Raw genomic sequence first — 132092 nt, 5'->3', positions numbered from 1 at the left:
GAATAAAAATTTGACCAAAATGACTCGACTTTTTCCACCCAGGTCTTCTGGCACCAGTGGGTCACCATCGCTCACTGATACTGTTCAAATTGGGCCAGGGACCTAGAGTGCCAAGGTAGGGCAGTCTCTGCCAGAAGTGTGTATGTGAGTGTGTGGTGTGTTGCAGCAAGTGAGAATGAAAGGTAAGAGATTATGGGAGCAACAATACGCATCACAAAAACTCCCTATAGGCTCCATTTCTTGCTATCTGCACCTGTTTTTCTACAACTCTGTATGTGTATGTGTGTGTGTGTTCTGCCTCTTGCTGTTCCGACACCTGTCTCCTTAAAGATGTAGTTGTGTGTGTTGGTGTGTGTGTGTGTGTGTGTGTGTGTGTGTGTGTGCGTGCGTGTTCTTGTACTTACTACGTTGTGAGGACTGGCGTGAGTTTTTAACCAACACAGTGAGAACATTTTTGGGAAGTGAGGACATTTTGGCCGGTCCTCACTTTGTCATGCTTTAAATCAGCTCCTAAGGCTATATAGAAGCTATCCTGTGCTTTTCACAAAAAGACCTCAATTTGGATCAATGTTGAGAATTTTTCACCAGAATTTCACACACTTTTTACTCACTACTCTGCCTACTGTTGAAACTGGGTACTGCACCCACTAAAAGACCGTCATGCTCTGCAGCACCAATCTCAACATATGCCAACGCCTATTTCCGGGAAAGCGCTACCTGAGCACTTCAAAATAAAAGTTGGCTAAAAGCTGATAGACAAAATAAAAGAGGGAAATTAATAGCTCATAATTTAGTTTCTGTAAAAGCCTCTCCACTCATTGGCATTAAAAATAAAGTAATTAAAATACATTTTGAACACAGAAAAGTTGACTAATGCACCTTTAACATATGAAGTACCTGACCCCAGGAAAATGTTGATAATTCACCATTTTAAAATGACTATTCATTTTAACAGTTTTGGTTGACACAAAGACATGAAGGCCATAAATAGGTGACCACAAAAATTGATATTAGGCCTAAATTAGTATGTTATTTTCCATGGTGTTGTTGTCAGAGGCCCCTTTTCAAACATTAGTTGTATATATTATTTATTTATTACATTTGGCTCAAAATTCATGCTTTTGATTCTATTTTATACTTACATGTTTTACCATGCTTACCACTGAGGTTTAGGCTATAAAAATGCTTTGCAGTGTTCTTACTGTTCTATGCTTGCACATATAAACTAATGTACCAAATATTTCACAGCACAAATGTCCACCAGCTGTGGAGCTTACAGTACTAATTTTACATGCACATATTATCTGTGTGCTACTCCCCACCAACACAATGATGAGGTGTGTTTTTTTTTTTGTGGAAAGCAATTTTTGGTCTCTATGCATTTTAAAATTCAATTTAGATCATGATAATCCTGAATCCCCTGGACCAAAGTCTTGTTTGGCCTGATGGAAACAAGTCGACTTTGGTTTTGGAGAAGTCTTAAGCACCTCTGCAAATACAGATGGGTGAAAATTAAAGGAAAATCAATGTGTATGCAGCCACCCTGGGCCTACAGAACAGCCTCACAGTATATGGAAGTCTACAGGACAGATAACCATTCTCCTTAAGATTTCTCCTCAGTAACACAAACTTTTATTTAAGCAACTTAATTGACTTATTTACTCAGATAATCTAATAACCTGCATTTAATATGTTTCTCCACTCATCTAGCATTCTTTTTAAAAAATTTGTCCTTAAATTTCTCAGTAAATAAATCAAGAAGTTAAATATTTTGATCTGTATTGTTTAATTAGGTGTCCCTTTTTATACTTTTAGGATTTGTGTGAAATTCTGATGCTGTTTTAGGTGAAATTTTAAGACAGGACCATGAAAGGGGTAATGAAGTTTTAAGATGAGTTTTCAGGGTCAGAGCTGCTCCTGTGTGCTCCCCCCTCGCTGATGGCTCGTTCACCAATTATCCAATCAGAGGTGGAGAATCGAGGTGAAGAGGTCAGCTCGCTGAGACCTGCCCAAGCACCTCTGCAAATCCAGATGGGTGAAAATTAAAGGAAAATCAATGTGTATGCAGCCACCCTGGGCCTTCACAGTATATGGAAGTCTACAGGACAGATAAACATTCTCCTTAAGATTTCTCCCCAGTCACAAAAACTTTTATTTAAGTAACTTAATTGACTTCTTTACTCAGAGAATCTAATGATCTGCATTTAATATGTTTCTCCACTCATTTAGCATTCTTTTTTAAAATTTGTCCTTAAATTTCCTCAATAAATCAAGAAGTTAAATATTTTGATCTGTATTGTTTAAGTAGATGTCCCTTTTTATAGTTTTAGGATTTGTGTGAAATTCTGATGCTGTTTTAGGTGAAATTTAAAAAGACAGGACCATGAAAGGGTTAATGAAGTTTTAAGATGAGTTTTCAGGGTCAGAGCTGCTCCTGTGTGCTCACCTCCTCCCCCCATGCTGATGGCTCGTTCACCAATTATCCAATCAGAGGTGGAGAACCGAGGTGAAGAGTTCAGCTCGCTGAGACCTGCCCAAGCACCTCCACCTCATCTCTCCTCTGACTCCGACATCCAGCATTTAACATGGAGAGATTTAAAAGAAGACTTGGAACTTTACAGAGATTTGAAAATGCTCGGGTAAGTAATTTTTTTTCTTTGCACTTAAAATGATTTTAAGGTTGCTTTGTGTAGTTTAATGAAACAAAATGACAGTGAGAGTGTAGAATTTGTTAAAAATACGTGTTAATTTCGTTGTAATGATGAAAATTATTATTCAACAAAGCTTTTTACATGAGGATAAATCCCTGTGTGTCGGAATATGATGAAATTTAAGTTTCATTTGCGTTGAGGAGAGCAGAGGAGATGAAAATGTTAGTGGATGACTGTTGGATTTTCCAAAAGTTTATTTTTCCCCAACTGTGCATCTAAGCAACCTGTTTAAAGCCTCTGTCCTACTTGGTTGATTGACGTGCAGACGCTGCCCGACACTGACAGAGCCTTAGGCCACACAGACTAAATAAACAGTACAGCAGACCATGGCAACACAGCAAACTGAGCATTTTCTGTATCTCCATATGTTACACACATGATGAGAAAATACACAATATGAGAGGGACAGGACTTCTCCAGCATCTCTGCTCCTCTCCCTTTCTCTCTCCTCCTGCAGCTCAGTCCCTGTTCTAGTGCATGAAAGTAAAATTATATGATCATTTTTGTTTATAAATCTTAAAAGCAAACTCCATGTAAATAGATGGGCTGGCAGTTGCTATGCCGCTGCAGACACGCAGCTGAGATGCAGTATATGTGAACATGAACACACGCGAGAGACGCAGCAGCTCAGTAGCGGCTGCTGTGTGGTTTTTTTAGTATGTATTTAGGCAAAATGAAAACATTATGCAGTAAATAGAGGCTGAGAGATGACCTGTGTCTGTGGATTATGTGAGGAACATGCAGACAACATGAGGAGAGTTGCACCTCCTGCTGTTAAAGCCCCGATGAGTTCACCTGGCTAACTAAACTACCTGCAGCCAAACTAACGTCAGGCTGCTAATATATTTGAGCAGATATATGAACTAATGTCAAGCCAGTAGGGCTGGACCCGAATATCCGAATATTCTGTCGTGATGATGCTATCCGAATACCTATTTTGGGATCCGAATGTTCAGATACTCATCATTAAATGGGCCTGAATATCCGGAGCCCAGAAGCTGCTATTCGGGCCAGCCCTACAAGCCAGTGTTACTGCTCAGTCTGCTGTATTAAACCAGGCTGGTTCAGTCTGGCTAGAGGCCAGTTTCTCCCATGAAATAGTTTTCAGTTTGCATTAATAAATAATGAATGAATGAATGAATGAGGCTGAGTGCATGCTAACATTAGCTGTGTTTTTGTGTTGTTAGCGTCCGGTCGTTAGTTTCACAGCTCCTCAGAAACATGCAGTTTTATTATTAACATAACTCGTCTGCCCTGCTGTTGGATTGAAACATGTAAGGGAAATGTATCTGAAAGAGCATCACTTGTTGCTGCTGTAGCACCCACAGTCTGCACGTTTATTCATTTATTTGTAATAATGATTGATTTGTTTTCACTCACTGGTCGTCATTATTACAGCTTAATGACAGTTCTACACCTGACATAGCACACATTACCCAGTCAGACTTTTTGTTTTTTAGATTACACAGCAATTTGTTTGGAAGATTTTTGTGTCTGATTTCTGAGCTCTGAGACATGTAGGCATATTAAAAGACTAGTTGTTCAATCACTTGTGTGATTTTAATGGTAATATAGTAAGTAGGCAAGTACAACCTAAAGCAGTCTGATCTAACGGTCTGACATATTCTGGAAAAAGTGCATGCAAACAAATTTGTTTCTACAGAAAATTCTAAGCCTAATTGAATGAGGCAAAGCAAGAAAAAAATTTACTAAAATGTTCCTAAAATGTGTGATTATTTCCTTGACTAAAATTTGACTAAAATGTTTAGACAGTCATATGTAGGCCAGAGTCCAGCAAGAAGAAACATGCCATATGTTGTTAGACGGTGAATAATTTTCACAGGTAGGTAGATGTAGAGGTGTAGGCCTTTCTTGGCCTTCTTCTTTTCAATGTAAAGGTTTCACACTGAATCGTGCACTAATGTAGCTGCATAATTTATCTTTTCCCCTGTTTTTCCCTCTTTTGCCCTGCTGTGAAGGCCAAAAAGGACCACTGCCCCTCATCAGGTGAACATACACCTCTCGAAGGGACGTGTGGTGATAAAGCTTGCTACCCCCCATCAGCACCATCACCATCCAGAGAAGATGAGATGCTCACAGAGGAGTCATCTAGTCACAGTGGATCTGATGCAGACTACAAACCACCATCATCACCATCATCCAGTGAAGACAAGGTGCTTGCAAAGAAGTCCCAGTCATCCTGCCACAGTTCACCAGAGAAGCACCAAAGTCATTTGTCATCCATTGAAACTGAGATTGGGGAATCTAAGGACCAGAAGGCCAAAGGTAAATCAGTTCAAATAGATACGGAGTCAAAAGAAAAAAGGATGTTTCGAGATGGCAAAAAAAGGCTGCAGATTACTGTTAAAACAAGCAAAAAAAAGGACGGTGCCAGGGTCTGGGACAAAGCTCATTACTGTGTATACTGTAAAAAGGCCCAATTGAAGATAGCCAGACATCTAGAAAGAAAGCATGGTGATGAATGTGATGTCGCCTATGCTTTTAGTTTCCCAGTTGGCTCCAAACAAAGGAAGATACGGTTAGAAGGCCTTCGTAACAAGGGCGACTGGCAACATAATCTCAGCGTCTTAGAGGAAGGATATGGTGAGATTGTAACATGGAAACAGCCTTCTGCAAAGGTAGACATAGAGAAATACCTGCCATGTCAACACTGTTATGCAATGTTCAAGAGGACTGAACTCTGGAGGCATGAGAAGTCATGTAGAGAACGGAAAAAGGAAAGACACAAAGGCAAAAGAGCAAGAGTACAAAAATCTTCCTCACATCTAATTCCAATCAGAGAATCATGCAATGGAGTACAAACAATCATTCACTCTATGCTACAGGATCATGTAACCTCTCATATCAGGAGTGATGAGATGATTTGTGCATATGGAGATGCATTATTTGCAAAAAAGGGCCGTGAAGAATCTCAGCACAGATACATTGCACAAAAGCTGAGAGAACTGGGACGGTTTGTGTTGGCTGCCAAGGAGATTGACAAGCATGTCCAAAGTCTTAAAGACATTTGTGATCCAGCAAATTTTCAACTGGCAATTAAAGCAGCTAGGCATGTGTCAAACTATGATGCAAGCAAGAACGAGTATGGAAAGCCATCTACAGCTGTTAAAATTGGTTTTTCACTCAAAGGGGCAACTGAGGCCTGGATAGGCCACTGTTTGATGAGATCTGATGTCAAAACTGAGAAGAAGGCAAAAAAGTTCAAGGAGTTGCTGGAGAACTCCTGGTCCACTTACGTGTCGACTAATGCCCATAGCACAATTGAGCAACGGAGGTGGGACAAAGAAGACAACGTACCTCTGACAGAGGATGTAGTCACTCTCCAGAACTACCTGAGGAAAGCTGAGGATGAGGCAAAGGCAGAGTTGAGAGAGCATGTGAGTACTACAGCATACAGAAAGTTAAGTGAGAGCCTTCTTGCACAAATAATCGTGTTCAACAAGAAGCGTGAAGGAGAAGCATCACGTTTAACCCTGGAGACATATCTAAAAGCAGACACCGGCCCTGTGAATAAGGACATATATGAGACTCTATCACCCGTGGAAAAACAACTGAGCCACAGACTGACACGTTTGGTGACACGTGGAAAGAGAGGGAGAAAGGTCCCCATCCTACTTCTTGAGCGCACAAAAGCTTCGCTTGACTTCCTGATTGAAAAACGGACAGAAGTTGGCATACTTGAGGAGAACCCATTTCTGTTCGCAAGGCTTGGCACAACAACCAATCTTCGTGGGTGTGACTGCCTCAGAAGATATGCAGAAGAGAGCAAAGCCAAAAACCCAGAACTGCTGAGGTCAACAAAGTTAAGAAAGCACGTTGCTACCCTATGTCAGCTTCTTGACCTCAACAATCAGGAACTTGAGCAAGTTGCTCGTTTTATGGGGCATGATATCAGAGTCCACTGCGAGTATTATCGGCAGACGGATAAAACATTCCAAGTGGCCAAGATTGGCAAACTTCTGTTTGCGATGGAACGTGGAGCAGAGTCACTGAAAGGGAAGAGTCTGCAAACACTGGACTCTGTTATCAGTGGTATGTAAATTAATATTAATATTAATACAATTTTAAAGTCATCACTCTTCCAACTACACTGGCTTCTGTCTGTCTTTCTCTCTGTCTCTGTCTCTCTGTCTTTCTGTCCACTATGTGCATATCTTTCGTATCTGTCTGCATATTTTCGACTTTCATTTCATTGTAAAAATAAGTTTACTAATTTCCTACTGTGAATATTTTCATAGGTGAAGGACATACAGCCACCCCAACCAAAGGTCTGAAAGGTGTCAAAAAAAGAAGGACGTCAGATACAGGCAGACAACGGGAAGCTCATGATGGTACGTAACAAAAATTACATCAGTGGTCATATTAGGAATAGGGCTTTCAGCGCAAAAGTGTTAATGGTTGTGATTGATCTGGAAACCTTGAGTTTTTTTTAAAAAATTAATCATATTCATAAGTTTGACCTAATGCTGACCAGATGTTCTGGTTCTAAGTTCTGACAAATATCAGTATAACACCAGCAGGTCCCATTTTGCAGTGCAACCTCTAGCAAATGAACCAGAACCAGTACTTCCCATAATAATGGTACACAAAAGCACAAACATTCATGGCGTACGCCCACTCTGAGCAGGGTTTTTTACTGCGATTTTTCATAGCGTCCTTTTCAGCTTACTACAGAAGAGAATAAGAGTAATTATATCAGTAATTTAAAAATACTTAAAAAGGACCACAATTCTGAGCATTCCTGGGCTCTGTATCTGTGAACAGAATCAGCTACTGCAGCCTGACAGACAGCTGCCTGTCACCATTTTCACACATGCTCTGCTCTGAGAGAGATCTCTCTCATGGATTAAAAGTAACAAAAATGGATCAGGGACAAATGCTTTAATCAGAAAGGGAGTTTGTGATAAAATTTGAAAGAACTGACCATTAGCTCCTCTACTTACACAGATCTCCTTTTCTCTGTGTCCAGTGCATTTGCCTACATGAGAAAAGCCTCTCATTCTAATTAAGAGCCAGAGTGAGTGGCTTCTGCCTATTTACCAATAGCTTTATGTTAGCTAGTTTATGAAAAACAAGCTAAAAATAAACAGAGTGGAAGAAACGGTTGTTTTATTTACCCCCAAAGTATAAGTAAATTTGAGTTTTTCAAACTTGTTTTTAAATTTGTGACTTGTTCATCACAATAATAGGCTGCGATTAATGATGATTAATCACACATTATTTTGATTAGGACAAATTTTTCACTTGACAGCTCTAATTTCTGTCTGTTTGAGCTCACAGTTGAAATTCAGCTACCATCCATGCTTGAGCATATTTGCTAAAAAAATGGAACAAATTATTTGCTTGACTGATTTGAGGCTTGAAGCTTTTCTGTACTTGTATAGGTTTTCAGAAAAACTTAGACATGTTGTGAGTGATTGTCTATATGTATGTTTCTAATGTATGCTTCATCAGATGGTGAACAGCTGATAACCACAAGCTCATCAGCTCAGAGGCAAAAGAAGACTGTCACAAGACGAAGACATGATGAAGATGATGATGGCTCTGGTAATTCAAGACAATATTAACACAAATGAAGTCTCGAAACTGAGCTTGGTATTTACATGGTAGTGTCATCTTTCACAGATGGAGAGGTGCCACATTCAGCTGCAGCAAGGTCACTTGTAAAGAGACAATGGCAGACTGCAAGAAGACATGGTGAAGATGATGGTGGTGCTGATGAGGATGATGGGAGTGATAACACCAGTCAAGGTACTGAAAACACAGGTAGCACTCTCAGTGTGACTTGAATCTTCTTTCACTGCACCACTGTTGTGTTTCTGAGATTTAAGCAATTTCATTCGACTAAAACATTATCTTGCACAGTTGGAGAGCTGCAAGAAGATACCAACAGAGGGACACAAAAGATGACTACAGCTAAAGAAAAACATGATGACAGTGATGATGACGATGATGTGAGTGATGGCAAGACTGGTCCAGGCACTGAAAACACAGGTAATGTTTTTTGTCTGACTTGGATCCTATTTCACTGTAGTATTGGCATATTCCTTACAGATGTAAGGACTTCGACTCTATCAAAACGTTTTTTTATAGATGGCGTGGTGCACCAGGAGACCGTTTTGGTTTTTACATCCCAAAATATCAGCAGTCGAATACAAATGTGTATTCTCAAAGCATATACATTCAAAGTATAAAATACTGCACAGTCTAAATATTATGTAGTTACCGTCCCTCCCACCAGCCCTCTCTCCAGCTCATCAGCTATCCCATTGCTGACAGTGTGTCTGAATATCTCCATACATTATATATTACAAATGATAGTGGCTTGAGGTCCTGTGTAACAACAGACATATTGTTAAATTTATGGCAAATTATATTGACCGGGGCTGGAGCTGAGAGCTTCCCTAAACTGCACTGTTGCACTGAACTATACACCACCTGCAACATTAACGCTTCCCTTCTACCTGAACTGTTTTTAACTTGATGATAAGGTCTGACCATACATACACTGCTCCAAAAAATTAAAGGAACACTTTGAAAACACATCATATTTCAATGCAGGGAAAAAACTAACTGGATATTTACATTGATACGGACTGGATAATGTGTTAGGAATGAAAAGATGCCACATTGTTTGATGGAAATGAAAATTATCAACCCACAGGAGGGCTAAATTCAAGACACCCCAAAACTCAAAGTGCAGAACTGATGTGGCAGGCTGGTCCATCTTGCTGAAATTCCTTGGCAGCAACTCAGAATGGTCCTCAGTAGTTTGTATGGCCTCCATGTGCTTGTATGCAGCCTGATGATGTCGGGACAAGGTACGAATGAGATGACGGATGGTGTCCTGAGGTATCTCCTCCCAAAACTGGACCAGGGCATCACTGAGCTCCTGGACAGTCTGAGGAGCAACCTGGTGGTGTTGGATCAACCAAAACATAACGTTCCAAAGGTGTTCTATCAGACGAGCGTGGGGGGCCAGTTAATGGTATCAATTCCTTCATCCTCCCGGAACTGCATGAATTCTCTTACCACATAAAGCCGGGCATTGTCGTGCACCAGAAGGAATCCAGGACCACTGCACCAGCGTAGGGTCTGACAGTGGATCCAATGATTTCATCCTGATACCTAACGGCAGTCAGAGTGCTGCTGTCCAGCCTGTAGAGGTCTGTGCGTTCCTCCATGGACATACCTCCCCAGACCATCACTGACTCATCACCAAACCGGTCAAGCTAAACCATGTTACAGGCAGCATAACTTTCTCCACAGCTTCTCCAGACCCTTTCATGTCTGTCACATGTGCTCATGATGAACTTGTTCTCATCTGTGAAAAGCACAGAGCAGCAGTGATGGACCTGCCAGTTCCTGTGTCTATGGCAAATGCCTTGATGCATGACTTGATGACTAGATGCAATACTTAGATTAAAAAGTGTTCCTTTAATTTTTTTTGAGCAGTGTATATTATTGTCAATGGAAATAGAGAACGTAATTATGTTTTCTGCAGCCTGCCATAGCTTTTGGCAGTATCATTAGAAATGCACCTTTAAGGCTCTACTGTCACTGTTTGTAATACGTAAGTGTCAGCAATCAGTTCAGTTGAGTTTAGTATTTTTATGGTGCTAATTATGTCTTTCACAGATGGACAGAAGCCACACTCAACTTCAGGAAGCTCAGCTGTTGACAAACCAAAGAGGATTGCAACCACAAGGCAAGCTGATGGTGATGATGAAGATAGCTGTGACCCTGAGCATGGTAAGCACAAGTAAAAATCTCATTCTGTGAAGGTTCAGTACTTCTTTTAATTAATCTTGTCCTCTTAAACATGCAGAGAGGCTACACTTGACTAAATGGTGTAGTTTTGTCTTCACCTCATTACTGCTAATATTGTGTCTTGAACAAGGTTTACTGATCTTGGCCTACTGAGCCAGCTGTGCGGTTAATATATATGAATTGAATTTTAAGAACTTGTAGAACAGTAATCTATTACCATGTTTACATAAATACAAAAAAGTCAGCTACCTCTGCCTAGCAACTTTCAAATTTTGCATTTGTAATGAGAGATTTGATTTGTTTTCACATCTTTTCAACATAAATGACCATAAACCTATATTGACAAAGGAGGTGGCCTTCAGAGGATTTTCTGAAGCAGAAAATTTACAGCTAATGGCAAATAGTCAAAAGTATGCATGTAGAATTGTTTAAACAAGGTAAAGTTTAAAAACAACTAATACATGCCTAAACATAAAGGTTGCTACATCCATAAAAACCTGTCTGAGGCTCATGCTCTTATGCATTATTGGCCTTGTAAAACTGCATCTACTTTATCACTGTTTTACCATATGGGTGTGTTCTTTAACAGATGGAAAAGGGCGTGTTAAGAGGCCAAAGAAAACTGTACATAAACGAAAGCGTCAAGACGATGAAGACTGGGGTGAGTTCATGCAATAAAGATTTAAGTGAAAAGAGAAGCGCTAAATGCATAATGTGTTGTATTTTCATTATACTAACATGCAATCTCTCTCAGATGGAGAGGACAGACAGACTACTGCCACCAGATCCCCTCGGAAGGACCGAAAGAAGACTGCAGTTACAAGAGAACGCAGTGATGTTGGTAAGATGAACTAGACAAATTTCTGTTAAATAGATGTGTTTCCTGAGAACAATGTAAGTGGGAATTGCTGCACAAGTCACTATGACTTGCAGGTGAAAGGACTGGTGGTTAAAGTGGTGTTGCAGAGTGTCTATACTCAATTGAAACATTGACAGAAATTTCTATTGTATAACAATTTCTGTGACAAGGTAATTAATCAGTGCTGCAGTGATTGTAAATTAAATCAACTACAAAATTCTGATCAACAACAGATAATAAGCTTTCCCAAATTAAGTCAGTTTTGTTATATGGACTTGAAGAATATATTTACAGGTTACATATTTTACATTTGGCATTTCAATGAATATCTTATCTGTAGTTTTAAAATAATACATTTAAATTCAAACAAAACAACCCAGAAACTGCAATGAGAGAATGTATTGTGTTCAATAATAATTACCCCATATGTCTGCACTGACACCACCACACCTTTTCAGGCTTTGACTGTAGCATCTAAACATGAATGTCAACAGTGATAGTGTCATGGCGTGGGGGTGAACCCGAGCAGAGAGCACACAGACGAGGAACTGAGGCAGGAACAAAGGTGGATTTATTGATTGACAAACAGAATAATAAGGGATGAGGAAGATAAACTAAAGGTCCAGGATAACTAAGATAACTAACTAATAGGGGAGGGTGGGGGGTGACTGTAGCGGGAACCGGCGGCCCGGTAGGCGTTCTCCGTGGCGGGGTGTTGGTTGGCAGCGGACAGCGGGCAGGAGGGCCTCGTTCCGGGGGGCGCGGCAGGCAGAATGTTCCAGGGACGAGAGGAGCACGGTAGGCAGGGACTTTCCGGGGCTGGTCGGGGATCCAGGAGCAGGAGGGGGAACGAGTCCGAAGGGGGGAGGTCTGGTCAGGGCAGAATCCGGAATACAGGAGACAGGAAGCAGGGCGGGTAGACCCGGGCAGCTGGGCCAGCGGAAATAAACAGAGAACGGGGTTACTCAGAAACTTTCTCAAAAGAGAACACAGCAAGGTGTAGGAAAGGAGGGGGAGAGGGAGGATGAGGGGGTCAGGTGGGGGCTGAAGCTGAGACAGAGGAGGGGGCCCAATGTCGGGAGGTCAAGTGGCCTCACAGATGCGCAGTCTGATGCATCTGAATGTTCTTTGGGGTTTAATGGCTGCTTGCATTTTATTACTCCCTCATTCTGCATGTAAGAATTATCTCGATCCAAATTTAAATGTTTTGGGATTAAACAGCACATTGATATTTGGGACAGACAAGGAGAGACACAATTATATTGACTTCATTAGAAAAAATAGTGATGAAACGCACATGAATTATCCCTTGAGTGTACATGCTGTTACTAGGGTGACCTTTAAGTCAACAAAGTTGTTTTAATGTGGGTGCTTAAAATCAATGCAACTTTTATATTTTTTATTCTGTTACTGTTATTAATCAATCAAGGCAGGGTTCAGATGGTAATATAACTTCAATAAGGTCTCAGTTTATTATCAACTCAACCTCTAATAAACTCCTTTTTGTTTTTGTTTTGTAGATGCTCCAGAAATGGAAGTTAAGAAACAAGGTAAGAGACCCTGGAATGACCAGGAGAGGACTGCAGTCAAACGACACCTTGGCAAGTTCATCGCACTGAAGAAAGTTCCAGCAAAGCAGGACTGCCTCATGTGCATTGACAAAGAGTCTTCAGTCCTAAGAGCGCGGACATGGAAAGACGTGAAATATTTTGTTTACAATGAAATTGTTAAAATCAAGAGAAAGCTTGCGTTCTGAATTAATAGACTGTAACAGAGGGAGGAAACCGAGATGAGGGGCTAGAAGATGAGGGAGAGAAGCGGGAGAGAGTAAGAGGGTGATTATTCCTGTCTTTTAAACGGTTTTTTATTGTCTGTTCATATGTTCATTTGTTTGGAGACCCTTTAGCCATGCCCTACAGCACAGCAAATCTTTTAAATAATAGTTTGTGTTGAGCAGGCACTGACACCTGCAGTTTCTTACCTTTCAGAAAGTTGTCTCAGGATACACCTGGATGTTCGGTATTGTTCTTTTAAACTCCTGCATTTTGAAAAGGTGCAATACGTTAATATCTACTGCACTTTGCACAACTGAAGAGTCTTGTAACTGGAGTATTTGGTTTGCCAAGACTGGGTATTAAATAATCCAGTGTTCACCAGTTGGAGCTATTGTTGTTCATTATGGATTGAGTCTGTGGAAAAGGAATAGCTTTCAGAAAAAAAAGCATACACTTCTGAAGTTGACATTCGAATTATTAGAAAAGGTGTGTCCGGTTGGACTACTATTCTAATTCTGCTTTACATAGATAAACCACACCAAATTGATATGACTTAAAAAGAAATTGTGTTATTTTGCAAACTGAATTGATAAAATTAGGTTTAATTGTTACCATAATGTCTTAAGAAAGTCAATATTCTATGCTTTACCTTTTGACAGCCAAACTGGCAATAAAACAAACACTTCTCCCTACTGAAATAATCAATTTGCTCTTTAATAAATAATATTTTCAATGAATGAAACTGCCCTGTTAATGCTGATAACATCTTTTACAAATGTAACATTTGTCATTACAAATTTACATTACTAATTATTCAGTAATGGAAACAGAAGATTAGTTGACCTACTTTAAAACATTAAAAATCCAAAGCCAGTGCCTGGTCCTCACTCAGGTGGTGAAAAACTTTTATCTAAATCTTGGTGTTTAGTGAAATCTAAGGCAGTGTTTTGGATAAGGGCACCACATAGTGGCCAGAAATAGTTATTTTGTGTTTCTACATCTAACAGAACTGGTGGTTCTCACTTTGTGAGCCTTTTCACTCGGTCCTCACTGTGGAGCAAGTACAGGAATGTGTGTGTGTGTGTGTGTGTGTGTTAGGGGGTGTTTCTCAGACCTTTGTCTTATTGTTTTATGGTTCTTAGGGGTGACGACGTCTCAAAGGTCTGATCCATAAAATGTGTCCCGACCTGAAATTTGTACTGTCGGTTATCTTCTTCAGTGGCCCCTTCCTCCTCCAAGCACACACACACACACACACGCACGCACGCACGCACGCACACACACACACACACACACACACACACACGCACGCACACACACACACACACACACACACACACACAAATGCATGGAGTTTCTTTAAAGTCGATGCAATAAAAACCAGAAAACGATCAAACTGATAATAGAAAACACCTGAACACAGCAGAAAACATGAACTCTCACGTGCACGTAGCACAGAAAACATGAACTCTCACGTGCACGTAGCACAGAAAACATGAACTCTCACGTGCACGTAGCACAGAAAACATGAACTCTCACGTGCACGTAGCACAGAAAACATGAACTCTCACGTGCACGTAGCACAGAAAACATGAACTCTCACGTGCACGTAGCACACACAGCCACATCTGGAAGGACAGAAAACTGAAAAGTGTCTTTTGTGCAGCGAGAAACGAAAAAAGACTTTAACTGTTTATTCTAGAAAAAGCTGCTAAAACCTGGAGTCAGGAGGAGGAGGAGGAGGTCCAGAGGAGTTAGAGGCTTGGAGATGGAGACAGATGTTACCGTCCAATCAGAGCAGCCAGATGTTTAAGCCCCACAAACATCTGCATGTTTAACCCTGACTTCACCTCTTCCTCCTGACTCCACATTTTCCTCCATCAGAGCAGCAAAAGGTCCAGAAAACCTGAAAACCTCCTCAGTTCAGGATCAGATCTAAAATTACAACATTATTTATTAATTATTCACTGATATTTTACAGATTTGAGCCGTTTTAATGAAACTATCCACTATTTTGTACCAGTAAAAACACATTTAACAGATATTGTGTATAGTAAGGAGTGGAAATGGTGAATAATTCATTCAGTTTTACAGACAGACAGGATAAAATTGTCATAAATAAATAAACGTGTTTTAATTTCCACACAGATTTCTTCATTTTTTGCAGTGTAGGTTTGTGTTTCATTCTTACATGGAGACACACTTTAAACACTTTCACACACACAGATTTATGGAGGATTACAATCTGGACACCAGCTGCATACAAACACACAAACATACATGCAGAAACACACACACATATATAAACACACACACACACACACACACACACACACACACACACACACACACACACACACACACACACACACACACACACACACACACACACACACACACACACGTAGAAACTGTGTAAACCTGAACAGCTTCACTCTGCTGAAACTCACTGAATAATTGTGAGTCACAGGAACATCAAGCTGCTTGGAGATGGTCTTCTAGCCTTTACCTTTAACATGCTGGTCTATAATTGTCTTTCTAATCTCCTGAGACAACTCTCTCCTTGGCTTCCTCTGGTCCATGTTTAGTGTGGTACACACCATGTCACCAAACAGCACAGTGACTACTGTAACCCTATAAATAGGCCGACTGACTGATTACAAGTTTGTAGACACCTGTGATGCTAATTAGAGGACACACCTTGATTGAACATGTCCCTATGGTCACATTATTTTCAGTCTTTTCTAGGGGGACCATCATCTTTGTCCAGGCCTGTTTCATGAGTTTATTTTTTAAAATAATTCTGTTAAACCACGGTTCAAAAGCAATGCCTGATTTTCATTGGTTAATTTTCATAGAATTTTTATTTATTATTACTTTTGTCAGATTCAAATTATTTCTGTGACCACTGAAGGTTTTTCTTTCATTAACTGAGGGTTACCAACTATTTTGTCCACGTGTATATAGTTCTTGTTATTTTTTGTTGAGTGTAATTATTATTATTATTATTATTATTATTATTATTATTATTATTATTATTATTATTATTATTATTATTATTATTATTATTATTATTATTATTATTATGTCATTAACATCTCTGTGAGTACTACTACTACTAATAACTGTAATAATAATAATTACTATTATATTTATTGTTATATTTTTTAATCAACGTGTAGATTCCAGTTTTAGTGAATTCATTTTTCTCCTCTCTGAGTTTTTTCCTTCTTCAGTCAGTTTTAAATATTTATTATTTCCTGTGATTTGATCACATTTATTGTTGCCGTGGTTACAGGGAACTCTGCTGTGTCTTCCTTTATTTTCTCTGAGTCTTGTCTTGGTTTTTTCTTGTCGGTAGAAGGAGTAGAGCTGCAGAGTTCCTTTTCTGATCTAAAACTTCTTTTTCTTTCTATGTTCAGGGTCGTTTGTCTTCACCTCCTCGTCTTCATCGTCTCATTCTCAGCTCCATCACTGCTGCTTTTATTCTCCTTCTAGCTCAGTATTCCACATTTTATCAACACACAACGACTAAATGTCTCTCAGAGATTTTTCTTTCCTTTAAATTTTTACTTTTACAGTTTTTTAGAAGGAGGAGAAAAAGTCAAGGAGACGTCTTTAAACTTTCTTTACTGAAAGCCTCCAAACATGAGCTTTTATTCATTTTTACTGCAGAATGAAAATAATAAAAATCATGCAGCTCTGTGGAAACACAACAAAAAGTATTATGAAAAAAAAGCTAGAAAACTTCCATTTTCATGTTTCCAGTCTCTACAGTTTATGTAGAAATATGTTTCACCGTGCTGGAGGTATCTCCAACACAGTGCCGTTTAGTTTTTATAATTTTGTGCTATATTTTGGTCATTTTAAGACATTTTTGTGGTTGTTTTTTGTCACATTTTGGTAATTTTGTGTCACATTTTGGTTATTTCTGCCATATTTAATCATTTTAAGGCTTGGGGCAAATATAAAGGCAAATATTAAAATAAATATGTAAAAAAAATTAATAAACCATTTTTAAAATGCTGCAATACGGTGATGTTTAAAGTCTATAAAAACTTGAAAAATAATGTCAAATATCTGCAATATAATTACAGTTTTAGCTCATTTAAATCGAGTAAAAGAGTGTCATTTTTTCTGTGATTTTACTGGATTTTATCTGTAATTTAACATAAGTGGAAAAATCTGTAAAACAAGAGTTAAAAGAATTATTTACATTTTTTCCTTTCAAATACAGCAAAAATCTGAAAAATAACAATATGTGTAGTTGATTTAAATAAAATAAAAACAGTTCTATTTTACAGCAACACAAGAAGTAAAAAGAACTAATTAGTATTACGCTCATTTTGTATGAATTCAGATTGTTAATGTGGACATTATTTGCAGTTTTGTCTGGTTTTTATGATTGAATTGTAAATAAATATACAGATAGTTATTGTTCTTCTTTTTCTTCTTCTTCTTCTTCTTATTATTATTATTAATAATGAAAATACAGATTTTTGATGTGAACATTATTTACAGCTTTGTTCTGTTTTATTTATTAATATATTTATTTTACAGTCAACATGTGAAAATCTGTAATTGAACTAAACAGGGAAAAACTATAAGCTAGCAGCAAATGGTTAAAATAAAAATACAGTAAAAAAACTTATTTTTTTTTACAGTGTGTTTTATTTATTTTTATTTGTTTTTATATTTATTTATATTTACACAAACAATAAAGATCAAATCACAAAGTTGTCTGGATGAAGCTTAAACCCACAGAAATTCAAATTAAAACTCAGATTTTCACTTTTTGTTCAGTTTTTCTTTGTGGTTTTAAATTAAAAATGTGAAAGATTCTGCATTTATCAGCAGGTCTGACTTTAAAAAGTGGTGTCATATTAAATCTGTAGCTTCTCCTGAATCACTAACAGCAGCAGAAACATATTCTGATAATAACAATAAATAATAGTTGTAATAACAAATAATAATCTGATCAGTCTGCAGGTAGAAACGTCTCATTAATTCATGTAAATATCTGCTGTTTTCTAAAAGTGAATTTCATGAATGTTTAATTTTACGTTGTGAGGCGATGAAACTCAGACGAGTTCTTAAAGACCTCGAGGTGGAAAAGTTCTGCTCTTTACTGCTGGAAAATAGAAAAATATCATAAAGTTCTGCTCTTTACTGCTGGAAAATAGAAAAATATTATAAAGTTCTGTTATTTACTGCTGGAAAATAGAAAAATATCATAAAGTTCTGTTATTTACTGCTGGAAAATAGAAAAATATCATAAAGTTCTGTTATTTACTGCTGGAAAATAGAAAAATATCATAAAGTTCTGCTCTTTACTGCTGGAAAATATTTAAATATGATAAAGTTCTGCTCTTTACTGCTAGAAAACACTAAATATGACTTTAAAAATTCTGTTAATTACTGCTAGAAAATATTAAAATCTCATAAAGTTCTGTACTTCGCTGCTGGAAAATATTTAAATACGATAAAATTCAGTCAATCTTTAAATCAATCAATCAATGAAATGAAATTTTGTTGTATATGAAAATGTGCAATGACCAAAAAAGATTGATTGAAATACAATAAAATTCTGTTATTTACTGCTGGAAAATATTAAAATATCATAAAGTTCACCTCTTTACTGCTGGAAAACACTAAATATGATAAAAGTTTTGCTCTTTACTCTGTTTTATAGTGATTATTGATTAGAAACAGGAAAAAATATCATTATTTTACTTTAATTTACACATTGACTGTAAAAACAAATAAAACAGGTCATAATGTAAAATAATAAATTAAAAAATAATAAAAATCTGTAATTTTATGATGGCATTGCATTGTGTAATAAATTATGTAAAAAAAAAATCAAATAAAAAAACTGTAACTTTACAATGATAGTGTACTGTTTTATATTTATAAATTGGCAAAAAATATGATTATTTTCCAGGGTTTTTATATTATTTAAAATCATATTATTTCAATGTTTTTTTTTTGGTTTTGATTTTTACTGATATCACTTGTTTTGTTAAACTACTGATAATATCTGTTAAAATCACTGGAAAAAAGTTTTAACTTACATGTTGACTGTAAAATAAATAAATTAATAAATTGAACAGGCCATAATGGAAAAAAAAATTAAAATCTGTCATTTTATAATGATAGTACACTGTTTTATATTGTTTATAAATAGTGTCAACAATAAAGTAAAAATAAAATAAATAACAATAAAATCTAGAATTTTATGATTGTAGTGAAATGCTTTCTATTGTTTATAAATAGGCAAAAATATCATGATTTTACAGATGTTTTCTGTCATTTATAAGAAAAATTACTTGTATGAGGGACTGACCTGGTAAATTATTTTTAATAGTTTTCATTTATTTATTTATTTTTACAGATGTCACCTAAAATCAAAGGGGAAAAAGTTTTATTTATCAAATAAAACAGGCCAGAATGTAAAAAAAAAAAAAAAAAAAGAATTTGTAATTTTAGTCAAAAATATCATAATTTTATGGATATGTTTTGGTTATTTAAAGGATAAATGATCTATATGAGGGACTGAGCTGGTAAATCAATTAATGATTACTTTTTTCTGCTGTTTTATTGTATTGAGGTTTTTGCTGAAACTTTGCTGCTTTTTGTCGTTTTCTGGCGTCCTGCTGAAACTTTGTGGATGTTAAATGAGCAGAAAAGTTTCTGTCCTGCAGCTCTGAATCTCTGTCGGTTTCTGAACGCTACATATGGTTTTCTGAACACTGCATCACGTCTTGTATTATTTCTCTCTTGGTGGACTCGGTAACCCCGGTACGGTTGTCAAGGAAACGCCTCCAGGGCTCAGAGCGACTCCATTAGGTGAGAACGATATTCAGGTGATTCAGGGAGTCGCTCTGAAGGCTGACGCTCACATTTATCCTCCTTTATTGAAACTCAGGAAAAGATTCGGTGTTTTCAGGCTCCAGAGCAGCGTTTAGACCATTATGGGTTACAAATATTCATTTATTGTTCAGTAAAATCTATAAAAGCTGCATCCCTGCAACTCTTTATCTGTGTTATTAAACTGTTTTTACGTTTTATTCCATATCTGACATCTGCTCTGTCCACAATATCAGCCAAATATAATAATCTGAATTAGAATTCCAGCTAAAATTTCATATGAATTTGAAGATATGTTCATTTATTTACTGTTATTTTACAGATTTTTCCCGTGTTCTTGCAGATAACAAGCAAAATGATAGAAAAAAGCATTAATTTTTATTTTAACAATAAAAAACTGTAAATAATCCTCAAAAATCTGTATTTTTACAAAAAGGAATATGTTTTTTGAAGTAGATTTTGTTAAAATACAGATGATATCTAGTAAAATCACAGAAAAAAAATCCTAAATTTTCATGTTAACTATTCAAAAACTGATTAAAACTGGAAATAATTATCAAAAATTTGTATTTTTACAAAAAGGAATGTGTTCTTTTACAGCTGTTACGCACTTTTGTTAAAATATAGATAATATTTAGTCAAATCACAGAGAAAAGTATTAATTTTCATGTTAACCATTTAAAAAACTGATTAAAAACTGGGAATAATCCTCAAAAATCTACATTTTTACAAGATTTTAAAAGATTTTTGCTATTATTTATAGAGAATAAAAAGGAGGTAAATAATTTTTAACTTCTGTAATTTTACAGAAGGTCATTTCTTAGAATTTTTAGTGTGTGATCATAAAATTACAGCATTTTATTGTTTTTAACTCAGCTAAAAATGGCATTATTATTCAGATATTTGCCATTATATGACAGAAAAAAAGTTTTAATTTTAATTTAAAAAAAAAAAATTTATTTAGAATTTTTAAAATGGGGAATAATTTTTAAAAAATTAAAACATTGTTATTTTTCAGATTGTTGCCATTATTTGAAAGAAAAAAGCATATTATTTAATTTTTAAACATATTTATATTTAGAATTTTTTAAGTTGTTATTTTAAAGATTTCTCCTGATTTGTTAAATTACAGAAAATATGCAGTAAAATCACAGTGTTCATTTACATTAAAACTGTAAAAAAAAACTACAAATATATTAAACTTTAAATAATCTATAATGTTACAGAAGGTTATTTCTTAGAATTTTTTTTTACAGTTTGTGTTAGTAAAACCACACCGTTTTATTGTATTTAAATCAGCTAAAAATATCAATATTCTACAGATTTTTGCTGTTATTTGAAAGAAAAACTACAAAATATATATAGATTTTTTTAACTATTATTTTGCAGATTTCTCCTGATTCGTTCAATTACAGAAAATGTGTAATGAAATCACACAAAGAATCACACAAAAAATCAAACAAAACTGCAATACGTAAAATATTAAATAATCTAAATTTATTGTATTTAAATAATCTAAAAATATTACTATTTTTCGGATTATTGCTGCTATTTAAATGGAAAAAAGGTAACTGCTGTAATTTTACAGAAGATTATTTCTGATGTTTTTTTTTACAGTTTGTGTTAATAAAACTATAGCATTTTACTGCATTTAATCAGTTAAAAATATCATTATTCTACAGAGTTTTTCTGTTATTTAAAAGAAAAAACACGTAAATAATTTTTAACTGTTACAGAAACTTAATTCTCTGATTTTTTACCATGTGCGGTCATAAAATTGCAACATTTTACTGTATTTAAATCTGCTAAAAATAGAATTATTTTTCAGATATTTGCTATTATATTAAAGGGAAAAGGGTAAATAATTTTTAACTGTTACAGAAGGTTGTTTATAAGATTTTTTTTACAGTGCAATAATAAATAATACACTGCTTTACTGTATGTAAATGAGCTGAAAATCTAAAAATCTATTAACATGTTATTTCTGGCTCTGTTGCTACCAGACTATCACCATTTATTGACAGATTTTTAACGTATGCATCCATAAACCGGGCTGTGGAGGAAGCCTGAGCGCTGGGGTATCTCTGTGAGGATGTTGGGGTATGATCAGGGCAGTTCTGGGGGCAGACGGGGCTCCTGGGGGGCATTTCCAGGCCTGTGTCGGTGCTGGCGGTGCAGCAGCTGCATCAATAAGCCCAGTGTGGAGGGAATGCGTTAGTGTGGGAGTGGTGCAGCGAGCGAGGTCGAGGAGCAGAGCAGCTCCAGTCTGGGCCTTTGTGTTCCTCAAGTAGTCTGGATGTGTCGGTGTGGGAGGCAGCCGGAGGAGAAGGAACGGCTGGGAGGAGCTCCAGCGTCGTCTTTCACCTCTCAAGGCCGGAGACAAACACTCACATGGATGCTGCAGCGAGGGAGTGGAGAGGAGGATGGAGGGTTGAAGGGATGGAGGGGGAGGATGGAGGAAACTGAGAGGTCGCAGCACAACAAATTTTGTGAAAAACAACACAAAGAATGCAGAATGCACGACTAGTATGAATGGAAAACATCATATATGAAGGACCAGACTGTATAGAAAGATATAAAATGGTGTCTGGTTTAAATATTCTCCTCGTGCAGCACTGCTCTGCTCCCAGAGCTCCTGCAATGTGTAAAACACCAGACAAGCAGTACATGTCTCGTATGATTGGTAAATATTATATGTGAAGGTTGCCATATAAAAATGAAAAATGGTACCTGATTTAAATTAGTCTCCTTGTGCAGTGCTGCTCTGCTCCCAGAGCTACTGCAACACTTAAAAAGCTACCTAGAGGTCTTGTTATCTAAATATGCCGAGCTCCATCTGTGATGGAACGGAAAGGATGGAGAATACATGACTATTATGAATTGAATAATTTTCACATAAATATCAAAAACGGTACCTCATTTTCATTTGGTTTCTTGTTCAGTGCTGCTCTGCTCCCAGGCTAGAACCGCAGACTAATAATACACAACTAGCATGAATGGAAAAGATGATATATTAAGGGCCAGACTGTGTAAATAAGAATAAAAAATAGCACCTGACTTAAATATTCTCCTTGTGCAGTGCAGCTCTGCTCCCAGAGCTCCTGCAGCACTTAGTAGAAATGCATGACTAGTATGATGGATACAGATCATACATGAGGGGCATGACAGCGCATATAAAAATCAAGAACAGGTCCTGATTTAAATGTTTTCCTCGTGCAGTGCAGCTCTGCTCTGCTCCCAGAGCTCCTGCAACCCTTTAAAAGCTTCCTGGAGGTCCTCATATCTAAACATCTTGAGCTCCATCTGTGATGAGCTGAATCTAAACAAAAAGGACAAAATGTAAATACCTGACAAGAAGAATCAGACAGATTGTCTCTGCATGTTTATCGATCTAAAAACATCTCTGAGTTCTTAGATATTCCTTCAGTGAACTCTTCTCTGCAGGAACTCTGAGGTTCTCTGACTTCATAGAGAGGATCTTTTTCTTTCCTAAAATAAAATTCCAGTTGAGGCGTCGCTGGTTTGGAAAGTTCATGAGATTCGCAGTAGGAGTTTGACGAGTATACATACCAGAACATTAACTAACGGTTCTCCACAGTTCCTTGAGGTTCTAGTCAGATCTTCTAGAAAGACTAGAACCTCAAGGAACTGTGTAAAATAACATCCTCCACTAACTGTCTTCAAGTTATTCAAGGTTCCTGCCGTGAACTTCTTCTTCTCTACATTAAGCTGTTCAAGGTTCGTCCACCAACTTTGAGGTTCTCCAACTTCTAAGAGAGAATCTTTTTCTTCCCTAAAATGAAATTCCAGTTGAAGCGTCGCTGTTTTGGAAAGTTCAGGAGACTCACAGATGGAGTTTGACGAGTATACATACCAGAACATTAACTAAGGGGTCTCCACTGTTCCTTGAGGTTCTAGTCAGATCTTCTAGAAAGACTAGAACTTCAAAGAACTGTTCGAAATAGCATCCTCCACTGACCGTCTTTGAGTTCTTAGATGTTCCTGCAGGAACTTTGAGGTTCTCCGACTTCATAGAAAGAATCATTTTCTTCCCGAAAATGAAGTTCAAGTTGAAGCTTTGTTGTTTTGGAAAATTCAGGAGATTCGCAGATGAAGTTTGACGAGTATACATACCAGAACATTTATTCAGGGTTCTCCACTGTTCCTTGATGTTCTAGTCTTTCTAGGAGATCTACGGTCTCTTCTCGAACTTCTCGATCGCACACCGTAGAACCAACATGGTGGAGTGTTTCTACTTGTTGTTGTTCTTTTATTAATCATTTAAGATTTGGGGCAAAAAGAAAACAGATAAACATCTCAAAGTTTCGTGTTCAGATGTTTGTTTGGTTCCACCAGAAGATGTTCAGTTATAACACAGAACAGCAGGGAATCAACTCATTATCTTTATCTGTTTAAGAAAAGAACAGTTGATAAAGAATTCATAAACGAGCCGAAGGTCCTGCAGAGAAACGACCTTCATGTTTTCTAACACGATAAAAGACTGGCAGAGATCCGGAGAACGTTTCAGATTAACAGGGTTAGTGTTTCAGTGATCCGGAGAACGTTTCAGATTAACAGGGTTAGCGTTTAGTGTTTCAGTGATCCGGAGAACGTTTCAGATCAACAGGGTTAGTGTTTCAGTGATCCGGAGAACGTTTCAGATCAACAGGGTTAGTGTTTCAGTGATCTGGAGAACGTTTCCGATCAACAGGGTTAGTGTTTCAGTGATCTGGAGAACGTTTCAGATCAACAGGGTTAGCGTTTAGCTTTTCAGTGATCTGGAGAACGTTTCAGATCAACAGGGTTAGCGTTTAGGGTTCCAGCTTCAGGTTCCTGAAGGAACAGCAGAGGAGACTGTAGGAGGAGAGACTCCAGCAGAATGACGATGAGGACGTCAGATAAACCTTTGATTTACATACTGATGCAGAATAAGAAGCAGCACGTTCTCCGTGTTCCTCCCAGAACGCTACAGACAGACCATAATACCACAATAAAGCATGAGAGAAGAAATCCTGGAGGCTGGAGAAGATCTGCAGCTGAGTTTGTATACAAGATGCTGCCGTAAAGAAATGAGATACTGTGTTTACATGGAGAATAAAAATAACACAAAAATGATAATAACTAATGAAAATCTGTCAGAAAATGTGCCAGACACACATTGTTTACAGGAATACTAAAATATATTTAAGAATAAATAAATAATGAAAATCTGCCAGAAAAGATACCAGACACACTGTGTTTATACATTTTTATATAATATTTATAATATTTTACAGATACTTGCTGGTATTTTCACCGTTTTTCTAACATACTTTTTTTCAGGCATAAAAAAGTATTAATTTACATGTTAAAATATATATAAATAATGTTAATAATCAACATGTTTACTGTGTAAAAACAGGATAAATGTGTGAAAAATGTCAGAAATCTGTAGTTTTCCTTCCTGACCTTCTCTTAATGTTCTTTATTTAATTAAACTGAATGAGCTGCAAACATCCTTCAGTCACATGAGCTTCTTCAGACGCATGGACACGCATGTACAGCAGCACACGCATGTACAGCAGCACACGTACAGCAGCACACGCATGTACAGCAGCACACGCATGTACAGCAGCACACGCATGTACAGCAGCACGCGCACGTACAGCAGCACACGCATGTACAGCAGCACACGCGTACAACAGCACACGCATGTACAGCAGCACACGCACGTACAGCAGCACACGCGTACAACAGCACACGCATGTACAGCAGCACACGCATGTACAGCAGCACACGCATGTACAGCAGCACACGCATGTACAGCAGCACACGCATGTACAGCAGCACACGCATGTACAGCAGCACACACGTACAGCAGCACACGCATGTACAGCAGCACACGCATGTACAGCAGCACACGCATGTACAGCAGCACACGCATGTACAGCAGCACACACGTACAACAGCACACGCATGCACAGCAGCACACACGTACAACAGCACACGCATGTACAGCAGCACACGCATGTACAGCAGCACACGCATGTACAGCAGCACACACATGTACAGCAGCACACGCATGTACAGCAGCACACGCATGTACAGCAGCACACACGTACAGCAGCACACGCATGTACAGCAGCACACGCATGTACAGCAGCACACGTACAGCAGCACACGCATGTACAGCAGCACACGCATGTACAGCAGCACACGCATGTCCTGTGTGTTAATGGTTTTATGTATAAATGTTATATTTACATTAATATAATCCAGCATGACTCCATGAACTGAACCAAACAAAAGGCCTCTTTCTCCTCCAGAAAACCCCTCTTTCTGCTTCTCTGGAGTTTTCCTGCTTTAAAGGAACAAACATTTGACAAATTATCCATAAGTATCCATAAAAGAGCCGCTGTGACGTAAATATTCTGCTAACAGGAGCTCTAAAATCTATTTTCCTACAACTTCTGAAGGTTTATGTCAATTTAGGTTCCTAAAAATCATGAATAAAGCATTCTTCAACTTGGTTTTACTATTTGTAAAATCAGAAATTGTTCATGTGCGCATTATTTACAGTTTTGGCCTGGCTTACTTTTTTTTTACAGTGAACATGTAAATGATACAATTTTATTTTATTAAATTCAGGTAAGAAGAAAGTATGGCTATAGAAAAATTTTTTTTTTAGAAAGGAAGGAGTAACTTTTAAGGAGTAACTTGGACAAAGGCTGTAAATAAACTAAAACCTTTCAGAAAAACATTTAAATATATATTTTTAAAAAACTGTGATATACTGAAACATTCAAAAAAAGATTGACAGATTGATATGTTTTTGTTGATTTAAGTACTGTAAAAAAAGAAGCATAATTCAACAGCTACGCTTTGTAAAAGAACCACAAGAATCCTGCTGTCATTTGTAAAAATGTAAAATAAATGAATAAAATTAAAAAATGTAAAAAAAGAAAAACTAAAACAAATGTAAAAAAAAATTTACATAAAATTTATACAATTTTGGGTCATTTATTTATTCATTTATATTTTTACTATATATTTTCAGTTCTTTAACAAAAAAAATGGAAAATCTGTAAAATGAAGAAATTATGACAATTTTTTATCATGAATTTACAGTTTTGATATGTTGTTGTTATGTTTTGTTTTTTAACTATATATTTTCAATTTTTAACATAAAAAAGGGAAAATGTGTAAAATTAGGAAATTATTGCAATTTTTTCATCATGAACATATATTTTCTTTCAAATAGCTGCAAATATCTAGAAACTATTAAAATTTATGTAATTTAAATTCAGCAAAACATTGTCATTTTGATTATGTAATTTAATATTTTTTGTAATTTCACAAAACAGAAAACCTATACAACAAAAATTTTAAAACCTATTTTAAAAAAAATTTATATCTGTAAAATAATTGTATTTTTTGGATTTAAGTACAGTGAAAAACACATTTTAACAGCTAAGCTTTGTAGAAGAAGTGCAACAATTACAATTGTAATTTGTAAAAATATAAAAAATATATATGAATTTTAAAATGCTGACATTTTAAGTGGATGATATTTAGAATGTTGGTCTGTTTTTCATTTTTCTATATATTTTCTGTATTTTAACAAAAATGGGAAAATCTTTAAAATTAAGAAATTATCAATTTTTTTTCATGATCATTTTCTTTCAAATACCAGCAGATATCTGTAAAACAATTATATTTTTGTTGATTTAGCTACAGTAAAAACAAATGCATAATTTCACAGCTAAACTTTGTTTTTTTTAATTACATATTTTCAGTTTTTTAACAAAAAAATTGAAAATCTGTAAAATTTGGAAATTATTACAATTTTTTCATCATGGATATATATTTTCTTTCAAATCACTGCAAATATCTGTGAAATATTTTATTTTATCTCATTTAAATTCAGCAAAACACTGTAGTTTTAATTAATTATTTTCATAATTTTTTGTAATTTAACAGAAGAGAGATAATGTATGAAACAACAGCAACTTGTTCTTAAAATTACAGTTCATTTTATTCATTTATTTATTCATTACAGTTTAGAACATGAATAATTAAAATTTTACATTGAGGCTGTTTTTGGTATGAAAATGCATCAATATTTAAGCTTTGTTGGTGTGATTCTGGTCAGAAATCCGGAGTTTTCTCCACTTTGTTGCAGATTTCCTTGATATTGTTTCTGCGTTTCGTGGTACTTTAAAGAAAATCCGCCTCACGCTGCTGAAACAGTAAAAACATTTAGATTGTGAAGCGTGTCGATGACGACAGCGGCCTGACTGTGGAGAGGAAGTAATTATCCTGCATTACTGGAGTTCCGCTGATATAAACTGGCTCTGATGGGAGGAAGAAACAACATAAAGAGCCGAGGAGCTGGAGGGAAAATAGGAGGAAGATTTTTAATTGGACCAGAGTGGAGGAGCTCCTCTCCAAAAGTAAAAACAAAAGAAGCCAATTAGAGGAAACCCAGAGACGGTCTGACTCACAAACGGAGAACATTAAAGAACATTAAAGAACATTAAAGCATTCTGTTCACCTCCACATCCATCTGTCATGGACAAGTGATGCTCTGAGCTTCACTGTTTCTTGGGTTTTCTTATAAAACTGTTTATTTAGACACAGAAAAGTCAGTTAGAAGGTCAACAAAGTAAGAATCAGGCACTGATGAAACATAGGAGAATGCTGGGAAGTGATGCTGGAGATGAAGGTTTAGAAGCAGAATGGTCTGACCCACTTCCTGTAGTTTTTGAGAAAAGTTTTGTGTTTTTCAGAATGGTCTATAACATTCAAAGACCACAGACCATAAAATATTGCAGGAATTATACAAAGCTCAGTTTGGATGTTTTGGGGGTTAGACCATTCTGCTTCTATGCCCCTCAGAATTGCAGATGTGTAGAAGTATTTTTAAATATTTCACAACATTTTCACTCATTTTATCAAACTTCAGCTGTGAGTAAATAGATTTAGAAATGTTTTGGCATTTCTTCCATTAGCTACGGAGTGCTTTTTTTTTAGCTTTTTATTTGCCCAAAGTAAAGCAGTAATGAGCTGTAGTCAGACCAGTCTATCGCACTGCATCAGTGCTGTAGAATGGTCTGATTACACCCCATTATCTTAATGCTAATGATACACTGGCATGTTTGTATTTCTTTAGTTGTAGAATGGTCTGACTACACCTCATCTTAATGCTAATGATACGCTGGCATGTTTGTGTTTCTTTAGTTGTAGAATGGTCTGACTACACCTCATCTTAATGCTAATGATACGCTGGCATGTTTGTATTTCTTTAGTTGTAGAATGGTCTGATTACACCCCATTATCTTAATGCTAATGATACACTGGCATGTTTGTATTTCTTTAGTTGTAGAATGGTCTGACTACACCTCATCTTAATGCTAATGATACGCTGGCATGTTTGTGTTTCTTTAGTTGTAGAATGGTCTGACTACACCTCATCTTAAAGCTAATGATACGCTGGCACGTTTGTGTTTCTTTAGTAGTAGAATGGTCTGACTACACCTCATTGTCTTAATGCTAATGATACGCTGGCATGTTTGTATTTCTTTAGTTGTAGAATGGTCTGACTACACCTCATCTTAATGCTAATGATACGCTGGCATGTTTGTGTTTCTTTAGTTGTAGAATGGTCTGACTACACCTCATCTTAATGCTAATGATACGCTGGCACGTTTGTGTTTCTTTAGTTGTAGAATGGTCTGACTACACCTCATTGTCTTAATGCTAATGATACGCTGGCACGTTTGTATTTCTTTAGTTGTAGAATGGTCTGCCTACACTTCATTATCTTAGTGCTAATTATACATTGGTATGTTTGTATTTCTTGCTGCTTGAAAGTTGGTTGTTTAACAAACACGAATAAGATTTTTTTTCTCGATATCTGTAAATAAACAAAGTGGGAAATCCAAAAAACAACATTTTTCAACTCATTTTTCTTTCAAATGGTAGCAAATATCTGTAAGGTAGCAACATTTTGGCTGTTTTACAGTTAAGAAAAGGAATTTGTAAAAAAAAAAAAAAAGTCTCATTTTACATTCAGACTTTTTAAAAGGACGAACTGCCGTTTATAAAAATGCTAATCTTATAAATGGTGATTTTTGGCCTGTTTTTAAAAATATATATATTTTTATATAATCAACATGCAAAATAAGAGTTTTTAAATGTAATTTAACTAGTTATTATCTGTAATTGTTCAAAAACTGATAGTTAAAAATGGCAGGTTGAGTCAGACTATTCGACCTCAGACTGTGAACTATATCCTAACTGTATATTACCTCAGATAAATCAAAGTTTATGTTCACAGCAGTTTGTTTTTTAGGTGCTTTTTTGTGGATGTAAATGGTTTGTAAACTTGCAAAACTCATCATTTAAAGTCCAGGCTTTTCTTCTGTGACTTAGTGACATCATCATGTTTCATTTGCATGTCAAGCAGTTAGTTTCACCCTAAAAATCTGCAACAATTTCCGTACTTGAGTCACTTCTGTTGGAGGTACATCCTCATAATTAAAGATCTGGGGTAACTATCCAACATTATTTCATTTTTCAAAGAATCAGCCGATCAACCCGGTATAATTAGGCCTTTTTTTTCTTAAAGAGACAGGAGCTAAAACAGAGCGTTTCAGACAGACGGTTAGAAAATAAGCTGCAGAAATGTACAGCACAAGAATAATAATGTGTTTTTTGAGCATTAAAACATGTAAACATGTTCCAATAAACACAAAAAACTTAATTATAAACCAATAAATGTGCAGAATATGGGCTCTTTAAAAAAAGAAGTGTGTAATTTACTGATGTTTGGTTAAAAAGACGGATGAGGGAAACTGTGGAGCTCAACATTAATGTCATGTGTTACATCCTGAGGCACTAAACAGGGAAATATTTACTTTGCACGCACAGACGCGTTTACAGTTTATTAAAGCGAGGATCCATCGCCGGGGGAATAACACTGTTCTCCATATTCTACGCCGTGGATCATCCTGATAATGTGCTGGGTGTGTTTATGTCGTTTTATTTATCAAACCTCAGAGATTTATTGGAAGAAAACATTCAGCTCCAACAGAAAACCTCCCTGCTGTTAGTATTTACCACCACAGTTCTCATGAATCACATCTTTGTTGTTTTTTCACTCATATGAAGTTGTAAAAATCAGAAATAAATGCTCTTATTATGCGTTCAAATCTAAGAATTTACCACTCAACTGATGTTATTTCACCTTGAGCCTCAGTTGCTTCTATTTATTTCTACATTTTACAGCTTTTACTTAGAAGATTAGGTGCAATTTCTGACAAGTTTATTAATAAAACATGTAAAATAAAGGGATTTCAATGAAAAATTAAGATTTTAAGGTTGGATTTGCCAATGAAATCATACGTGATTAGTTCAAGGACCATTGGAAATTTTAAAATCTCCCTTTTTTCGACAGTTAACATGCAAAACAGTTATTTTTTTTACAGTTAGCATCTAAATTAATAATTTTGTGCCTGTGTTTCATCTAGATTTTATCTGTATTTTAACAAAATGAGGACAATCTCCACCATCCTCTGTATTTTTAACACAACAGTAACAGTTAAAAGCTTATAAACTGCATTTTCTGTCTTTAAAACTCATAATTTTTCTTACAAATAACTGCAAATTGTTAAAAAAAAAAAAAATCATGATAGTGGATTTAAATTCAGTAACAGTGTAAATTTGCATAAATTTCTGTCTGTGTGAAGAAAGTTTCTAATATTTTGTGCTTTAAACTAATTTTAGAATCATCTAATGTAAAAAACTGTTTTATTTGAGATAAAAAAAACAGTTTGTGCTTCGTTTTTTTGACAAATTTGAGGATATTTTAGGACAAAAGTATCAATTTCACATGATTTTCTACTTTAAGATGTGAATTTCTAATCAGATATCAAAGTAATTAACAGAAGAGTTCCTATTAAAGACTAAAAACTGCTTTTTTTGTTAAATTTGATTGTATTTTATAACAATTTTCATATAATTTGTATTTTAAAATATGATTTTGACTGTATGTTTTAATTACAAACTGTATCTGGTTTATGTTTTGGGTAAATTTGCATAAATTTGAGTCTGTGTGAAGAAAGTTTCTCCTAATTTATGCTTCAAATTGTAGTTTTATAGTCATCTAGTGTAAAACGGTTTTATTTGAATAATTTTATAGTCAAATGTAGCAACCAAACACACCCAGTCCTGCAGAAACCAATAAAAATGTAACTGAGGAAGCAGTTTAGGTGTGTAGGGACATATATTTGTTAAATAATACTGTAAATTGTGCATAAAAACATGCATTATTTGCAGACACACAGTGAAGGTGTGATGTTACGTGAAGTTCTGCATCCGTTGCTGCTGCTGCTTCATGTTTCTATTAATAGTTGGAGGTCAGAGGCTGAACGGTCAGCGCTGCCCTCATGACCTACTTTATTCTCTCTGCAGCAGGAGACGACGTTTCACTGAAAATACCATCTGCTGAGTCTCACTCAGTCAAAGCTGCTGCACAGTCTCCCTTTTACTGCCGCAAATCTGAAGAATTTCTACCTTTTCACACCGAAATCAGCTGTAAAATTCAACAAAATGTGGCTGAAAATGTTAGAAAATGCTAAATTTCTAACACGATTGTCAAAGATTAGCATTAAATATTAGCGGGACAGACCATTTGAAGTAAATTTAGATGAAAAAATCAATTAAATTACATGTTTTTTTCAAGCAATTTACTGCTATTTTACTGACTTGCCTTGTTTTGTAAATTTACAGATGAAATGACCAAAACATGACATAAAGCAACCACGAAAAGCATTAAAGTGACCCAAATATGGCACAAACAACCACAAAGTCCTAAAATCACCAAAATGTGACACAAAATAACCACAAAAGTTTTATAATGACCAAAAGATTACATAAAACAACCACAAAAAGCCTTAAAATGACCAAAATGTGACTCAAAACAACCATAAAAAGCCTTAAAATGACCAAAATATCGCACAACCAACCACAAAGTCCTAAAATGACCAAAATGTGACACAAAACAACCACAAAAAATCCTTATAATCACCAAAATTTGACATAAAACAACCACAAAAAGCCTAAAATGACCAAAATATGGCACAAAATCACCAAAATTTGACATAAAAGAACCACAAAAAGCCTTAAAATGGCCAAAATATGGCACAAATTACTTAAAGGTCCTAAAAATGATCAATATGTGACACAAAACAACCATCAAAAGTCTTAAAATGACCAAAGTATGACAAAAAAGGACCCAAATGTGACACAAATTGACCAAAATAGGGCACAACATGACCAAAATATGACATAAAATCATTAAAATGTGGAACAAAGCAGCCACAAAAAGCGTTAAAATGACCAAACTATGGCACAAATGACCACAAAGTCCTAAAATTACCAAAATATGACACAAAACAACCAAAAAAAAGTCTTAAAATGACCAAAATGTGTCATAAAAAACCACACAAAGCCTTAAAATGACCAAAATATGGCAGAAATGATCAAAATGTGACACAAAACAAAAATAAAAAGCCTTAAAATGATCAAAATATGACACAACCACAAAGTCCTAAGATGTCCAAAATGTTACATAAAACAACCACAAAAAGCCTTGAAAAGACCAAAATATGGCACAAATTACTTGAAGATCCTAAAATTACCAAAATGTGACACAACCATCAAAAGTCTGAAAATGACCAAAATAGGGCACAAACGACCACAAAGTCCTAAAACGACCAAAACATGACACAAACAACCAAAAAAAGTCTTAAAATGACCAAAATGTATCATAAAAGAAACGCAAAAAGCCTGAAAATGACCAAAATATGGCACAAAATTACAAAAATGTGACACAAAACAACCACAAAAACTCAAAATGACCAAAATAGGGCACAAAATTATCAAAATGTTCAACAAAACAACCACAAAAAGTCTTAAAATGACCAAAATATGGCACAAAATGACTTAGAAGTCCTAAAATAACCAAAATGTGATACAAAACTACCACAAAAATTCCAAAATGACTCTGTGTAGTGTGGAAATGTGTGTAGGAAATGTAATTATTTAAACATTTTTTTCCAGTTTTGGTGAAAATTTTAGTTTGATTCTGTTTTTGGACAATATTTTAGAAAGTTAATGGGTAAAAAGCCTCATCTACATTTAGCTTTTAAATGATTTTTGCTTCAAATCCGCCTCAGAGATTATATAAAACCAGAGATGGTGTCTTTATACTTGGGTCGGTGTTGTTTTTGTCGTTTATGACATGAAGCTGCTCACATGTTTCACTCTCTTACTGCTGAACAGCGACTCAACACAAAAGATGCTTTTTCTTCCTGCCTGCTTCGCTCTCCATCCATAATCCATTTCCTTCAAGGTTGTAGTAGAAGTAGACGAATAGAGAAGAGGAGGAGGAGGAAACGAGATGAAGGGAAGCCAGAATATTCCCGCAGAGGAGAGGAGAGGTTGGAACAGATGGAGGAGGAAAGTAGACGAGGAAGGAAAGAAGGGAACAGGAGCTAGAGAAGCAGAAGGAATGAGGAGGAAGAAGCTTGTTTTTACACTCTGCTGAGGAATCATGTGTTCTTCCTACTCTAAATATGTCAGGAAAACCCCTCCAACCGCTCTTCTGCAGCCACCATCATCCTGCATAACAACAGCAGCGCTTCAAAGAGGTGTGAAATCATCCCAGAACGTCTGCAGGCGACACAGCATTCCTTCTTCTGTCCACTTTATTCCATCACAGCTGCTTTATTTCCCCTCTTCACCGGCTCTCCTGTAAACTAACACAACATTAAAAAACAGAAAACAGAGTGAAATTACAATTAAAAACCGCCAAAGTTATACCAGTCATCACAGAAAGCAGTATGAGAACGAGCACAAAAGATCTTAAAATGACCGAAATATGACACAAAGCAAACACAAAAGGTCTTTAAATGAACAAAATATGGCACAAAATGAGCACAAAGTCTCAAAATGTGACACAAAAGAAACACAAAAAGTCCTAAAATTACCAAAAATGCCACAAAATGACCAAAATACAACACAAAACAACCACAATAGGCCCTAAAATTACCAAAATGTGGCACACAACAACCTTATAAAGTCTTAAAATGACCAAAATATGGCACAAAACAACAATTTAAAGTCTTAACATGACCAAGATATGGCACAAAACAACCAAAAAAACTTAAAATAACCAAAATATGGCAGAAAATTATCAAAATGTGGCACAAAACAAACACAAAAGTCTTAAAATGACCAAATTGTGATGCAAAACAACCACAAAAATTCTTAAAATGACCAAAATATGACAGGAAATTACCAAAAATCTGACAAAAAATGACCACAATATGGCAGGGAACAACCACAAAAGCTTTCAAATGTGCAAAATATGGCATACAATGACCACAAAGACTTAAAATGGCCAAAATGTGGCCCAAAACACCACAAAAGTCCTTGAACTTACCGAAATGTGGCACAAAACAACCACAAAGTCTTAAAATGACCAAAATATGGCACAAAATGCCCACAAAGACTTCAAATGGCCAACATGTGGCACAACACAGCTGTGAGTTCTTGTGGAGTTTCTGAAAGTAGCGCGTCGGCAGCCTTTAAAGTGTTGATGAACGAGCAGGAGAACGAGGCCAACTGGAGAACAGGTTCCTCAGCAGAACAGTGTTGATCTTTAACATGAAGCTGCTGCTGCTGACGGTTATCTTCCTGATACGATGAATCCAGTCAGAAAACATCTGATTTAAACTCCCCAGATTGTCTGAGAACCAGATTAAAGTGCAGCGGTGTGGAGATGTTTAACCTGATGATTCATGATCCTGATGTTTCCTCAATAAATGAGTCTCTGAACGTCTCCGTAGGAACCTGATGTTTGGAGTTTTATGTTTCTGGACGTTCAGGAAGTCGGTTTATTCTTTCTAATCCAGACTGACTCTGAGCCGAGGAGATTTTATTCCTGGTTTTCAACCTTCTGGTGAACGTCTTCAACGTCTGGATGGAATATTTTACCAAATGTCAACAAAGAACTGACCAGATTTTGGTTTTCAAACCTCCAGAACTTAAGAATCCAGACAATAATGAAGACAGAATTTAAAATCTGAGACCAGAAATTAAACTGAATGGATGGTTTTTGTGGAGCAGTGAAATGTTTGTGTGTGTGCAGTGTGCAGTGTGTATGTAGTGTGTGTAGTGTGTGTTTTAGTTGTGTGAGCGACAGCAGCAGCAGCAGCAGCATCAGAGGACTCCATCTCGTTAGCAGATGCTGCTCGTTGTCAGATTGAATCATCAGGATTAATCTGCTGCTGATAACGAGCTGCTGATTGAATCCAAACATGCAGCTGCTTTTATTTTCATTCTTCTGGATTTATTCTGATTTATTTTCTGTCTCTTAGAGTCTGTGTGAATGAACTGCTGGGTCTAATGATAGAGAGGATTTTATTCAGCTTTAACTCAGATTCTGTGGACAGTTTGGTCAATAATTCGCTAATAGGTACAACTATCGAATAATAATAATAACAATAATAGTAATTGTCTTTATTCGTGGAGGACTTCTGAAAATCCAGGTTCCAGCATGATTCACAGACGAGTCCTAAAATCAGCAGGAAATCCCAGAAACTGTCAAACAGAAATCATTTTCTACTGTGAAGACGTCTTTAGTCTGATGATACAAAACTAAAAACCTTTAAATAACGGAAAATATCTGTAAAAAACAAACAAAACTATGTCTTTGGCTGATTTAAGTACAGTAAAGGCTGCACAGTCTCTATTAGCCTCCATCAGCCTCCATCAGCCTCCACCAGCCTCCATCAGCCTCCACCAGCCTCCATCGTCCTTTATTGGGTTGATGGAAGCTTCATCTGAGCTGTTGAACCTCCATCAGCCTCCACCAGCCTCCATCAGTCTTTTTTGACCGTCCGAGGCTTCATCTGTGCTGCAGAACCTCCACCAATCCTCCATCTTCCTCCACCATCCTCGCTGATCAGTGTTGATGGAGCAGCTCTGTGATCGTCTGTGTGTCCTGTCTGATGGAGGATTAGAGTCTGACATCTATTATCTCTCCTCGTTATCTCCCGACTCGTTGTGATCAATCTCATCCAGGGTTTCCCTCCCGCTGCGTTTTGGCTCATCTGCTTTACGTTATCGAGTCTAGTTGTAGTAAATATTTCATCCTGGGGAAGCTGAAGGCAGATGATGAGTTCATGAACCCTCCGAAACCCCAAAACTCACCAGAGGAAAGAACTGCTGTGTTTAAAAAGCTCCAGGATTAGAGCATTTGTCAGAGACAGAGACTGGAAAAACAACAGAAGTAATCTTATTTACGAGGATCCTTGAACCTATCCTGCGTGATTTTTAGTTTCATTGTGAAAATTTAAAAAAATAAATGAAAATAAAAATCTACTTATTCTAAATGACTGATTTTGAAAATAGACAAAAATAAACCATTAACACTAATTAAATCTTGTAAAATACACAAAACTATTTGTCAATGTGTGTTATCTTTCCACATAAATCCCAAAGTAAACCATTTATCAGACAGAAACTGTCAAAACACAAATAATCACATTTATCAGGATCCTTGAAGCTCTCGTGTGACTTTCAGTTTCTTTGGAAAAATCTGAATCTTTGTGTCTTTTTGTATAATTTTTTGCATCTTTTACTGTCATTTTTTGTGCATTTTAATTTAATTCATTCATTTTTTCATGTAATTTTTACATCTCTTAGTGTCATTTTTGTGTATTTTATTTAGTTTATTTGTGTAATTTTTGCATCTTTTTATGTCATTTTTGTGCATTTTAGTTTAGTTCTTGCATTTTTTGGGTCTTTTGATGTAATTTTTGCATCTCTTAGTGTAATTTTTGCATCTTTTCGTGTTGTTTCTGTCTCTTACTGTCATTCTATCTTTATTTTAGTAACACTGTTCATTATTCTTTCTCTCTCCTTCTTCACGTGGTTCTGTTTCCACTGAGCTACAGGACTTTAGATTTTAAAATGAATAGAAAACAAATAAGACGACTCAGATCGAATAGAGACCAAATAATAATAATCAGAATTTCGATGATTCCAGTCAGTGGTTGACGACTCTCAGAATAAAATGTGCTATCTGCTTGTGTTACTGTAGCTCTGATATATTTGTCTATTTATTCAATGAATTCATGCTAAATGCAGGTTTTAGTTCCTCTTTATTACTGAAATAATAAGATTTCAGATTTAATTCCTGAGACCAGGCTCCTGTGTTGGTTCTATGTGCTGTTTCTTAGCTCAGTGTGACTGAGTCCACTGTTGATAATCCACTGATAATCAGAAAAGGTTTCTTCTTCTTCTTCTGCACAGACGGCTGCAGTGTTAAGTTTGTGGTAGGAAGCGGCAGAAGGCCGAGCCGTTGTCTGGCTGCACAAAGGGAGGGACGGGCTGAATGGAGGGCTGAATGAATGGCTGAACGGACGGCTGAATGAATGGCTGAATGAATGGCTGAACGGACGGTGCCGGCCGGCGACAGCAGCGTCTTTGTTGCTGCTCTGCTGACTGTACCATCCTCCTATTCTGCTCTCTCCTGACCTTCAGCTCCATTCTGCACAGCGTCTGCCTCCCACTCACAGCCAGCGACGGCTCCTCCACCATTTATTATGACCTGCACACGAGTCTGTGGTGCAGCAGCAGAATAATAACCCGCTCCATCTGAGTGGGTTTGACTGGAGCTACGGTGGATCGTTTTCTCCAGAAGTGTTCCCAAAACAGATAAAATGTCAGATTTTTCCATTCAGTTGTTTTTATTCAGATAAAATTTTTGACAGATGTTGCACAAGTTTCCTACATATGTTAGCCACTAGTTAGCATGTTAAATGTTTAACCTCAAAGGGTTCCACATGCAGACTTTTACAACAATGTTGTCATTGATTACTTTCACATTATACTGTTCATAAATTGCATGACTCTTGATGTTTTATCTTTACGAGTGACAGATTGGGCAAGAAGGAGCAAAAATGTGTTTCCTACGTGCTGTTAGCCGCTGGTTAGCATGCTAAATGATTAGCCTCTAAGGTTGAGGCCTGAGTGGGTTTGACTGGAGCTACGGTGACTTTTAGGTTGATCGTTGTTTGTAGAAATGTTCCCAAAACAGATCACATGTTGGTCAGATTGGCATCCTCCATGCATGAAGCTTTATGTTTTGTCTTACAAGTGACATGTAGAACAACAGATTGAGCACCACGGAGAAAAAAATACCTGAGAAGCTGCTCCATAATGGTAAAGAAAATTGAGATTTTATACATATGTTGCACAAGTTTTCACATGTTGGCTGATGTTTTTAGTTTCATGTCGAAAGTCTCATCATTTGCTTGAGTGGTTGTGTTTCCTACATGTCATTAGCTGCTAGTTAGCATGCTAATAGCCTCATGGATTTCCAGTCACTGACTTTAACACCCATGTTGCAGTTGTTTACTTTCACACTAATATTGTTGATAAATCGTTTGAAATTTTGTGTTTTGTCTTTACGAGTGACAGACTGGGCAACACTGGGAAAAAAATGTGTTTCCTACATGCTGTTAGCCGCTAGTTAGCATGCTAAATGATTAGCCTCAGAGGTTGAGACCTGAATGGGTTTGACGGCGCTACAGTGACTTTTAGGTGGATCATTTTCTCCAGAAATGTTCCCAGAGCAGATGAAATGTCAAATATTTCCATTCAGTTGCTTTTATTCAGATTGATTTTGTAGAAAACGTGCATGAAATCTGATGTTTTGTCTTTATGAGTGACAGATTGAGAAACTCAAGTGCCCTATGATGGTGGGAAAAATTGCAATTTTTGGCAGATGTTGCACAAGTTTCCTGCATAATGTTAGCCACTAGTTAGCATGCTAAATGGTTAGCCTGACTTTTCAGACCCTGATTGTAACGCCCATGTTGTCGTTGATTACTTTCAGATTCAGATTCAGATTCACTTTATTGTCATTGCAACAAGTGCAACGAAAGGTAAGGTGCAGGCCATACAGTGCAAAATACAAAATATATATAAAAGCTTTGTAATAATAATAACTGGATCTTATTAATACTGTAGAAAAATTGCATGAAACTTAATGTTTTGTCTTTATGAGTGACAGATTGGGCAACAAAAAAATGTGTTTCCTACATGCTGTTAGCCGCTAGTTAGCATGCTAAATGGTTAGCCTCAGAGGTTTCCAGACACTGACTTTGACACCAATGTTGCCATTGATTATTTTCACACTAATATTGTTGATAGGTTGCATGAAACTTTCTGTTTTAACATTTTGAGTGACAGGTTGGACAACACAGAGACAAAATAGCTGGAAGTTTCTCCATAATGAAGAAAATTGTGATTTTTGGCAAATATTTCACATTGGCTGATGTTTTTAGTTTCATGTCAAAAATTTCATGTCTCATCCTTTCCTTGTGTGGTTACATTTCCTACATGTCATTAGCTGCTAGTTAGCATGCTAAATGATTAGCCTCAGAGGTTTCCAGACACTGACTTTAACATCCATGCTGTCGTTGCTTTACATCGGTGTTTTTATGACGTACAGCTGATGCTAACACTTCAACACCAAGCATTTGGTGTTCACAGCTTCCCATATAACGACCCATTTAAATCCAACCTTCGCTTGGGTGGGTCTGACTGGAGCTACGGTGACTTTTAGGTCGATCATTGTCTGCAGAAATGTTCCCAAAGCACAGAAAATGTCAGATTTTTACATTTAGTTGCTTTTAGTCAGGTTGATTTTGTCGAAAAGTTGCATGAAACTTGATGTTTTATCGTTTTGAGTGACAGATTGGGCAACACAGAAAAAAGTGTGGAAAGTTGCTCCTTAAAGGCGGAGAAAACTGGGATTTTTTGACAGATGTTGCACAACTTTTCACATTTGCTGATATTTGTAGTTTAACATTAAAAGTCTGATCTTTTCCTTCTGTGTTTGCGTTTCCTACTCGATGTTTTGCATGCTAGTTAGCATGCTAATTGATTAGTCTCATGGATTTTGAGACACTGACTTTAACAATGATGTTGCCGTTGATTACTTTCTTATTTATAAAGTTGATTAGTGCCATGAAACTTTCTGTTTTGTCTTTATGAGTGACAGATTGGGTAACTCAGGTGCTCTGTGGTGGTGGGAAAAATTGCGATTTTGTACAGATATTGCACAAATTTTCACGTTTGTTGATGTTTTTAGTTTAATGGCAAAAGTCTCATCTTTTCCTTATGTGTTTGCGTTTCCTACCAGATGTTTAGCATGCTAACTAGCATGCTAAATGGTTAGCATCAGAGGTTTCCAGACACTGATTTTCACGCCCGTGTTTCCCTTGATTACTTTCACATTAGTATTGTGGATCATTTGCATGGAACTTTGTGCTTTGTCTTTATGAGTGACAGATTGGGCAACATGGGGAAAGAAAATGTGTTTCCTACATGCTGTTTGCTGCTTGTTAGCATGCTAATGGTTAGCCTCAGAGATTTCCAGTCACTGACTTTAACGCCTGTGTTGCTGTTGATTACTTTCACATTAGTATTGTTGATAAGTTGCATGAAGCTTTGCGTTTTGTAGACAAAATATCTGGAAAATTGCTTCATTATGGTGGAGAAAAGTTTTCACAGGTTTGCTGATGTTTATAGTTTAATGCCAAAAGTCTCATCTTTTCATTCTATCTTTGCATTTCATTTATGATGCTAGCTGCTAGTTAGCATGCTAAAGGTTTTCCTCTGAGGTTTCTAGATCTGATGGCAGCATGTTTCTTCATTTGCTGTTGGTTTCAGTTTAGAGTCAGAGGCCTTGTTGTTCATCATTCTAGCGTGACGTTAGCTGCTAGTTAGTATGCTAATTGATTAGCTTCAAGATAATGATTTGTATCTTTTGATGTAATTTTTGTGTATTTTAGTTTAATTCTTGCCTATTTCTGTCATTTTTGCGTCTTTAGTGGAATTCTTGTGTTTTTTAGTGTCATTTTTGCATCTTTTAGTGTAATTTTTGTGCCCTTTTGTGTAATTTTTGTGTATTTTAGCGTCATTTTTGCATTTTCCATGTAGTTTTTGCATATTTTACTGTTATTTTGCATCTTTTCATGTCACTTTTGTGTCTTTTAGTGTCATTTTTGCGTATTTTAGTTTGATTTTTGCATATTTCTGTCTTTTTTGTGTCTTTTGTGTAATTTTTATATCTCTTAGCGTCATTTTTGCATCTCTTGGTGTCATTTTTACATGTTTTCATGTAATTTTTTCAATTTTTTGTGCTATTTTTGCTTCATTTAGTGCATTTTTGCATCTTTTTATGATGCCTTTACATTTCATGCGTGATGTTAGCTACTATTTAGCATGCTAATTGATTAGCTTCAGAGGTTTCCAGATGCAAGCAGTAACATCCGTGTTGCCGTTGCTTCACAGCAGTGTTTTCACAACTTATAGCTGATGCTGTTCCACGTATATATAAATTTTATGTACTGAATTACCACAAATGTGAAGAATTTCTGAGCCCAAGGTGAAGAAAAATGAAATTATCAAGTCAGTTTCATGATGCTACCGCTGAAATTTGAGTTTAATTCTTGTTTAGCAAATTAAAAACAAGCAACACTGAGCCAAAATAGTGTTTTATGAACAGCCCTAATTGGACTTTTTTCATAATATTTAAGTAAACAACATAAACAATGCAGCTTTTCTTGATTTCGTACCGATCGTGTCCACGTAGGGATACCAGTGATTAAAGTCTGTGTAGATGTTCATGCAAATCTGCAGAAAAAACAGAGAAATCATTAATTTCCCTTCAGTCTGACAGACAGTTGATCCGTCTAATGATTGACATGAGGGAACCTCTGATCCTCCTCCAGACTGAATAGCATCAGCTGCATCTCCTCAGCCGTCCTCTTCCTTCCTGCTTCACTGCTTCGCTCTTTCTTTGCGTGTTTATGCCAATGCTGCTGCTGCTCTTGTGTTTGGATGTGAAACGCCCGTCAGAGGTCTGAATGTGAAGCTAAAGGAGGTGAAGTGGAAGCAGGAAAAGAGTTGAGATCAAAGAAGACACATCATCCGACCATTAGAGGTGTGCTGAAGCTTTGAGACGTCTCTTCAGTCGTCTCTCCAGTGTGTCTGGAGCTGTTTGGGTTTTAACGGCCGACAACAAATGATTATGTGTCGCGTTCACGGACGCCTCTAGTGTTTGTCCGTCGGTACGAGGAGGTAGAAGAACATCCAGATGGTCGGCGGCAGGTTCAGGACGAAGCAGAGACAGTAGAGGACACTGGACTCTGCAGGAGGGATGTGCATGGAAATGATCTGAAGTCTCATTTTAAACTGAAATTTGACTCTGACTCTAAATGAAGTAGATGCATTTAAACAGCAAATTAAAGAGGGAAAATGGGTTTAAACTACCATATACAGCTGTAAATATGTGTAAACAGCATGTTTAAAGTGATTTCAGTTTTACAAAACATCTTATACTTGCAGCAGGCGGACGATAACGCGGAGAGCATAAAATATAACAAATATGTGATATATGTAGCATTTATGCAACTATAAACATGAAAAAGTGTAAAAATATCACATAATATAGCATAAAAAAGGGTCAAAAGACAGTAAACAGAAGGTTCATTTGAATTAAAATACGTTAAAATTGTGTAATTTATTTTTTCAATATATTTTTTAATTTTTTTACATTTTTGTGGCATATATAGGAATTAAGAGACTGTAAGGAGACAGTTTATTTAAAATAAAATACATTATATAAATATTAAAATATATCATATACAATGATTAAAGGACTGTAAAGAGAAGAAAATTTTAAATTAAAATCCATTAAAATTGCGCAATTTAGTTTTTTCATAATATTTTTTAACCTTTTCATTTTTTATAGCATATAGAAGGATTAAAAGGCAGAAAAGAAGATTTATTAAAAATAAAATGCATTAAAATTGTGAAATTTGTTTTTTCAATACAGATTTTTATAAAATTTTTTACATGTACATTACATATATAGGGATTAAAAGACTAAAGAGAAGATTTACTTAAATTAAAATACATTAAAATTGTGGAATTCATTTTACAATATATTTTTAATTTTAATTTTGTTATAACATAGAATGATCAAAAGGCAGTAAGGAGAAGATTTATTTAAAATAAATTGCGTTAAAATTGTGTAATTTAATTGTTAAAATATATTTTTGAATTAAAAATAACACAGAAGGATTAAAAGACAGTAAAAGGACTGTTAATTTCAATTCAAATACTATAAAGTTGTGTAATTTATTTTTCAATATATTTTTTAACGTTCTACATTTTTCATAGCATATATAGGGATTAAAGGACAGTAAAGAGAAGATTTATGTAAAATACATTAAAATAGTGTAATTTTTTCTTTTTTGAATAAAAAATGGGGATTAAAGGACAGTAAAGTGAAAGTTGCTTTAAAATTTTAATATTTCTCCTATAGAAATCTGTACATTGAAGATTGATTAAATATTTCTGTGAAATTGCAGAATTATGCAGTTTAAAAAAAATACATTTACATTAAATTTTTAAAAATATTTTTAGAAGTGTTGAAAGTTTTAAAAGCATGAATGCAAACATAAAAGTTTATTTTTCTTTATTTTCCTTAAACATTATTGTCTTGTAAATTGCTGGTTTTTATTAACATTTAAATAGTTTAATTTAAATATAATTCTAGCAGAGGAAATGTGAAATTCTGCTGAAATTCAAACCAGCACAGTTAGAAAACCTGTAAAATGTGTTTTTACAGTGTATAGAAGATTTAAAAGGCAATAATGCAAACATAAAATTTAAATATTCATTATTTTTGTTAAAACTGTATTACAACTTGCTGTTTTTTAAATTTTTATATATTTTTACCAGAAAAAAAATATAATGTTTCTTAAATTCAGCTGTGAAACGACTGAGAAAATATCCAGGTAAAATCTGTCTCTTTACTGTAATTAATTTTTTAATTTATTTATGATAGTTTCCTGCAGCCAGTTATTCTAGCTGTGTGTTTTTTACAGTGTGGCTTGGAGGTGGGGGGCGGTTGCCATGACGATGCCAGGCAGGGCAGGACCATACGGAGCGAGGCGGGGGGGCGGCGGCTAGCAAGCAGCTCGTGCCGCGTCTTAGCAGGATAATCCATTGTAATCCCAGGCGGGGGGAGTCGCTGGCTCATCTCCCCTCCTTCCCCTCTCCCCTCCGCAGCCTCCCCCGGGGTGGTTCCTCCTCCCATGGGAGAGGAGGAGGAGGAGGAAGAGGAGGAGGAAGAGGAGGAGGAGGAGGAGGAGGAGGAGGAGGAGGAGTGAAGGAATTAGCATCTGTTAGCGCTCAGGTTAGCTCCTCTGAGCCGAGAGAGAAGAAAACACCCAGTAGAGCTGCTTCCACTCCAGTCTCATCACTCCTCCATCCATCCATCCATCCATCCATCCATCCATCCATCCATCCATCCATCCATCCATCATGCATCCATCATGCATCCATCCATCCATCAATCCATCATCCATCCATTCATCCATTCATCCATCCACCCATTCATCCATCCATCATCCATCCATCCATCATCCATCCATCCATCCATCCATCCATCCATCCATCCATCCATCCATCCATCCATCCGTCATCCATCCATCCATCCATCCATCCATGATCCATCCATCCATGATCCATCCATCCATGATCCATCCATCCATCATCCATCCATCCATCCATCCATCATCCATCATCCATCCATCCATCCATCCATCCATTCATCCATCCATCCATCCATTCATCCATCCATCCATCCATCCATCCATTCATCATCCATCCATCCATTAATCCATCCATACATCCATCCATTCATCCATTCATCATCCATCCATCCATTAATCCATCCATCCATCCATCCATTCATCCATCCATCCATCCATCCATTCATCCATCCATCCATCCATCCATCCATTCATCATCCATCCATCCATTAATCCATCCATCCATCCATCCATTCATCTATCCATTCATCCATTCATACATCCATCCATCCATCCATCCATTCATCCATTCATCCATTCATCCATCCATTCATCCATCCATCCATCCATAGCTAGATAGGGAGGTGATTTTTTTGGTGTTAGTATGAATTTCATCTATGACCAATCCTTTAGTTTGGACTGATCCATTTGGTCGTCTAGAACGGGGGGTTTTCTGTGACACTGGATGTTGCTTTAAAGTTTTAACCACCTTCACCACCGTGGAAAATCCAAGTGGAATCCTGGTTGAATGACATTAGATTCATCTTCTGTCTCTGCATATGTCCATCCTTCACTCCACTGAGAAGAAGCAGTTCAACTCTTCCTTCTTCCCACAAAAACATATTTAATCTGTGGGGACAAAAACATAATAGTTCATGAGATTTCCTGTGTCCAGACCTTAGAGACATCCTGTAGATGAGGGAAAACCATAAAAAGCAGCTGCTGATATTTCTGTAAAACATCAACCTGCTTCAGTTCTGGAAGATAAACTCTTCAGACCCTGCAGGACCTTCTCAGTTTCCACAGTCAAATAAAAACAGCGAACTTCCTCCGTGTTTAGAGGCGGTTTCATTAAACAGTTTTATCTAACATCCATGATCCACAGTAAAATAAAAACAGCGAACTTCCTCCGTGTTTAGAGGCGGTTTCATGTATTTTCTAACATCCATGATCCAGAGAAACGGCTGACGATGGATTCAGGACACAAATTCAATAGAACCAGCTGATGATGATGATGAAGGTCGGTCATCTGTTGACAGGGTCACTGTTGTCCTGGACATGTGACCACATGACGCACACACAGCTACACACACAGAGACACACACAGCTACACACACAGAGACACACACAGCTACACACACAGAGACACACACAGCTACACACACAGAGACACACACAGCTACACACACAGCGACACACACAGCAACACACACAGCAACACAGCAACACACAGCAACACACACAGCGACACACAGCGACACACAGCAACACACACAGCGACACACACAGCGACACACACAGCAACACACACAGCGACACACACAGCAACACACAGCGACACACACAGCAACACACAGCGACACACACAGCGACACACACAGCGACACACACAGCGACACACACAGCGACACACAGCGACACACACAGCGACACACAGCGACACACACAGCGACACACAGCAACACACACAGCAACACACACAGCAACACACACAGCGACACACACAGCAACACACAGCAACACACACAGCGACACACACAGCGACACACACAGCAACACACAGCAACACACACAGCGACACACACAGCGACACAGCGACACACACAGCAACACACACAGCGACACACACAGCAACACACACAGCAACACACAGCGACACACACAGCGACACACACAGCAACACACACAGCAACACACAGCGACACACACAGCAACACACACAGCAACACACAGCGACACACACAGCAACACACACAGCAACACACACAGCAACACACAGCGACACACACAGCGACACACACAGCAACACACACAGCGACACACAGCGACACACAGCAACACACACAGCAACACACAGCGACACACACAGTGACACACACAGCAACACACAGCGACACACACAGCGACACACACAGCAACACACACAGCAACACACAGCGACACACAGCAACACACACAGCAACACACAGCGACACACACAGTGACACACACAGCAACACACAGCGACACACACAGCGACACACAGCGACACACACAGCAACACACACAGCGACACACACAGCGACACACACAGCAACACACACAGCAACACACACAGCGACACACACAGCAACACACAGCGACACACACAGCAACACACACAGCGACACACACAGCGACACACACAGCAACACACAGCGACACACACAGCAACACACAGCAACACACACAGCGACACACACAGCAACACAGCAACACACAGCAACACACACAGCGACACACACAGCAACACAGCAACACATGAACACACACACATGAACACACACACATGAACACACACAGCAACACACAGCAACACACAGCAACACACACAGCGACACACAGCGACACACAGCGACACACACAGCGACACACAGCGACACACACAGCGACACACAGCAACACACACAGCGACACACAGCGACACACACAGCGACACACACAGCGACACACACAGCGACACACACAGCAACACACACAGCAACACACACAGCAACACACACAGCGACACACAGCGACACACAGCGACACACACAGCAACACACACAGCAACACACAGCGACACACACAGCGACACACACATGAACACACACAGCGACACAGCAACACATGAACACACACACATGAACACACACACATGAACACACACACATGAACACACACACATGAACACACACACATGAACACACACACATGAACACGCTGACACAGCAGCTAGAAGGTCATATGATGCAGGCGTGACACAAACAGTCTTTCTGTTCACATGAACACAAACACGTCTGTTTGAGAGGCGGCGATAGAAGATGACGTTAGAAAAAGAATCTTCCTTTTCTGTCCTTGAGTTTGTTGTTGAGTGAAATAATTTATTCAGCTTCATGTGGATCTTTGACTGCAGAAAGCGAATCCTGTGAAACAGAACCATGAGGCAGATTTTAGAAAGAAAAACACGTTAAAATGCTGCAATTCATTTTTTACATTTTAAAAATATCTTCATAGCGCACAGAAGGGTTAAAAGACAGTAAAGTGAACATTAATTTGAATTAAAATATGTAAAAAGTGTGTAATTAATTTATTTTAAATTTTTTGAGCTATAAAAGGGTTAAAAGACAATAAAGAGGCGGTATAGTTAAATTAAAATACACTAAAATTGTGTAATTGAATTTTTTCAATATGTTTTTGAATTTTTAAATTTTGTTATAGCGTATAAAAGGGTTAAAAGACAGTAAAGTCAGGATTTATTGAAATTAAAATACATCAAAGTTGCATCATATATTTTAGAAGGGTTAAAAGTGAAAAGAAGGTTAATTTGAATTAATATATAGTTAAGCTGTTTAATTACATTTTTAAAAATATATTTTTACATATTTTATTAACTTTTACAGCATATTAAAAGACAGTAAAGAGAAGGTTTATTTAAATTAAAATACATCAAAATTGTGTAATTTATTTTTTTAATTTATAGCATATAGAAGGATTAAAAGACAGTAAACTGAAGACTAATTAAAAATTTTAATATTTTTCGTATAGAAATCTGCACATTGACAGACTGTACCCAAATTGCATAATTATGCTGTTAAATAAATGTAAAACAAATTTTATATATATATATATATATATATATATATATATATATATATATATATATATATATATATATATATATATATAAATTATATATAGCATTGCCCTTTTTTTTTTTTACCGCATTTTATAATAGAAGTTTTTGTTTAAGATTTAAGATTTAAAAGACAGTTAAAGTGAAGGCTAATTTTAAAATGTTTCGATTTTTATTTTTCGAGTTTTATGAGGGATAGTTACATGTACAGTTACTAATGAATCTCACGAGTCCTCATTTAGACGCAAAACGATGCAAAAATTACATGAAAAGATGCAAAAATGACAAAAAATGCAAAAATGACACTAAAAGATCCAAAAATGACAATGAAAGATGCAAAAATTACACAAAAAAATACACAAAGAGACAAGAATAGCACATAAAGACACAAAAATTGCTCGAAAAGGTGCAAAATGACACTAAAAGATGCAAAAATTACATGAAAAGATGTAAAAATTAGACTAAAAGATTCAAAAATGACACTAGAAGATTCAAAAATTACAAAGATGCAAAAATGACAAAAACTTGCAAAAATGACAGTGAAAGATGCAGAAATTACACAGAGAGACAAGAATAGCACATAAAGATGCAACGATTACACGAAAAGATGCAAAAATTACACTAAAAGATGAAAAATGACACTAAAAGATGTAAAAATGAGACTTAAAGATGCTAAAATGTTACCAAAACATGCAGAAGTTGCATTAAAAGTTGCAAAAATGTTAGTATAAGATGTAAAAATGACAGTCTTTGTCATGGTGGCTGTTGCTCGCTAAAACGCTGTAATTTTCCATAAAACACGTGTTCTTGCCTTCATTTTATACATTTTTTCTATGTTTTATGGGGGATATTTACATGTTGGATTAGATTCTGTGAGGAGAAAATGCTGCAGAATTGAGACGAATGGTTTCAGCAGGGAGTGTGTTTGTTAGCGGCGTTAGCGCTGTTAGCAGCATTAGCATGGCTACGCCCCCCAGGCTACTGTTTACACAGCCTTTATCCCTCCACTGCATTGAGGAAACAATCTCCTTAATTAACGCTGGGGTTTTTAATCCGGCCGGCCCGTTAAAAAGCCCCGTCGCTGCAGCGGAGACATTGATTTGCTGTGTGCAGCCGGAATATGTGGCGATGATTATTAAATCATATTGACTGAAGCAGGTCCTGGCTGCACTCAGGTGATGTATGTCTGCTCTTTCATTAAAGCTCTCAGGTTCAGGGGGACGCAGGTCTCTCCGTCTAATTAGAAATGATCACACGTTCCACGCTCTGCTCCAGAGTATCGTCGGTTCACGCCGTGATGTTTTCACTGTGAATGAAACCGTCAGGAGGCTTTTTTCTTACGAGATCTTCAGCATCGTGGCAGCTGTAATAACACCTCACTGGATCTGTAGCTGCAACCGTCCAAGAGGTTTCTCTGCTCACTCCTGTCTCCGTTTAACTCACTGTTGGTTCATTTGCAATTTACAGTCCTGCAGCTCTAAGACAACGGAACAACATGAGGAAGACGAGAGAATGAAGAAATGTCATAGGATACAGTTAAAACGACACAAAGATGCAAAAAATAGCATGAAAACACACAAAAATGTGCAAAAATGACACTAAAGGACTAAAAAAGATGCAAAAATGCTACTAAAACACACAAACATTATACTAAAAGATGCAAAATTACACTAAAAGATGCAAAAATAACATTAAAAGTTGCAAAAATGACACTAAAAGATACAAAAATGACACTAAAAGTTGCAAAAGTAACAGAAATAATCAAAAATGACACTAAAAGATGCAAAAATAACACTGAAAGAGACAAAAAATAACATGAAAAGATAGAAAAAATATACTAAATGATGCAAAATTGAACTAAAAGTTGCAAAAATGACCCAAAAAATGCATAAATGACATGAAAAGATACAGAAATGACTCTAAAAGATGTAAAAATTACATAAAAAGATGCAAAAATGACATAAAAATGCAAAAATGACTCTAAAAGATGCAAAAATTACATAAAAAGATGCAAAAATGACATGAAAAATGCAAAAATGACATGAAAAAGATTCAAAAATGACATGAAAAGATGCATTGTTGAATTTTGTTGTTGAATTTATTTCCTAAAAGCTACAACATGAACACAGAAAACTACTGAAGTAAACCGAATTATTAGACCATAAAAATGTTTTATCAGTATTTAGTTTGCATCAGCTGATTAAAAAAAAAACTTAGGTCGAGGTAATTTTAGTGAAATTGGTTTGATAGCTTCATTTTTTTGGCGTTTTTGGCAGAATCTTCTCCTCAGAAGCTGCTCTGAAATAAAACCGTCTCCCTTCTGTTAATCATGACCAGATTCTGGATGTAATTCATCCTGAATCTGTTGGCGCTAGTGGGACAGTTTAAAAAGCATAAATCTTCTTCAGTCATCTTAATGCAAAAAGCTGTAAGTTATTAAAGGAAATTAATTCAAGGTCACGTTTTAATACGCAGCCATCATTTAGTCTGAGCTACTATTCATCAGCTGCAGCAGAAAAAGAGGAAGAAGAAGTCAACAAAAAGACACCAGATATCAGAGGCAGAAACAGTAAAAACAGAAAAAAATCATCAGATGTTCAGCTTTCCAACGGTCCTTAAATGTGTCATGTGTGACCCGCAGTTCTATCAGGAAAATTAACAAAATCTGTGCTTAAAGTTGTGATTTTGAAATCATTTTATTCTTTATGTCTCATTTAGAAAATCACCCAGAATAAAGTTGTTGAAGATTCTAAAACTGCAGCATTTTTCAGTACGATTCAGTTTGTAACAGCCAAGTCTGCACTTTAAATCATGACATTTCTGCAAATATTCCCCTTTAATAAACTGTTGGCACTAAAAAGATCCTGTAAAATCTAAATATTCTGCCGTTCTCAGTGCAACTGAAAAACTGTGACTGAGAGAAGAATAAAATAGAATAAAGTCTTTAACCGACTCTACATACTATAGATAGATTGTATATTGAAGATATTCGACTATTTTTGTTCTTTATTTCCGTCAATCTTTAAACAAATATTTCCTGAATATTAGTAAAATGTCTGTTGGTCACAGCCGAGTTATTAATGGCTTCAGCTTCAGTTTTTGTTTTTTACAGAATCTGATTCAAGCAATTTTTAAAGGGGATAAATATCACCATTTTAGGCCCAGATTTGGTTCCTGACCAAACAGTACATCACAAATGTAAATCTGATGGTTGTTTCTGGCAGAGAAATGCTGTAATTTTGACATCTTTTAAAAGAAAGTTCACTTTTTAAACCTGTTGGCAGGTTCTGGGTCAAAAATCTGATGGAGAAAAAGTGTACAGGTGCATTTTAGGTTCATTTATTGAAACTAAGGAGCTGAAAACAGTCACTGACATCCAGTCGTCTGGTCTGTAGGAAGCAATAAACTCAGGTAGATTCTGTTTTTTGGGTCAGTCTAACGATGTCCAGTGGGATGTTTTGTAGCTCTTCAAGCTCTAAAAGACGTAGAAAACCGGTATTCTCTCCATGATGTCATAAATGTATGTTGCTTGATGACCTCCAACCAAAGCTAGCTCAGGCATGCTAGCTGAAAGTAGCTTTTGGGCTGATTTAAAACTGGTTTTGACCAGTTCTGGACTTGGTTTTGGTCTTGTTCAGTCTGTTTTAAGGCTAGTTTCAGACTAGCTTCTGGGCCAATTTTAAACCGATTCTTGACTTGGTTTTGGACTGTTTTTAGACTTGATTAATAATTTTAGACCAGAAGTACACAATGTCAGTAAATGCAGATCATCTGTAGTTCCTGGTTGTTCCTGTAGAGACCAGAGGAGGCGTCACTTAGACTACAGTTCATGTTGGAAAGCAGAGAGCATTGTGGGAGTTTAGCAGCAACGAGCACCATGACAGAGACTAACGTGCTGCTTAATGACCTCCAACCAGAGTTTATGAGTTGAAGACAAACTGGGAGAGAATAGAGTTGCCTCGGAGCCCAAATCATGCGTCTGTTGACTAAAATAAGCAATCTTCAGTGTTTGTAGACATGTAAATATCCTTCATTAGACATTAAAAAGTCCCACTAAGGAAAGAATAAGGATTTTAAATATGGAAATTTGCAGTTTAGCTCATAAAGGGGCACCATGACAAAGACTCCTGTGGAGATTAATGACCTCCAACCAGAATTCACAACTCTGCTGACCAGGATGGATGAGTGATCTCTGAAATTTACCACATTTTGGTGTACTTTTACATTTTTTATGCCAAAATTCATTTTACATTTGACATGATTTCAACTTAACCATTTAGTTTTGTTTATTAAAAGTGTTTTTAAATAGTTTTCAAGGTTAAAGCCAATATTTTTTTTTTAGTTCAGTGTACTTTAATAACAGTAGATCTGTCTTTTGTGTGAAGTTACATATTAAAACTCAGGGTATGAAATAGACACCATATTCTTGCAGTTTTTGCACATATTATGGATTTTTCTTCACATTTGCAGCTCTTAGACTATAGATTTACCATTTAAGAACAGAAAACATCCTTTTTTTCACTACAGATACTCGATTTTTGTTTTAGCTTTACTATTAAATATACTTAGACATGGAAATATCCTTCATTAAACGTTAGAAAGTCACATTAAGGCCAGAATAAGGATCATAAATATGAAAAATGGCTGTTTAGCTTGTAAAGGGGCACCATGACAAAGACTTCTGTGCAGGTTAATAACCTCCAACCAGAGCTCCATTGACTAAGATGGATGATTTTAATGTCATTTTACATCTCAGAACTAATTTTGCATTTGACGTGAGTTAAATTTAACAGGTTTTTTGTTTGCTAATAAGGTTTTAGGTTTTTAAGGTAAATCCAATCATTTTTAGTTTAATGTACAGATTTTTATGTAAAGTTACATAATAAAACTCATAACAGAGCGTGAAATACACAACATATTCTTGCAGTTTTTGCACGTTTTATGAGTTTTTCTTCGCATTTGCAGCTTCAAGACTGTAGATTTACCATTGAAGAACAGAAAATATATTCTTCACTATAGATACTTGATTTTCTTTATAGCTTTACAGTTAAATAGCAGGAAAGTGGAAATAAACCATAAAAATGCATAAAAAATGTCCTGTCTTAAAACCTATAGGACAAATCTGTGTAATGAGCACATTTGCTGCTATTTCGTGGATTTAATTCTCAGAGTGACCTTTTTTTTCACTTTATGATTCAATGAATGACTCCAGCAGAACAACACGGAGCTCTTCTGTTATTTTAAAAGCAGAAAAAGGCAGAAATGGGACGTAAAGAGAAAGAGACGGAGCAGAATAACGACGTGAAGGGAAGAAGAGCAGCAGCAGTGGGTTGGACTGCAGCAGAAAGGAAGAAAGAAAGAAAGGAAGGAGAGGAGGAATGGACTGTGTCATCGGGCCGGTGGGGGATGGAGGCAGAAAGATGGAGGAAAGAGGTCAGCTGGGGGGTGGAGGAGGAGGAGGAGGAGGAGGAGGAGGATGGAGGTGATGGTGATGATGATGGAGGGGGAGGGGAGGAGAGGCGAAGAGGACACGTGGAGGGAATTTATTTCATCTTCATTCACTTCGTCGGAGCGTTTTCAGCATGAAAAATGTAAAAAATACTGCAATATTTCACTAAAAATACAGCAAAACATGAGATCTGTTTCTGTTCTTTATGTAAAGTCACGGTTCTAACTCTGAAACGGATTTTTTTAAACTCAACCTACACATTCTTCTGTTCATATACAGAATTAGAAACAGAAAAAAATTAAACAACAAAATCCGGGCTTAAAATCATGATTTTATTTCTATTTATTGTCATTTTATGTGTAGTTTTTGTGATTTTTATACCAGTTTGTCACGTTATGTGTCCTTTTTGTTGTTTTGTGACAATTTTTGTCATTTTATATGTAGTTTTTTTTTTCTTTTAAATCGTTTTGTGTCTTTTTTAGTCATTTTATGCCGGTTTTGGTCATTTTATGCCAGTTTTGGTCATTCTATGTCAGTTTTTGTCATTTTATGTCTAGTTTTTGTTATTTTGTGTCTCGCTTCTGTCTTGTGTCTCGTTTTTGCTGTTTTGTGTCAATTTTTGTCATTTTATGGCCAATTTTTGTCACTTTGTGTCTCATTTTTCTCATATTGTGGCAGTTTTTGCCATTTTAAATCTAATTTTTGTCATTTTGTGGCAGTTTTTGTTATTTTAAATCTAGTTTTTGCTATTTTGTGTCTTATTTTTGTTATGTTATGTCTAATTTTTGTCATTTTAAGTCTAGTTTTTGCCATTTTGTAGCAGTTGTTGTCATTTTAAGTCTAGTTTTTGTCATTTTGTGGCAGTTTTTGTCATTTTATGTCTAGTTTTTGTCATTTTGTGGCAGTTTTTGTCATTTTATGTCTAGTTTTTGTCATTTTGTGGCAGTTTTTGTCATTTTATGTCTAGTTTTTGTCATTTTATGTCTAGTTATTGTCATTTTGTGGCAGTTTTTGTCATTTTAAGTCTAGTTTTTATCATTTTTGTGTCTCTTTTTGTCTTTTTAAGACTAATTTTTATCATTTTGTGTCTCGTTTCTGTCATTGTGGCAGTTTTTGTCATTTTATGTCTAATTTTTTGTCATTTTATGTCTAGTTTTTGTCTTTTTAAGTCTAGTTTTTGCCATTTTGTGTCTCTTTTTGTTATTTTGTGTACATTTTTATTATTTTGTGTCCTGTTTTTTGTGACTGTACATCACTTGTGATTAGTTCAGGGCTTGTCTAAATGCTAAAAATGTGACTATTATTTCTGTTTTTACAGTTTCTGGGTCTGACAAAAGGTGTCATTTTATCATTTTTTACGTGTTTTATTTTAAACCCAGCGGTGGGTTTAGGAGTTCAGGAGCTCAATGGTGAAACTTTCACCTGCCGTCTGTGTTTGGTGTAATAAGGATGATTCAGACGAGGTGGGAGGAAGAAGGTGATGATGATGATGATGATGATGATGATGATGATGATGATGATGAGGTGGGGGAGGGGCTCTGTTATAATGCAGGGTGTTGACTGTGGTTTCACTTTAATCGAATCAGCTGCTGTCTGACGACCAAACAATACGTCCTACAGAGGAAACGGCAGAAAGACTCCACTGTGGTGTCAAACTGCTCGACTTTTACACCAGAAAGCGTCTCAGTCAGCTCCGAGGACGTGACTCTGACCATTCTTTATCATCCTAGGAGCTCATTTTATTACCAAAAGACGATTTAAAGACAAGTTTCCAGCCTAAGAGAGTCAAAAAAATGACTTTTTCCTCATTTTAAGCAACTTAATTCACGTCTTTACTTCGTTAATTTGTAGATAAATGTAGATATTCTATATGTTTAGCTTCACATTATCCCTGTGAAACATGAAATATACATGAGGAGTTCAGGAGTTGAGGTGAATTCATGCAGGAATTCTGCCATCTGCTGGACACTAAAGGAAGCCATTCCAGTAGAAATACACAGTAGAGAGCATTTATGTGAGAAAGTTGTGCCTCGTTTTTGTACTTTCTTCTTCCATTTGATCATTTTATGTCTCTTTGGGACAGCTGGGTTTATTTTTCTGTCATTTTGTGTTTTGGTTTTGTTGTTTGTGTCTCGTTTTGGTCATTTAAAGCATCTTTGGGACAGTTTAGTGTCTTTGTGATCACTTTGTGTCTCCTTTGTTTTGTTCTCTGTCTAGTTTTTTGCATTTTTGTGACTCTTTTCTGTCATTTTGTATCTCTTTTTGTCATTTTGTGTCTTATTTTTGTTGTTTTGTCTATTTTTTGTCATTTTGCATCTATTTGTTGTGATATTGTGTTTAGTTTTTGTTTTGTGTCTCATTTTTGTCATTTTATGTCAGTTTTTGTCATTGTGTTGAGTTTTTGTCATTTTGTGTTGCATTTTTGTCATTTTGTGTCTTGTTTTTGTCATTTTATGCATCTTTGGGACAGTTTAGTCTCTTTGTGATCACTTTGTGTCTCCTTTGTTTTGTTCTCTGTCTATTTTTTTGCATTTTTGTGACTATTTTCTGTCATTTTGTATCTCTTTTTGTCATTTTGTGTCTTATTTTTGTCATTTTATGCTTCTTTGAGACACTTTAGTCTCTTTATGATCACTTTGTGTCACTTTGTTTTGTTTTCTGTCTCATTTTTAGCATTTTTGTGTCTTGTTTGTGTTGTTTGTGTCTCTTTTGTTTTGATTTGTCTCGTTTTTGTCATTTAATGTGGGGTGTTTGTCATTTTACGTCTCGTTTTAGTCTTTTCGTGTCTCTTTGTGGCCGTTCTGTCTCCTCATCCTGTAGATATTTTTCTATCTCCATGTTTCCAGACGTTTCCTCTCTACTCTGTTCATCATCAGTAGAAAGATGTTTCTCCATGCTGGATGGATCTCCAACAACCTGCTCCTCTGTTCACTGTTTCTGAGCCATGATGCATTTATTTGATTCATCCAGTAGCTTTGATTTTCCTCTCAGTCTCTCTGTGGAAACACTGCCTGCAGTTCAACCTGGAAACTCTCTGAATTTTTATCACGTGACCGTTGGTCACAGCTCAGTCAGTCAAAGCTTCACTGTTGTAATAAGAGATGCAGAATTTTTAGCTTTTTCCAGAATCTAGTTGGTGGAGACGGTTTATTTTGATGATTTTTTAAAGTCAGGTTTATTTTCCTGTCTGCTCTGAGGAGACACTGCCTGCAGTTCAGCCGAGTGTTTCTGTCATGTGACTGAATCCTGACCTCCGTGTTTCCTGTTTCAGATGATTCCTCCTCGGAGAGCGGCAGCGGCAACGGTCTGCCCGCCCTGACCCCTCCCTCGTCCGCTGTCACGGACGCCGCCATCGTCAGGGAAACGGAGGTTGTCAACGGCAACGGAGGCCCCGCCCCGCTGGACTTCAGCACCCCGACCTCGTCCTCGTCCTCGTCGGAGGACCAGCAGCCGATGAACCTCAGCGAGCCGCCGCCCCAGCGCCTGTCCTCCGCCCACCTCCCCGTCACCGTGTCGGCGGCGGCGGCGGCGCTGCTCGGAGCGCTGCACCCCAACGCCCCCGAGGAGCTGCGCAGGAAGTTCCCGCTGGCCGCCAAGCCGCCGTTGCCGCCGCATCCGGCGCTGCCGCTTCCTCTACCACACACACACACTCCCAACACACACTCACACACCGCAGAGCTGCGACTGGACCGAGACTACGGAGGCAAGGTGAGGACAAAATACCTCCTCTGGTTTGCTAGAGTCGGTCCAGGAAAACAATCTCATCATATCCGTCAATCATTTTCACACATTTTGAGTCATTGTGATCATTATGAACATTTTCAAGAGTTTTCAAGTAATTCTGAACAAATTACATGTCTTTTTAAACAATTTGTAAGATGTTTTGGACAAATTTAGAGAATTTTTTGTGTAATTTTAGAAAATTTTAATGCAATGATTGAAAACACATCTGAGTTCAGGTAAAAACTGACACCAGATCAGTTTGACATCCATCCAGGTGTCACAGTCTGAAGAATAAATCTCATTTCACCAAAATAACGAAAAGGAAAAAAACAACTCAAAAACTGACCAAAATGACTATAAAAGTGGACCAAAATGACTGAAATGTTTACAAAAATGACTCAGAAATTGACGAGTTTACTCAAAAACTGACCAAATGACAGAAAAATGATTCAAATGACTCATAAATTGACCAAAGTGACTCAAAGATTGACCAAAATGACTCAGAAACGATCCAAAAAGATTCAAAAATTGACCAAAATTACCAAAAATTACTCCATTACAAGAAGGACTCAGAAATTCACCAAAATGACTCAACAATTGATTAAAATTACTAAAAAAATTGACCAAAATGGACCAAAATGCCTCAAAAATTAACCAAAAATTGACTAAAATGACTCCAACATGACTCAGAAAATTGACCAAAATGAACCAAAATGACCAAAAAATTACCAAAATGTCTCAAAATTGACAAAAATGACTCAAAAATGGATCAAAATGACCAAAAATTGACCAAAATGAACAACAGACCAAAATTGCTTCAAAATTGACCAAAACAATTTTTAAAAAATGACCAAAATGACTCAGAATTGGACCTAAAAGATTCAAACATTTACCAACAATAGCCAAAAATTTACCAACGTAACTCCAAAATTCCTCAAAAATTGATCAAAATGTCTCAAAAAGAGACAAAAATAGCTCCTAATTTTTCCAAACAAAGTGAAAAAAGTCCTAAAAGACTGGTTTGTCTGAAAATTTGACTAAAATTACAAAAATATGTCCCAAAAGAAATCAAAACGTGTCTTAATTTAGTTCAAATCGAACCAAATTGTCAACAAACCTTTCCAAAATAAAAGAATAAATGTCTCTAGATGGTCCAAAATGGCTTCCGAGTTCTTCAGAACATCACAGACATTTCAAAATAAAATGCTAGAACTCATTAAGTCAGTCAGAACCAACAGATGTTGAATGTTTATCTCCAGATGAGGATTTCTCATCATTTCTACACCCACAGATAAACTAGTAAACATTCTAATAAATAAATAAATGAGGTGTTTACTGAAGGAGAGCTGCAGCTTTAATGGACTCATTTCTGGACTGATCCTCAGAGGAAACATTGTGGAATCATTCTTACCTTCAGCAGACGTTTTTGTTCAGAGAGAAAAGATTCATTAGAGGAGCTGAAAATGAAAAGCTGCTCTAGACGTCCTTTATCCAGCTGAATAGAAGCACGAACACAACACCCAAAATACCCACTGTCCTTGAAGGCAACGCAGACATCTGCCTGCGACACGCAAACACAACAAACACAAACACAGCAACACATGGAAAAACATTTTTAAAAATGTTTAGTGTTCAGAATTTTTCTTTTAGCTAATGACAAAGAAAAGAAAAATTATTTTTATATATATATATATATATATATATATATATATATATATATATATATATATATATATATATATATATATATATATATATATATATATATCTCACAGTGAACAAAAATTAGCCCACAGTGAGGTACAATGAGGCCAAAGATGCAAAAACGGCATTAAAAGGTGCAGAAATTACATTTAAAAGATGTAAAAATGATATGAAAAGTTGAAAAATGACAAAAAAAGATGAAATACATTTATTATAAAAATAAAAAAATCTAAATATCTGTTTATGTCAAGGAAGGAAGTACCATTTGTTTAAAAAAAAGTTTGATGATAGAAAAGAACATATTACCAAAAATATTCTGTAAAGATATAGATTTTTTGATGTGATTTGATTTTTTTATTCTTATTAGTTTTACTTTTTTTGTCTGTGATTTTTCTCCATATTCTCTGCAGTAACAGCTGGTTCAATCTTGTATTTTGTGTCCAGTCTCCCCCGTACAGCTTCGGCGGCGGCTACGACGGCATGAAGATGGATCTGAGCGCCGAGGACCTGACCACCGGTCGCCACGGCAGCCAGGTTGCCCCCGACGATGATGACGACGACCATGACGACCACGACGACAACGACAAGATCAACGACACCGAGGGAGTCGACCCCGAGAGATTAAAGGCCTTCAACGTAAGAACGATCAATAACCGTCTTCTATCGATAGAGAAAAACCTGTCAGAGTTATTGATAAGTGGGAGGGACAGAAAACAGGGAGAATGACCACAGACATGTCCAAAATTCCAAAAACTTATCCTAACTGCCTTAATATGGCCAAAATGACTGAAATTTAACAAAATGACTCAGAAATTGACAAAAAATTATGAAAAAACTGACCAAAACGACAAAAATTGACCAAAATTACTTTAAAAATGACAAAAATGACTTAAAAATTTACGAAAATGATTCACAAATGCAAAAATGACTCAAAAATTGAATAAAGTTACTCAAAAATTGACCAAAATTACTCAAAAAATTACCAAAATTATTCAAAAATTGACCAAAATTTGACAAAATTATTCAAAAACTGACCAAATGATTCAAGAAATGACCAAAATGACAAAAAATACTCAAGAATTGACTAAAATGACTCATAAGTTGACAAAAAGGACTCAAAAATTGATTGAAGTTACTCAAAAATTTATCAAAATTACTCAAATATTGACCAAAATGACAAAAAATGACAAAAATGACTTAAAAATCGATGAAAATGATTCACAAATTGACTAAAATGACTCAAAAATTTATGAAAATTACTCAAAAATTTACAAAAACTACTCAAAATTTGACAAAAAGGCCTCAAAAATTAATCAAATGACTCAAAAATTTATTAAAATTATGCAAAAATTGACCAGAATGATTCAAAAAGTGACCAAAACACATAAAAAATTGACCAAAATGACTAAAAAATTACCACAATTACTTAGAAATAGATGAAAATGATTCACAAATTGACGAAAATTACTCAGAAATTGAACAGTTTCTCAAAAATTTACCAAAACAACTAAAAATTTATACCAAAATTATTTTAAAAATGATGGCATTTACTTAAAAATGCATGAAAATGACTCAAAAATTCAAAAAAAGGGCTCAAAAATTGACCAAAATGTCTCAAAAATTGACCAAAATGACAAAAAAATAACTTGAAAATTGATTCAAATGATTCACAAATTCACCAGAATGACTCAAAAATTGACCAAAATTACTAAAAAGAAAATGACCACATTTACTTAAAAATTGACCAAAATGACTCAGAAATTGTCAAAATTGACACAAACAGAGTCGGTTTTTGTTGACTAATAATTCCATCATTTTGTATTTCGCAGATATCTGCAGCTGCACAGCGGATGTAAAACCTCTAACTGACCACTGCAGACAGTTTGCTGTAACAGTTGTGTTGTTGTTGTTTTGTCGCTGCAGATGTTTGTGCGTCTGTTTGTGGACGAGAACTTGGACCGGATGGTTCCGATCTCCAAGCAGCCCAAGGAGAAGATCCAGGCCATCATCGAGTCCTGCAGCAGACAGTTCCCCGAGTTCCAGGAACGAGCTCGCAAACGCATCCGCACCTACCTCAAATCCTGCCGACGCATGAAGAAGAACGGCATGGAGGTACGCAGCTGGAGCACATTGAAAACTTTAGAGCCTGGAGACCTGCTGGTGGCTCTGAAACACACAATACTAGCGTAGAAAGTGAAGGTAAAATAAGAACATAAAGAAGAGATGCAAAAACAGCATGAAAAGGTGCAAAAACTACACAAAAACATGCAAAAAAGTCACAAAAACATGCAAAAATGTCATAAAAGGTGCAAAAATGACACAAAAAACAAAAAATTACACTAAAGATTCAAAAATTGACAAAAAGGTGTAAAAATGTCACTCAAAGATGCAGAAATTGTACTACAAGAATAATAGGGTAGAAAGTGAAGGGAAAATAGAATAAGAAAATCAGTGTTGCAAAAATTACATGAAACATTGTAGAAATTATGCAAAAATGACACTAAAAGGTGCAAAAAATTATCCTAAATCATGCAAAAAAAAATACACTAAAGACGCAAAAACTTCACTAAAAGGTGCACAAACTAGACTAAAAAAGATGAAAATGACTCTAAATGATGCAAAAATGTCACTAAAAATTGCAAAAATGACACAAAAAAGATGAAAATTGATACTAAAAGGTGCAAAAATGACACAAAAAGATGCAAAAATTTTACTAAAGGTGCAAAAATGACACAAAAAAACAATACTAAGAGGTGCAAAATGACAAAAAGATACAAACATGACACAAAAATGTTCTAAATGACACTAATAGTTGCAAAAACTACAGACTGAAATTCTGCACAATTAACCCTCATATATTTACATATATGTGAAATATGCGGAACGTCTTTGGACATTTTATTCAGATCTTAATTTGTTAAAATGTGGTGTTGAGCCTCAGCAGAGACGTAACCATCAGAGTTATTTTCTTAAATAATAGAGAGTTTCGTCAAACAGAGTTGTGATGTTTTTATAAAAAGACGACGTGATCTTTGGTGTAACGACGATCTGATGGAGCTGTGAATAAACGGTAACCATGGAAACGACACGTAGCAGAACGTTTTATCATCTATGTAATAATACCTGCAGATCCTCCGTCTGTTACTTCACCTGATGAACGTTGTTAATGTGTTTTCCAGCTGCAGGTGAGGCAGCTCGTTAACGTGAAGCACTAATTAAAGAGAAATTAAAGTTTCTCTTCTTCTGGGGAGGAAGTCCAGCTTCTCCTGTACATTCAGTTATAATAATAATAATAATAATGATATTAATAAAGAGTCTATCAGGTGCAACAGGCGGCTTCCTCTGAAATGTCTCTGCTGCCCCCCAGTGGTGGCTCATGATGCTGCACCGTCAGATAAAACGCAACTGGACTTAGAAATGACTTCTTCTGCACTGGTTGGTTGATTTAAAATGATAGAGGGGGAACTAAAGGGTTTAGCAACAAAAAAATAAGATTCATGTTAGAGATGTACCTAAAAAAGTGTAAGTATTAAGGTTAAAATCCCACAATGTTATATATTATACAGGTTTATGCTACTAAACTGAATGAAAACTCAGCTCACAGTGAGCAAAATGAATCCACTGTAAGGACAAATGAGCTCACAGTGAGCAAAAATTAGCCCACAGTGAGGTACAATGAGGCCAAAGATGCAAAAACGACATTAAAAGGTGCAGAAATTACATTTAAAAGATGCAAAAATGATATGAAAAGTTGAAAAATGACAAAAAAGATGCAAAAATGGTTCAAAAAGATGCAAAAATTACACAAAAAATGCACAAATGACACTAAAAAGTGCAAAATGACACTCAAATGAGCAAAGATGACACTAAAAGATGCAAAAAATTACACAAGAATGCAAAGATGACACTAAAAGGTGCAAAGTGATGCAAAAAATATTCTAAAAAGTGCAAAAATTACACAAAAAATGAAAACATTATCATAAAAGGTGCAAAATGACACTAAAATATGCAAAAATGACACAAAAAATGTGCAAAATGACACTAAAAGATGCATAAATGATACCTAAAGTGCTAAAACTGCATACTGAAATTCTGCACAATTCGTCCTTAAAAATATGTTATATTTTCATATATGTGCATTATATAGTACATCTTTGGACATTTTATTCAGGTCTTACTTAAAACCATCTAAATATCAGCCATTAGAAGCTTTGTTTGGGAGAAGCAGGATTTTAAATTCTATCATGGATTGAACAGGGAGGTCTCATATATTCAGTATACGACTCCAGACCATCTCTGTCCTTCACTGTGAACCAACATTGACATCATAGCCACACTTATTTGACCTGAATAATTAATAATCCTCCGTCCTGTCGTCCTCAGACCCGTCCAACTCCACCTCACCTCACCTCGGCCATGGCTGAGAACATCCTGGCTGCTGCCTGTGAGAGCGAATCTCGCAACGCTGCCAAGAGGATGCGCCTTGAAACCTACCACGTAAGTCCGACTGAGTTCTAGAAACCTACCACATAAGTCCGACTGAGTTCTAGAATCCTACCACGTAAGTCCAACTGAGTTGTAGAAACCTACCACGTAAGTCCGACTGAGTTCTAGAAGCCCACCACGTAAGTCCGACTGAGTTGTAGAATCCTACCACGTAAGTCTGACTGGGTTATAGAAGTCTACCACATAAGTCCGACTGAGTTCTAGAAACCTACCACATAAGTCCGACTGAGTTCTAGAATCCTACCACGTAAGTCCGACTGAGTTCTAGAACCTACCACATAAGTCCGACTGAGTTCTAGAATCCTACCACGTAAGTCTGAGTTCTAGAATCCTACCACGTAAGTCCGACTGAGTTCTAGAAACCTACCACGTAAGTCTGAGTTCTAGAATCCTACCACATAAGTCTGGCTGAGTTATAGAAGTCTACCACGTAAGTCTGACTGAGTTCTAGAATCCTACCACGTAAGTTTGAGTTCTAGAATCCTACCACGTAAGTCCGACTGAGTTCTAGAATCCTACCACGTAAGTCCGACTGAGTTCTAGAACCTACCACATAAGTCCGACTGAGTTCTAGAATCCTACCACGTAAGTCTGAGTTCTAGAAACCTACCACATAAGTCCGACTGAGTTCTAGAAACCTACCACGTAAGTCTGAGTTCTAGAATCCTACCACATAAGTCTGGCTGAGTTATAGAAGTCTACCACGTAAGTCTGACTGAGTTCTAGAATCCTACCACGTAAGTTTGAGTTCTAGAATCCTACCACGTAAGTCCGACTGAGTTTTAGAAACCTACCACATAAGTCCGACTGAGTTCTAGAATCCTACCACGTAAGTCCGACTGAGTTCTAGAAACCTACCACGTAAGTCTGACTGAGTTCTAGAATCCTACCACTTAAGTCTGACTGTGTAACTTCACTCATGTCTTATATGTGGCTGATTAACTTCGGAAAAACGAGCTCACGGTCAGGAAAATTAGTTACTTAGTTACTCTACTGATACCAGTTACCCTATGAGTGTATTTACTTAGTTACCCTATGACTGTATTTACTTAGTTACCCTATGAATACCTTTACTTAGTTACCCTATGAGTATATTTACTTAGTTACCCTATGAGTACCTTTACTTAGTTACCCTACAAGTGTATTTACTTAGTTACCCTATGAGTATATTTTCTTAGTTACCCTATGAGTACAGTTACTTAGTTACTCTATGAGTACATTTACTTAGTTACCCTATGAGAATAGTTACTTAGTTACCCTATAAGTATATTTACTTAGTTCCTCTATGAGTACATTTACTTAGTTCCTCTATGAGTACCTTTACTTAATTACCCTATGAATACATTTACTTAGTTACCCTATGAGTATAGTTACTTAGTTACCCTATGAGTATATTTACTTAGTTACCCTATGAGTACCTTTACTTAGTTACCCTACAAGTGTATTTACTTAGTTACCCTATGAGTATATTTTCTTAGTTACCCTATGAGTATAGTTACTTAGTTACTCTATGAGTACATTTACTTAGTTACCCTATGAGAATAGTTACTTAGTTACCCTATAAGTATATTTACTTAGTTCCTCTATGAGTACATTTACTTAGTTCCTCTATGAGTACCTTTACTTAATTACCCTATGAATACATTTACTTAGTTACCCTATGAGTATAGTTACTTAGTTACCCTATGAGTACATTTACTTAGTTACCTTGTGAGTACCTTTACTTAGCTCCTCTATGAGTACATTTACTTAGTTCCTCTCCTCCTTGCTGTCTCCAGGATGAGCAGATCTCTCTGGACAAACCGTCTGGCGGTGGCGGTGGTGGTCTGAGGGAACCGGCGTCTCTCGCTCACTCCGCCTACTCGCTGGCCGCCTCCGCCTTCTCCTCCCAGGACACCCAGCTCTACATCAACGGGGCCGGCCTTAGCTACGGTTACCGCGGATATCCGGGCCTGGGCGCTGCCATGCAACACCCCGTTTCCCTGACGACCAGCGCCGCTGCCCAGAGCAACGGTGAGGATGGAGGATGATTCATTCACTCATTCAGTCTGAGGGTTAATGAATGAATGAATGAATGAATGAATGAATGAAAATGATGTTTTATATCTGGTAAAAGGAGGACAGGATGTGTTTATTAGAAAATCTATTTCTGAAACTGCTTCGAGACAAAGCAACACATCCGATTACAGGATAAAAAGTGTGAAGCTTCATGAAACTGAAATAATGTTCAGAAACCTGCTAAAGGCTAACTCTGCTATTTTAAATCCTGTGATTAACAGACAAAATGTTTAGAATCAATAATAATAATAATACTGGATTATTTAATGGTGGTTTTGTCGTTATCCTGCCGTGTTTCTGTTTACGCTGATGATGAGCGTGTTTTAGAAAAGTGAGGATTAAAATTCAACAACCTGACTGGAATGAACAGAGCACTTTTTTCTCATAAGCCTGACCGTTAGGCCAACAGTTAGTCTGACAGTAAGCCTAATACTTAGCTTAACAAGTAATATGACGTTTTTTCTGACAGTTTTTCTGATAATTAGCCTGATTGTTAGACCAACACTTAGCTTGAAAACCAGAGTTAGCCTCACAGTTTGTCTGACAGTTAGTGTGACAGTTAGCCCGATAGTTAGCTTGACAGTTAATCTGAAGATTAGCCTGATATTTAGCTTGCAAGTTAATATGACAGGTATTCTGATGGTAAGTCGGAAGGTTAGTTTAATAGTTAGCAAAGCAGTTAGTCTGATAATTAGCCCACAGCCTGGTGGTTAGCCTGACAAGCAAGTCCAACAGTTAGCTTGACAGTCTGACAATTAGCCTGACAGTTAGTCTGACTGTTAGCCTGATAGTTAGCCTTATAGTTAATCTGACTGTTAGCCTGATAGTTAGCCTTATAGTTAATCTGACTGTTAGCCTGATAGTTAGCCTGTCATTGACCAGGTTATTTTCCCAGCATAAATTGCCAGAATAACTGATCTTGAACTGAAATTGAAAGTTAAATTTGCTTGTGAATTTCACCAGTGAAGGATCGATAAAGTTTATCTTATCTTAATGGAACCAAAGTAACCTGACGATAAGACAGACTGAGATTTTTTTCTGAACTGTCACCGTCTTCTTTGAGCATCAGTCTTCTCCTGTCTAAACTCCTGTTGGTCCATTAACCGCTCAGAAAACTGGTCCAGTAACTATGATTTGTTGTTATTTTGGTTTGCTGTGAGTTCAGCTAAATGAAGCTGGTGAGGCCTTCTGCTTTGGTTACCTTGAAATAGAGCAGGTTTTATAGTAGGCACGATTATAACACAATGTTTATCATGTACTTTATGGAGGATGCTATTATGGTATTTCATCAGTCCTGATCTTTTTCTCTCCACTCTCCGTCCCTCCACCCGTCGTCCTTCGTCCTCCTCCACTTTCCCTTCAGGCCCCACAGACCTCAGCATGAAATCTCTCTCCGCCGCCAACATCGCCAATGCCTCTGCCGCTGCCAACAGCCTGGGTGGGCGGGGCAGCGGTGGCGCCGGAGGAGGCGGGGCCTCCACCCAGCTCAGCCAACCGGAGATCACGGCCGTGCGTCAGCTGATCGCCGGCTACCGGGAGTCGGCCGCCTTCCTGCTTCGCTCGGCGGACGAGCTGGAAAACCTCATCCTGCAGCAGAACTGATTTTGGCGGGAAAACACACACCTAACACACACACACACATAAACACACACACATGCACACACACACACACACGCACACACACAATTCCTGTTCTGTTTATTTCGTCCGCCATCTCCTCACCTCCTCTTGTTTTTTGCTCCTCAATCTACCTTCTCTTTGGGAGAACTGTGGCCGCTTTTATTTTGAAGGAATAATGGCGAATCTCCGAAACAATCCAGAGGAAATCTAAAAAATTTTAAGAGTATTAGTAATAATTAGAAAGGGAAAAAAAAGGAGGACTCTTCTGTGGAATCACCTTACAATCAGCGCCGGTGATGAAGACGAGGAGCGAAGATGATGCAGGGAAGAAATTCAAAATAAAATAAAATTTAAAAAAAAAAAAAAAAAAAAAAAAGACGTGAAGCTCGGGGAGTTTTGAGCATCATCCTCATGAATTTAAAAATATGAAATCCCGCCGACTCCCTGAATAATCGCTACTGCTTGCTTTTGATTTTTTTTGTTTTGTTTGGTTTTTGGGAGTCTAATTTTTTTATTTTTTTCCCAAGTGACTGAAAGAAAGAAAAAAGACTTATCTTGAAAAATAGCACTAAAACAGGAGTCCGAAAAGGGGCCAAAAATAACGGGGAAAAAATTTGTTTTAAAAAAAACAAAAAAAAAATGACAAAAAAAATTTTCTTGTGCTCGCTTGTATATAAGCTCTCTGTGTCCCTATAGCACTTTTCCCTCACCCCGACCTCACCCCGACCTCACCCGTCCTACCCAGGGAGCTAACTTATGCTACTTATGCATCCGAGACCACCAGGAAATACCTCAGATCCGACCTGCCAACCCCGTTGTTTTTTTTTTGTTTTGTTTTTCTGTTTCCTCTCACACACAAACACAAAAACACCTGAAGCCAGTTTACTTTCCAACCGCCCGATGTCTTCAAGGTTTCTACGTTTTTCGTCTGAGAGAATCAAAAAAGAGAAAAAAAACTTTACCGAAACCACTTTGGAGAACTTTTTTGCGGGTTTGTCGGCGCGCTGCTGTACATAATTGAGGGGAGCTGAGCAGACTTTTCTTGAATTAAACTTTCTCGTAGGCGAAGTTTTACCTCCCGCTTCTACTTTTTACAGCCAACGAAACCTCAGCATCTTTAACACCTCCTTCCTCCCTTCTTCTTCTTCTTCTTCTACTTCTTCTCCATTGGACCTACTCTCCACCTCTTCTTCATGGACCTAAAAACCTCCCGTCCGGGTTTCAGAGGACGACGAGGAGTTTTTGCTCTGTCTTACTGTGTTTGTCTGTTAAACTCTAAAATGGCCATTATTGTTATTATTGTTCTTATTATTATTATTACTATGATTCTAATGATGAACTCTCATGTTGCTGCTGCTATTCAAACAAACCGGACCTTCTGCCATAGACCTGAGACCTCAAATAGCCGACCGAAAGACCGACCGAAAGACCAAAAGACCTCCGACTAAATCAAGTTTTAGCGAAATCGACCTTTATCTCCGTCACGCTGGTTGGTTGGTTCCTTCGTTTTCGCTTCATAGGGCTCGATTCCTGTTGTGTTTTTGTGACTTTCTAACTGTGAATCTTTTCTTTTTTTTTCTTCGTGTTTTTGCGATTCTTCATCCTCCGGAGGGCCGACACACTTTAACCTCTTTGGGAGGCTGAATCAGTCCAGTGCAGGATCTCTAGAAATGTTTTGTTTTACGGGAGGAAAAGGAGGCGAACGTGTTACAGATTGAATCCTGTCAGGTTTTAGCTTTCAGCCGTTGTTGAAGGTAGTTTTCTGTTTTCGTGCAAGTTCTGTGCACATTTTTTAGGGGAAAATTCGCTTATTTTGCTTTCTTTAGAAGTTCAATAAAAGATCCTCACAGCTGTCTTTTAAATTTGAAGCTTGAGCTAGCAGCCGCTTAGCCTAGCTTAGCATAACTAGCAGAGGAAGCAGCTAGCGCACCTATAAACGTGTTATATCTTGTCTGATTAAGCCATAAAAAAATAGATAAAACGTGTGGGTTGGTGCACTTTAACCCTCTGAACTTCAAGCAGCAGTTTCTGGGTCTTTTTTTGCTAATTTTTCTTAATTGTTGGTTTATTTTTTGCTGCTTTTTTACCACAAAGAAGGAGAGAGAACTCAGAAATGTCTTTTATGTGGTATAAAAAGGTTAGAATGCCATTAATCAGAAAACAGAAAAGGCAAAAGTTTATTTGATTGTTTATTTTCCAAAAATTGGAAAGAAAAATGGAATCAAACTAAATGGTGACTCTACTTAATATAGACGTTTTATTTTTTCCATTTTTACAACCTCTGCAAGCTGCGTTTTTCACCTTATTATAGATGTTTCTCCATGCTGAATGTATCTCCGACAACTTGCTCCTCTGTTCACTGTTCTGAGCCATCCTGCATTTATTTGATTCATCCAGTAGCTTTGGTTTTCAGTCTGAAATTGTCCAAAACTATTTTAAACTTGTCTGAAGTAACATAGAATTGTCCAAAATTGACTCAAAATTGGTCCAAAAATGTCCAAAATGAGTCAAAATTTGTTCAAAATAACTAAAAAACGCTCCAAGCTTACTTGAAACTACCTGAAAACATCAGAAAATTTTTCATTTTAAACAAGATTTGAGTTGTGAAGGTCAATTTAAGTAATTTTGGACCCATGTTCCTTTCAGGCTGAGATTGTACAAAATAATTTGAAGTGTGACCAAAATAACATAAAACTAGTCCAGAATTACTCAAAAATGATCTAAAATGACCTGAAAACTGTCCAAAATTACTTGAAACTTGTTTGAAACGACTCAAAATGCATTTAAAATGACAGTTTTGAGTCACTACGGACAGAGTCATTTTCAACAGGTTTTAGTCCAGTTTTAAGTCTCTGCTGATCATCAGTAGAAAGATGTTTCACCATGCTACATGTATCTCCAACAACTTGCTCCTCTGTTCACTGCTTTTGAGCCATGCCACATTTATTTTATTTCCTCTCAGTCTCTCTGTGGAAACACTGCCTGCAGTTCAGCCGAAAAGGTTAGATTTTTTTTGTCGTGAGTCCGATTAGCGCGCAGTTTATTTTTAGCAAGTTTTTTGAACAAAACACGTAAAATAAAGTGATTTAATTTGCTTAAGCGATTGATGATGAGTTCAAGGAATGTTGGAAAGTTTACAATCCATTGATTCTTTTTGATTTCTTGCTCTGACAAATTCTGTTGATTTTATTTAAAGTAAATGCACCTTTCAAACCCGCCGGCGGGTTTCGGGGTCCAGAGGGTTAAACGAAGCCACGCTAGCTGTTTCCAGCCTTTATGCTAAGCTAACAGTTGAGAAAGCAAATAAGAGTTGGAACATCAGTAACAAGCAACTTTAGCTTTCATTCAACACCACTTGTGGTTCAAAACAAGCCCAGATTTCCAGGTTTTGGAGTTGCTAACTGCCGGCGTTGGTTAAATTTAGCATCGAAGGGCATTTTGAAGCTCGCGTCGCATCTCAGCTCGTTCGGAAGACGTTGGGAAATCAGTGAAAAAGACCAACTGGAGTTCCTCCCGAGGCTTTGCTCTGTGTTATGTGGTTCAGTCCAACTGTCCTGTCACTGTAATTTGCTCCCTTTTTGCACACTGAGCGAAGCCACAGTCGTCTGTGATGTGAAGATGTGAAGATGTGAAAGGGTTCGGGGGATCTTCTGAGGGTCTATATGCATGTTTCTCCAGCAGGGACCCCTCAAACCCTTAGACTTGCACTGCTGTTAGAGCGGAGGAAGACGTGTGGCGGGGTTTTTGTTTTTTGCAATGCAGCTGATAATCATAGCATTCGCTGGTCTTTGGGGACGAACGAGGAACGGATTCATGCCTAGAACCCACAAACACGAAACCTCCATCCAGAGTTCCGCAGATTGGTGTCAGAAGCTCCACATCTGGTTGAAATGTTGAAAAGTTCTGTTTAAAGTGTTCTGATCGCTGGATGACAAACATGAGAAAAATATGCAAAAAGAAACAACTCAAACAGAAGAGAAGGACGGACGACGGTGTCTCAGGAGCATTTTGGTGCAACTTCAAGCCGATGCAACAAACAGATTATTCACCTAAAAGTTCAAATTTTAAATATCAGCCATGTAAAATAAGAGCAAACACGTAAAACCCACTGAGATACAATCAATTATACATTTAATTTTAGTGTCTTTATTCAATTAAACATTCAAAGGGGGGGTTTGAGAGTTTATTTAGTTTGCTCTTACTGGAATATTTAGTCTTTTCTGTTGTTGAAGACACCAGCGGCTCGTTCTCTTCTTCTCCTCTTCGATCCTCACTGTGCTCTCAGATACTGCCAACAGTTCGGCTGCCTGGTTTTCGCTTTGGATCGGTCCAGACCCACTCAGTCGATCTCAGAGTTTTTGATTGATCCGGTGACTCAGGGACCGGAATCGCACACAGATGGTTGGAAACTCATCTTCTGATCACAGCAAAAACACTCAGCATCAATGTGGAGGTTGAAAAATCAGACAATATTTGCAAATTTGTATGAAAATACAACTTAAACCTGAACTCAGAAAGTTCCAAGACTGAGTATAAAAGTAAAAAAACACATTTCAATCGAATTTTCTAGCCATATCTCTCAACAAATTGTCCTTGTGCAGCGACGCTCTGCTCCCAGTGCTCCTGCAAAGCATCAAACACTTCCTAAAAGTCCTTTTATGCTAATATGTTGTGCACCATCTGCACCAGATCTCCTAAACTGCATCAAAACAGCGACTCTTGAAATTGAGTTTCGTTTTAGGGAAAAGGAAGAAGCTGCAGGGAGTTAAATCTAGCACGACGTTTGGGTTGTTGTGGCCAAACATCAGCATGTAAGCAAAAAAAAATGCATTCTCAGTTACGTTTTAAGGTCCACGGTTGGACTTTTGTGAGTTCATATCCCATGACGGACGACAGAACGTTACTCTTAGACCTAAATTTAGTTTTCTGTTGTTTTCTTGCAGTTTTCAACATTTTCTGGTTCGGTTTAAGCAAAATCTCATGGTTCTGGTTAAAATATGAGCCTTTCGCAACATGTTTAAAGCCTGACAACTCAGGTTGTTGTGTCGAACGTTCTACCTCAGGAACCTCACAACGTTACAGTAGAACTCAGTTCGACTCTCGGGATGAACTCTTGGTGCACAACCACCTGAATGTTGACTAAAACGACAAGAATTCTTCTCAGAATGCAGATCTTTAGCTGCAAAACCTGCTGTTTCTCCTCCTGATGGTAGCAACAAACCCATATCTGGTCACCAGTGATGATCCTCCACATGAAGGTCGCATCATTCACAGTGAATTCACAAATCCTCACCCAGTGCTCACAAAATCATGTCAAACACTGATTTGTGGAAGTTCCAACTCGAACATGTAGCAAACAAACATTTTACAGATGCTGACATCAGTTTTTGTCTGTTCTCAGAAGGTGATGAGATCCTGATTTGCTCATAAAACTGCTGTGAAGGTCCCTCAGATCACAGATGGATCTGGTGGTTTTTAGTTTCATTTCATTTCAGGGAAAACTCGAGCGAAACAGGCTGACTTTACCTCCTTCAATTGATTCTCAAACTGCTGCTGCATCCTGAAAACCTCCAAAGTGTGTTTTCTGAGAAATCAAGGAAAAGCTGTTTTTTTTTTTTTTTTAAATCACACCATATTATGGGTTTAAAATGGATAAATGTGCTCCTGCTGTCAGGATTTATTATCTGCAGGTGAAGGGTGACGCCACATTGGATTTTTATGCAACAGCAACATTTCATACGATTTAACCTCGACGGTCTTCGCTAGACGTTTTGTTTTTTTTGGCAAAGTGAAGTTTGGAACCTAAAAAAAAGCATGAAAGCTGCTGAATTTAGTTAAAGTTATGTCCTGAGCATGAAACAGCTCTGCAAACTCTCCTGCTACTTTAAATGAATCTCACTTAACACAAGTAAAAACTGAAAAAGCTTTACTTGTAGTCGGTAAACGCTCAATCAGAGACTTCTAGAAGTCATAAAACATGTTACAAATGTATTAAAAATACTTTTAATGACTTCTAGCTGTCATAAAAGAAGTTATGACTTCTAGTAGTCATAACTTCTGGACTGGTGACTTATGACTTCTAGGAGTCCTCTAGACTTAGACTTCTAGAAGACATAAGTCTAGTTTTATGACTTCTTTTATGACTTCTAGAAGCCATAATGCATGTTGGTAACACGTTTTATGACTTCTGGGAGTGTTTAGTCTAGAAGACTTCCAGGAGTCATAAGTTTACACAAGTCTGCGACTTTTAGAAGTCATGAAAGAAGTCATAAAACATGTTCGGAACAAACTTTATGACTTCTTTTATGACTTCTCGTAGTCATAAGTCTAGAAGACTTCTAGAAAACATAAAAGTCATAAAGTCTGTGAATAACATGTTTTACGACTTCTAAAAGTCATAAAATGTGTTTGTAACAGATTTTATGAGTTCGTTGAGAACTTCTAGAAGTCATAAAACATGTTATGAACACATGAACACATACACCTTCTTTTATTTCTAAAAGCCTAGATGATTTCTAGAAGTCATAAAACATGTTCGGAACAAACTTTATGACTTCTTTTATGACTTCTTGTAGTCATAAGTCTAGAGGACTTCTAGAAAACATAAAAGAAGTCATAAAGTGTGTTCTTAACATGTTTTACGACTTCTAGAAGTCATAAAAGAAGTCACAAAACATTTGTAACACATTTTGATGACACGTTTTATGACTTCTAGGAGTCATAAGTCTTGAAGGCTTCTAGGAGTCATAAAATGTGTTCGTAGCAGATTTTATGAGTTCTTTTAGAACTTCTAGAAGTCATAAAACATGTTACGAACCCGTTTCATGACTTCTAGGAGTCAAAAAAGAAATTATGACTCTAAGAAGTCATAAAAGACGTATCCATAACATTTTTGTAACACGTTTTATGACTTCTCTGAGCCATAAGTCTAGAAGGCTTCTAGAAGTCATAAAAAAAAACCATGAAAGCTGCCAGAAAGTGTGTTTGTAACAGGTTTTAGGACTTCAAGAGTTCCTAAAACCTGTTATGAACACATTTTAAGACTATTAGGAGTCATAAGTCTAGAAAGCTTCTAGAAATGATCAAAAGTGTCATGAAAGAAGTCATAAAACATGTTTTCTGACTTCACAAAAGAAGAGGTCATAAAAGAAGTTCTAAAACATATTGGTAACACATTTTTGTGACACGTCTAAGACTTCTAGGAGTCATAAGCCTCGAAGGCTTAAAACATGTTCATAACAGGCTTTATGAGTTCTAGAAGTCCTACAACGTTATACAAACAGGTTCCTTTGTGTCTTCTGTCAGAAAAGATGGTTTTCTACCAGGTCAGTTTACTTCAGCACCACATTTTAAAATAAACAACAACTGTAGAGAAAATGACAAAAAAATAAATAAAGCAAATGACAATCTTCAGAAGGTGTAATTTGCTCACTGTTTGATTTCTCCGATCGGGAGAAGAATCCGTGCGTTTCAGCCATAATCAAACCTCCTCCTCCGGTTCTGTCGACGCATTTCTATCTGATTTCTATTTTTTAGATTCACATGACGATTGCGGTCAATGTTCTTCTGGTTATGATTTTATAGATATATTTTGTAGTGCGAGTAAAGTGATCTTTTTTGGAGAAGATATTTTGTACAATATTCCAACAGCTTCACTCTGTGTTGCCTCTTACTGCACATTCCAAACATGGATGTCAACCAACACTGGACCTGACCGGCATCACCAAACACCATCAGCAGGGTTTCCGTCCTACCAGGTGGTCCAATCAGGAGTTCTAATCAAACCAGATGTTTTTCTGAAGACAGGGGAATCTGAAGCTTCACTTTACCCTGTAAGGTTTCGAAGCAGACGTCGGCTTTAAAGGTTTTGTTTACGCTCCGGCGTGGTTGTAAGAAGGTTCTAAATCTTCTTCCTGACCTCTAACACTGCAGACAAAGAGCAGACTCTCTGGTATTTGGACAACAGAGCAGCTCTAACCTTTACGAAAGACACCTGCAGTGAATTCCTGCAGCTCCAGCAGACGTGAAACCTTAAAGGATCTGCCTTATTTTTACTCCGAATGATCCGTAGATCTTTGACCAAAACAAGGTTTCTTTGTTGGAGATTTAGAGGCGCCAAAAAGTTACGTTTCTGCTTCTCAGTTATGTTTTAAGGATGAGAGAATGTTATTTTTCGACTTAAATTTTGTTTTCTGTGACAGTTTTTACTCGTTTCCTGGTTCCGTTTTGGAAAGATCTCATAATTCAGGTGAAAATATGAAACTTTTACTCTTTATTTAAAGCTTCTCCTCAATTTTCTGGGTTACCAAGGTGACAAATCTATCTAATATATGTTTATTTGGCAGAAAAGGAGCAATCGCAAAGCTAAAAATTAAATAGGAAAGATGCATTAATTAGAAACAATCTTGCAGAAAAATATATTTCTATCAGTGCAGAATGGAGAATACAGTTTAGTTGAATAAGAATGTAATTTTGTGGAAAATGGGTGAAGAAAAAGAGAAATAAAATCCTGAGGTGTGCAGTGCAGCTGCAGTTGTCAGCTAATACATTAGTTTGCAACTATTTTGGTAATTGAAGACTTCATTTTGAGGAAAAAAAAGTATAAATTCTGTGCTTGCAGCTACTGAAATATTAATATTTCCTGGTTTCTTGGCAGAAAATTGAATATCTTTGTACCAAACAAGACATTTTTCACCATTTTCTGACTTTTTATTGTCCAAACAACTAATTAATCGACAATAAAAGTAAACATAAGTTGTACCGCTAATGCTAAGCTAATCGCACAAATGTGTTACTGTTCTCAGAAAAAAGGAAATTAACTCATCAGAGGATCATCTTCAGAGTGAGATTTCAACATGAAAATATTATTGGAAAATCAAACGAGAAAAAATATCTGAGACTTAAAATGCTAACTAAATACATGAAACGGCACCGCTAAAGCTAACTGATTAAAATTACAAAAAAATTCAATAAAAGCCAACAACTAATTGTGGTTTTATGCATCAGAGGTTGGTTTTATACCCCAAACTACACAAACAACTAAAAAAATTTGCTTATTAGCGACCTTTAGCACACCAGGTTAGCTTCTCTGTCAGCTATTAAACTTAATCCACAATTATTTTGGTAATCAATGACTGAATTTTAAGAAAAAAATTCTAAATTCTGTGATTGCAGTGACTTCAATATGAATATTTTCAGTTGTTTTTTACAGTAAAATGAATTTCTTTGGACATTTTTCACTATTTTCTGATGTTTTATTGTCCAAACAACTAATTAATCGACAATAAAAGTAAACATAAGTTGCAGCGCTAATACTAAGCTAAGCAAATCGCTCAAAGGTGTTACTGTTCAAATAAGCTCACATGAGATGATCATCTTCAGAATTAAATTTTGGAGCTTTTTCTCAGTTTCAGCTAAAACAAAGATTTGCAAAATGGCGTTCATTTCTTCTTCAGTGGTGCTTCAGATTCCTCCGTGTCCAGACTTTTGGCGGCGTTTGGTTTTTTCCTCGTTCTGTCTTTACCTGACTTCGTACCCAGACTCTTGATTGTCTGATTTCTCTGCCGGGCCTTCGTACCTTCAGTAAAACCAATGTGAAACCTGTATTTTCCTCATGATTTGACTCAGTGGAAGTGTGATGTTTACATGTACAGATCTTTGCGGTTCTTTCTGGGTTTTTTTCTGTTTCCTCATCTTATTTCTCCCTTCCATCCCTCTTTCTTTTATTTTTTTTTGTTTTTCAGTTCACCCGACTCCTTCCTTTTACACTCTGAAGGGAAATGGGATTAAATAAATACGATTTTTACACACTTATGGCAGGACGGGGACGCGCTAAAGTTTCTGTTCGTCTTCGAAACGTGCGTTGACGTTTGGTCAACGAATGCTAACAACGCTAGCAGATGTTAGCGACTCAGTTTTGTGCAGAACTCGAGGCCGAACCGTCCCCGTCTGAACAGCGACCGTCCGGGAGGGTTGGGAGTCGAGTTGTGTGTTCGTTTGGCCTCCAGAGGGCGCCACCGCCGTCCTCCTCGGCCGACCACAACCTGGTGGAGATGATTCCTCAGCGAATGATAAGCCATGACGGACCCGCGGGTCTCTATTAATATATTTAGCAAAAGTTAAAACTGCAGAAGACAAAACTCAACCTCAGGAAACAAATTAAAAAAAACAAGAAGGACATCACTTTTGTAAAAACACTGAAGGCCCATTTCCCTCTTTCTCTTTGATACCATATAAATTATATCAGAAATTCTTTTTTATATTTATTGTGTTTATTATTATTATTCTATATACGAGTGGATCCTTTTTTTCCAGTAACCTGTGGCTGAATATTTTGATTCTTTAGAAAAATGTTGATAATATATGTGAAGCAATGATTGAGGATTTTAAAAGAAAGAAGAAGTATCTAGGGTTATTTTTTTCCGTTTGTTGGCATTTGTTTGGCCCAACAATGAGAACATATCACTCTGGTCCATGACAAAGAAACCAATGATTGAAAAACTGAGCTTTCTTTTGTGTGATGTCACTGCTAAAGGCTGAAATGTTTCTGGACTGAAAAAAAATATTGTGACTATTTAGTTTTTTTTTGTTTTTATTTTGTTTGTTTTCATTTGTTCGTTTGTTTCCTCCCGAGCTGTACGTCACAAAGCTAAATATACTAATAAAACGGTGTGCTATCTATCAAAGAGCTGACTCCGTCTGTTCATCATCACAACTCTGAGGTCTCATTTTATTATCGATTAGAGTTCTATCTTCATATTTCCAGAGTTCCGGGTCCTTGAAGTCCATAGAGGAGAACGTCCCCTGTAGAAAGTTCTAGAGTAGACCTACCAACAACTATCCAGTTATCGATCTACCGACAGCTGTCCAGTTGTCGGTAGGTCTACTCTAGAACTTTCTACAGGGGACGTTCTCCTTTCCTGCCTCCAGTCTTTAAGTTTAGTCTCACTTAGAACATTCCAGGTCCTTCAAGTCCATAGAGGTGGGTCCAGAGTCATACAAACAACCATTGGTACCCTGAAGAACTTTTGGTTTTTGTCCAAAATTATTCAAACATTGTCCAAATTCTATCAAATTCTTCCCGAAATGACTTGAAGACTTCTGCAAAACAGTTCAGAATTTGTCCAAAACACCTAAAATCTCACCAAAATGTCTCAAAGATTTTCCAAACTAACTTGAAATTTCACCAAGATGACGCAAATTTCTTCAAAATGTCTTAAAAAGACTCAGATATTAATCAGTGATCTTTACAGTTGTTGGTAGGTCTACTCTAGAACTTTCTCCAGGGGACGTTCTCCTTTCCTGCCTCCAGTCTTTAAGTTTAGTCTCACTTAGAACATTCAGAACTGGATACTTCCAGGTCCTTGAAGTCCATAGAGGAGAACGTCCCCTGGAGAAAGTTCTAGAGTAGACCTACTGACAACTGGACAGCTGTCGGTAGAACAGGGGACGTTCTCCTTTCTTGCTTCCAGTCTTTAAGTTTAGTCTCACTTAGAACATTCAGAACTGGAGACTTCCAGGTCCTTGAAGGAGTGAACATGTTCAAAATGATAAAAACTTAAAGACTCAATTTGTCAGTTTGACTCAAAACTAAACTAAAATGACAAAAAAAATTATGAAAAACAGCCAAACTGCCTCTAAACCTTTCCGAAACCACATATTTTGCTTAAAATGACTCAAACATAGTCCAAAATTACAGAAAAAAATTGTACAAAATATCTAAAACCTGTAAAAAAAAAAAAAAAAAAAAAAAAAAAAAAGCTGATTGTTGGGTTCCAACAATCTGCTCTTAGTTTTCTGTCATTTGGGCTTCAGTTTGCTGCTTCAGCTGCAGGTTGAGGGTTTTAAACTGCAGGAAAATCCACTAAATGTTGCTTAAATCCGTTTATTCACCATAAAAACTGTAATATTTAATCACCTGAGGCACCAAACACTGCTGGAATATAATAGTCTAGTAAAAATACAGCAGTTTTACATAATTTAAGTGTAGCTTCTTGCCGTAATTTGATATTATCTGCATTATTTAATGGCTTTTAAAATGTTTAATAAAGATATTTGCATGGATAAAATTGACATTGCCTGTAAATGTGCATCTGTCTGCACCCCCTGCTGACTGCTCCACCACAGTTCTCCTACCATCACACCTCCCCTCCTCCACAGGAACCCACACCCACAACCAGCACTCAGCCCCCTGCCCCAGCTTGTCCCTATCCACATCCCAGGTGAAGAGAGAACTGAGCAGGCTGAAGATCAGGAAGGCTACGGGTCCTGATGGCACCAGCTCCAGGCTCCTCAAATCCTGCACAGATCAGCTGAGCAGGATTGTGGAGGATGTCTTCAACTTGAGCCTGAAGCTGGGGAGAGAACCTCAGCTGTGGAAGATGTCCTGCGTGGTATCAGTGCCGAAGATCTCGCACCCCAAGGACTTCAACCACTACAGGCCGGTGGCACTAACATCCCACCTGATGAAGACCCTGGAGAGGCTGGTCCTCTGTCATCTGCGACCCCTGGTGAGCTCATCATTGGACCTCCTGCAGTTCTCCTACCAGCCCGGCATCGGGGTTGATGATGCAGTGATCTACCTCCTGCACAGATGTCTATCTCACCTGGAGAAGACGAAGAGCACTGTGAGAATCATGTTTTATGATTTCTCCAGTGCCTTCAACACCATCAAGCCTGCACTTCTGGGGGACAAACTGGAGGAGACAGAAGTGGACTCCCACCTCACAATGTAGCTGCTGGATTACCTCACCAACCAGCCACAGTTTGTGAGGGCAGGGGACTGTGTGTCCCACACTGTGGTCTGCATTACGGGGTCCTACAGGGGACTGTGTGTCCAACACTGTGGTCTGCAGTACGGGGTCCTACAGGGGACTGTGTGTCCCACACTGTGGTCTACAGTATGGGGTCCTACAGGGGACTGTGTGTCCAACACTGTGGTCTGCAGTATGGGGTCCTACAGGGGACTGTGTGTCCAACACTGTGGTCTGCAGTAGGGGGTCCTACAGGGGACTGTGTGTCCCACACTGTGGTCTACAATATGGGGTCCTACAGGGGACTGTGTGTCCCACACTGTGGTCTGCAGTACGGGGTCCTACAGGGGACTGTGTGTCCCACACTGTGGTCTACAGTATGAGGTCCTACAGGGGATTGTGTGTCCCACACTGTGGTCTACAGTACGGGGTCCTACAGGGGACTGTGTGTCCTCACTGTGGTCTACAGTATGGGGTCCTACAGGGGACTGTGTGTCCCACACTGTGGTCTACAGTATGGGGTCCTACAGGGGACTGTGTGTCCCACACTGTGGTCTACAGTAGGGGGTCCTACAGGGGACTGTGTGTCCAACACTGTGGTCTGCATTACGGGGTCCTACAGGGGACTGTGTGTCCAACACTGTGGTCTACAGTACGGGGTCCTACAGGGGACTGTGTGTCCCACACTGTGGTCTACAGTAGGGGGTCCTACAGGGGACTGTGTGTCCCACATTGTGGTCTACAGTACGGGGTCCTACAGGGGACTGTGTGTCCCACACTGTGGTCTGCAGTATGGGGTCCTACAGGGGACTGTGTGTCCAAAACTGTGGTCTGCAGTACGGGGTCCTACAGGGGACTGTGTGTCCCACACTGTGGTCTACAGTATGGGGTCCTACAGGGGACTGTGTGTCCAACACTGTGGTCTGCAGTATGGGGTCCTACAGGGGACTGTGTGTCCAACACTGTGGTCTGCAGTAGGGGGTCCTACAGGGGACTGTGTGTCCCACACTGTGGTCTACAATATGGGGTCCTACAGGGGACTGTGTGTCCCACACTGTGGTCTGCAGTACGGGGTCCTACAGGGGACTGTGTGTCCCACACTGTGGTCTACAGTATGAGGTCCTACAGGGGATTGTGTGTCCCACACTGTGGTCTACAGTATGGGGTCCTACAGGGGACTGTGTGTCCCACACTGTGGTCTACAGTAGGGGGTCCTACAGGGGACTGTGTGTCCCTCACTGTGGTCTACACTATGGGGGTCCTACAGGGGACTGTGTGTCCCACACTGTGGTCTACAGTATGGGGTCCTACAGGGGACTGTGTGTCCCACACTGTGGTCTGCAGTATGGGGTCCTACAGGGGACTGTCCTTGCCCCCTTTCTTTTCACCCTCTGCACAGCAGACTTCTTCCATCACACCACAAACTGCCATCTTCAGAAGTTTTCTGACAACTCTGCCATCATCAGCCTCATCACAGATGGAGATGAGGAGGACTACAGAGAACTTAACCAGGACTTTGTGGACTGGTTCCTGCTGAACTGCCTCCAGATCAATGCGCTGAAAACCAAGGAACTGGTGGTGGACTTTAGCAGGAACAGATACACTTCTCCTTCACCAGTGAACATCCAGGGAACAGATATTGAGGTTGTGGACTCCTACAGGTACCTGGGTGTTCACTTAAACAACAAACTGGACTGAACTACAAACACCAACGCACTTTATAAGAAAGGTCAGAGCAGATTCCACCTGCTCAGAAAACTGAGGTCCTTCGGGGTGCAGGGAGCACTTCAGAGGACCTTCTATGATTCTGTGGTGGCATCAGCCATCATGTATGGAGTGGTCTGCTGGAGCAGCAGCATCACGGCTGCAGACAGGAAGAGACTAAACAAACTGGTAAAGAAAGCCAGTTCTGTCCTGGGCTGAACCCTGGATCCTGTGGAGGTGGTGGGAGACAGGAGGATGATGACAAAGCTGTTGTCTATCATGGAGGACACCTCCCATCCCCTGCAGGAAACACTAACATCACTGGGCAGCTCCTTCAGTGACAGACTGCTTCACTGTCTAAAGGAGAGATACTGCAGGTCCTTCCTTCCTGCTGCAGTCAGACTTTACAATCAAGCTGCTCCCAGTAGTTCAGTTCACCCACTGACTAACTGTGCAATAAAAATGTACATAACGATGCTGTGCAATTTCATAGAAACTTTTCTGTAAATATTGTATTTTTTCTTCTAGAAGAAGAAAATATTTATATCTATGCACTGTGTGCTGCTCTCCTTTTATTCAAACTGTTCTATTTGCTGCTGCTGTTACACTGTAAATTTCCCCACTGTGGGATCAATAAAGGTTTAATCTATCTATCTATAGTCTATCTATCTATCTATCTATCTATCTATCTATCTATCTATCTATCTATCTATCTATCTATCTATCTATCTATCTATCTATCTATCTATCTATCTATCTATCTATCTATCTATCTATATGTGGTTGAATAATAAGAAAAACAAAGAAATGTAAAATTATCATTATTTAACAGATATTTTAGGTCTCAAACTGCAGTTAAATGTAATAAATGTTGCTTAAATCTGTCTATACACCATAAAATTGTACTATTTCATCACCTGAGGCACCAGACACTACTGGAATGTAAAAATACATAATTTAAATTTTTACATAATTTAAATACAGTTTTTAACCTTATTTTTACAGAATTGCGTTATTTTTCTGCTTTTTTGATGTCTAATAAAGATATTTGCATGGATAAAATTGACAATGCCCTTAATTATTTTCAAAGGATTTTAATTCAACAACAAAACTGTTAAATTACAGACATTATAATATTTAAATGATGTGAAAAATGAACATTATAGAAGCAGAAATCATCGTTCAGAACACCTAAGATCCATGTTTTGTTTCTTTGAACAAACTGAATTTTACAGAAATTTGGAGCTAAAGCCACGTGACCTCCTCTGATTGGTCCTTAACCTCCCCCTCCTTCCCCCTCCTTCCCCTCCAGTGCGCAGGTGTGTGATCAGCCGGAGGTGTGCAGAGCGCCAAACCCAAACTCTTTACGCACCGCGCCGCCGCTTCACCTTCACCTTCACCTGTCCCTCCTCTTCCTCCTCCTCATCATCCTCCGGTTCCCTCCACCGGATCATGGCTTAACGTTTCCCGGTGCAGCCATGTCCTCATCCCCGGTGCTCGCAGGGAACCGATCCGCCCTGGATGGCCTCCGTTCCCGTTTCCGCATTCCCGCAGCCGCCGTGCGCACTGCAGGCGCGGAGCTCCGGTCGGTGATCTGAACAGAAAAAACCGGTTCCTCCGGCTAATCTGGCCGCGGGCTGCTGGCGGGGCGATGCTTCCGTCCGCAGGCAGAGACGGAACCCGGAGCACCGAGCGGCCGCTGACCGACAGGCCGGTTTCCGATCAGCGTATCGATCCGTGATCAGCTCCGCGTCCCGGGATGGAGGACTGCTGCCGCTACTGCATGCCGTGCCTGGGCCGGCTCTGGAACTGGATCTGGCCCGAGTTCCGCTACCCGAACGTCCCGAACCACAGCAGCGGCGACGTGATCGAGAACCCGGCGACGGAGGCGGCGAGGATCTCCACCGTGTCCGGGGACGTGAGCGTCCCGTCGCCCAAGAAGCGGCCGGTGCAGCTGTACGCGGCGCTCTTCGACTTCGAGGCCCGCAGCAACGACGAGCTGACGGTGAAGGAGGGCGACAAGCTGTCGGTGATCGAGAAGCGGGGCGACTACGTGCTGGCCAAGAAGCTCACCGGATCCCTGCAGTCCGGTCTCATCCCCGCAAACTACGTCGCGCTGCTGCAGGACGAGTTCGCCAAACACAAGTGAGTCCTGGTCCGGGTCTGGTCCGGTTCTGGTCCGGTTCTAGTCCGGGTCTCTGTGGGCAGGAGTCAGCTGATCCTCCGGTGCTGATCAGCTGCAGGTTGAGGTTCTAAAACTGCAGGAAAATCCACTAAATGTTGCTTAAATTTATTATACACTTTAAAAACATTTATATATATATCATTTAAATAGAGCATCTGGCCCTAATTTGACACAATCTGCGTTGTTTTTTGGCTTTTTGTTGTTTAATGAAGGATAATTATATGTATAAAAAATTGCCATTGCCTGTAAATATGGTTCAATAATACTGATAATATGAAAAAAAAATCAAGTCCCCTTTATTTAACAGATATTTTAGGTCTCATAATGCCGTAAAATCCCCCAAATACTGCTTAAATGTCCTGAAACGCTGTGAAAACTGTAATATTTCATAAAATACTGCAATTTTACATAATTAAAATACAGTTACTATCCTCAATTTCACACAATCTGCATGATTTTTGGCTTTTTAAAACGTTTAATGAAGAATATTTACATGTATTAACATGGCATCACCTATAAATGTCAAGTTACCATGATTTAACAAATATTTTAGGTCTAAATGTTGCTTGAAAGTCCTCAAACGCTTTAAAAACTGTAATATTTAATCACCTGGGATAACAAAGACCGCTGGAATATAATAATTTCGTAAAAATACTGCAGTTTTACATCATTTAAATACAGTTTCTGGTCGGACATTTACATGATTAACATCATATTTTGGCTTTTCAAAGTTTAATTGAGGATATTTATATGTATAAAATTAGCATTGCCTCTAAATATGGTTGAATAATAATAATATGGAGAAAAAAATGTCGTCATCATTATTTAACAGATATTTTAGGTCTCAAAATGCAATAAAATCCACCAAATGTTGCTTAAATGTCCTAAAATGTTTTTAAAACTGTAACATTTCATCACCGAACACTACTGGAATGTAAAAATACTGCCGTTTCCATAATTTAAATACAGTTTTTAACCTTAGTTTGACATAATTTGCATTATATTTTGGCTTTTCAAGGTTTTTTTTATCTACATGGATAAAATTGGCATTGCCTGGTAATGTGATTCAATAATAATAATATGAACAAAAAAATGTAAAATTACCATTGTTGAACTAATATTTTAGGTCTGAAACTGCACTTAAATGTCCTAAATGTTGCTTTAATCTGTTTATATACCATAAAAACTGTAATATTTCATCACCTGGAGAACAAAGACTGCTGTAGAATAATATTCTGATAAAATACTGCAGTTTTACATCAGTCAAATATAGTTCCGGACCTTAATTTTACATTATGTGCATTACTTTTTTGGCTTTTTAAATGCTTAAATAAGGATATTTACATGGGTAAAATGGCATAAATGTGGTTAAATATATAATATATACAAAAAGAAATGCCAAGTCACCACCAAATATTTTACGTCTCAGACTGCAGAAAGGCGGCATCATTAGTGGGATTTCATTCCATTATTTCATGTAAAACTGAAAATATTGTCGCAAAATGAGAAATTCAGGTTTTCATTGTCAAAATCTGCTGAGTATAATCAGTTTTAGAAAGAAAAATCTTGTATATTTCACAGACCTTTAATGTTAAATCAATCGTATTATTGACTAATTAGCGATTGATTGATTTTGCTTCAGTCACAAAATGCTGCCAGTTTTCCAGAATCCACATTGAAATGTTCGAATATTGATTAATAGGAAGGTTAGCAGCCTTTAAGCACCGAGAAAAGAAGTTTTAGATCATAAAGGCTTTAAACCAGGGGTGTCCAACATGAGGCCCGCGGGCCAAAACCGGCCCTCCAGAGGGTCCAATCTGGCCCTCAAACAGTAAAAATTTTGTCAGACTTTTGTCGTTTTGTTTCACGCTTTTGCAATTTTTTGTCTCGCTTTTGTAATATTTTGTCTTGTTTGTGTTGTTTCTTTGTCTTTTTTGTCTGACTTTTGTTTTGTTTCTCACATGTTGTTTTGTGTTTCCTTTTTGTCTCTCTTGTTTTTTGTCTCATTTTTGTCATTTTTTCGCTTCATTCGTTGTTTTGTGTATCGTTTTTGTCGTTTTGTGTTTTTTATCTCGTTTTTGACATTTGTCCATTTTTTTGGTGTTTTGTAACTTTATTGTCCAATGTTTTGTTTTGTGCAGTTTGTCTCATTTTTTGTTGTTTTGTGTCTCATTTTTGTAATATTTTGTCTTTTTTTTGTTGTTTTGTGTCTCATTTTTGTAATATTTTGTCTTTTTTTGTCTGACTGTTGTCGTCTGTCTCACTTTTTTGTCATTTTGTTTCTCGTTTTTGTCTCGTTTGTATTTTTTGCCTATTTTTTGTCGTTATGTTCCTTTTTTGTCATTTTTTTTCTGATTTGTGTCCATTTTTTTGTCACTTTGTATCTTTTTTGTCAAATTTTTTGTATCTTTTTGTTTTGTGTTGTTTCATTTGTTGTTTTGTGTCTTTTAGAATTTTTTGTCTTGTTTTTGTCGTTTTGTGTTTCCTTTTTGTCTCGCTTCTGTTTTTTGTCTTATTTTTGTCATTTTATGTTTTGCTTTATTCATTGTTTTGTGTATTGTTTTTGTCATTTTGTTTCACGCTTTTGTAATTTTTTTGTCTCGTTTTTGTCGTTTGCCTGTTGTTTTGTCGCTTTGTAACTTTCTTGTCAGATTTTTTGTCATTTTCTTTCTCGCTTTTGTTGTGTGTCTAACAAAGGAAAAATATGGAGTTGTGGTTCTTTATAGGTTATTATTTTATGAGTTTACTGGTCACTGGAGATCAAACTGGGCTGAATGTGGAACCTGGACTAAGATGAGTTTGACTCCTCTGGGTTCAGTGATTCCTGGAGGATCCTGTAAAGACTCTGGTCCTGTTAGCACTGAGATAAAGTCCATCCTGGACATCTGGAGGTGTCTGTGGAGGTAGTTCTGGAGGTATCGCTGGAGGCATCTCTGGAGGTAACTGTGGAGGTAGTTCTGGAGGTATCGCTGGAGGCATCTCTGGAGGTAACTGTGGAGGTAGTTCTGGAGGTATCGCTGGAGGCATCTCTGGAGGTAACTGTGGAGGTAACTGTGGAGGTAGTTCTGGAGGTATCGCTGGAGGCATCTCTGGAGGTAACTGTGGAGGTAGTTCTGGAGGTATCTCTGGAGGTAACTGTGGAGGTAACTGTGGAGGTCTTTCTGGAGGTATCTCTGGAGGCATCTCTGGAGGAAACACTTTGAAGGTAACTGAATGCAGCTGCAGCTCCTCCATTATTCATCCTCTGCAGGGAGTCATCATGTTTCAGACTGACCTGTCACTGACTCCTGGTGTCCTTGAACGCACCGCCGACACCCAGCATCGACTGTAAACGCATCAGAGAAGAAACACCTCAACGTGGAGACGATCGGTTCTATTTTTAAAGATGAAACTTCTAATAATAAACCTCAGTGCAACACACAGAGATTTATGGATTTAACTCATTTAAAGTCACAGAGTCTGACATTGAAATAAAACCAGAGAAACCGATTCTTCTGAAAACCGTCACAGAAACAATAAAGCCGAATGAAGCTGAAAGTGTGACAATAACAATAAATCTCTTTACTACAGAAGTCATAAATAACATCTATGATCATTTTGCTGACTGTTAAAGGTTCATTCCTGTTCCACAGTTTATCTGAAATGATCAGAAAACAGAAACGCATCCAGGATACCAGGGATCGATTCCATTTCTGCCGCAGTTTTACTGTTCAAACCAGGATAAATCCCATAATACTGATGCTCAAAGATGGTTAGAAAAGTGACTGAAAGGGTTTTGAGTCACTGTGGATAAGTTTGACATACATCTGATCTTTTTTTGAACAACTTTGGACAATTATAAAGTGATTTTGGACATTCTGATCATTTTTTTGGACAATCTTTGAGTAATTTTGGAAACTTTTCTAGGTATTTTAGGCCATTTTTGACTCATTTTGAACAAGTTATGAGTAATTTTGGGAACATTTTGTGGCCATCTGGAGAAGTTAAAGGTGTTTGAACAACTTTTGGTCGGAAACTCATCCAGGGCACCGATGATTGTTTATATTTCTGCTGCAGTTCTACTGTTGAAACCAGGATACATCCCATAAAATCAATGCTCAAAGATGGTCAGAGAATAGATTAGAAAGGTTTTCAGTCATTGTGGATAAGTTTGGTGTATATCTGATTGAACAACTTTGGACAATTTTGAAGTGATTTTGGACTTTCTGGTCATTTTTGTGGGCAATCTGAGTCGTTCTGGGAACATTTTTGGGCATTCTGGATCATTTTTAGGTATTTTAGACAATTTTGCAGTCATTTTGAACAAGTTCTGAGTAATTTTGGTAAAGTTTTTGCCATTTTAGAAAGATTTCAAGGCCATCTGAAAATGTTAAAGGTGTTTTGAACAACTTTTGATACTTTAAATCTAAGACAATTTGCACAAATATTTGTGTGATTTTGGACAAACTGAGACAGAAACACATCCAGGATCCCAATGATTGATTCTACTGCTGCAGTTTTACTGTTAAAACAAGGATACATCCCATAATATTGATGCTCAAAGATGGTTAAAACAAACTTAAGGTAAATCTGATCATTTTTGAACAACTTTGGACAATTTTCAAGTGATTTTGGACATTCTGGTCATTTTTGGACCGATTTTTGGACAATCTGAGTGGGCATTTTGGAGGTATTTTGGATCATTTCGAAGTCCTTTTGAGCAACTACTAGTTGTTTCTTGACTAGAAAAATGGTGCTGATCAGAAACCAGATTTATTCTTCAGACCGTGACACCTGGATGGATATAGAAGTGATCTGGTGTCAGTTTTTATCAGAACTCAGATGTGTTTTTCCTCCTAAATGTCATGGTTCTATCTGCTGGACTGATGAAGTTCTGAGGCTCAGAAATGATGGAAAAAGTCCATTAAAAAGTGATAAATCTGGACCCACTTCTATGGACTTCAAGGATCTGGAATGTTCTAAGTGAGACTAAACTTAAAGACTGGAAGCAGGAAAGGAGAACGTCCCCTGGAGAAAGTTCTAGAGTAGACCTACCGACAACTGGAGAAAGTTCTAGAGTAGACCTACCGACAACTGGAGAAAGTTCTAGAATAGACCTACCGACAACTGGAGAAAGTTCTAAAGTAGACCTACTGACAACTGTCCAGTTGTCAGTAGGTCTACTTTAGAACTTTCTACAGGGGAGGTTCTCCTCTATGGACTTCAAGGACCTGGAACTGTGGAGATATTCCCAGTATAAAGGTAGAACTGCAGATGAAGAACCAGATGTTCTGAGGAGGTTCTGGGGGACGTTTATGCAGGTTTGGTTGACTTATGGAATGAATTAATTGTTTTAGCCTTTTCTTCTGTTGTAATTTAATGACCCCGACTGTTTATGTAGAGCTGCTTAACCTTCTACATCTGTTGACATTAACAACATGGATTTAGCTCCAAAGCCAAATGTCGCACTTTGTCTGACTTGCTTTGCGTCACTTTGTTTTGTGTCTCTAGTGGTTTAGGACTGCTACAGTGAACACATAGTCCTGACAGTGAAGCACAGAGGCATTTTATGTGTCTTTGTGGTCTTTTGGTGTCTCTTAGTGGTTGTTTGCATCTCTTTGTTGTTGATCTGTGTCCCTTTGTGGTAGGTTTACGTCTCTCTCGTGTCTCTTTGTGGTTGTTTTGTATCTTTTTTTTTTGTCGTTTTGAGTCTCTCCTGATCCAGGACTGTCACAATGTCAATACTAAGACCTGACAGTGAGGCACAGAGGCATTTTATACCTCTATGTGGTCATTTTGCATCTTTTTGTGGTCTTTTGATGTCTCTCTATGGTTGTTTGCATCTTTTTATAGTTGATTTGTGTCCTTTTGTGGTAGTTTTGTGTTTCTTTGTGGCCATTTTGCATCTTTTTGTGGTTATTTTGTGTCTTTCCTGACCAGGACGACCATAGTGAACACATAGTCCTGACAGTGAAGCATGGAGGTGGCAGTATGATGATATGGGGCTGTATGAGTGCAGAAGATGTTGTGGAGGCGACATTAATAGATGCACCATGAATGTCAGAATAAAGCAAACACTGTTAACCAGCAAATATTTGTTATTTTAGCCTGAAAACAACTGAAATAATTGCTAATTAAGCTGCTAATCTCTGGTATGTTTCCTCCTGTGGTTAGCTGGTTAGCTTGTGTAGCTAGAAACAGAGACATCTTTTCCTGGTGTTTTCTTTCTGTATCGTTTGGATCTAAAAAGTGCTGCAGTGGTATTTCTAGAGCGACCGTCCCAGCGTCTGGAGGCCTTTTGTGCTGAGATGTGCTTGTTGTTGGTTTCAGTGAAACCTGAGCGTGGCGGAGATGTGACCCGCCCTACAGATAACTGAGAGTAAATACAGGCTGCTTTCTGATATGTGAGCAAACAGACGACACTGGAAGTCTGCAGCGTCTCAGGACTGAAGGATAAACATCTTCTCTGAGGTGTTTTACAGTGTCGGCCTGACTGGATGTCTAGCTTCATTACCCTGTCAGCCTGAAATGTGCACAATGTGACTCTGAGAGTTTATCACGCTGCTTCTGGCTGCAAGTTTCTGCATGTTAGCTTCCACATGCAACACATTCTTCTATCTGTAGTTCATTCATTCATTTATTCCTCGATTAGTGTTCTTTCATCATTCCAGAACTGGAGGACATTTGGGCTTCAAACAAGACATAAAAGGACAAAAACAAGACACAAAACGACACAAAAGAGACATAAAACGACAAAAACGAGACATAAAACAACAAAAACAAGTCACAAAACAACAAAAACAAGTCACAAAACAACACAAAAGAGACATAAAACGACAAAAACGAGACATAAAACAACAAAAACAAGTCACAAAACAACAAAAACAAGTCACAAAACAACAAAAATGAGACACAAAATAACAAAAACAAGACAGAAAAGGACAAAAACAAGAAAGAAAACAAAAATGAGACAGAACATGACAAAAATGAACCACAAAATGACAAAAATGAGACGCAAAATGATAAAAACAAGACATGACAGGCACGAGACACAAAATGACAGAAACGAGACAGAAAAGGACACAAACAACAAAGAAACCGACAAAAATGAGACAGAAAACGACAAAAGCGAAACACAAAGTGACAAAAACGAGACACAAAATGACAAAAAAGGAGATTTAAATTTGAACTGTTTTATTAGAGATTCAGTTTGGTCATCAGGGGGTGGGACAAGAGACAAATGGTATTTTAGGAGAACCTCCAGACTAATTTGGTATTTTTAAAAATATTTTCAAACATTCTTTTCTCCTAGTTTTTTAGATTTGGACACTTAAACAACTGCATGTTTTTAGTATTTTGGATTATTTGAAATTTGATGGGTGAAATGTGTGACCCTTATATTAACCCTGATGATGCATTTCTTTGTGTTTTCACTCTCCTGCTCTTCCTGTTTTGTCCCTGTGCAGGTGGTATTATGGGAACATAAACCGTGTGAAAGCTGAGAAGCTGCTGCTGGCTTCCCAAAACAAAGATGGCTCCTTCCTGGTTCGCATCAGCGAGAGTCACAGTGACGAGTACACCATCTCTGGTAGGAGATTCATCCTTTAAACAGGACAAAAACTACAAATATTCCACCATCTCTGGTAGGAGATTGATCCTTTAAACAGGACAAAAACTACAAATATTCCACCATCTCTGGTAGGAGATTGATCCTTTAAACAGGACAAAAACTACAAATATTCCACCATCTCTGGTAGGAGATTCATCCTTTAAACAGGACAAAAACTACAAATATTCCACCATCTCTGGTAGGAGATTGATCCTTTAAACAGGACAAAAACTACAAATATTCCACCATCTCTGGTAGGAGATTGATCCTTTAAACAGGACAAAAACTACAAATATTCCACCATCTCTGGTAGGAGATTGATCCTTTAAACAGGACAAAAACTACAAATATTCCAACATCTCTGGTGGGAGATTCATCCTTTAAATAGGACAAAAACTACAAATATTCCACCATTTCTGGTAGGAGATTCATCCTTTAAACAGGACAAAAACTACAAATATTCCACCATCTCTGGTAGGAGATTCATCCTTTAAACAGGACAAAAACTACAAATATTCCACCATCTCTGGTAGGAGATTCATCCTTTAAACAGGACAAAAAACTACAAATATTCCACCATCTCTGGTAGGAGATTCATCCTTTAAACGGAACAAAAACTACAAATATTCCACCATCTCTGGTAGGAGATTCATCCTTTAAAGGGAACAAAAACTACAAATATTCCACCATTTCTGGTAGGAGATTCATCCTTTAAAGGGAACAAAAACTACAAATATTCCACCATCTCTGCTAGGAGATTCATCCTTTAAACAGAACAAAAACTACAAATATTCCACCATCTCTGGTAGGAGATTCATCCTTTAAACAGAACAAAAGCTACAGATATTCCACCATCTCTGGTAGGAGATTCATCCTTTAAACAGAACAAAAACTATTGATATTCCACCATCTCTGGTTGGAGATTAATCCTTTAAACAGGACAAAAACTACAAATATTCCACCATTTCTGGTAGGAGATTCATCCTTGATACGGAACAAAAACTAAAGATATTCCACCATCTCTGGTAGGAGATTCATCCTTTAAACGGAACAAAAACTACAGATATTCCACCATCTCTGGTAGGAGATTCATCCTTTAAACGGAACAAAAACTACAGATATTCCACCATCTCTGGTTGGAGATTCATCCTTTAAACAGAACAAAAACTATAGATATTCCACCATCTCTGGTTGGAGATTCATCCTTTAAACAGAACAAAAACTACAGATATTCCACCATCTCTGGTAGGAGATTCATCCTTTAAACAGAACAAAAACTATAGATATTCCACCATCTCTGGTTGGAGATTCATCCTTTAAACAGAACAAAAACTATAGATATTCCACCATCTCTGGTAGGAGATTAATCCTTTAAACAGAACAAAAACTACAAATATTCCACCACCTCTGGTAGGAGATTCATCCTTTAAAGGGAACAAAAACTACAGATATTCCACCATCTCTGGTAGGAGATTCATCCTTTAAACAGAACAAAAATTACAAATATTGTATTAGAAATAACAGAATGCAGCAGCCCTGTGCAGTGTCTCAAGACACGAAACAACACAAGACAAAATGACAAAAATGAGATACAAAAAACAACAAAAACAAGGCACAAAATGACAAAAAGGCACAAAATGACAAGAACAAGACAGCAGCAGCGCTGTGCAGTGTCTCTCCAATTTCACATAATTCAACATTGTTTAATCTGACTCTAAAATAATTAGAGTTACAGTTTTCTGGCTCATTGCTGCCAGATCTTTGCTGTTCTTAAATGGGATGTTCTTAAATGATTTTTAGTTTTATTTGAAGCTCCAGAGACTGCATTCATTCATTTCAGTCATAGTAACCCACATTAATTCCCCGATGATGAAGCTGCTGCTGCTGGACGGGTTGTGATCCAGCCTGTCCTCTATCAGGTCCTCATTCCTCCTCCTCCCTCCATCTTCCTCCTCTCCTCTTCAAGGTCTTTGGGGTCTCGAGGGGAAATCTCTGCAGTCAGACGCTCAGTTTCCAGCAAGCTGCTGCTGAAATCTGCATCATCAGGAGGCTTCGGTTACCAGCGTCATGAACCAGTTAGACTCTGGTTTAACCTCAGTTAGCAGCTTCATAAACCAGTTAAACTCTGGTTTACCCTCAGTTAGCAGCTTCATGAACCAGTTAAACTCTGGTTTACCCTCAGTTAGCAGCTTCATGAACCAGTTAAACTCTGGTTTACCCTCAGTTAGCAGCTTTATGAACCAGTTAAACTCTGGTTTACCCTCAGTGAGCAGCTTCATGAACCAGTTAGACTCTGGTTTACCCTCAGTTAGCATGAACCAGTTAGACTCTGGTTTTCCCTCAGTTAGTGGCTTCATGAACCAGTTAGACTCTGGTTTACCCTTAATGAGCAGCTTCATGAACCAGTTAGGCTCTGGTTTAACCTCAGTTAGCAGCTTCATGAACCAGTTAGTCTCTGGTTTAACCTCAGTTACCAGCTTCATGAACCAGTTAGCTCTGGTTTACTGTTACGGCCTTGGGCCGTTGCGCTCCTCCTCCTCTCTTAATTTTTCCATCAGGAACAGCTGTAAGCAGTCTGCCATCAGAGGCATCCTTCCTCCGTGGCTCTGGGGTTGGGCCCGCCTGCTGTCCGAGGAGCTGCCGGATAGGTCCAGGACCAGAGGGCTCCTCCTACCATGATGACGGGAGAGCTGTCAAAAGATTCAGTCCCGCAGTATGTCGGTGGCAGCTCGTAGGTGACGCTGAGCTGTCCGGTGTTGTGTTGGCTTGAGGAATTCTGGTGAACCTAGTGTCTGTGGGGGAGATAAACGCTAGCAATTAGCAGGTTCAGTCATATGCTCCTTGTTAGTTTAGGTAGGGGTGCTGCAGCCTTTGTATGTTTGAGTTTCGTCAGTTGTGTACATTATTTCCCCGTTATACTTTTTCCTTTTTATTGGGTTCAACAACTGTCAGGACAGTTCGCTTTTGGTTATGTTTGGTTCTTTTAGTTCTGTAGCACCCGTTTTTTTTTCGCTTTTGCATTTAACTCCCCCCATCATTTGTTACCTTCATGTACACCTTTTGTTGTTCAAAATAAATCACAGCCCGTCACCCTATAAGCCCGTTCCTGTTGATTCTTTCCTTTTCTTTTTTTTTTTCTTCTCTCTCTCGCTTTTGGTTACCTCCTGACTACCCTAGACAGTCGGGATGTAACAAGTGGGGGCTCGTCCCTTCTGGAGTTGGCCAGGCTGTGGTTTCTTTTGGAGGGGGGGTTATTGTGAGGCGAGTATGGCAGCTGTATTCAGGTGGGATCAGTTTGTGGCCGGCCCGTCTCTCGAGCTGCTTGAGTGCTGCCGCAAATGTGATTTGCAGCAAATTGCCGAGCATTTTGGCATTGATATTCCGAAGCAAACAGTCAAACGTGAGCTGAAGGCTATCGTTGCGGGTAGGCTGGTGGAAATGGGTGTGATTAAGGTGTCTGCGTCTGCTGTCCCTGCTGTGATGGAACATGGCTCCCTGGATGGGGGAAGATCTAAAGATGGGGAGGTGCCTCACGCTTCCTCAGGTGCTGGTGTGGATGTGGGTGGAGGTGAGCGGGTGAAAACTCCGCTCACACTTCCCCGTTTTGATCCACTTTCACCTGTAAGTGCTGGGTCGCGGGATGAGGCGCGGCTGAAAGTTCGCCTTGCTCGTCTCCGCTTAGACGCCCAGGAGAAGGAGCAGGCAAGACAGTTTGAGCTGGAGGTAAAAAGACTGCAGATTGAAGCCGACACGGCTGTGAGGCTGCGTAAGCTGGAGCTAGACGCTCAGGCTGCTCGGTCGCTGCCTGCCTCTGATGGAGCTGCTGGGTCCGCTTCCACCGGTTTGCCGGCCGCCACGTTTGACGTTTGTAAGTACATTCCGATTGTTCCGAATTTTAGAGAGTCAGAGGTTGACTCATATTTTGCAGCCTTTGAGCGCATTGCTGGCGCCCTACGGTGGCCGCGGGACGTTTGGCCGCTACTGATTCAAAGTAAAATACATGGCAAAGCCCAAGAGGTTGTAGCTTCGCTCCCTCTTGAGGCTAGTTTGGATTATGACTCTGTGAAAGCTGCCATACTGCAGGCCTATGAATTGGTACCCGAGGCTTATCGACAGAGGTTTAGGAACCAGAAAAGAGCGTCTGATCAGAGTTATGTTGAGTTTGCTAGGGAAAAAGCAGTTCTTTTCGATAGGTGGTGTGTAGCTTCCAAAGCTGATACTTTTGCTTCCTTGCGAGAGTTATTATTGCTAGAAGAATTTAAAAGGTGTCTGCCAGATCGCATTGTTATGTATTTGAATGAGCAGAAGGTCATGTCACTCACCACTGCTGCCACTTTCGCTGATGAATATGTGCTGACACACAGAGCATCCTTTGGTGTAGCTGATGATAGTGCCGATGATTATCGTCTGCGGCAACGTCCTCCTTCTGTTAAGGCTGGGAGTCCAAAGAGGGGGAGTCGTGGATGTTATTATTGTCACGATCCTGGACATGTCATCGCAGATTGTGGTGTACTACGGCGAAAAACTCAGGGAGATCCTCCGCAACCAAAAGGCGTTGGGCTCGTCCGAGCAGAGCCCCGCATCCAGCCCACAAATGTACATGGCAATGGGAAATTTGACTCTTGTTTTGAGCCGTTTGTTTTCGAGGGTCGTGTGTCCTTAACTGGTGAATCGTTTGATCAGCAGTCTGTGCGTATTTTGCGAGACACCGGCGCTTCGTACTCCGTAATTTTGTCCAGTGCATTGCCGTTCTCCAAACAGTCAGCTTGCGGTTACAATATTTGTTTGCGTGGTATAGAGATGGGAAATATTCCGCGGCCTGTACACAGAGTTCATATTGACTCCAAACTTGTCAGTGGGTTTTTCCCTGTTGCGGTGTGTTCGGCGCTGCCGATTGAAGGTGTTGTAATGTTAATGGGGAACGATGTGGCTGGCGGCAGAGTGTTGCACAGTTTAGAAATTTTGGACAATCCTGCAGTCACGGATCTGCCGGCATCCACGCCGTCTCCGTTGTATCCGGCGTGCGTGGTTACTCGTGCTCAGTTGCGCAATCGATCCGATGTTTCGTTGTCGGATACTGTATTAATGTCAGCTCTTTCAGGTGAAGCACCCGCGGAGCCGTCGGCGGGGGACACTCCCGCGTCTTCGTCCGAGCGGGCTGACCCGGTGAAGCTATGTGCTTCGGAGCCTCTCCCTGACGATGGGTCTCTCCCAGTGACATGCGATCAGTTATGCGCGGCTCAGAGGGCTGACCCAACATTGCTCAAATGTTTCTCCAGTGTGGTAAGTGCTGAGGAACCTAACAGTGCCGGTGCGGCTTATTTTATTGATGGTGACATTTTGATGCGTAAATGGTCACCCTATGGTGCTGCTGTTTTTGACTGGAATGTTGTAAAGCAGATTGTGGTTCCTGCTTGCTATCGCACAGCTATTCTGTCCTTGGCTCATGAAAGTCAGTGGTCGGGACATCTGGGGATTAACAAGACATACCAACTTCTGCTTAGACATTTCTTTTGGCCCGGGTTGAAACGTGATGTGGCTCAATATTGCCGTAGTTGTCATGTGTGTCAGGTTGCAGGGAAAGCGAATCAGGTTATACCTGTAGCCCCTCTGCAGCCGATTCCTGCTTCTGGACAGCCATTTGACCGGGTCATAGTCGACTGTGTTGGTCCGCTGCCCAGGACAAAAAGTGGCAACCAGTACTTGTTGACTATAATGTGTGCTGTGACGCGTTTTCCTGAGGCATTTCCGCTGCGGAAAATTACAGCCAGTGCGATTGTTAAGGCTCTAACTAAGTTTTTTTCTACATTTGGGCTCCCGAAAATAATCCAAACGGATCAGGGCACGAACTTCCAGTCTCGTTTATTTAAGCAGGTGGTTAAGTCCTTGGACGTGCAGCATGTTGTCTCCAGTGCGTATCATCCGGAATCGCAAGGTGCGTTAGAGCGATGGCATCAGACTTTAAAGTCGATGCTGCGTAAATATTGTCTGCAGACTGAGAGAGGGTGGGATGAGGGGATCCCATTTTTATTGTTTGCTGCACGTGAAGCTGTGCAAGAATCGCTTGGCTTCAGTCCTGCTGAGCTGGTGTTTGGCCATACACCTCGAGGGCCGCTGAGGGCGTTAAAGGAGAAGTTTCTGTCTCCAGTGGAGGCTGGCGATAGATCACTTGCGAGGTATGTGAGTCAGTTTCGTGAGCGTTTGCGCCGTGCAAATCTCATGGCCCAGGAGTCTCTAAAGGCCTCCCAGGTCGTTATGAAGCGTCGGTTTGATCAGTCAGCCGTTAAAAGGGAATTTCAGGTTGGTGATAAAGTCCTGGTCCTGCTCCCTGTCCTTGGTTCTGCACTTGCTGCCAAGTACTCTGGTCCTTATGAGGTCCTCAAGAAGCATGGGGAGACCAATTATGTTTTATGCACTCCCGATAGGAGGCGCAAGACACGGGTTTGCCATGTTAATATGTTGAAGCTATATCATGGTGGTCAGACACCCAGTGTAGGTGCCCTGAAACCTGCTCAAGTTGCTGCGATATCTGCGGAGGCAGTGGCTCCTGATGGTGATGATGGTTTGCGCATGCCCCATGTTCCTGCACCAAGCACTCGACTACCGAATTCGGAGATGCTGCAGGCTCTCCCTGAGCAACTGAATCACTTACCTGGTGATCAGAAGGAGGATGTCTTGGCATTAGTAAGTGACTTTCGGTGTTTATTTAATGATATTCCCACACAAACAACCGTGGTTGAGCATGACATTGATGTAGGGAATGCTACACCTATTAAGCAGCACCCATATCGGGTGAATGCCATGAAGAGGGCCCTAATGACTGCAGAAACTGATTATTTGTTAGAGCATGGTATGGCCAAGCCCAGTTCCAGTCCGTGGAGCTCCCCTTGTTTGCTGGAGGCGAAGCCAGATGGCTCCCCTCGTTTTATTACTGATTTCCGTAGAGTGAACTCTGTCACCGTTCCTGATTCCTATCCTCTACCACGGATGGAGGATTGCATTGACAGCGTAGGAAATGCCAGATATGTGAGTAAACTTGACCTCCTGAAGGGCTACTGGCAAGTCCCCCTCACCGAGCGCGCCTCCAGCATTTCTGCTTTTGTGACGCCTGACCGTTTTTTACAGTACACAGTTATGGCTTTTGGTATGTGCAACGCACCTGCTACATTTCAGAGGCTGGTGAATGAAGTTCTGCGTGGACTCCCCAATTGCAGCGCATATCTGGATGATATTGTGGTGTACACTAGCACATGGGAAGACCATATAGGGATATTACGTCAGGTGTTCAGTCGTTTGGATAGGGCTTCCCTCACACTGAACTTGGCTAAATGTGACTTTGGTAGAGCCACCATCACATACTTAGGGCGGCAGGTGGGACAGGGTCAGGTGCGACCTGTGAGGGCGAAGATAGCTTCCATTCTCGCATACCCTGCCCCTTTCACTAGGCGTGAGTTGCGCCGGTTCTTGGGAATGGTGGGATACTATAGAGGATTTTGTCGTAATTTCTCTTCTGTTGTACATCCGCTTACCAGCTTACTTAGTCCGAAGGTTGACTTTCTGTGGACTTCTGAGTGTCAGCATGCTTTTGAGTGTGCCAAGTCCCTTCTTTGTCATGCTCCTGTGCTGGCTGCACCTGATATGGCCCGTTCCTTTAAGTTGGAGGTTGATGCCAGCGCCGTGGGCGCTGGTGCTGTGCTTTTGCAGGAGGATGCCCAAGGGTTGGATCATCCAGTGTGTTATTTTTCACGTAAATTTGACAGTCATCAGGTAAAATATTCGACTATTGAGAAGGAGACACTGGCACTGTTACTGGCACTTCAACACTTCGAGGTCTATGTTGGATCTAGCCCGTTGCCTACTGTTGTTTACACTGACCATAATCCAATCGTGTTCCTGTCTCGTATGTATAACCACAATCAGAGGCTGATGCGCTGGGCTCTACTGATGCAAGACTATAATTTAAAGATCTGCCACAAGAAGGGCTCGGAGAACACCTTTGCGGATGCCCTGTCCAGGATGTGAGTGTGCTTGTTTTATGTGTGTGATATTTGAGTTTCAAACCCTGGGTTTGTGTTTTATGGGGGGGAGTGTTACGGCCTTGGGCCGTTGCGCTCCTCCTCCTCTCTTAATTTTTCCATCAGGAACAGCTGTAAGCAGTCTGCCATCAGAGGCATCCTTCCTCCGTGGCTCTGGGGTTGGGCCCGCCTGCTGTCCGAGGAGCTGCCGGATAGGTCCAGGACCAGAGGGCTCCTCCTACCATGATGACGGGAGAGCTGTCAAAAGATTCAGTCCCGCAGTATGTCGGTGGCAGCTCGTAGGTGACGCTGAGCTGTCCGGTGTTGTGTTGGCTTGAGGAATTCTGGTGAACCTAGTGTCTGTGGGGGAGATAAACGCTAGCAATTAGCAGGTTCAGTCATATGCTCCTTGTTAGTTTAGGTAGGGGTGCTGCAGCCTTTGTATGTTTGAGTTTCGTCAGTTGTGTACATTATTTCCCCGTTATACTTTTTCCTTTTTATTGGGTTCAACAACTGTCAGGACAGTTCGCTTTTGGTTATGTTTGGTTCTTTTAGTTCTGTAGCACCCGTTTTTTTTTCGCTTTTGCATTTAACTCCCCCATCATTTGTTACCTTCATGTACACCTTTTGTTGTTCAAAATAAATCACAGCCCGTCACCCTATAAGCCCGTTCCTGTTGATTCTTTCCTTTTCTTTTTTTTTTTCTTCTCTCTCTCGCTTTTGGTTACCTCCTGACTACCCTAGACAGTCGGGATGTAACAGTCAGCAGCTTCATGAACCAGTTAGACTCTGGTTTACCCTCAGTGAGCAGCTTCATGAACCAGTTAGACTCTGGTTTAACCTCAGTTAGCAGCTTCATGAACCAGTTAGACTCTGGTTTACCCTCAGTGAGCAGCTTCATAAACCAGTTAGCTCTGGTTTACCCTCAGTTAGCAGCTTCATGAACCAGTTAGGCTCTGGTTTAACCTCAGTTAGCAGCTTCATAAACCAGTTAAACTCTGGTTTACCCTCAGTGAGCAGCTTCATGAACCAGTTAGACTTTGGTTTACCCTCAGTGAGCAGCTTCATGAACCAGTTAGCTCTGGTTTACCCTCAGTTAGCAGCTTCATAAACCAGTTAAACTCTGGTTTACCCTCAGTTAGCAGCTTCATGAACCAGTTAGGCTCTGGTTTAACCTCAGTTAGCAGCTTCATAAACCAGTTAAACTCTGGTTTACCCTCAGTGAGCAGCTTCATGAACCAGTTAGACTCTGGTTTACCCTCAATGAGCAGCTTCATGAACCAGTTAGACTCTGGTTTACCCTCAGTTAGCAGCTTCATGAACCAGTTAGCTCTGGTTTACCCTCAGTTAGCAGCTTCATGAACCAGTTAAACTCTGGTTTACCCTCAGTGAGCAGCTTCATGAACCAGTTAGGCTCTGGTTTACCCTCAGTGAGCAGCTTCATGAACCAGTTAGACTCTGGTTTACCCTCAATGAGCAGCTTCATGAACCAGTTAGGCTCTGGTTTACCCTCAGTGAGCAGCTTCATGAACCAGTTAGGCTCTGGTTTACCCTCAGTGAGCAGCTTCATGAACCAGTTAGCTCTGGTTTACCCTCAGTTAGCAGCTTCATGAACCAGTTAGACTCTGGTTTACCCTCAGTTAGCAGCTTCATGAACCAGTTAGACTCTGGTTTATCCTCAGTGAGCAGCTTCATGAACCAGTTAGACTCTGGTTTACCCTCAATGAGCAGCTTCATGAACCAGTTAGGCTCTGGTTTATCCTCAGTTAGCAGCTTCATGAACCAGTTAGACTCTGGTTTACCCTCAATGAGCAGCTTCATGAACCAGTTAGGCTCTGGTTTATCCTCAGTTAGCAGCTTCATGAACCAGTTAGACTCTGGTTTACCCTCAGTTCTTCTGTTTCACATCCACACAAACATCAGGAGAAATATGTGAGAGTTTAGACCCAGCACAGCTTTTAGAGTTCACATTTATGGTTTTGAAGTTTTGTTTTGCAGTGAATTCACAGTTTATTTCCTGAGTGTCTTTCAGGACTACCACAGTGAATGCATAGTCCTGACAGTGAAGCACGGAGGCACATTGTGGTAGTTTTGTGTCTCTTTGTGGTCATTTTGTGTTTTTTTGTGGTCATTTTATGTCTTTTTATGGTCATTTTGTGTCTCTTTATAGTAATTTTCCATCATTTTGTGGTTGTTTTGTGTCTCTCCTGAACAGGAGTACTACAGTGAATGCATGGTGAAGCACAGAGGCATCTTGGGGTCATTTTGTGTGTCTTTGTAGTCATTTTCTGTCTTTTTATAGTCGTGTTGTGTATCTTCGTGGTTATTTTGCATATTTTTGTAGTCATTTTGCATATTCTCATTTTGTGTCTCTTTGTGGTCATTTTGTGGTCATAGTGAGCCTTTTTGTGGTCTTTTTGTGTCTCTGGTGTTTTTGCGTGTCTTTGTGGTCTTTGTGTTTCTCTTTGGTCATTTTGTGTGTCTTTGTGGTCTTTGTGTTTCTCTGTGGTCATTTTTGTGTTTTTTGTGGTCATTTTCTTTATCTTTGAAGTCATTTTGTGTCTTTTTGTGGTCATGTGTATCTTTGTGGTTGTTTTGCATATTTTTGTGGTCATTTTGTGTCCCTTTGTCATCGTTTTGTGCCTTTCTGTGATCATTTTGTAGTATTTTTGTGGTAATTCTTCATGTCTTTGTAGTTGTTTTGTGTCTTTCGTGGTCAGTACTACCACAGTGAATGCATAGTCCTGACAGTGAGGCATAGAGGCAGCTTCTGTCTCTTTGTCGTCACTTTGTGTTTGTTGCCATTTTGCATCTCTTTGTGGTCATTTTGTGTCTTTGAAGTCATGACCAGTGTGTTTCTTGTGTGTTTTTTAGCTCGCAGCGAGGGGAAGGTCTACCACTTCAGGATCCAGCGTTCGTCCATCGGGGCGTACTTCGTGTCTGATAAGATCTCCTTCGCCACGCTGGGAGAACTGGTTTCCTATTACCAGAAGAACCCTCGAAGCCTCGGAGTTCCTTTGGAGGAACCCTGCGCCCAGCAGGTAGGAAGATGCAGGAACTTCATGTTTCTACTTCTATTACTGTGAGGATCCAGAAACAGAAAGAGTTCTGGGAATAAAAATTGTCTTAATTTAACCCTGATGTTGCTGCACAGAAACCACAATGCTGTTTAAAAGCTGCAGAATTCAGCAAATTTAGTCAAGAAACTGAATTTTACTGTCATTAAAGTAGAAGCAAATTCATTTCTGTTGCATCAAATTTGGTGCACGGATTTTTAAAATTGTTTTTAGATATAATTTTTTTTAAATAAATCACTCTTATTTACAGATTTTCTCCAATAATTCACAGTTTTACTATAAAAATACACCTACATCATGCTCATAATGTATGATAAGTCACAAAAAAATCCCTTATTTATAGAAATATTCCATTATTTGAGTAAAAAATATGTATAATAAGGATTGAAAAATGTTTTTTTTAAAAAATACTCTTATTTATTAAATTACAAATAATAAAATCACAGAAAAATGTATAAATTTACATTTTAACTCTAGAAATGGGCCAAAACTGTCAATAATGTCGACATCGAAAATCTGTATTTTTATAAATACTCATAAAATATATAATAATAATAACAACACTGTAGTAGTCCTAGTATTGCACTAGTACTAGTAGTAGTGCTCATATTAGTATCAGTATTATTATTATTAGTAGTAGTATCAGTATTATTATTATTAGTAGTATCATTATTATTATTATTAGTAGTAGTAGTAGTAGTAGTATTAGTATTATTATTTTTAGTAGTAGTAGTTTTAATAGTGTTATTATGTTATTATTAGTAGTAATAGCAGTAGAAGTAGTAGTAGTAATAGTATTATTACAGTTTTGATCAAGCAGAGATAAAAATGTAAATTTTTCTGATCCCACTCTGGTCTGATGCTGGTAAAAAAGATTTGTTGTATTGATCAGCAATCAGTAGATCAGTAGATCCTCTGATCGATTGATCTGAAAGTTTTTCATGTTGATGCAAACTTAGTGGAAATAAAAAATTCAACTGGTCCTCACAAAGATAGAAGTACAAGACATAAACAGTTATTATTATTATTATTATTATTATTATTATTATTATTATTATTATTATTATTATTATTATTATTATTATTATTATATCTCACATCATTGTGTCCTGATTTGTGTTTCATTCTATTAGTTGTATTCATGGAATGTTTCCTGTTTTTGTTCAAACTTTTATTAGTTTCCTTAAACTTCTATGTTTCCGTCACACAAACACACACAAAAAAAAAAATCAGTCGCCAGAAGACAAATTAAACATCAAAGCAACAAAAAAAAAAAAAAAAATCCTAAACACAGACTGCATAAAAAAAACGGGTCAAAACACATAATGCTGATATCAAAAATTGTTTTGGTACCGATTTTGTACTGGTTTTAGACTTTTTTAGGACTGGTTTCAGACTGTATTCTGACTGGTTCTGAACATTTTTTGGACTGGTTTAGGTTTGACTTTGGTCCTGGTTTTAGACCTTTTTAGGACTGTCGTAGGAATTTTGTAGACATCAACTGGACTTCTCTTGAAGGTTCTTAAAGACGTTTCACCTTCATTCAAGAGGCTTCTTCAGTTGAAGAAGATGAACTGAAGAAACCTCTTGGAGGAAGGTGAAACATCTTTAAGAACCTTCAAGAGAAGTCCAGTTGATTTCTACAGAAGCTCCTACAATCACCATGACCTGGAAGACTGAGTATCTATACAGACTTTTAAGGACTGGTCTTGGACGTTTTTTTAAGAGTAGTTTAGATTTGGTTTTGGTCCCAATTTTGGTCCTGTTTTAAGCCTTTTCAGGACTGGTTTCAGACTGTCTTGGGTGGGTCTTCTTTAACCCCAAGAACACCAAACATACCATCAAGCATGGTGGTGGCAGTATCATGCTCTGTGGAACTGGAGCTTTACACAAAGTAAATGGAATAATGAAGAAGGAGGATCACCTCCACATTCTTCAGGAGAACCTAAAACCATCAGCAGAAGGTTGATCTTGGACACAGTTGGATGTTTCAACCAGACAATGAGCCCAAACACACATCAGACGTGGTAAAGAAATGGTTCCATCAGGCTGGAATGAAGGTTCTAGACTGGTCTCCCCAAAGTCCTGACTTAGACCCATCAAGAACCTGAAGAACCAAGTCAGAAAGACAACAAATGTAGTTGTGTGCACCAGTATTGGTGGACACAACTACATTTGACTTGAGTGAGTTACATTGATAGTATAATGATACTGCCACCTCCATGCTTGACAGTAGGTTTAGTGTCCAGGAGTCAAAGATAAACCAGAAGAACCAAACTGAGGTGAAGTTTAACCAAATAGATTTGCTGTTTGTATATTAGTGACTCAGCAGGTTTTGTGTTTTAGTCAAATTTTAAATCGTTTTGGACAAACTGAGTTCTTTTTGGCAAATGTTTGAGTCACTTTGGAACATTATTCCAGACTTTAAAAGCCATTTTGGACCATTTTGAGACATTTTTCCATTTTAAAAGGTTTTAGATAATTTTCAAGTGATTGTGGACAATTTTGGGGGGCTTTTTGATTGGATTTGAACCAATTAAGGACAGGTTGTTATCATTTTGGACAAACTTTTGTCTTTCTAGTGAAATTTTCAGTCATTCTGGGCAAATTGAGTCTTTTTGGACCATTTTTCAGGAACTTTAAACTAAAGACATTCCCTTTTTAAAGTTTTCTCTGGTGAACTATCATAAAACAGGTCACACGTTGGTGAAACTATGATGTGTCCCATCAAAGTTGGTTTTAGAAAACCTGCTGCTGAACAGAATTTTAAATATGTTCAGGTTGTCCTTGATTTTAACAAAAATCTGTTGATTCTGAGGAGGTTGAGAGGAACTTTTTATTGATTTGTTAGATTTTTTTATTGAATAAATCGACTAACTAACTCCACTTTTACCAGGAATGAACCAGGAGAACAGAACAAACTGATGTCAGTCATTAAGTCTCATTTCAGGCAGAAGCTCCAGTTTTAATCCAGAACGTTCCAGAATTTCTTTAGTTTTCAGTTTTTGTCTTCGCTCCTCCATTTCGTTCCTGTTGTTGCAGCTTGAATTTCATGAACTCCGTCTTCCGCCTCCCATCCATAAATGAGTAGTAATTAGTCAGAGAACAGAATATAGAGAGCAGTTTGTCTGTTTTAATTAGATTCACTATCTGTGCAGCTTCAATTAAAGCCAGCGAGATTCTTCTTTTATTCATCGGTTCGGCCCAGCGGGAATTTATAGAGGATAGAAATAAATTAATAAGAAACCAGCAACAACACACGACTCTGATTAAAGATATTTAGATTTTACAAAAAAAAAGGTCAGAACCAGTTTTCTTTCTTTAGAGGTCAACCAGAGACTCGTCCTCCTCTGTTTTCTCTTATATATATATTTAATTCCTGCTTTATTGCAGCTGAAAGAGTCTAAAGGTTTATTATTTTTTAATTTCTGAGCCTCAGAACTTCATCGGTACAGCAGTAAATTTTCAGAAAAACACATCTGAATTCTGTTAAAACTGACACCAGATCAGTTTTACATCCATCCAGGGTCACAGTCTAAAGACAAGAAAAGGGACAAAGTTTGAGTCCTTTACGGACAACTTTCATGTGATTGTCAACAATCCTTTGAGTCATTATGAACATTTATTGAGTCATTTTCAAACATTTTCATGTCTTTTTGAAGGATTTGTGAGCCATTTCAGACAGAGTTTACATATATTTTATATTTATATCTATAAATAAGCTAAGATCTGTCTTAAATGGGTTAAAAATGACTGGAAAAGTAATTTAAAAACACTTGAAATTTGTCCAAAAGATTCCCTCCAGAGATTAATAAAGTCAAAAAGTCTAAAATGCCAAAAACTACCCTAAATGAGGTCAGATTTTTACCAAAATGACTGAAAATTGTTCACAATTAGTTGACAATTGTCTTAAATTATTTTTTAAAAATGTCCTAAATGACTCAAAAATGATCCAAACAGACTAAATGTGTTCAAATTTACTCAAAACCTGACTGAAATAGCAAACAGCTGTCCCAAATTATTGTCCAAAAGGAGAACAAAATGACTAATAAAGTGTCTACAATCACCTGAAAAGAACCAAGAATTTACCAAAATACGTCCAACTTCTCCAAGTTTACTCAACATAAATACAAAATTAAATTCCCCAAAATATCCAAAACCAATTCAAAATGTCTCAAAACCTTTTCAAAGTGATAAAAACATGCCTCAAATAATTTAAAAAAATGGTCCATATTAAATTTGTTTGTCCAAAATTACTACAAAATTGTCTTAAATACCTCAAAAATATGCTAAATGTCTGGGAAAAAAAATGTCTAAAATGACTCCAAAATTGAGTAAAAGGACAATACAATGGTGTGGAATGACTCAGTTTGACCAAAATGACTGAAAACTTCACAAAAATGAAACAAACTTGTCCAAAACTATATAAAAAAACTGCTCTAAATGAGTTCATATCCAACCAAAATGCTGAGAAAAGTGTCTCCTTTTTTCCTTAAAATTTTTCCTTAAAAGTTTTATTTTTTTTAAAAAATCCCCCAAATTTGGCAGAAAAAAATTTTGTAAATATTTTTTAAAAATTAGTAATAACCTTCCAAAGAAATCCTAAAAATATCTAAAGTGATTACATATATATCAGTAAAATTTCTGATATTTTCTTTAAGAACATTCACATGAAATTTTCGCAGGATTTTGGTTGATTTTTTTGTGCATGTTCTTATAAAAATTTTTTTTTTACATTTCTTTTTTTACGCCAAAAAATGTTCAAAATTTCCCAGAAATGTTGAAAATGTGGAAAATTTCACTGTGAAAATATGTTTTTTTTCCACATTTTCGAACTTTAAAACGGGTCCGTTTGAAGAGGGTTAAAAAAAATTTTTGTCCAAAATGACTCAAAATTTTGATTTTTTTGGTCTGAACTGAACCAAAAATCAACCAAAACACCTCAAAGTTGTTCAAATTACCTCAAAATCTTCCCAAAATTTGACAAAAATGACCTAAAATTTGAGAAAAAACTAAAACCTGTCCTAAATACGTTAGAATTTAATCAAAATAACTAAAATTGTTCAAAGTCACTTGGAATTTTTGTCTGAACTGAGCCAGAAACCAACCAGAACACCTCCAAGTTGTTCAAATCACCTGGAAATTTGTCCAAAATGATGTAAAATCTGCCTTTAATAACAGAAACCTTCTTCATCAGAGTGAATCAGTGACTCGTCCTCTTTTCTGTTTGTTCCAGAGGAAGCAGTGAGTCTGAGACGACGACACACTGAGGCACAAACACACAAATATACGCAAATATGAACATAAAATACACATAAACACACATAAGCATGATCATAAATAACCATAAACAAACATGAACACATGACATCTATGATTTATTCTGATACCTGCAGGCCATTCAGATCTACGACTTCCTGCACAGATTAAAATGAAAAAACTCTGAATGTTTTCATAAATAGAAGCCTCATGATGATGACTTTTCTTCCCACCACAAACAAATCGTGTGTTTTGCAGAAAATCTCTTGAATTTGGGTCATTTTTCTTCATGTGATGTTCAGAAATGACAGAACTTTAATGAATTATCACATTTTAAGTGTAGATTTGGTGAAATTAAACTAAAAACTCTCAGCATTTTTGCCACATGACTTTTTCATGTTTTTCAAATCAGTTTCCGTCTCATTTCATTGATTTCTAATTTTATTATTGTTGTTTTATTACTTATTTATAAGTTTGTAGTCTTGAGTATTCAGCTGTAATCCCATGAATCTGTCTCTGAACTGTTTTAAGGACAGATTTTTGTGTGTTTTTATGATTTCCTGATTAATGTGATTCAAGGAAAATGATTTAATTTTTATTTAATGTTTCAAACCGTCACCAGTCAATCCAAAGATACCAGAAATGTTTGTTTTATTCTGTATTTCTGAATGTTCTGCACTTGATTTAAGGTTGTTAAAGAATCTCAAGTGTAAAATTCAGATTTTTTTTAATTATTGCTATATTAACATGTTTTCTGTCATGATTTATGTACATATGGTTGGTGTTTTACTGCAGCTTCACTGGACTGAAAATAATATTTTATTATTTCGACCTTCAAACAAGAATAAATCTGCTTTTAGGAGATTAGACACTCACAGCTATTTAAACCGTTTTTATATCATGACATTTAGGAGGAAAAACACATCTGAGTTCTGCTAAAAACTGACACCAGATCAGTTTAAATCCATCCAGGTGACACAATCTGAAGAATAAACCCAGTTTCTGTTGTTTTTTTAATCAAACTACAGCAGTTTAATGTCTGTGATACAGAGTCATAGTCGCCCAAAATGATGACAGAATTGTCCAAAATACCTAAATGCCGTAAAACGTTTAAAAATGGAAAGAAAAACCTTCAACGAAATTTTCTAAAATTACTCAAAAATTCTCCAAAATGACTGAAAAAAAGCCTCCAATTGACTCCTTGTGTCCAGAGATACTGAAAACTTGGTGAAAATGACAAAAACTTTGACGAATTTCTACAAAACTTGTCCTAAATTAGTTCAAATCAAACCAAAACACTAAAAAAATCTCTACAACCACTTGAAAGTTGTCTAAGACCTTCCTAAAATGATTCAAAATGGTCCAAAATGTCTTACAACATCTTCAGAATACTTCAAACTTCTCCAGTGACTCAAAACATCACCAAAAAGACTTCATTTGTCCAAAATGGTTTAAAACTTGATCAAAATGTCAAAACCTCCCGTCCTAAATGTGTCAGATTCAACTAAAATGACCCAAAAAAAAAGTCCATAGTCACTGAAAACTGTCCTAAACTGTTTTAAAAATGTCCAAAGTAACTCACAAATTCATCAAAATGGCTCAAAAACGGTCCAATTTGTCCAAAGTTACTTAAAATATGACTAAAATGACTAAAAACAGTCCTAAATATGTTTAAAATTTACCAAAATGACTACAAAAAATGTCCACAATCACTTGAAGTTTGTCCAAACTGGACCAAACATTTCCCAGAATGTCTCCAATTGGCCTTAAAATCTTTCTGAAATTAGAACAAAAACATTTCAAACACATTTTTCTGATCTCTAACTTTTCTTCTAATGATTTTTATTGACTTTTTTAATTGAAGAAAACGTCGCTAAAATCCGATAAAGTGAGATTCTGATTCTAAAAGCAGATTTAAACGCCTGAACATTAAAGATATTTTAGATTAATCTTCTAAAAATGTGACATAATTTGTCTCAATGAAAAATTTGCTAAAGAAGAAAAATGAAGAAATGAAAGACTGAATTATAGCGAGAAGCTTTGACTGAATGTCCTGTTTTATTTCAGTTTGTTTGGAAAATGTTTGTTTTTAATTTCACTTAATTTATTTTTAATATTAAATCTAGATGATTTTAATTTTTAAATTTATTTTCACATTTTATTTTATATATTAAATCAATATGATTTTCATTTTTTTATTTTCACCTGTTTTCTTGTATTTTTAATATTAAATCAATATGATTTTCATTTTTCTGAATATATTTTCACCTGTTTTTCTAATTTATTTATGATCATTTCACCGTTTTTTAAAATTTAATTTTGTATTTTAATTATCAGAATGAACTGTTCTGTAGCAGGTGATTGTTGAATAAAATAAATTTCTCATTAAATCACTGAATTTTTGTTTCTTTTATTTATTTAAACTGTTGACTATTTCTTCATCTGTTCATTTATCTTGTGTTTGTTGCATCATTTAAAGGGAAATCTTGTGCATCAAACCTGAAAAGGTAAAGAAAATAAAGAATGTTTTAGTTTATTTAAATAATTTAAAAACAGATCTTGTGTTTGTTGCATCATTTAAAGGGAAATCTTGGGCATTAAACCTGAAAATAAATTAAAATAAAGAACATTTTAATGTATTTTTATTGCTGGTTGTTTTTAAGATATCAAAAAAGGATATATAAAAACTTTGAGTCACATTTGAGGCTTTTTTTAAAAAACTTTATTTCCATATAATCCTGATTAAAAACGAGCTCAGAGTTTAAATAAAGCATGAATCTGCAGCTGAAGAAGCTTTTTTCAGCTTCTAAACCCTCATTTCTTGGTTTTTAAAGCGTCTCTGCAGCGTTTTCATCCTAAAATCATCCCATCATCCTGTAAATCCTGCAGCTCGGCAGCTTCCTCTGCTTTCTGAGTCTCAGCATCTTTTCCTGACTCGAGTTATTTTTAAACCTGCTGAGTCCAGACGCTTTAAAGCAGTTTTTTATTCTTTTTTTTTTTCCATGCAGAGGGAGCTGTTCGACATGGAGCCGTGGGAGAGGCCCAGAGAGGAGTTCAAACTGACCAGGAAGCTGGGAGAAGGACACTTTGGACAGGTGTGGGAGGCTCTGTGGAGCTCCGAGAACAAGAAGGTGGCCATCAAGATGCTGAAACAAGGTGAGCTAACGGCTAATCGGACACAGGTTCAACAAATCCAGGCTTTATCTGGGTTAACTGGATCTATTAAACCTAGAAATATCATCAGTATCATGGTCAGCTTTGTTTGTTTATCAAGTTTTCTGCAAACTTTCATTAAAAAATAGGACATTTAAATCACTGGTTCCCTGGATGTGTTCCTGTTTTCTGATAATCCACCAGAGAAAACTTTAACAAGTGACGTTCTGTTCACTCAAAAATGGTCCAAAATGGCTCAAAACCTGATTAAAACTGTCCCAAATGAGTTAGAAATGAACCACAATCACTTGACAACGGTCCAAACCAAAAATTTACCAAACTACGTCCAGCAAGGTGCCTGAAAAGCTTCCAGTTTGACGATAAATTTCCTCAAAATACCCAAAATGTCTCTAAAATGGTCCAGAACGACAAAATTTGTTTAAAATTACTCACAGCTTGGTTAAAATGACCAAAACTGCTCCACAAAAAGTGTCCTCACTCACTTAAAAATTGTCCAAACTGACCCAAAGGTTTACCAAAACACTTCCAACTTTTACAAATTGTACTGAATGCTTCCCAACATCCCTAAAAAATTGGCCAAAATAATAAAAACAAAACCTAAACTGATCCAAAATATATCAAATTTTTCAAAATGGGAAAAAAAAAGGTGTCCAAAATGACTTCAAATGGTCTAAAATGGTCCAGGATTACTAAACTTGTCTAAAATTCCTCAAAACTTCCTCAAAACTTGACAAAAATGACCCAAAGATTTACCAGAACACTTCCAGCTTCTACAAACTGCACAGAAACCTTCCTGAAATATCTACAAAATTGCTTCATATAATAAAAACAAAACCTAAACTGATCCAAAACATCTCAAAAAATTTTCATAATAGGAAAACCCCAAAGTGGAAAAAAATGTGTCCAAAGTGACTTGATTTGTCCAAAATAATTCAACGTTCAATTTAACTAAAACCTGCTCAAAACTTGTTCTGTTGTGTTTGTTTGGGGAGTTAACTTAAAAAGGACTTTTTTTTTTCTGTGATTTTTCTAAATATTATTTGTAATTTAACGTAACAGAGAAAAACGATCAAAATAATAGCTCGAAAATAATATTTTTTAAACTGTTATTTTACAGTTTTTCCTCGTTTTGTTGAATTACAAATAATATTTAGCAAAATCACAGAAAAAAGTTGTCATTTATAAGCTAAACTACCAAAAAGCAAATACCCAAAACATAAACAAATGAAAAACAAGTTTATCAATAAACATTTTTTTATTTGTTTGTTTTTCCTCCAGAGTTGTTTATTTGTTTGTTTTTTCCCTCCAGAGTTGTTTATTTGTTAGTTTTTTCCCCTCCAGAGTTGTTTATTTGTTTGTTTTCCTCCAGAGTTGTTTATTTGTTTGTTTTTCCTCCAGAGTTGTTTATTTGTTTGTTTTCCTCCAGAGTTGTTTATTTGTTTGTTTTTCCTCCAGAGTTGTTTATTTGTTAGTTTTTTCCCTCCAGAGTTCTTTATTTGTTAGTTTTTTCCTTCCAGAATTGTTTATTTGTTAATTTTTTTCCCTCCAGTTGTTTATTTGTTTGTCTTCCTCCAGAGTTGTCTATTTGTTTGTTTTCCTCCAGAGTTGTTTATTTGTTTGTTTTTCCTCCAGAGTTGTTTATTTGTTAGTTTTTTCCCCTCCAGAGTTGTTTATTTGTTTGTTTTTCCTCCAGAGTTGTTTATTTGTTTGTTTTTCCTCTGGAGTTGTTTATTTGTTTGTTTTCCTCCAGAGTTGTTTGTTTGTTTTTCCTCCAGAGTTGTTTATTTATTTGTTTTTTCCCTCCAGAGTTCTTTGTTAGTTTTTTCCTTCCAGAGTTGTTTATTTGTTAATTTTTTTCCCCTCCAGTTGTCTATTTGTTTGTTTTCCTCCAGAGTTGTTTATTTGTTTGTTTTTCCTCCAGAGTTGTTTATTTCTTTGTTTTTTCCCTCCAGAGTTGTTTATTTGTTAGTTTTTTCCTTCCAGAGTTGTTTATTTGTTTGTTTTTTCCCTCCAGAGTTGTTTATTTGTTAATTTTTTTCCCTCCAGTTGTCTATTTGTTTGTTTTCCTCCAGAGTTGTTTATTTGTTTGTTTTTCCTCCAGAGTTGTTTATTTCTTTGTTTTTTCCCTCCAGAGTTGTTTATTTGTTAGTTTTTTCCTTCCAGAGTTGTTTATTTGTTTGTTTTTCCTCCAGAGTTGATTATTTCTTTGTTTTTTTCCTCCAGAGTTGTTTATTTGTTTGTTTTTCCTCCAGAGTTGTTTATTTGTTTTTTCCTCCAGAGTTGTTTATTTGTTTGTTTTCCTCCAGAGTTGTTTATTTGTTTGTTTTTCCTCCAGAGTTGTTTATTTATTTGTTTTTTCCCTCCAGAGTTCTTTGTTAGTTTTTTCCTTCCAGAGTTGTTTATTTGTTAATTTTTTCCCTCCAGTTGTTTATTTGTTTGTTTTCCTCCAGAGTTGTCTATTTGTTTGTTTTTCCTCCAGAGTTGTCTATTTGTTTGTTTTTCCTCCAGAGTTGTTTATTTGTTTGTTTTTCCTCCAGAGTTGTCTATTTGTTTGTTTTCCTCCAGAGTTGTCTATTTGTTTGTTTTCCTCCAGAGTTGTTTATTTGTTTGTTTTTCCTCCAGAGTTGTTTATTTGTTTGTTTTTCCTTCCAGAGTTGTTTATTTGTTTGTTTTTTCCCTCCAGAGTTGTTTATTTGTTTGTTTTTCCTCCAGAGTTGTTTATTTGTTAATTTTTTTCCCTCCAGTTGTCTATTTGTTTGTTTTCCTCCAGAGTTGTTTATTTGTTTGTTTTTCCTCCAGAGTTGTTTATTTCTTTGTTTTTTCCCTCCAGAGTTGTTTATTTGTTAGTTTTTTCCCTCCAGAGTTGTTTATTTGTTAATTTTTTTCCCTCCAGTTGTCTATTTGTTTGTTTTCCTCCAGAGTTGTTTATTTGTTTGTTTTTCCTCCAGAGTTGTTTATTTCTTTGTTTTTTCCCTCCAGAGTTGTTTATTTGTTAGTTTTTTTCCTTCCAGAGTTGTTTATTTGTTTGTTTTTTCCCTCCAGAGTTGTTTATTTGTTAATTTTTTTCCCTCCAGTTGTCTATTTGTTTGTTTTCCTCCAGAGTTGTTTATTTGTTTGTTTTTCCTCCAGAGTTGTTTATTTCTTTGTTTTTTCCCTCCAGAGTTGTTTATTTGTTAGTTTTTTCCTTCCAGAGTTGTTTATTTGTTTGTTTTTTCCCTCCAGAGTTGTTTATTTGTTAATTTTTTTCCCTCCAGTTGTCTATTTGTTTGTTTTCCTCCAGAGTTGTTTATTTGTTTGTTTTTCCTCCAGAGTTGTTTATTTCTTTGTTTTTTCCCTCCAGAGTTGTTTATTTGTTAGTTTTTTCCTTCCAGAGTTGTTTATTTGTTTGTTTTTTCCCTCCAGAGTTGTTTATTTGTTAATTTTTTTCCCTCCAGTTGTCTATTTGTTTGTTTTCCTCCAGAGTTGTTTATTTGTTTGTTTTTCCTCCAGAGTTGTTTATTTCTTTGTTTTTTCCCTCCAGAGTTGTTTATTTGTTAGTTTTTTCCTTCCAGAGTTGTTTATTTGTTTGTTTTTCCTCCAGAGTTGATTATTTCTTTGTTTTTTTTCCTCCAGAGTTGTTTATTTGTTTGTTTTTCCTCCAGAGTTGTTTATTTGTTTTTTTCCTCCAGAGTTGTTTATTTGTTTGTTTTCCTCCAGAGTTGTTTATTTGTTTGTTTTTCCTCCAGAGTTGTTTATTTATTTGTTTTTTCCCTCCAGAGTTCTTTGTTAGTTTTTTCCTTCCAGAGTTGTTTATTTGTTAATTTTTTCCCTCCAGTTGTTTATTTGTTTTTTTTCCTCCAGAGTTGTCTATTTGTTTGTTTTTCCTCCAGAGTTGTCTATTTGTTTGTTTTCCTCCAGAGTTGTCTATTTGTTTGTTTTCCTCCAGAGTTGTTTATTTGTTTGTTTTTCCTCCAGAGTTGTTTATTTGTTTGTTTTTCCTTCCAGAGTTGTTTATTTGTTTGTTTTTTCCCTCCAGAGTTGTTTATTTGTTTGTTTTTCCTCCAGAGGACACCAAGCAGGATGAGTTTGTGAAGGAGGTCCAGGCCCTGAAGAGCCTCCACCACCCTAAACTCATCCAGCTGTTGGCCATGTGCTCCAGAGGTGAACCCGTCTACATCATCACCGAGCTCATGAGCAAAGGAAGCCTCAAGTCCTACCTCACCTGTGAGTCCCTGAACGCACCACGCTGCTCCCGTGGTCATTAAATCTCTCAGAGGTTTTCTAATCCAGTTCTGACAAAAACCCCACATTCTTCTCATTCCTGCCGTCGGGCTGCAGATTTAGCTCTAATACCAACCAAAGATCTGCTTTTATCACAAGAGGAACAAAGAACAATCTATGGAATAAAACGGCTTTTATATGAGCAGAAATACGAGCTGAAAAATCAGAGTAGAAACCAGAAAGCTCCATAAAAACACAATCACCAAAATAAGATAAAAACCTACTCAATCCTGAGTTCTAGTGCCAGAAAAAAATAAATAAAACTTAAAAAAATAAAAATACATTTTCATTGTAAATAAATTAAAATTTAATTAAATTAAATTGCACTGTCAGTGAAATAAAATGAAATAAATTTGCATGTGAGTAAAATGAAATTAATTTTCACTGCAAATTAAATTAAATTATATTAAGCTAAATTGCATGGAGTACAATAAAATGCATTTTCACTGAGTAAAATAAAGAAAAATTTAATTAAACTAAAATGATACAATCAAATAAAGTAAAATTGCATTGTGAATAAAATAGAATAAAATACATTTTCACTATGAATAAAATTGCACTGAATAAAATAAAATGAAATAAAACTACATTTGCATGGGAATAAAATAAATACATTTCCACTGTAAATAAAATCAGGTGAAATGAAATTGCACTGAGTAAAATAAAATACATTTTCACTGTGAATAAAATTAGATTAAATTAAATTACACTGTGAATAAAATAAAATAAAGTACAATTTAATTTCATTTAAATTTAGTTCATAAAATTGGATAAAATAAAGTAAAATTAAGTTTTATTTAATTAAATTAATAAAATTAAATAAAGTAAAATTGTACTGTGAATAAAATAAAATAAAATTCTAAATAAAATCAAAACATTATGGAATAAATCTGTTTAATAATCCTCCTCCTGTGTAATCTGAGCTAAAAACCAGTGTAGAAACCTGAATCAATAATAAATAAATAAACCCGTCATTGGTTCATGACTCAGTTTCTGAGAACAAAAGATCTTCGCTCCATAAAAACTGAACGCCTCGCCTCAGAAACGCCTTCATTACATGATGATTAGCGACTTTACAGCTGATAAACCGGATCCACCGACGGTTAAATTAAAAAAAACTAACCTAGTAGGAATAGAATCACCATTAATTACCTGTAGGTTAAAAGAATTAAACTTTATTAATGAGCTGTAGGTTAAAAGTCTGAACAAGAACCTGCTGCTGTTTTTATAAAATCACTAAAATAAGATTAAACTTTATTAATCCTGAAGGAAATTCTGGTGCCAGAAAAACAAAATGACTCAACAGAAAAAATGCAGCGAATAAAAAGAAGAAAAATGTCAAGATTTAAGTTCAATAAATCAGTGAAATAGTATAAATTAGCTAAAATTAGACTGGAATAGGAAAATAAAACTTAAAATCACACAAGAAAATGTGAATAAAATAAAATAAAATAAAATAAAGAACCTTAAATAAAATTACACTGTGAATAAATTCTAAATAAATTTACACTATGAATAAAATAAGATAAATTCAATTGCACTATGTGTAAAATAAAATACAATTTTACTGTGAATAAAATTAGATAAAACAAAATAAAGTAAAATGATGCTGTGATTATAAAATAGAAATGCACAATGAATAAAGTAAAATAAAATGCATTTTTACTGTGAATGAAATGAAATAAAATTGCACTATGAATACAATTAAATTACATTAAATTGCACAGAAATGATCCTCTAACACTCTTTTCTAACCTGATCCAAAGAGACTAAATATGAAGCATTAAATTCTGAAAAATAATTCTAAAAAATCCAATTATGAGACAATTTAAGCACAAACTGAATCATAAAGTTCATCTGAATGCAGCAGAAACAGCCGGGTTTCCTCCACAATCAAACAAATGTCAGGTTTGTAGTGAAATGAGAGCCTCCATCAGGCAGAGATCCTGGCTGCTGATTGGCTGACTGACCGTCTGTCTGGCTGCCGATTGGCTGCTGGTCCGTGTGTTTCAGCCGCTGAGGGCCAGGTGCTGACGTCGGCTCACCTGATCTACATGGGCAGCCAGGTGGCGGAGGGCATGGCCTACCTGGAGGACCGGAACATCGTCCACAGAGACCTGGCAGCCAGAAACATCCTGGTGGGAGACGACCTGGTCTGTAAGGTGGCCGACTTCGGTCTGGCTCGGATCATCAAGGTGTGTAGTTCCTCAGAGAGTCTGAGCCGTGTTCTGCTGAAATATTCATAACGAGACACGACAACAACAACCTCTGACTGTAAATAAACCAGCTGTGATCCTGTTAAACGGGAAACAACATTTTTATCCTGTAAATAAACTCATTTATCCAGGTTCTGAGAACAAAACATCGTAGCTCCAGAAAAACACAATAAAACCAAAATAAATAAAAACTTTATATATCCTGCAGGAAATTGTTGTGCCAGAAAACATACAATTAAATTTTAAAAAAATAAAACAAAGATGATATTACACTGTGAATAAAATACACATATAGTTATATATGTATAGTATAGTATAGTATAGTAGAGTAGAGTATAGTATAGTATAGTATAGTGTAGTGTAGTGTAGTGTAGCGTACAGTAGAATAGAATAGAATAGGGTGTAATATATATATATCTATATATATATATATATATATATATATATATATATATATATATATATATATATATATATATATATATTATACTATACTAGTATAGTATAGGACTAGTGATATACTAGTATAGTACTAGTCCTATACTAGTACTATACTATACACTGTACTCTAGTATAATATAGTATAGCATAGTATAGTATACTAGTGCTATACTAGTATAGTGTAGTGTATAACATATTGTATACTAGTACTTTAATATAGGACAGATACTATTCTATATTATATATAGTATAGTATATATAGCACAGAATAGTATACTATCATAGTACTAGTGTACTAGTATAGTATAGCATAGTAGTACTATACTATACTCGTATAGTATAGTACTACTATGCTATATTAGTATAGTATTGTACAGTATGTTAATATACTATACTATACTAGTACTAATGTATAGTACTATAGTACTATACAATAGTACTCTACTAGTATACTATACTATACTCTACTATACTCTACTAGTACTATACTAGTACTATACTATACTATACTATACTATACTATACTATACTATACTATACTATACTATACTATACTATACTATACTATACTCCACTGGTATTGTATAATACTATAGTACTAGTATACTAGTATAGTAGTAGGGTAAATGTGTTTAGGGTAAATACAGATAAATAAGCCAAAATGTGCAGTGAATAAAAATAAACAGTAACAAAAATCTAAAATGCAAAATGTCCTGAATGTAAAGAATGTATAAATGTTAAAATATTTAAATGAACTCATCAGGACATGAATGGATTTAGACTGTAAAACAGATGTAATAAAATGTTTATGTGGTAATATAGTATATTGTTTATTATAAATATCTTCTATTATTTGTTATAAATATCTTCTGTTGTTTAATATAAATATCTTCTATTCTTTACTATAAATATATTCTATTATGTATTATAAATGTCTTCTATTATTTAATATAAATATCTTCTCTTATTTATTATAAATATATTCTATTATTTATTATAAATATATTCTTTTTTTACTATGAATATATTATATTATTTATTCTAAATATATTATTGATTTGAAATATAATCTATTATTTATTATAAATATATTCTATAATTTATTTGAAATACATTCTATTATTTATTATAAATGTGTTCTTTTATTTTGGAGACAGCGGGTAGTTTCCTGTTTGTATCTAACAGATTTCCCTCCGTCCTATAGGACAGCGTCTACACAGCCAGTCGCAGCACTAAGATCCCGGTGCGATGGACGGCTCCAGAGGCGGCCATCTACCAGCGGTTCTCTGTGAAGTCAGACGTTTGGTCGTTTGGAGTGCTGCTGTACGAGATGATGTCACGAGGAAAGATGCCTTACGAAGGTACGACATCACTTCCTGTTTCTGAGTGAGTCAACCTGGAAGGAATTCAGAGCATGTGGACGTGAAAACACCATGAGTCAGCGGGTGTTAACTCAGGTTGTCACGTGTTTTAACCTGAGAAGAGGTGGACGAATGGGAATTTAAAGATTTAAAGGCTTGAAATATTCAAAAATGACTCCATTTATCAGATAAAAAATGTAAAGTCTGCTGTTCTGTTGGGGAAAATCCATCAAAATTATTTTAGTCTACTTGTCCTGTTAAAAAATTCACCAAAAATAAACTGTGTTAACCAGATTCTGTAAAAAACAAAAATTCATAATAGTCATTAGTGACTAAACTGTAACAAACAGTTAAATAACAATTCAAGGATTTTTGGCTGTTTACACAGGACTTTATATTGCAGTAAAAAAAAAATTAGGCCACAGTGAGGAAAAATGTGGCTTTTCTATTTTTCTGGCAGTTCTTGAACTACTCATTTGAGAGCCTGTGGACCCAAAACATGCTGGTGGGTTTCAAAAGGCTGTTCAGGCTGTTTTTTTTTTTAAATGACTCCATTGATCAACTAGAAACTGTAAAAAAAAAAAAAAGAAAAGAAAAGAAAAAAAATGCTGTTCTAATGGGTAAAACAACCAAATTCCCTCAAAATTACTTTATTCTGTGTGTCTAGTTTAAAAAATCACTAAAAATAAACTGTGTGTTAATCAGATTCTGCAAAAAAACAAAAAATTCTGCTCTCCTTGACCTAACAGTGAAGCCTTTAGTGGCTCACCTGTGACCAAAAGTTAAATAACAACAATTCAGGGAATTTTTGGCTGAACTGCAGGAAGTGTTCACACAAAATAGAGGTGCAGGACTTTATATTGCTGTAAAAAATGAGGCCACAGTGAAGAAAAATTAGACAGAAAGCACATAAACAACCAGAAACTGCTGCTAGAAGTTCAGAGAGTTAATCTCCAAAACACTAAGAGACCAGCAGGAACAAATGGGCTAAATTTTTAAAGATTTTTCAGCTTCCAGATCTTTTTTTTTGGATTTGTGTTATTTCCCATATGTTCAAACCTCTGAACTCCAGTTTTTTGGTGTTTCCTGTCACATTTTTAGTCGCTACTGGCTCATTTTTCACTGCAATATGAAGTCAAATCACTAGAAAACACCTGAATAGAGCCACAAAACCCAACTGAAGCTGTTTAATTTAGCTACGACTTGCAACTGACTAGTAACTGACTAGAGATCTACTGGATATCTCAGCATTTTCTCAAACATTTGCTGCATTTTCAAGGTGGATAAATGATGTTGGACATTGAATTTTTAAGAAAAATGTAAAAACATACATGGAAGGAGTTAAATTTATCATTCATGCAATGTTTTACTGTTGTTTCTTGCTTGTTTGTTATTTTTAGACAGAAGAACCCTGTTGGTCAAATAACATTTCAATAAAAATCTAAATTTGGCATCAGTAGGAATAATTTTGGGTCCATTTATGAGAAACAGTGGTCTTGTCAGAGAGATTCACAGATATAATTGGAGGTATAAACTCCTCAAAAGTTCCTCCATTGTTGGTTTTGGTGTTTGCAGAAAGAAAAATAGAAGTCTTATGTTAACATTTTAATCGATCTGCGATCGTTCTTTCAACTTAACTGAACATCTTGACTCAGTTATTTTTAAAGGTTTCGATGTCTTTACCTTCCAGAGTTGGATTTTGCATCAGATTTGAACATAAAAAGGTAAATAAATGAGCCAACTGCTTTCATATGTGTCCTCTTCAGGTAAAAGCAATAAGGAGGTGCTGGACCTGCTGTCGTCGGGGTTCCGGCTGCCGTGTCCGACTCGATGTCCTCAGAACATTTACCGCATCATGATGGACTGCTGGGCCGCCGAGCCCTCCAAGAGACCGTCCTTCCACGCCCTGCACAGCCAGCTGGACTCCATCTACGCCCGGATCTATTTCAAATCCATCGAGGTGTAGAAGCGGGACGGTTTAAGACTCCAGGAACATGAAGGAAAGAACCGGTGATGACGGCACAACAGGGTACTTTAAAAAACACAGAGACGTGAAGAGACAGATGGTGGAGAAGTGAAATAAAAGGAGGAAAAACCTGAAATAAAGCTGAGGAATTGTTGGTTTCTCAGGCTGAAAGAAGGACCTGAGTATAAATGAACACTGAAGCCCTGAGCACATTCACAGAACCAACGGTTTTTAATTTTCTACCCTCCTTTTGTGTTTTCTAAACGACGGTGTATTTCTTCTGTACGTGCCATGTTTGAATGAATCTTTGGACTGCAAACACCAGAGACGTGGAGTTTATGTGCAATAATGAATGCTTGCTGGGTTCTTAGTAGCAGATCCAGACTAGATATCTAATATATGGACTGATTGTCAGCATATTTAGTCCCACTGAGGAATAATCCGGGGATTCCACGATTTTTCATCACATTTTGTAATGAACAGTCTCTTATTCTGAAATGACGACCAATGAGCTTCAGCTGTGGTTTGAAGTTAAAGGACGGACCAGAGTTTTCCACCAACAGAGAGCTGTTTCAGTTCACATTTAGCTTTAAGACGCACTCGAACAAATCGTACAACAGTTTGGGTCCAATGTTTATCTGATGAGAAGGTTGATGCCACTTAAGTGTCTTTATTAGCTAAAGAGTTGAACATAGTCTGAGTCCAGAAGACATAGAAGAACTCAGATGTGTTTTTCCTCCTAAATGTCATGGTTCTATCTGCTGGACTGATGAAGTTCTGAGGCTCAGAAATGATGGAAAAAGTCCATTAAAAAGTGATAAATCTGGACCCACCTCTATGGACTTCAAGGACCTGGAATGTTCTAAGTGAGACTAAACTTAAAGACTGGAAGCAGGAAAGGAGAACATCCCCTGGAGAAAGTTCTAGAGTAGACCTACTGACAACTGTAGAAAGTTCTAGAGTAGACCTACCGACAACTGGAAAGATCACTGATTAATACCTGCTATCTTGTTTTTTAAGCCTGTACTTCAACAGAAATACAAATACAACGATACAAATTATGTAAAATAATAGAAAACGCTGCAGTATCACCACAAACAACATGTTAAATCACTACAATGAGTCAAAAATAACCATAAAAGGATGCAAAATTAGGACAAAAAAAACTGCAAAATATCCAAAACAGGAAGTAGAATCACAACAAATGGTCCAAATTACCACAAAGACACAAAATAACCACAAAAAAGATGCAAAAATAACTAAAAACAGGAAGTAGAATCACAGTAAAAACTCAAAGTTACAACAAAGACACAAAACCACAACTAAAAAATGCAAACTAACCAAAAAAACAGGAAGTAGAATCACAACAGAGTCCAAATTACATCAACAACTCAAAATAACCACAAAAAGATGCAAAATAACCAAAAAATAGGTAATAGAATCACAACACAGTCCAAATTACAGCTAAGACTCAAAATGACCACAAAAAGAGGCAAAATTGCCCAAAAAAAAAAAGCAGGAAGTAAAATCAAAATAAAGAGTCCAAATTACAGCAAGGACCCAAAATAAGCACAAAAAATGCAAAATGACCAAAAAACAGGACGTAGAATCACAACAAAGAGTCCAAATTACCACAAAGACTCAAAGTAACCACAAAAAGAGGCAAAATAACTTAAAACAGAAAGTAGAATGACAACAAAGAGTCCAAATTACCAGAAAGACACAAAACAACTAAAAAGCACAAAATATAACCAAGAAACAGGAAGTAGAATCACAACAAAGAGTCCAAATTACAGCAAGGACCCAAAGTAACCACAAAAAATGCAAAATAACCAAAAGCAGGAAGTAGTATCACAATAAAGAGTCCAAATTACTATTAAAGACACAAAACTATTACATTTTAAAGAATTATTTGATATATGAAGCTAGAATTTCACAGATACTGATTTAAATCTTCATAGTTTCTTCACCGTTTCCTCAAACAGAATCAGAATGCTGTGAACATTGAGTTGTTAGAGTTTCTGCTGATTGGTTGGCAAGAAGACTGTTTCCTTGTGCTTTTGGTTGTTATGCTAAGCTAAGCTAACTACCTGCTGGTTGTATTTAACACGCTGACATCAGAGTGGCATCAAACTTCTCATCTAACTCTTCTTAAAGAGGCGATGTTACCCAATGGTTTAATCACCGTCTTTATGCTAACAAGCCTGAAAACTTGCCTCATGGAAGCACGTTAACATGCTAGCCTTAGCATGTTAGCATGCTGATCAGCATACATCAGTAACATGCTGAAGGAGAACAAAAAGCCTGAGAGGTGCTAACATGCTAACACTGTTCCACTAATGCGACTAAATGATCTCCACTCTGGCGCCACTCTCAGGACAAACTTCAAGCGTCTAAGCGTCTACCGGGTTTATTTTCTGTCTTCACTGTTGGTCTTTCAGTGTTTTCTTCATTCCAGCTTCTGTTACAGGGATTTAGGAGGATTTTAGACATTGTGTCTCCAGAATATTCTTCAAATCGTTTTCGTCCTCATGAGATATATTTAGTGGCGGAGCTTTAAAAGCCGGCGCGCCACCGTGCCATGTGTCCAGGCCTTACGTCACTAAAGGCCACAATAAAGGCCAGTTACAACTAGAGTGCCTATGTTTACAATGCTGACTCAAAAAAACTACAAACATGGACTAGAAGGACTACAAACAGACCTGAAGGGGTTGGATTTGTGCACCACACCACGATGTCGCACTGTGCAACGCAACCTGAGAACGGCGCAAATCTAACTCGGGTCTTTTATGCATGAAGTTCACAGCAGACGAAGCCAAGTTCAGGAAACTTGAGCCATAATCATCAAACCACCAGTCGGAGTTTGTTTGTTTGTTTGTTTTCACCTGGATGCAATCAGGAACCAAACACCAGTAATGCAAAGAATAAAGTATTTTAAGTATTGTTTTGAAATGTGTCTGTGCTTTTACTTCCTACACTGAAACTTTAGAAACCAATTTACTGATTTAAATTTGGCTGCTGTGGTCGTAATAGTTTCCTAGCGCAGCTCTGCTCTGCTCCCAGAGCTCCTGCAACACTTGAAACTCCTTATAAGTCCGGAACACCGATACGATACGAGCCTTTATTAATCTACGGTGGGGAAATCTGCCTTGGTGCAGCGGCATTATGTAAAAAATACGAGTGAAAAATGAGCCAAACACAAAGAGTAAAATGAAGTGTAAAATGTCCGATCTACATTTAACTACAAAACCATCCTTCAGGAACCCAGTTTTTAATTATTAGAAGTTATGGTAGAAGCCTCTCAATAAAGAAACACGCTGAAGACTCATTTAATTTTCCTGTTTTTAAATTAAATTATGTGGTTGATTTTGGAACAATGTTGTAAATGTTCCTTAATGCAGGTTTTGGATGCTGGTTTTGTAGATTTGGATATATCTGGATTTGACTTTCTGCCAACAGATTTGAGGATAAATGACTCAACACTGCTGCTACGGTCCATATATATATGTTTTACGTAGATTTTTTTTGCACAAAGTTACTATTGTAATGCTGAATACAATCCTACGGTTGTTGTCTTTGTCATTACAATATCAATGTAAAAGAGCATTTCCTGTTTCAGTGACAGAAATTTTGCACAAATAATGACCAAACTGTCAAAAACGAAACTGTTTAAGGAGGTTATTCCTCACGTTGTGATTTCATTGGCCACCCAGATTCTTCCTCGTCTGCACCACAGAAAACCTATCCAGGAATTAGTCTGATTCCAAAACCCTGCAAGCATCTAGGAACATAAAATAATAATCACTGTGAACTCCAACGGTTCCTCTGCAGTGGTGATGTTGAGGAACCCTGACAGGTTTCTTCTACTTCTGACAGTTTACTGCAGGGATGTCTTTTCAGTCATTCCAGTTCATATTTAACACATTTAAGGCAAAATTAAAATAAATATTCAGGTTTTTGGATAACTTTTGAGTCACTTTGGAGAAATTAAATTTTTTTTAGGCCATGCTGACTCGTTTTAAACAAGCTGGTGTCATTTTTATCAAGTTTAAAGTCATTCTGGAAAAGCTTTGAGACATTTTGGACAAAATAAGTTGTTTTCCGCATATTTTCAAGTAGTTTTGCAAAGGGTCTGGTGTAATTTGGACACCTTCAGGGCATTTTGGACAATTTTTAAGTAAATTTGTACAAACAGAAACAAATAGAACACATCCAGAGTACCAGTGGTTGTTTCTAGGACTCTATGTCACAGACATTAAATTTTAGTAAATTTAAGTTTTCAAGTTCTGAGTCGTTGTGTAAAAGTTTCTAGGTGTTTAGAGTCGGTGTTTGAGGTCATTTGGTCGATGTTTTTGTCATTCTGGCTTCCCTTAGGCAATATTATTAGGAAGCACTGTATTAATTTCCATTGTTACCCTGACGACACTCAATTGTATTTATCTATGAAGCCAGATGAAACTAATCAGCTAGCTAGACTGCAAGATTGTCTTAAGGACATAATGACCTGGATGACCTATAATTTCTTACTACTAAATTCAGACAAGACTGAAGTCATTGTATTTGGCCCCAAACATCTTAGAGAATTGCTTTCAAAGCATATAGTTACTCTGGATGGCATTACATTGGCCTCCAGTACTACTGTGAGGAACCTCGGTGTTATCTTTGACCAGGACATGTCCTTTAACTCGCACATAAAACAAATCTGTAGGACTTCCTTTTTCCACCTGAGAAATATTGTGAAAATCAGGAACATCCTGTCTCAGAGTGATGCAGAAAAACTAGTCCATGCATTTGTTACTTCTAGGCTTGACTACTGTAGTTCCTTATTATCAGGTTGTCCCAATAGCTCTCTGAAACATCTACAGCTGATCCAAAATGCTGCAGCCAGAGTACTGACGGGAGTTAGCAAGAGAGATCATATTTCTCCTATATTGGTTTCTCTTCATTGGCTTCCTGTGAAATCTAGAATAGAATTCAAAATCCTTCTTCTGACATATAAAGCTCTTAACAACCAATCTCCATCATATCTTAAAGACCTGATAGTACCATATTATCCTAGCAGAACTCTTCGCTCTCAAACTGCAGGCTTACTTGTTGTTCCTAGAATCTCTAAAAGTAGAATGGGAGGCAGAGCCTTCAGTTATCAGGCACCTCTCCTGTGGAACCAGCTCCCAGTTTGGGTTCTGGAGGTGGACACCCTCTCTATTTTTAAGACCAGGCTTAAAACCTTCCTTTTTGACAAAGCTTATAGTTAGGGCTGACTGGGGGACCCTGACGGGGTATGCTGGTGTTTTCATTTGCACAACTGACTTCCCCTCTTGACGTCCCTTTAGTTTGCCCCTAGTTATGCTGCTATAGGCCTAGACTGCTGGGGAACCTCTCTTGATGCACTGAGCCCTTCTCTAACTACCTATGTATTTACTATATATACCATTATTGCATTACATTCACTCTGTTTCTTTCTGTGTCCTTTCTCCGAGTGTCCCTGGTCCCAGAGCTGGATGCTGGATGCTTCAGATGTGTGGTTGTGTTTTATGGTCCTTGTGTCCCACCCCCCACCTCTCTATCTCTACCCCTCTACCTCCATCCCTCTATCTCTACCTCTCTACCTCTTCTGTCCCTCTCAACCCACCCGGCCAGCAGCAGATGGTTCCCCCACATTAGAGCTGGTTCTGCTCGAGGTTTTTTTCCCTGTTAAAGGGTGTTTTCCTGCCACTGTCTCCTTAGGGCTGCTCTGGGGGTTCAGGCATATGGGTTCTGTAAAGCGTCTCGAGACAATTTGACTGTAATTGGCGCTATATAAATAAAATTGAATTGAATTGAATTGAATTGAATTGAATTGAAATTTTTGGCTCATTTGGACACATTTAAGACAATTTTTGAGTAACTTGTCACATTTCTAACACATTTCTAGTGATTTTGGATGAATTGTGAATCTTTTTGGCCACTTTTTTTGTCATTTTGTAAAGATCTTCTTGTAATTTTGATAGATTCGAGGTGTTTTTGGACATTTATTGACTCATTTTGGACACATTCAAGACACTTTTTGAATCATTTATGACATTTTTAACACATTTATTGGTATTTTGGACATATTTCTAGTGATTCTAGACAAATTATGAGTCATTTTTTAAAGATTATGTTGCAATTTTGATAAAATTGTATTTCTGGACAATTATCTGCTCAGTCTGAATGCATTTAAGACACTTTTTGAGTCATTTGGGGCATTTTTAAAAAATATTTGTAGGTATTTTTCAGATGTATTTCTAGTGATTTTAGATTAATTACGAGTCATTTTGGCCACCCAAAGGCGACAGAAGTGACGGGTTGTGTTTTTGTGCTGCAGTTTCTTCAGTGTTAAATATTCCAGTCAGGAATTACTGAGTCACCATGACGGTAAACGGAGACCACATGGAGTGTGTGCGTTAAAGTGTGTGTTTAAGTGTGTGTCTGTCTGTTTATGTGTGTGTTTGTGTGTTGATGACATGTCCTAGACAATCCCAGACATGAGACAAGGACACCGGAGAGCAGAAACAACATCCTCATCTTCAGTATTGATCCCTGGATCTGAACTAGCAACACACACACACACTTAAACACACACATTTAAAGACACACACACACTCAGGTTAAGTGAATTAGGGTTTAGGATGGAGGAAGCTGTGGGCGGAGCTGCAGCGGCAGATAATGGAAGCGAAGGAAACTCAATTTGCAGGAAGGAGATCAGAAGATGAAAACGAAAGTGAAGGACGAGGAAAGAAGTGGTTTGAATTTGAAGAAGACTGGATGGTGTTTCCATGTTCCACCGTCACTATTAATCAGACGCTTTATGGATGAAATATTCTCAATAACTGCACTTTAGAACGAGATGTTTGGGTTCAACAACAAAATAACGCAACTGTTTGCATTTGAGGAGGAAACACATCAGAGTTCTGCTAAAAACTGAGCCCAGATCAGGACGGATGCCGGGATTTATTGAGTCTTCTCACCAACTAATCAGCAGAAACTCCAAGAACTCACAGCTTCTGTTCACCAGGAAATAGTTAGAATTCCTGCAGAAAAAGTCCCCATGAACCTGAATATTGTTGTGTTTTTATTTCTGTTTAAGTTCAGGCTTAAAAAAACAGATATCAGATATTAATCAGTGATCTGTACAGTTGTCGGTAGGTATACTCTAGAACTTTCTCCAGTTGTCGGTAGGTCTACTCTAGAACTTCCTCCAGTTGTCGGTAGGTCTACTCTAGAACTTTCTCCAGTTGTCGGTAGGTCTACTCTAGAACTTTCTCCAGTTGTCGGTAGATCTACTCTAGAACTTTCTCCAGTTGTCGGTAGGTCTACTCTAGAACTTTCTACAGTTGTCGGTAGGTCTACTCTAGAACTTTCTCCAGTTGTCGGTAGGTCTACTCTAGAACTTTCTCCAGTTGTCGGTAGGTCTACTCTAGAACTTTCTCCAGTTGTCGGTAGATCTACTCTAGAACTTTCTCCAGTTGTCGGTAGGTCTACTCTAGAACTTTCTACAGTTGTCGGTAAGTCTACTCTAGAACTTTCTCCAGTTGTTGGTAGGTCTACTCTAGAACTTTCTCCAGGTGTCGGTAGGTCTACTCTAGAACTTTCTCCAGTTGTCGGTAGGTCTACTCTAGAACTTTTTCCAGGTGTTGGTAGGTCTACTCTAGAACTTTCTCCAGGTGTCAGTAGATCCACTCTAGAACTTTCTCCAGGGGACGTTCTCCTTTCCTGTTTCCAGTCTTTAAGGTTAGTATCACTTAGAACATTCCAGGTCCTTGAAGTCAAAAAGACTAGAAAATTGTACAAAACAGCTGAAATTCATGGAAAATGCTTTAAAACTTTCCCTAAATTACTCAAAACTTGACTGAAATGACACAAACCTTTCCAAAATGATTTGAACCTTCAATCTTTAATTAGTACAAAATTAACAGAAATGGTGGCGGCTGTGGCTCAGGTGGTAGAGCGGGTCGTCCAATGATCGAAGGGTCGGCGTTTCGATTCCCTCTGTCCTAGTCATGTGCTGTTGTGTCCTTGGGCAAGACACTTTACCCACCTGACCTCCAGTGCTGCTACTCACACTGGAGTATGAATGCGTGTGAATGTTGGTGGTGGTCAGAGGTGTGGATTGGTAGCCACGCTTCCATCGGTCTGCCCCAAGGCAGCTGTGGCGACAAATGCAGTTTACCACCACCAGAGTGAATGAATAATGGATTCATTGTGAAGTGCTTTGAGTGTCTAGAAGAGCGCTATATAAATCTAATCCATTATTATTAAAAAAGTTCCAAATCATTTAATGATCATTTAATGTTCAGAGTTGCACCTTCATACTGATTCTACTTCCTGTTTTTGATTATTTTGACTCTTTCTAGTGATTCAGCAACCAGTTTTTGATTATTTTGCATCTTGGCATAATTTTTCATATTTTTCTGGTTATTTTTGACTCCTTTTGGAGATTTAGCATGTTGCTTGTGGTGATGTTGCATCTTTTTCTATTATTTTGCATAATTTACATTGTTGTATTTTTATTTCTGTTTAAGTTCAGACTTTGTACAGTTATCGGTAGGTCTACTCTAGAACTTTCTCTTCTTATGAAGCTACAATCAAGCTAGCGAAGAGAATTAGCTCAGAAATGACTCTGAAACAAACCAATATCAGCTTTTAACAGGAATTTTTGGAACCTTCTTTAACAAAACACCTGGAAAAAGTGACGCCTTTAAAAACAGAAATGAACTGATTTAAGCGTTTCAACCGAGATTATTTCAAACCAGCTTGTAGAAATGTCAGTAAATCGACTTAAACTTGTAACCAAACACCAACATCCAGAATTAAAAGGTGGATTTTAGTTTTTTCTGCCTCTCACTGGACCAGTTTCCTTGTTTGGTTCTTGGTCTGCTGGCAGAAATAGTTTACACGCTTGGATCAGGTCCAGCGGTTTAATTATTCAGCCAATTAGAGTCCAAACTGCTTCCAAAAATAAGGACAGAGACGCTGTGAGACGTCTATTTATACTGACAGTTACAAACACACAGACGTCTTTAGACAGGCGTTCATTTATTCATCATCTAACAGAGTTTATTATTCACTTTAATTATCTATGTTTTCTACTGAAACCATCAAACAGACTGAGACACAAATTAAAAGGTTTCTGGAAATAGAATTTATATCGACAGCTCTTATCCGGGGCTGATTTTTAGTGTTCATGTGGATATTTTACATTGTTGCGTAATGATCTTTAATGGGTGTTTGTCGATGCAGGTGTCTGATTTGGACTCTTTACATGGTTTTTGGATATTTTTGCCGTGACTTTGACTCTATTTTTGTGATTCTACATCTTGTTTTTGGTTATTTTGCTATTTTTGACACAAAGATTTTTTTATTGTGGTTCTTTTCCATATTTTTGTGGTGATATTTCATCTTTTTGAAGTGATGTTGCATCTTCTTGTGGTTCTTTTGATTCATTATTATGTTTTCACAAGTCTTTTTAGTTATTTTGCATCTTCTTGTAGTAAGTTTGCATCTTTTTATGGTTATTCTGGCAGACTGTGTTGATTTAACATGTAATAATGTAGAGGAGGCCGTGAAAAACACTCCAGAAAGGTTTTCTTTGAAAAAAAAATCATCATGAATTTTGGCGCAAAAAAACGCCATAGTATACTATGTC

At 37.4% G+C, this 132092-nt stretch overlaps 3 protein-coding genes across 3 annotated transcripts; all 3 read left to right on the top strand.

Moving 5' to 3' along the window:
- The first annotated feature begins 395 nt into the window (after nucleotides 1-395).
- Nucleotides 396-14284, top strand: LOC129349440 (uncharacterized). Its single transcript, XM_055012638.1, has 12 exons — nucleotides 396-2639; nucleotides 4691-6764; nucleotides 6971-7063; nucleotides 8187-8279; nucleotides 8358-8483; nucleotides 8598-8726; nucleotides 10371-10484; nucleotides 11092-11163; nucleotides 11257-11343; nucleotides 12882-13060; nucleotides 13126-13188; nucleotides 14279-14284. Exons 1-12 carry the CDS (start codon nucleotides 2586-2588, stop codon nucleotides 14282-14284), a joined length of 3090 nt encoding a protein of 1029 aa, XP_054868613.1. The 5' UTR covers nucleotides 396-2585.
- A 40345-nt stretch (nucleotides 14285-54629) lies between these two features.
- On the top strand, nucleotides 54630-79112 carry LOC111582137 (nucleolar protein 4-like). The gene is made up of 7 exons (XM_055012637.1): nucleotides 54630-54800; nucleotides 58060-58524; nucleotides 60688-60879; nucleotides 62167-62355; nucleotides 64627-64740; nucleotides 66528-66762; nucleotides 68171-79112. Exons 1-7 carry the CDS (start codon nucleotides 54630-54632, stop codon nucleotides 68407-68409), a joined length of 1605 nt encoding a protein of 534 aa, XP_054868612.1. The 3' UTR covers nucleotides 68410-79112.
- A 5117-nt stretch (nucleotides 79113-84229) lies between these two features.
- srms (src-related kinase lacking C-terminal regulatory tyrosine and N-terminal myristylation sites) lies at nucleotides 84230-125377 on the top strand. Its single transcript, XM_055012996.1, has 8 exons — nucleotides 84230-85028; nucleotides 92514-92635; nucleotides 103546-103712; nucleotides 112016-112163; nucleotides 116226-116384; nucleotides 118455-118636; nucleotides 120303-120459; nucleotides 122226-125377. Exons 1-8 carry the CDS (start codon nucleotides 84643-84645, stop codon nucleotides 122423-122425), a joined length of 1521 nt encoding a protein of 506 aa, XP_054868971.1. The 5' UTR covers nucleotides 84230-84642; the 3' UTR covers nucleotides 122426-125377.
- Nucleotides 125378-132092: the final 6715 nt, after the last annotated feature.

Source organism: Amphiprion ocellaris, chromosome 8 (genome assembly GCF_022539595.1).
Source record: "Amphiprion ocellaris isolate individual 3 ecotype Okinawa chromosome 8, ASM2253959v1, whole genome shotgun sequence".
Taxonomy (NCBI): domain Eukaryota; kingdom Metazoa; phylum Chordata; class Actinopteri; family Pomacentridae; genus Amphiprion; species Amphiprion ocellaris.
This window is presented reverse-complemented; position numbering and strand designations above follow the sequence as displayed.

Excerpts from the sequence above, each read along its gene's own strand:
- LOC129349440 (XM_055012638.1), top strand. The coding sequence starts at position 2,586 with ATGGAGAGATTTAAAAGAAGACTTGGAACTTTACAGAGATTTGAAAAT. Across the intron at positions 10,485-11,091 it reads TAGCTGTGACCCTGAGCATG|ATGGAAAAGGGCGTGTTAAG; the intron begins GTAAGCACAAGT and ends GTTCTTTAACAG. Across the intron at positions 11,164-11,256 it reads TCAAGACGATGAAGACTGGG|ATGGAGAGGACAGACAGACT; the intron begins GTGAGTTCATGC and ends AATCTCTCTCAG.
- srms (XM_055012996.1), top strand. The coding sequence starts at position 84,643 with ATGGAGGACTGCTGCCGCTACTGCATGCCGTGCCTGGGCCGGCTCTGG. Across the intron at positions 92,636-103,545 it reads TGACGAGTACACCATCTCTG|CTCGCAGCGAGGGGAAGGTC; the intron begins GTAGGAGATTCA and ends TGTGTTTTTTAG. Across the intron at positions 116,385-118,454 it reads CCTCAAGTCCTACCTCACCT|CCGCTGAGGGCCAGGTGCTG; the intron begins GTGAGTCCCTGA and ends CGTGTGTTTCAG.
- LOC111582137 (XM_055012637.1), top strand. The coding sequence starts at position 54,630 with ATGGGACGTAAAGAGAAAGAGACGGAGCAGAATAACGACGTGAAGGGA. Across the intron at positions 58,525-60,687 it reads ACCGAGACTACGGAGGCAAG|TCTCCCCCGTACAGCTTCGG; the intron begins GTGAGGACAAAA and ends TTTTGTGTCCAG. Across the intron at positions 62,356-64,626 it reads TGAAGAAGAACGGCATGGAG|ACCCGTCCAACTCCACCTCA; the intron begins GTACGCAGCTGG and ends TGTCGTCCTCAG.